Source organism: Dasypus novemcinctus, chromosome 7, assembly GCF_030445035.2.
Source record: "Dasypus novemcinctus isolate mDasNov1 chromosome 7, mDasNov1.1.hap2, whole genome shotgun sequence".
Taxonomy (NCBI): Eukaryota; Metazoa; Chordata; class Mammalia; order Cingulata; family Dasypodidae; genus Dasypus; species Dasypus novemcinctus.
Window position 1 is genome coordinate 133127431 of NC_080679.1, and position 144179 is coordinate 133271609.

Sequence of the window (144179 nt, forward strand, 5' to 3'; positions counted from 1 at the left end):
CATCCACTCCTGTGAGTATAGAACCATTGTTAGTAGGACATTTAGAAGTTGCTTCAATTACGGTGTGTCCCACTTCATTCATTTAATCCCATTACTATAGTCCTTTGTAAGCAGAATAAATTCAAAGAGAGAGAGAAAGTCACAGAAGCAAGAATTTGAAAGCATGGAAACCCAGAGGAGAAGGGAGAGCAGCAGATGCTGCCACGTGCCTTGCCATGTGGTGAGAAGCCAAGAATCAATGGCAGTCAGTCTTCAGGACGAAAGTATCACCTTAATGATGCCTTGATTTGGGCATTCCCATGGTCTCAAAATTTTGTAAGCTAATAAGTTACCATTGTTTAAGCCAAATGACTTCATGGAATTTGTTTTAGTAGTCTAGGAAACCAAAACACCTAGACTCACTGTGTATTTCTATTTTCACTACATTGGAATACGTTTCCCTTGAAGGGACCCAGCAATGACTCTTGTCTTCATACAAGTGTTCAGAAATGTCTCTACCAATGTCAGCCACCACCACTGAGCAACTGCCCTGAGCCAGGCTCAAACCTGCTTTCATTGCATTCTCACAACAACCTAGAGAGAAGGAGACCATTTCCATCTAACAGTGAGGGCATTCAAACCTCCCCCTAGTCAAACCCTGTGAGAACTGAACTTGGTCCATCAAGCTCCAGACCCTGTGCTGGCTGACACCTCACTGCTCTGTTCACCACACACATGCTCGGCCAGGATCTGTCTTTAAGCCATGGCCCTTCCTGTCTTGCATCTCTGTTGGTGTCCCTGATGATCAGGGACTGTGTGGGTCCTGAGGGCCAGGAGACATCTATCCTGCCCAGCCAGCATGGGTCACACACCACAGCTTAACAGTGTGACTACTGCTGTTGATTTTGATGGTCACGAAGCCTCCTTTCTATGACCTCAATCCTAAATCATGGTTGCTACCATACAATCCAGCCCTAATGAAGGATTGTCTAGTCTTGTCCTCTTATCAACCACTCATGCTGCATTTCATCACTGACAGTCTGGTGGTGCCACCTAACCCTTTCTTTGTCAACTCCTTGGAAGCAGGGACTCTGTCATTCTCACCTTGTATCAGTCTGCCAAAGAGGTGCCAATGCAAACTACCAGAAATCTGTTGGCTTTTATAAAGAGTTATTATTTGTGGTGAAACTTACAGTCCCAAGGTGTTGGAAAGTCCAACTCAAGGTACCACAAGAGGTACTTTCTCACCAAAGTCAGCTGCTACCTATTGAGGCAAGATGGCAGGCAAGCTCTGCAATGTTTCAGCCTTCCCCTCTGAGCTTCCTCTGTCAGGCTCAGCTGCTCTGCTTCTTCCCAATTTCAGCTCTCAGAGCTTTTGTATGTCTCAATCAGTCCTGCTTTCTTCCCAAGATCAGCTATAAACTAGCAGGTAGAATGGTTCATCTCTTCCCGGTGCTTCAGTTGTTTGAGCCTTCTCCTTTCTGTCACATGGCAAGATCAAAAATGACATAGCTCTCTCTCCTGTGTGTCTGTCTGTGTGAGTGTCCAATTATATCAGATACACCAAGGGTAGGGACTCAATCTGAGTCACTCTTTACAGACCTGGTTGAATCAAAAAGCCCTCCAAGCAATCTTAACAGGTAATCTAATCAAAGGCCCCCCCAACTGAATTTAATATGGTCACAGAGTATCACACCCAGAGGAATAGTTTACAAACAATCTTTCTTTTGGAGATTCATATATAATGTCAAATTGCAACATACTTCTTATACCAACCTTTGACCATTCAGAAATATGGCAAATTGAATCCTGCACCCCAATAGAAGTCACATTCTTAAACTTAATCTGTGTTCCTATGGATGTAATCCCATTTGTATATAGGACCATTTGAAGATGGATTATCAGTTAAGGTGTGACTCCTTTGTGACTAGATCTTCTAAAATGCTATTAGATGTGGCTGGACTGAATCCTACTGGGTCTTATTTCATATTACTGGGGACCATATAAAAAGAAGTCAAAACACTAGAAGCCAGAAGTCAGAGAAAGCCACAAGGAGAAGAGTCAAAATCCATAAATCACTAGAAACCAAAAGTGTACACCCAAGGAGAGAGAAGTCTTGAGGTAACAGGGGGCTTCTAAGGACTGCAATCTAAGGATTGCAGCAAGCCAGTGCCAGAATGCTACACACTCCTGGAGTAAAGTACAGCCTCACTGATGCCTTGATTTTGAACTTCCAGTATCTCAAACCATGAGCCAATAAATTCCTGTTTTTAAGCCAACCTACTATGTGGTATTTGTCATAGCAGCTGTGACAGACTAAGACAAGAACACTTACCAGTTGTTCTTGTGAGGAGCGAAGGAGAAAGTAACTTCAAAATAGCAACACAAGACTTATCTGTACATGGGCACCCTCCGAGCTCAGCCCACTCCTCTTTGGCCCACCTTCACACTACATAGAAGGCAAGATGACACTGAACAGACAATTCCAGGGCCTCTTCCGCTGTCTCTCATACTTTCTCTGGGTGCTATGTGAACTGCAGAAGTCCTTCCCAGCTGAGCCGAGACATCCTGGCACTTTGGAGCTCTTTCTAATCATCCCCAAATGCCTGAGGCTGGCAGCTTCCAAGGCCTGTCAGCGGTGGGCCTGCTTAATTACCAGTGGGCAGCACTTGCCCAGCAGGCCTGTGCATTCCATGGCCCAGAGGGAGGAAGCAGCCCGGGTCTGTTAATAAAGACAGAATTGTCAGCCCTGCAGGAGCCAGACTGGCAGAGTTCAGAACTCCAGAGCCTATTGCACAAAACACCATTTTCCCTTGAAATTGAATTAGCCTCTAAGTTTTTCTTCTTGGTACTCTAAAGTCTCTTACCTCCTCCTGTGGGCTCTCCTTCCCCCACCCAAGACCACAAAGCACACTTCTGATTAACAGCTAGCTGCCGGGTGCTACCCTGAAAAGAAGTTTTTCCTTGAAGATCATAAATATGCCAATCAAAACCGACCCAGAAGCCAACTTGAGAGGGCTCCCACTAGCAGAAGATGGGACAATTCAAGCATCAAAGAGAATAAGCACCCTAATGGTTGAAACATATTAAATATATAATGCCCATGAGTTTAAAAACATCCATGACTGGATATAGAGCAAATGGAAACTGTGTCCTAACTTTGCAAATTTCCAAAAATCTAAAACTATTCTAAGATAAAAACTTTGCTTTAAAAAAGAAAAAATGGAAACATATATATAGCCAAATGTAAAATTATGTATTAAAGTGATAGTAGATATTCAACTTTAAGTTAGAACATATTCCTAAGGAGGAATATAGATCTAAGGGATGAAGCCATGGTGCCTAATCTATATTCATTCATTCATTCATTCATTCATTCATTCATTCATTTACTTATACATGCAAAAATGTCAACTGAGTATCTGCTACATGTCAGTCTCTATCCTAGGGGATCAGATACATCTGTAGTTTAAAAAATTTTTTAAAGAGAGATAGAACTACCTTCTGTTATGTATATGCAATTATATCGTGTATATCAGAACCAATATCACTAGATATTTACCAAATGCATACCATATGGCTGGTATCTGTATATTTTATATGATGTTTTAGTTTGCCAAAAGTTGCCAATGCAAAGTACCAGAAATGTGTTGGCTTTTATAAGGAGATTTATTTGAGGGTAAAAGCTTACAGTTCTGAGGCCATGAAATGCCCAAATCAAGGTATCAGCAGAGATACTTTCTATGGAGGCCATGCCGGGTGACAAGGCAAGAGGCTACCGTCTCTGCTGCACTCCCTGCCTCTCCCTTCAGCATCTACCGTCTCCTGGAGTTCAGCTGTGGGCATCGGGCTTGTCTCTTTTCAGGACCACCTCCCTCAGCCTCTCAGGGCTTATCTGCCTTTCTGCAGCTGTGGACAAGCCCGGAGCCCTTCCTCCCACATGGCTGAACCAAATATGGCAGAGCTCCCTTTTCCTCTGTGTGTGTCCATTTATATCAGACATGACCCAACCCGATTCACGTCTCACTGACGTAGCCCAATCAAAAGGGTCTCACATCCCACAGGAAATGGATCAGTTCGGAAACATCATCTTTCTCTCTTGGGGATTCGTAAAAGAATTTCAAACTGTCACGTATGGCTATTGAACACTTTGTGAGAAGTGATCTACCAAGATGGTCTCATTCAATCCTCACCAATTTTGTGAACCAATTTTAATCCCAGAAGAATCACTAAGGCTTTCAGAGGTTATGCAACTTGACCAAAGCCATATGGTTAATCAGCCTTGGAAGTTAAAATATGAAATCAGGAGGGCCTCGAATGGCCTAACCATAATCTCCCTTTCCCACTCTGCTCCTACAGATAAGGCTCCTTAGCCAACAACCCTCCATATCAAATGGACCAAATGCATTCTCCACACTAGTGGATTCAGTTCCCTGCCAGCCCACAGAATTATTCAAATAAGCCTATCACACGCACACGCACAGGAACCAGGGGGCACCTCACCCTCTTGTTGCTACAAAGCCCACCTCTCAATGCCTATGTTTGTTCACTCTGTTTCCAAGTACAACTCCTGTATGGCCCTGCAAGGCATGTGGCATCCTTTTTCCCAGGCTGTGAGTGTAAGTGACAAATAAACCACTGCCAATCTCATCTGTCCATTGTCAAGTGTCATGTGTTCAGTCCATAATGCTAGGGTGAAGATCCTTCTTTCAGCAATGGAGTGAAACAGAGACAATCAAAATACTTAACTTTGTCAAAGTCTGGATGTGTAATTTCCAGTGATGTGTGGAAAGGAGAGTGCCAACAGTAGCTATGCAACTTACTTGTAAACACATTGATGGGATTTCACAGCAGAGAGATAACAAGAAAAGCCCTTATAGAAAAATATTTTTAGCAGGTTGCATCTGGTCTCTCTAGGTTGTATAATATAAATAAACCTGGGGTTATGAATTTATGGGGCATATCTGACTAAAGAATGAAATTCAACCTCAATGAATAATGAAATACATACACTAAGAATCCCAGAATCTAAGTTACTTTCTTTTTTGCTGACTTATACCACACACATCATTAGATATCATCTGTTACTCTGAAACCTAACATGCCCTAGTGCAGTAAAAAGGAATTATTTTGAAAGCTGCATTTGGTGGCTCAGATTCCTTGAAAAGACTGGATCTGTGTCTACTACTGTTTGCTTGTATCTTCCTCCTACTAATTAGTAAACTTTGGAATTGTTTAAGATTTTAAACATCTATGAGATTGTGGAGCAGGCGTAACTCAGTTGATTGAGAATCTGCTTCACATGTATGAGGTCCCAGTACCTCCTAAAAAAAAATCTATGAGTTTATAATATTCACGAAAAATGTCCATTTGTTCTCTTAGGAAGCTGCTAGGGCAGCAGCTCATTTTTCTACAAATTGATAAACAAAGGAAATAAGCATGCAATTTTCTGTCTTTCCTGCACAAATTATATCTTAGGGTAAGTAATTTTTTATAAGGGACATCTCTTTTTATTAAAGAGCTCCAGCTAATAAATGCAAAAGGATTGAAAGAAATTTAAGAACACCATTTGCAACTAACTCCTAATGAAATAATGGCTATAGGTAATGACTATCAATGGGTGCTGAAATCATTAGGTGAAAAGATGATAAGGAGCATTATGAAAGATGGCTCAGGCCGACAGCGTGAGCGCACGCAGCCACCCATCAGTAAAAGCAGAGCACCCACACACCATGGACCTTCTAATGGGATCCCATAGGAAATGCCCAAAGCAAAGGAACCTGAACCAAATTGAGCCTCTTGATCTAACTGCAAGTTTACAGGAAATATGAGAGCTGGAATAACATCTTTAAAAACAGCAGGATGAAACAAGTCAAGTCACGAGGATGGAAGTCCTACAGGAGCAGGGAAGATTAAAAGAAACATAAGAGATATTTCAGCAAAATGCAACAAGCTGACCGTATCTGGGTCCTGATTCAAGCTAATCAGCTATAAGGAGACATTGTTAAGACAATTGGGGAAACCTGAACACATTTTGATATTAAGAAATAATTGCTCATTTTAAAGATTGATTTTGGTATTATGATTATGCATAAAATGTGGGTTAGAGGTTCACATGAAATTATTTATTGCCAACATAATTTGACATATAGAATTTGAGTTATAATACTCAAGAAGGGAATGGTAGAAAAGTGACTTGTCATGTATAATGAGGACATGAGGATTTCCAGTCTCTCTTTCCTTGGTATATTTGGAATTTTCCATAGTAAAAGATTAAAGTCAGCTCCAGTTTCCCTTTCCCCTTTCAGGGTGAGAGGTGTCTGTGGGGCACCTACCACCACCACAGGCTGTCTCTACAGCAAGGAGAAAGAGCATGAGCTTGGCAAAACAAGTGCACAAATGAAGAATGAAGTATTAAATGAAATAAATCTCCACGCAAGTATAGCATTTTGATGTTTGGCATCTAGCCTTCCTTGTGCCCTCACTATGCCAGGAGCATCTCTAGATCATAGCTAAAGATCTATGAAGCTTGGGCTTGCTTCCTAGGTGAAGAGATGAAGAAAATTCATCAAGATATCTGAAAATAAATTGTATTGCTATGGACCCCGAGCTTCCAGGTGTGGCTGCAAAGCCCTCTGCAGAATTCGGGAGCAGTTCTGAATATTAGTATCAGCTCTTGAGATGTAATGTAGACTTGTAAAATACAATTCAGCTAGGACCAGCATTTATGAAGGAGCAAGGAGAAAACCCTACAGGAACATCTACATGGCAATTTAATTTTAAATTTAATTTGATGGAGGAGAGGTCTTCCCAGGACTCTGTAAAGCTACTAACAACATCTGGCATCCAGTTTAAAAAACATGAGGAAGCAAGTGGTCTGTGAAAGGGTGAAACGATTATCGTTTCCTTGTGGTTATGACTATGGCCATTCAATCAAAATCCTGACCAACTCTAACTTGCCTGAAGAAGAACTTGACTTCTTTGAGATCCTTTGGCTGTTTGTTCCTGTCATGTAGGACGTGACGTACCTTGTGAAGAGCTGCAAAAATCTCAAAGGTGGTCGCAGGAAGTTCCAGGCAGTTAGAGCTGGAGGAGATAGGACCACATCTGGCAGGATCGGATTCAGGGCTTACAGGAGTGGCTTCTTTCAAAATGGGAGAAATGTTCTTTGAAGACTACTTTGATGATGCCAAATAGTGTGGTCGTTGCTATGGTCTTGGTTCTGGCTCATCCGACATATATCATGGCACAGGGAATGCAGATGAAGAGAAAGCCAACAAGCAGTCATTCCATGACAGAGCTACTTTATTTTGTTTTATTGTTTTAGCTCCTGGTTGAATCCCTTCAGCAAAAGATAAACTTTTTTATTCTTTCATAGCCCTTCCTATTTGTCTGATTTTCAGTACTAAGTATGACCATTCCTATCTCAGATCTTAATAAATAGAAAAGCATTCAGATTAAATTTGGCTGTAACTTAATATATTTCTTAACAAGCATGTGCAACAGAAATAGAAAATATTGAAAATTTTTATCGCCCTTACGTACATGGGATTGGTTTGTTTTCCCCTTTCCTAAATTGGCTAGCACTAATTGTAATTTATTTCCCTGTCTTGTGTCTGCCCCTTCCTTTCTGCAGGAGTTTTAGCAGACTTGAGATTGTGGACCATCAATTTTGCACCTTAGAGTGTGACTCTGACTCAAGTCCTCTGTTTTATGAGAAATTTTGGTTTTTCTTGCTCTTAGTTGAAAAAATGAACTTCTGCCAACATACACAGTATTTACTTGTTTTTGAACCATGGAATATAGCACAATTCATTGTGAAAATGGTTGATTCAGCAAGACTAACATTAAAAAGACAAAAGAAACTACTAAGGAGTTCCCATACAGTGTTTAATCTTCCAAGCACATCTAGTATCTGTCAGTCTCTAACTGGCATATGTAGGTTGCTCTGTGATTGAAGAATTTTTCAAACCAGCCTTACACCTTTCAGGAAAAAAAAAATTTCTTGTGACTGGATTTTGAGTATCTGCCAGGGAACTGGTACCCAAGATGTTGAAGTGCAGTTGTTTATAATAGTGCACTTCCTTTGATGTGCTTCTTTTTTATTCCATCACTGTTTACCCTTATTTTTTTTCTAATTTTATAGCCATATTTATGATGCTCTTGAGTTGTTGATGCCAAGAATCAATTTCATTAAAATCCAAAGGTAGCAAATTCTTAGGTATGTTTTGTACTAAACTAAATTAGAAGACAAAAATCGTGTTTTCATCATTGCCACAAAGATAAATATTTGATAGATTTGGTGCAAAACAACAAAATATATAGTAAAGTTACCTGAGGAGTGTAAAGTTTTTTTTATTTTTTTGTGTACATCTTTGCAACGTATATATTGACCAAAGAAATGGAAATATTTAACCATGCAGAGTGTGTAACCAGACCACAGCACATGTAGGAAGACTTTTTGGTAATCATTAGCTCTATCCTGAAATAACAGACTACAAGTTATGAGGTGTGTCATCTATACTTCAATCAGTAACATCAGTAAATCTCCAAATGATAGCCACATTGGTTGTACGTTCCTCGCACATTCTTTATTCATCATATTACAATGCGGTGAACGGGTGGTCTTTTCTAAACAAAACATTATCTGCAAAACAGAGTATTGTTGGTTTTTAAAACTTTTATAAGCAAAGGTTTCAGAAATGTTTATTTAAAAAAGATTAAGATTAAAGCCATTTTAAAAATGCAGAAATAGTGAAGAAAGGATTAAAATATGCTAATTATTGTCCTTGGTGTCTGAAGACACACCAGGGGCTCTCCCCACTCCAAAGAACACCCACTCTTACAGCCTGAGCACCATGATTAACTCCAGCTTCTGCACAAAACATGGCCAGGGCTTGCTAGTCAACCACTGGGCAGTTCTCACTTCATAGGACATGGCAGCCATTTCTTCAATTTCTCATAGTGATCAGTACCTCACTAGAGATGATGGAAGTGATGAAATGCATCCAATAAATAGCCTAAGGGGATCAGCTAGTTTGTAATGAATGAAAGCACAGAAGTCAGAAAAGTTTGGGATGTGATGGTATGGCATTGATGGAATGGGATGTTTTGCAATGGGCTGGATGGAATGGTTTGATATGGGATGGTGTGGAATGGAGTGAAATGATAACTTAAGCTTTACTTAAGGGAGTGGTGAAAAGACAGAATGATAAAAAAGTAATAGGTATCTCAAAAGAGATGACTGATTCAAGAGAGATTATTTAAAAGCAACTAGGAAATTATATCAGATGACTGAAAACTAGCTAATCAAATTATCAATAAATAATAAATCAAATTATCCTTAACTGTTTGCTTTGAGTCCCAAAAGACTAATTACAACTTCCCAATTACCATGATCAGAAATGTATTTGCCCTTACTTCCCAATCCCCATTAACCTACTACAGAATTCTGAAATGTGGTTCCCAAGGGAAAGCAGTTTTGACTATCTTTTACCTCAAAGCTCTCCCTCCCACCAGGTACAGATGGAAGAGTGGCCTCTCCTGGGAGCAAAGACACATGGAAGTGGCCAGACCCTGAGAGGGATGTAAGCATCTGAAATGTTTTTCAGGGTTTTCTGGATTAAAGATGGTCACAACCTTTCACACTCCTGTTGAGAAATGAAGCATTTGTTCCATCCCCTTGAATTGGGGGGGTGGGGGGGGAGGGTTGGGGGGAGGGGCTGTGACTGTTTTTGGCAATAGAAGGTGGCAGAAGTGACTGTGCTGGTCCACAGGCCCATAGTTTGAGATTGTCAAATGTGACCCCTTGTCTCTTAGAACACAGTCTGTCTTAGTTTCCCAGCTGCTAAAACAAATACCATACAATGGGTTGGCTTAAACAATAGGAATTTATTGGCTCATGACTTTGAGACTGGGAGAAGTCCAAAATCAGGGTGATGCTTTCTCCCCAGGGATGGTGGCATTCTGGGCCTGGCTGGCAGAGATCCTTGGTCCCTGGCTTATTTGTCACATGGCCATGCACATGGCAATATCTTCTCCTTTCTCCTCTGGGTTCCATTGTCTTCTGTCTTCTTTCCATGACTTTCTCTATATATACTGAATTTCATTTTGCTTACAAAGGACTCCAGTAATCTGGATTAAAGTCCAACCTGATCCAGTTGGGCCACACTTCAACTGAGGTAAACCTCAAGATATCTTATTTACAATGGGTCTACCACACCCGCCAGAATGAAGACCGAGATCAAGAACTTGCCCAAACTGGGGTTCACAATTCAATCCACCACATGTTCTTTGAAGCCTTGAGTTGTCATGTAAGAAGTTCTACTACCTTGCTAGAGAAACCACCTGGAGAGGCCCTGAAATGCCACTGAAAGGGAGAGACAGTTGAACCCCGTCTTTAAGCTTCCCCCCTCTACACCTCCACCAGGGCAGCAGGCACGTGAGTGAGGCTGTCTTGGAACTCCTTTTTTTTCTTCTTTTTTTTAAAGATTTACTTATTTATTTATTTCTCTCCCCTTCTTCCGTCCCCCCAGTTGTCTGTTCTCTCTGTCTATTTGCTGCGTCTTCTTTGTCCGCTTGTCAGCAGCACAGGAATCTGTGTTTCTTTTTGTTGCGTCATCTTGTTGTGTCAGCTCTCTGTGTGGGTGGTGCCATTCTTAGGCAGGCTGCACTTTCTTTCACGCTGGGCGGCTCTCCTTACAGGGCGCACTCCTTGTGCGTGGGGCTCCCTTACACGGGGACACCCACAGGGCACTCCTTGCACGCATCAGCACTGCGCGTGGGCCAGCTCCACATGGGTCAAGGAGACCCGGCGTTTGAACCGCGGACCTCCCATGTGGTAGACGGATGCCCTAACCACTGGGCCAAGTCCGCTTCCCTGTCTTGGAACTTCTGAACTAACCAACTACCAGCTGAACAACTACTGAGTAACCCCAGCCAACGCCACATGGAGCAAAAGAATCATCAACTAAGCCCTGTCCAAATTCTTGACCTGCAGATCTTGAGTATAATGAAAAGAGAGCTACATTAAGTCACTAAATTTGGGCAGCTTCTCACGCAATAGATCATGGAAACAAATAATGTTCTCTCAACACATGGTACAGAGCCAGTGGCTCCCCACCAAGGCACATGAGCAGTAGGGTTTGGTATGCCTTGCTTTTTGTGTGGCTCAATCTTGGGACCAGGAATCCGGACTGGGACATGGGGAAGTCAAGACGAAGGACACACAAGCACTCTGGGCTGCTTACCCACAGTCCTGCCTCCTTGGCACTGAGTCTGAGCCCTTATATGAGAAGTCACAGTTGTGAGGCAGGGTTTTGTCACTCCCCTACCTACCAGGAGACTGAGAGACAAAGGAAATCTCCAAAGAAAGAAAAAAGACAAAGGCAAGAAACCAGTGCTTGGAGATAACCCTGCTGAGTGACAGGGCAAAGTGCTTTGGTTCTCTGAGCAAGTTTCCCCTTCTCGACAAAAACAATAATTATAATGATAACAATAGCTGCTGTCTTTGAGCTCTTACTATGTGGGAAACCCTACCCAGGCACTAATGTGTGTTGCACTTTCTCACAGCATCCCTAGGATTTCTACCTTACAAAGCAGAAGGAACCATGGGCCTCTCACTTTGAAACAGCACAGCCAAGGGGGTAAAATACGTGGGCACTGGAACTGGAGAGACCAAATTTGAAAACCAGCTCTACTGCTTATTCAACTTTGCAAACCTCAGTGTGCTCATCTCTAAAATGAGGCTAATAAGTCTTACCCCTCAGGATGGAGGTAAGGGTGCCATGTCCTGATGTACAGACAGTCCAGGCACAACACAGGCTTTCCTTATCCCCTTCCTTAACTTATCCCCTTCTTATCCCCTTATCCCCTTCCTTAAACTCGCTGCTTATCCCCTTCCTTAAACTCGCTGACAAAATCCTCCAACATTTCCAGGTTGGATTTTATAATTTAGGAAAAAAGCATGATGCTCCATATGTTGTTTTAATTTTGTTTTCAATCCAGGAAATCCTAAGGGAGCAGTAAAACTCCAATTGCTTTAAGCAAGCCGGTCCTCCCCGGCCCATGAACTCGGCAGAGCCCAGTGTGCAGAGCGCAGGTTTCTGTGGTCTGTGGGAGGGAAGAGCCAGTGGAGGCTCTGGACTGAGGGAGAGCTGCCCGGCTCCACCACTGTGAGATGAAAGGAAACTCCTTGCACATCTCTCAGCCTCAGTTTCCCCAGCTGTGAAGTGCTTCCAAAGTTGTGAAGATGAAATGAAATTAAATGGTAGGACATTCTAGGTGCTAATTAAAGAGCAGCTGTCATTATCACATCTTCTGCAAGAGGACTTGCTGGGCCTGGGATATGTAGAAAGATCCATCTGGTGTCTCTGTGGAGGCAAAGTAAATGAGAGCTGTAAGGGTCTGTTCACCTCTTGGCACCAGAAACAGCTGCCCTGCAGGACTGATTCAGCAGGAAGCAAACGAGGGGACTGATATGCTTCTGTGCTCACCTGCTATTCCCCTCCGCAGGCACCAAGCTTTCAGAAGGGACATCAGGCCCTTCTCACTATGCATCTCATAAGTCAGCTGGGAAAAGGCTACAGCAGAGAGACTGAGCAGCTGGGATAAGGGCCTGGTAGAGGGAAGAAGAGGGCTGATCCATCATTCCAGGCTCTTATCACTGACAACATTTACTCCAGTTCCCACCAGGGCCTGCATCTCACACCTGCCTAAGGACAAAACCCTTCAGAGGTGGAAGAGGCCTGGCAGAGGTGGTCCTATGAGGGGGCTGGCTCAGTGAGCCTGCGGTCCTGAAGGGACCTTGAAGAGAGACTCAAACAAGCCAGGAGGGGACAGAATTCTTGCCCTCGGAGAGAAGTCCCAGCCCAATTCCTAGTCCTTGTATATTCAGTAAGGGGGAAATGTCTTCTGTATTTACAACCCTGGCTGCATCTTAATGGGGGGTGGGAGTGCTGCTCCTTGGACAGCCCAGTGAGATGAGGAAGAGAATGTGGAGGGTGGGGTGAAGCCATGGAGCAGTGACGGCTCTCCATGATGGAGGGAGGTCGTGTGAACTGGACAAAAAGGGAAGAACAGGAGGGAAGAGAGTAAGTCTGGGCTCTACAAGGCAATGTGCCAATGAGAGGAGCCCTCTGTGGTTACAGATGGGCTGGGCCAGCCAAGAAGGACGTTCAGAATCAGAAATGTCCAGTAAGGAAGTTTAGTTAATTTGCTGAGGGTTGTGATGAAAGCTCTCACCTCTGCCTTCTCCATGTCCACCTTCCAGGAGGTTACATTGCTCTCAAATGCTATCAGGACAGTGGATCCTTCCATGGAACTCAGAGAAGTGTGGCTTTTCTCCTCTGGCCCAGGAGTGCCATGCAGAGGTGTTCAATAAGACCCAGGGCTCAGGCCAGAGGAGACCAGGAGAGAATGGGGCCCAGGGAAATCACCGAAGTCCTGGGGAGTGACCCCAAGTTGAGAGTTTGGGCTCATTTATTTTGATCTCATGCTTTTATCTGTGCTGCACATTCCATTGCACCATTCCATGTAGGAGACATGGTAGTAGAAAAAGGTGGATATTGAGGTCAAGGTCACATGAGGATATGGCTGCTGACCTCCTAACCAAAGGTCAAAGTCTTCCCATTGGTGATAATGTCACCTCTCACCTGGAGGACACAGACACTGCCCATGTCCATGCTTGGAAAGAAGGAAAAGGACCCTGAGAGAAGTAGATGTGGCATACACATGATCCTTCATCCTCATAACACTGTGTAAGCTAAGTTTTATTATCCCCATTTTACAGATAGGGAAACACAGGGTCAGAGAAGCTAAGTAATTAATTGGAAATAGTATGAAAAAGCAGATTTATCTAGCTCCATAGATCATATTCTTTCTACTATATCATCCTATTTTTACTGTGTCATTTTATGTCATCCACTACTACAACTACCACAACTACCATAGCCATCACTACCAACAATGACAACCTCAACCAACATCATCACACCAACACCCAACATTACCACCTCCACCACCAAGTCCATCATCACCACCACCATCAAGATCATCATCACCACCACCAAGACCATCATCACCACCACCATCAGACCATCATCACCACCACCACCAAGACCATCATCACCCTCACCACCAAGACCATCATCACCACCACCACCAAGACCATCATCACCACCACCATTAGATGATCATCACCACCACCACCAAGACCATCATCACCACCACCATTAGACGATCATCACCACCACCACCAAGACCATCATCACCCTCACCACCAAGACCATCATCACCACCACCAAGACCATCATCACCACCACCACCAAGACCATCATCACCACCACCATTAGACGATCGTCACCACCACCACCAAGACCATCATCACCACCACCATTAGACGATCGTCACCACCACCACCAAGACCATGACCATCACCACCATCAGACAATCATCACCACCACCACCAAGACCATCATCACCACCACCAACATCATGACCATCACCACCACCAATATCAATGTCATTACACTAATATCAACACCATCATAACCGTCAACACCATCACCACCAGGACTATCATCAGCACCAACAACAAGAATCACACCAATAATACCACAACCACCATCACCAGCATCACTAATACCACCATCACTGACAAAACCAGCTCATGTATCTCCAACATAATACCTACCACTATAACTACCAGCACCACCAATATCATAATCACTGGTAATACCACCATCACCACCACCATTAGCTCTACCACCACGATCATAACCATCACTACCATCAGTCTCAGTATGCCACAGCTGCTGTAACAAAGTACCTCAGACAGTTGGCTTAAACAACAGGAATTTATGGTCTCACAGTTTTAGAGGCTGGATGTTTAAAATCCAGATGTCAGCAACATCATGTCCCTCTGAAGTCTGAAGCATTCTAGTGGTGGCTTGCCTTCATCACATGGTCATCTGTCTTCTGTGTCCTACTCACTCCTGTACACTGTGTCAAAATGTCCTCTGCTTATAAAGACTATAGTCATATTGGATTAAGGTCCACCCTAACTCAGTTTGCACACCTTAACAAGTGACATCTTCAAAGGTCCTATTTACAAATGGGTTCACATCCACAGGACTGGGGGTCAGGACTTGAGCATGTCTTTGTGTAAGACACCGTTCACCCTATAGTACACAAGAGCCACCAACAATACCCATCACCTCACTCCTGCACCCCTCTACTGGGCCAGGCTGCACCTCCACCCCTGTACCCTCTCCTGGGCCAGGCTGTACCCCACCCCTGCACCCCTCTCCTGGGCCAGGCTGCACCCCACCCCTGCACCCCTCTCCTGCGCCAGGCTGTATCCCTCTCCTAGGCCAGGTTGTACTCCCCCCCTGCACCCCTCTCCTGGGTCAGGCTGTACCCCTCTCCTAGGCCAGACTGCACCCCACTCCTGCACCCCTCTCTAGGCCAGACTGCACCCCACCCCTGCACCCCTCTCCTGCACCAGGCTGTATCCCTCTCCTAGGCCAGGTTGTACTCCCCCCTGCACCCCTCTCCTGGGCCAGGCTGTACCCCACCCCTGCACCCCTCTCCTGGCCAGGCTGCACCCCACCCCTGCACCCTTCTCCGGGCCAGGCTGCACCCCGCCCCTGCACGCCTCTCCTGGGCAGGCTGCACCCCGCCCCTGCGCCCCTCTCCTGGGCAGGCTGCACCCCACCCCTGTGCCCCTCTCCTGGGCAGGCTGCACCCCACCCCTGTGCCCCTCTCCTGGGCAGGCTGCACCCCACCCCTGCGCCCCTCTCCTGGGCAGGCTGCACCCACCCCTGCGCCCCTCTCCTGGCCAGGCTGTACCCCACCCCTGCGCCCCTCTCCTGGCCAGGCTGTACCCCACTCCTGCGCCCCTCTCCTGGGCAGGCTGCACCCCACCTCTACACCCCTCTCCTGGCCAGGCTGCACCCCACCCCTGCACCCTTCTCCTGGCCGGGCTGCACCCCACCCCTGCACCCCCTCCTGGGCAGGCTGTACTCCACCCCTGCACCCCTCTCCTGGGCCAGGCTGCACCCCACCCCTGCACCCCTCTCCTGGGCAGGCTGCACCCTACCCCTGCACCCCTCTCCTGGGCAGGCTGCACCCCACCCCTGCACCCCTCTCCTGGGCAGGCTGCACTCCACTCAAGGTGCCTGCAGTCTGGAACACTTGGCCCTGGCCATCCCCGAGGGCCCCCCCCAGCCCACCTCAGCCCACGGCTCCCCCTCCCGGGGGCCGGCCTTGCTGACTCAGCCGGATGCCCTGGAGGCTGATGGACGCCTGCAGCCGCCCAGAGGCTCCTCCCAAAGACCAGCTTCTGAGCCCCGCAGCCCAGCACTGCCTTCACTGCGCGCTGCCAGACTTGGTTAGGATCCCAGCTTTCCAGAACCAATAAATGCAGAGGTAGAAGAGAAGGGACTGCGGAAATGGGGTGTGAAATAAGGTAAAGAAAAGTTTAATGGGGCTAGAACACGTCGGCGAAGCACCTGATTAGCGGGTATTTATTCCCTGTCGCGCTGCTGCTTAAGCAGGAGGCTGTTTGCAGGTGCCGCTGGATTCCAGGCGGTCTCAGGGCAGCGGCTCCTTCAGCTGAGCGTCTGGTCCACCGGGAAGGTAAGGCTCTGGGCTTTTGGCCAGGCCCTCACTGCAGTGGGAGATACAGGAGAGCTCCCTTTGAACAGGCAGGATCTCGTTCTGGGGGTTTTGGGGGAAACCCCAATCCCCAACCCCCAACACAGCCAAGCCTGGGGTTGAGCAACAAACAGTCGGTGGGCTGTCATCTGGACGAAGGGGTCAGCGGAGGCCCCAGGGTGGGTGAGGGGCGGGACACCTGCCGTTCCTCCGGGGGACAGGGTGCAGTGTCCACACACCTCTCCACCTGCTGGTCAGCCTGTCCGGCCCCCAGGGTACACACTCATGGGCTGCTGCTATGAGGACCACGCCCAGCCTTTCCCCCAACCCGGCCAATGCCTCCTGAACCCTGTGGCTCCAGGCCCTGGGCGGCCCGGACACTTCAGGGCCATTCACCCAACTCCCTACTCCCTCCTGGTGCAGGTGCTGGTGCCAGGGCGACGTTCACACCCTGGGGGCTTCTCAGGCCCCCCACTTCCCTGAGCATGACTCAGCGGAGAATCAAGACCTGCAGGGGAGGACCAGGCTTGGCCCTGGCCACTCCAGCGCTCTGTCCGCCAGGGCACCAGGGGCCTTGCTGGCTCGGGGGCCGCACAGAGAGATGACCCGGGGCCACCAGGGGGGTTTCCACTAGCAGGTGACAAGTACCATGAGAGGAGAGGGAGAGGAGAAACAGGGCCTGGGGCAAGGTTTATCTGGAGGGGTGGCTGATGGGAGCGGAAGGTTGCCAGGGCCCCCGGGGGCCACAGAGGAGATCTGGGGCCCCAGAGGGAAGAGGCACCATCCTGCCCGGCACTGGGCTGTGCTTGCCTGCGTTTGCCCAGGACTGGGGAGCGCCGGAGCCCCAGCCCCAGCTCAGGCAAGAGGACTCCGCTGCCCTCTGATGCCCGCCGTGCGCGTCCAGGTGGGGGGTCGGGCTCCAGCGTGGGAGGGCCGGGCCGGAAACTTCCTGAAAGGCGCCGGGGCAGGAGAATCGCCTTTCTAACAGCCTCATGCCACAGCAACACCAAACATTTTCCACTGCTTCCCGCGAGTCAGGCACTGTCATGTGTGTCTTAGGGACCTTAAGCCATCAGGAAGCCCTATTCTTGAGCCCATTTCACCAACAAGGAAGCAGGCACAGAGAGGTTAAGGAACTCACCCAGTGCCACCCAGCTGTGAAAGTGCCAAGCTGGGATTTGAACCCAGATAGAAGAGTCGCAGAGCACTCTCTCTGGAGGCCGGTCCATCCCAGCCTGACGCCGTGGCTGACCCCTGGCTGCCCCGAGGGCTTGCCAAGGGGCTGGGAAGCAGAACAGAGATGCGTCCGCGGTGGCCTGTGTGTGGATACCCAAAACCGACGTCTTTGAGGGCCCTGCCTGCTGGGGGGCTCTCGCCCGGCCCCTGAGCTCACAGAAGACTCGACGTGGACCCCACTCTGTTGGCAGCAGCATGAGTCTTGTTGGGCTACAGCCCGTATCCCCGCTGTCCTCAAAGTGCCCCCCACGTGCTAAAGGGCACCCTGAGCTCCCACGTCCCATGGTGGCGCGCTTTCCACCTAAACGTACGGGGAACTTAGAACTGCTGCCAGACACCCGGACCCTGCACAAGTCTGCAGTGCCGCCGCGTCCTGGTCACCGCCGCCTTTGGCTGAGTAAATGTAAACCTCCATAGCAGTGCCACACCCGCTGCTGCCCCTCTCCCCGAGTTACATGCCCTTTCTGAATCGCCATGCCCTGGAGAGTTAAGACAGTGCGAGTCAACATCAGCCTCCCTTGTTCTGTAATTTTATAATCATCGTGACACCCCGAGACGGAGGCAGGGCGGCAATTTCTAGTTCTGTTTTCCAAACAAAGAAGCTAAAGTGTGGGGAGCTCAGTCCATGAGCTAACACATGGTGACAGTCTACTAGGAACAGATTAATACTACTAATAATAGCAGTTTAAATTACTGAACCACGTGCCAAGCTATACAACACCAAGCACTTTATGCATCTTTTGTCACATTTAGTCCTCAGGGCAGAACTACAAGAAAACCAGTATTACCATGCCCGTTTTACAAACAAGGAAACTAACATCGGGACTCAGCCAGACCCCTCATCACTAGATTATGGAGTCTAGTTCAGATATATATATATATTTTTTTAAGATTTATTTTTTATTTCTCTCTCTCCTCCCCCAGTCGTCTGCTCTCTGTGTCCATTCACTGTGTGTTCTTCTGTGTCCACTTGTATTCTTGTCAGTGGCACCAGGAATCTGTGTCTCTCTTTGTTGCGTCATCTTGTTTCCCAGCTCTCTGTGTGTGCAGCTGCACTCCTGGGCAGGCTGTGCTTTTTTTGCACATGGTGGCTCTCCTTACGGGGCACACTCCTTGCACATAGGGTTCCCCCACGCAAGGGTCACCCCTGTATGGGAGGGCACTCCTTGCTGCATCAGCACTGCGCATGGGCCAGCTCACCACACAGGTCAGGAGCCCCTGGGTCTGAACCTTGGACCCTCCCCACGGTAGGCGGATGCTCCATCCATTGAGCCAAATCCACTCCCCATAGTTCAGAGACATTTTTGCTACACTCTGTATTCAGTCGTTCATTATTCATTCCACACCTCTTGAGAGCCTGCTGTAAGGCAAGCCTGGTGCTCACCTCTGGGAAACCAGTGGTAAACCCTGAGGCAGCTTACCGACCAGGGTGCCATGCAACCAGGCAAAGATTTTACGGTGTTGCTGCCCCCTAAAATCCTGACAAAACCTGGGACTCGGCAGAGGTCCACGTGTACTCCACCTGACCTCCTCCGGGTGTCAGACTGGATGTGGCATCCAGCGAAGCTCCCAAAAGGATCCGCTTGCCCTCAAAACAGGAACTTCTCGTTTCCTTGCCTGGGATATTTTCTCGTTTTCACTTCACAACCAGCCTTATTTTCATCTATACCCAAAGACAGAGAGAAATGGCATGCTTTTAATGAAGAAGATGATGACGAAGAAGGTGCAAAGTAGCTTACTGAATTTCAGGCTGGCACTTAAACCTACTCATGGGATTCAAGCTCATTTACTTCTGTTGAAGCTGGGTCAAGAACATGTATTTCCCTGGAAGTGCAGCACACCCGAGCCCCTCTAAATACTGACTGACACATCGCACTTTTATTTATGCAACGGTTTGTCAGGTCCCGTGTCCTCTGTGCAGCTGATCCGGCTGCCCTCCTGGCTTCCTCACCTGATTCCACATGATGACGGGGGGGTATCCTGTGCCTCAAACCCCTTGCTCCTGCTCCATCCCCATTCTTAGAGGATGGTGCTAACGTCCACTGAGGACCCACATCAGAGACAGTGGACTCATCCGAGACGTCTTGCTCTCAGGTATCCTTGTCCTCATCCATCATCTAATTGTGCTTGCTTGGTGTCCTAGTTTCCTTGCTTGCTCAAGCAAATGCCAAGCACTGGGTTAGCTTAAACAATGAGACTTTCATGGCTCATGGTTTTGAGGCCAGGGGGAAGTCCAAATCAAGGAATCATCAAGGTGATGCTTCTTCCTGAAGACTGGCGTTCTGGGCTGCTGCCGGTGACCCTTGGTCCTGGGCTAATCTTCGCAGGGCAGTGCACATGGCAGCCGCGCCTGGCCTCTGTCTTCTCTTCTGGGTTCCACAGACCTTCAGCTTTCTGCTTTCTCCCTGTCTGAATTTCATTCTGCTTGTGAAGGACTCCAGTAATAGAATTAAGACCCCTCCTGATTCGTTTGGGCCACACTTTGATTGATATAACATCATTAAAAAAGTCCTGCTTACAGTGGGTTCACACCGACAAGAATGGATCAAGTTTAAAAACCTGTTTTTCAGAGGGACACAGCTCCAAACCACCATGCTCAGAGTCTTCCAGAGGCTTTGCCTTCTCTCCAGCCCAGGACTAATACCTCCAGCCGCATCGCAGCATCCACTTCCAGGCTGGTCCCCACTGATCTTTTCTATTGGGTCTACAGTGAATTTTTTTGAAAACACAATCTGATCATAAAGCTCGTGTTTCTCAGACCACTTCTTCAGGCTCAACTGCCGCGACTTTCTCCACTTTCCTCCTAAAACCACCTGCATATCCCCCAAAACTCCATGCTCCTGTTGGGCTCTGTGTGATGCATCTAATGCCTGCTCTTCACAGAACACACTTCCTCCACCCTCCTAATTCCTAGTCACCCTTCAGGCTTCTAAGACCGCCCCCTCCCGAGTTGCTCCGTCGGTGCCTCTCCCATAGGCATCATCACTTTCTTGTGCCAGTATATGGCTCCTTGGCTCTCCCACTTCTGCCCATCGCACCCAAGGACTGAATACAGGCCCTCTTGCTGATGGTCCCTCCACCATCGCTACATTAGTCAGGGTTCTCTAGGGAAGCAGAACTGAGAAGAGATAGTCATAAATACTATGAGGTTTTATAAAGCTTGACTCGCATCACCCTGGGGGTGCACAAGTCCAACTTCCAGAGGGCAGGCTATGAGCCAGGAACCCCAACAAAGGTTTTTAATGAATTCCCCAGGAAAAGCTGGATGACTGAAGTTGAGAGGGAAATTCTTCCTTCTGTGCTGAAATCATCACTTTCCTGTTAAAGCCTTCCACTGACTGGATGAGACCTCATTTCTGAAGGCAGCCTCCTCAGCTGATTATAGATGTAACCACCTAAGATGCAATCAATGTACTAATGATTTAAGTACACAAAATGTCCTCATAGCAACAATTAGGCCAGTGCTTGCTTCACCAAACAACCAGTCACCCCTACCTGACCAATTTGACACATGATCATAACCATCACAGTCCAACCCTTGTCAACTTGGTGACCATACACATCATTGTACATCATATGTAATCTCTAAATGAAAAACAAAAACAGTCATATTTTTCACCTAACAATACTCAACCGTTCCTATGTACAACCAGAAATACACAAACTCTCTCCAGAACAGGATGCAAGTCCTTGGGTAATATTCACTCTTAAACTTCATATCCTATAACTTAAATATTACAACATGAAACTAATACAGCTTATGTCACATTATAAGGGGATAAGAAAGGGAGAAAGCAAAGGTATTTTGTTTTTATGTACATATACAAACATACTCATAACAAAACAAGGAAGAAATATTCACCGCCATTACAGTCCTCATTTCTGTAACTGATCATGCGGTCATAGTTCACGTTTATCACTACCTCCTTCCACCACCCATTCCATGTTCCCTTTACCTTTAACAAGCACCTCAGCTGGCATGGTTCTTTGCCTGATGGGGTCACACAAACCTTCATTCCTGAAATTTTTGAGGCATTCTAGTCCTGTCTGGATTGGGTTGTTGCAGTTTTCCATTGACTTTAATCACAGGTCAGGGTTGCACTAAGAGATGTCCTAGGGGCGCTCCTGTATTCCAGTCAAACACTTCTTACCTCCATTGTGTAGCTGTTGTCCTATGCCCCTTTGGTAGTGAGGATTAATCTCCCCAGACAGGGGTCTTCTACTTCAGTGGTTTAAAATTGTCCTATGGTGTGGGGCGTGTTGAGCTTTCCTTTCTAAGGTGAAAGATAAATTGTTGCATCTGGCATCTCCAACAACCAAAAAAAGAGGCACAAATACCCAATTGGAGACAACATAGTCCGCCGTTGGGTGTGCTACTCCAGGCAATTTACCGAGTAACCAGAAAAGCTGCTAGTTTTGAGTGGGGACCAGAAGAGGAGGCTCTGCGGCAGGTCCAAGTTGCTGTGCAAGCTGCTCTGACACTTGAGGCATAGGATAAAGCAGATCCAATGGTGCTGGAAGTGTGTGCAGTCTTTGGCAGGCCACCGTAGGAGAATCACCACACAGACCCTTAGAACTGTGAAGCAAAGCCTTGCCCTCCTCTGCATATTACTCTTTTTTGGAGAAACAACTTTTGGCCTGTTACTGGGCCTTAGTAGAGAACAAATGCTTAACCGTGGGCCACCAAGTCACCATGAGACCTGAGTTGCCTACCATGACGTGAGTGTTGTCTGACCCACCAAGCCATAAAGTGGGCTGTGCACAGCAGCACTGCATCACAAAATACAAGATAAGTCCCAAGTGGAAGTGGATCTTGAGGCACAAGTAAATCACATGAGAAACTAGCCCAAATGCCCATGGTCACCACTCCTGCCATATTATCTTCTCTTTCCCAGCCCTCAGCTATGGTCCCTTGGGGAGTTCCTAATGATCAGTTGACTGAGGAAGAAAGAACTCAATCATAGTTTACAGATGGTTCTGCGTGATATGCAGGTACCATTCAAAAGTGGGCAGATGCAGCTCTACAGCCCCTGTATGGGATATCCCTGAAGGACAGTGGTGAGGGCAAATCCTCCCAATGGGTGGAACTTCAGGCAGTGCACCTGGTTGTTCATTTTACTTGGGAGGAGAAATGGCCAGAGGTGCATTTGAACACCAATCCATGGACTGTTACCAATGATTTGGCTGGATGGTCAGGGACTCGGAAAGAACATGATTGGAAATTTTGTGGCAAAGAGATCTGGGGAAGTGGTATGTGGATAGACCTTTCTGAGTGGGCAAAAATCATGAAAATATTTGTGTCCCATGTGAATGATCACCAGAGGGTGACTTCAGAAGAGGAAGAGTTTAATAATCAAGTGGATAAGGTAACCCACTCTATGGCAAATGCTCAGCCTCTTTCCCCAGCCACTCCTGTCATTGCCCAATGGGCTCATGAACAAAGTGGCCATGGTTGTAGAGATGGAGGCTATGCATGGGCTCAACAATATGGACTGCTACTCACCAAGACCAACCTGGCTACAGCTACTGCTGGGTGTACAATCTGCCAGCAGCACATACCAATACTCAGTCCCTTATAAGGCACCATTCCCCAAGGTGATCAGCCTGGCTACACAGTGGCAAGGAGGTTATATTGGACCACTTCCATCATGGAAGGGGCAGTGATTCATTCTAACAGGAATAGACACATACTCTGAATATGGGTTTGCCTTCCCTACACTCAATGCTTCTGCCAAAACTACCATCTGTGAACTTACAGAATGTCTTATCAATCATCATGATATTCCACACAGCACTGCTTCTGATCAAGGAACCCACTTCACAGCAAATGATGTGTAGGAATGGGCACATGCTCATGGAATTCACTGGTCTTTTCATGTTTCCCATCATCCTGAAGCAGCTAGACTGATAGAACAGTTGACTGACCTTTTGAAGACTCCATTATGGTGCCAACCAAATGGCAATATCTTGCAGGCCTGGGGCAATGTTCCTCAGGAGGCTGTGTATGCTCTAAATCATCATTCACTCTGTGGTGCTGTTTCTCCCATAGCCAGGATTCATGGGAATCAAGGGTTGGAAATGGGAATGGCACCACTCATTATTACCCCTAGTGATCCACTAGGAAAAGTTTTGCTTCCTGTCCCCGCAATCTTAAGTTCTGCTGGTCTACAGGTCTTAGTTCCAAAAGGAGGAGTGCTTCCACCAGGGAACACAACAATGATCCCTTTGAACTGGAAGTTTTTTTGCAGATCTTTGGAAATGAATAGAAATGGTGAAAGCACATCATAGTATTTATAACTAGCAGAGCTATTATACGACAATGGTTAAAAGGGTAAGTCTAAGCTCATGTATACTACCAGCAAGAAAGCTTCTGCATTCCCGCCAGCAGTGGATGAGTGTTTCCATTTCTCCACATCCTCTCCAACATTCACAGTGCTCTATTTTTTTGATAGCCTCCAGTCTTATGGGATTAAGATGGTATCTCACTGAAGTGATGAATGCACAACTATAATTATACCAAATACCACTGATTGTACAGTATGGATGGCTTCATGCTTTCTTAATATTTATAAATAAAACCGATTTGTTAAAAAATATTTTTTAAAAAAAGGAAGAGCTTGCCAAAATATAGGAGATTCCCTGTGGTGTCTCTTAGTACTACCAAGCGCTGTTATGAAGTCAGTGGAAAACTGCAACAACCCAATCCAAGCAGGATTACCAATGGCCCAGAAACTATAGGAATGAAAAGTTTGGGTCACCCACCAGGCAAAGAACCACTGAGGAGTTTGCTGAGGGCAAAGGGAACATGGAATGGGTAGTGGAAGAAGGTAGCAAAAAATACAAACCTTCACCATGTGACAACTGACAAAAGCAAGGACTGTAAAGGTTATGAATATGTCTCCCTCGTTATGAAGATGTTTGTGTATATACAGAAAGCAAATATCTTTGTTTTCTTCCCTATCTTACACACTGATAACATAAAAATATTTTATATATTATTTATACATTATTCATATTATATTTGTATATAATATTTACATTATATATATATAACCAGTTGGTTGTTTCCCTGGAGAACCCTGACTAATACACTATCCAAGCAACCTATTTATCAAATGGGTCCAGTGGTACCAAGGCATAAATGATTCTTGGCCCAGGTATAACCTAAACAAGATTCTCATACAGCACCAACGGCCTCACAAGTTTAATCAAATCAAACCTGCATGGATATTTGTCCTCCACCCAAGCCTGTCATGCATAGTATTCTAAGATAAGAGCTCAAATTGCAAAGAGGGCCTACAAAGAATCAACAACCAGCTGGCACATGTGGACAAAACATGTGGCGGGAAGTGCAGGGGCTGCACAGAAACACACAGCCAAAGCCTTTGCTGGGTACATCCTGGGCTCCCCCCTAAAAGTCCTAGATCTCTGTGATGACAACTGTTTTACAAAAACCTGCAGAGAAGCCATGACTAGAAGTGTCCTGTGATACTTAAAAGTTCATGATAAAATACCCCATATTTATGGATTGCTACTTGACCATCACCAAGCCCCACCCCACAAGTATGCTAATGGAGACAACACAGACCAAGACAATCACTGAGGGTCACCCACTGCTGCTCCTGTCACCCCAACAGGCCAGTGTCACCCCTATACTCAAGCCAGCAATTAACCCAGGCATTGCCTTGACAATGGGAAGAGGAGTGTCAGAATATTACCTGACTAAAAGGTCAGATTGCCTAGCCATGACCCCTCTTCCTTATGCGATGCTTGTCACTGTGAGTTATGTTCCTGGTTTAGGTTGCAAAATGATTCCAATACCAGAAATAAGTTGGCTTAACAATGGGAATTTATTAGGTTAAAAGCTTACAGTTCTTAGGCTGTGATAGAGTCCAAATCAAAACATCAGGCAAAACTCTCTACCCAAAGGTTGACTGCTGGCAATCCCGGACTCCTGCCACGTGGGAAGGCACAGTGGTGGCTCTGCCAGCCTCCGCCTTCTCCTCCAGGCTCACTTTCTCCTTGAGCTCAGCTATGGGCAGTCAGGCATATGGTGGTGTCCGCTCATCTCTCCCTCCTCTGGAACTCACTGCTTCAGCTTTGGGCTGCTCCCAAAACTTTTTCTCTCTCCCAGATTCTTAATTTCTGGAGGTTTCTCTCAGTGTCTCCAGCTTTTTTCTGTGTCTGTGGCCTTTCTCCTTCCATTTATAAAGGACTCGAGTAAGAGGATTAGGACCCACCCTGGGCTATGCCCTACTGGAGCAATCTCATCAAATGGTCTTTAACTGACCTGGTCTAATCAAAGGTTCACAATAGGTTCGATTTAAGAACACAACTTTCTGGGGTCCAGAAGACTCAAAGCAGCACACCTCCCATGATGGTAAAGCTGCCTTGCAATCTTCCACTCCCTACCAGCAAGCTGAACATTATATTTTTAATATCACATACAACCTTCCACAATCTAGGGGCCAACATGTTTGCCCTGAGGTTCCCACCTGTATGTTGATATGGGCTAAAACAACAATAAAATACTTAACCCAGGTATTCTTAGATAACTGCCTAGCCTTAGGCTCCTCTTGGCCAAAAAATGGGGTGTCTGTGCCAGAATATGTACCTCCTACTGCATGTATATTGATAATTCAGGGCAGGTCAAAATTAACTCTCAAAAGATGGTGTTTCAGTTTGCTAAAAGCTGCCAAAAGCAGTAGGCTAGAAATGGGTTGACTTTTAACAATGGGGATTTATTAACTTGCAAACTTCCAGTTCTGAAACTTTGAAAGAGTCCAAAGCAAGGCTTCATTAGACAATGTGTCTCTCTGAAGACCAGCTGTCGACAATCCTGGACTCCTCTGTCACATGTCAAGGCACATGGAGAAATCTACCAGTCTCTGCCTCCTCCTCCAGGTTCTGTTGCCCACAGCTTCTGGCTTCATGGCTTTCTCTCAGCTTCTGTGTTCCATTGATTTCAGCTTCTGCCTTCTGGAGCTTTCTCAGTTTCTGTGGGTCTCTCTCTGTGTCTCTCTCCATATTCATCCTATTTATAAAAGACTCCATTAAAAGGATTAAGACTGACCCTGGGTCATGCTTTACTAAACTAATCTAATCAAAAGGCCCTTATCTGAAGCTACCTAATCAAAAGGTCCCGCCTGCAATAGGTTCACACCCACAGGGATGGATTAGCTCTAAGGACATGATTTTCTGGGGCCTATCCAGCATCAGAGGCTCAAGAGATCATGGTGTTTCACAATATAATCAGGGTTTTTCAACAAATACCTTAGACTCTAGAAAACCTCAGACATTTTCCTCCTACCTACTCCCTGGAGGTTAGGGGAATGGCTACACAAAGGCTTCCAGCTCTTGATTTTACTATTTATCGACACATTTATAATACCCATTATCCTCAAGTGTCTTATGTACTGACTCAACAACACTATGCCCCTGGCAGTAAATATATCACCTTCCCACCACTGCCACAACACTCTAAATAAATGATGCTGAGGTATCAGGGATGGATTGTCATAACTATCAAAAATTTTGCCTGCCACCTTGGCATCTGTCTTACTTTGGCTGAACCATGTGCCTTGGCACTGACCTCTGGCCCTGTTAATAAACAGTATCCCACCCCTGGAACCTAGATTCCCCAGAGCCCAAACTCCATGTGCAACCACCATCCATACCACCCACACATCTCACTGGAACTCCTTGTTGGTCCAAAATGAACTAATCACACCCACCACATTTGGGTCTCCAGTTCCTTTCCCTTTTCACGTGTGTTTGCTTTAAACTAACCAATCCTTGACTCCTATGGGAGATCTACTAACCTCCACCCGTGGACCACAACAAAGGCACAAGCTCACGGTCCCTCTGCCTCTGCTGTGTCCTCCTCACCTGCTGCTGAGCTCCCTGAGCCGACTGAGCTTCCTGTCAACCCCTCACGCACACCCCGCTCTCTGGGACCTGTGGGTAACAGATTATCTTTTCTCATGCAGTATGGCCTCGGTTTCCTACTGTCACACTTGACCTCTCTCCAGACCCAAATTTAAATTCCAATTTAACAAATTTGAAACACCATTATAACATGCAATGCATTTAGTATTTTCTATTGCTATTTATTCTATTCTATTCTATGCAATATTTTTATATGCTGGTTACAGCCCACTAAATAGATTTTCTGCCCACTAATTATAAGCCACAGTTTGAAAACCATTGCTGAAAAGTAGATTTCTAAATATTTTAATCGCAACATTCTTCGAGGTAGGTTATAATCATCCATCCCAGCTGTGGTAACATTTCAAATAACTTAGAAAACGTTTGACTTTGAACAGCACCACTTCCTAGTGGATTTTCAGGTACAAATTAGTTTCAGGATGTACCCTAAATAATTAAATATGGGCTTTGTGCACTGTATGAAGTAGTTGGATACAAGCCATTTACATTTCACAGGACAGCCACAAGAAATGATGATCCCCAATTAGATTATTTGTACTGTTCCTTCCCTAAGCTTTTATTTCCTATTCTTCGCATGATCATTTCTTCTCATCCTATAGGTCTTGTGTTAGATGACAACTCGTAAATGGCTTGCTTAATTACCGTGGGGTCCCTCTGTGCTAATGTCATGAACCCTAAGCCTTTAATGAGTTGACATTTAACCAAGATGGCTGAGAATCAGATAACCACATGCCTTGGAGGTTTGCAAAAACCAAATCCTCCACCCCTAGCAAATGTTAGAAAAAACCAAGGCAAGAGGTAAGAAAGAACTTGGAATAAGGCTAAGACCCAGGAGAAGCCAGAAAACGGAGAAGGCTGATTCCAGGTCACCTGCCCCACTTCCAGTCTTCTACGTCCCAAAGCTTGCTCTCCTCATCTTTCCCAGGGACCTCCCTGGTAGAGAGCCCTTCAGTGGAGCACAGCCTCAGATCTAGGGCAGGGCAACCCAGCTTGTCGTTTTGGAGGCAAAGGCCAAGGTATAAGCAGTTATTTGGGGCCAAGGGGCTGGACAGAGCACTTTGCAGTGTCCCCAAGAGACAAAAACATGAAGGCCTTTACTATGTTGGTTACCAGGCCACAGCGTTTGAAGAATTTTAATATGCTGGCAACCATCCAAAGTTATGAGGGTCACAATCTTTTATTACCAAGTACTCAAATTCCAGCAAATGGGAGCCTATAGTTACTTGAGGCAGTTTGATACTGTTTCTGAATTCCAAAAATACATACTGGTTTATGTTTATAAACTGGTCTGTCCCTCCAGGCATATTAGATTATACCGGATTCAGAAGTTTCACTTTTACTTGATTAAATAATGATTAAGGCTTTGATTAGGCCACATCGGAAGGACATTGCATTCCCACCCCTCTGGTGGACAGGGACTCACAGAGAAGATGACAAGGCACAGGAGTTAGCTGGAGTTTTGATCCTGGAGCCTGGGAAGTAAACACATAGAGAACCAGATACATGACGAAGGAGAGAAGGCTCAATTGGACACTGCAGAGGTCCTGGGAAGAGAGACAAACAATGTGCCTGATAGTCTACAGCTGGCCTGGTGGAATGAGCAGAGGAGCTGAGCCCAGAAAGAAACGAGCCCCAGGAAGAGAGGACCCCAGGAAGCCTGAACCCTGGCAGACATCAGCAGCCATCTTGCTCCAACACATAGCAACAGACTTTTGTGAGGGGAGTAACTTATGCTTTATGGCCTGGGAACTGTAAGCTTCTACCCAAAATAAATAACCTTTATAAAAACCATCAAATTTCTGGTATTTTGCATCAGCACACCTTTGGCTGACTAATATATTATTCAAGACTTACGGCAAACAGACCATGCCAGTAGGAATCAGGGCCTAAAGCAGCATGGCACTCAGATGGGGAGCCTGTAAGGGGCTGTGTGGTGTCCCCAAAAGATAAGCCAAATCCTAATCCCCAAAGCCTGTGAATGTTAAGTTATTTGGGAAAAGGGCTTATGCAGATGTAAGTTAAGGATCGCAAGACAAGAGAGATCCTGCTGGATTATCCTGGTGGGTCCTACAGCCAATGGCAGTGTCCTTATAAGAGATACGCAAGGGAGATTCGACAAAGAGAAAGAATAGAAGACAAAGACAGAGAGAAGGCGACATGAAGGCGGGGGCAGAGCTGGGTGGCTAGGGCTGCAAGCCAAGGAATGGAAGGAATGCCTGTAGTCACCAGAAGCTGGAAGACACAGATGGAATTCTCCAGAGCCTTCGGAGGGAGCATGGCACTGCCAACAACTTGATTTTGGACTTCTGCACACCAGAATTGTGAGAGAATAAACTTCTCTTGTTCTAAGCAACCTAGTTAGTGGGAATTTGTTATGGCAGCCCCCAAGACATTGAAATTGATGCATCCTCCTGCAGATATGAGCAAGGACGCTCTTCCCGAGAAATGAGCAGGACAGAGCAGGATCGACTGGCCAACCAAGGTGCCCGCCCCTTTACCCAGGTCAGGAGGTCTTGGGGGGACTGTCCTGCTGTCCTCACAGTGTCCCCCTAAGGGGCCGAGACTGTACAGGGAAACCAGAACGTGAATACCACAGGGCAGCCTGGGTGGCCCCTTCCTTCACCGTCACCTCACCAAGATTTTTCATCAAAGCCACTGTCACTACTGGTCAGCGATTAAGCCCAGATTCTCAAGCAAATCATCTATTAAATAATTTACAAAGTGGAAACAGAAGACTCCAGATATGCACTCACCTGTCCTCTGCAGACCCTGCCTCGCCTGAGCTGTGAGAACTCTTACCAGGGGTCTGGGTTCAATTCCTGCCAGTGGTGAGAACTCCAGAAGGGACGGCGGGAGAGCTGGGGTCCAGAGCGCCCTCCACCGTTGCCCACCGTGCAGTGGCGGTGGATTCCCCTGCCCTCTCTCAGCCACGGCCTCTCCAGTGGGAAAGGAAGGGTGTGGTCCTTTGTCCTCCAAGACAGCGGAGGAGCTAGACAGAAGCCCTGGGTCCCCGAGCTTTCTGCCACGGCGGCCCTGGGTGAAATCTTAACACCTGTGCACTCTTCCTCCTTACCTTCAAAAAGGGAATACAGTCTCTAAAAGGACGGAGGGAGCATCTAAAGTAACATGGAAATAAAAGAAGGGGGACCATCAGGAAGCGCCAATCAAAGCCTGCTCCTATTGCTAAGGAAAATAGACGGGGGTCCAGCCTGGGGGCCTCGCCCACCGCAGCAGCTGGAATTGGGGGGAGGGAGACGACAAGTGAGAAGCCACGTTTGCTTTGGCCAGTTCATGGTGACCAACTATCAGAGACCACAGCTGGCGCGTGGGTGAGTCCTAAATAGGGAAGTGGGGAGGGGGTGACAGCTGGCACCGGCTCTCAGTGGGCATCAGAATCGCCTGAAGGGCTTCTGAAACGCAGACCACCAGGCCCCACCCCTAGAGTTACTGATGCCATTTGTCTGGGGTGGGGCTCAGAAATCCACACTTCTAACAAATCCCCTGCTGATTCTCAGGCTGTTGGTCCAGGAACGACACCTTAAAAATTACCACCCTCGATTGCCCCTGTCATTCAATCAGCATCTTTTAGGCACTCACCTATTGAGTGTCAGTCCTGTGAAAGTAGAGTACCATTTCTGAGACCCAGCTCTGCCTTGATTTTGTTGTGTGTCCCCCAGGATCCTGTTTCCTCATCTGAAATATGGGTTCAGATGAAGTCCCTTATGTGAGAATCCCTGAAGACACAAAGGCATCATGCACAGGTAGTATCCAGTTTCGTGTATCCTTTCTACTGCTTTTTCAGCAGGGTCTTGGGACTGACACATAGGAAAGCCCACAAGAAAGGCTGAAAGAATGAGCATCTTTGCATTATCCAGCTGCATCCCCCAAAGGTACGGGGTGCTGTACCTGTAGCTGCCATCCCCTCTAACAGATTAGGCAACTGAGGCTGGAGAGGCTCATTGGCCTGCCTTCCTGGTTAGGAAATGCCAAGACTGGGGCTCCACCCAGGCTTCTCCACACTCCATTTCACCTGTAAATGTCAAGGGACGATCTGTAAATTACTGCTGTTCCCAAGCAGAGGCTGGCAGAAGGGTGGTGGCTCTGGACCATCAGTGCCCAAGCCCAGGGAGCGTCCTGACAGGGCAAGTCCAGGGAGCAGACTCTGAGCAGGTGCCCCTGGGATTCACATGGGCATTGTGGGTCCAGCGGTCATGGGGGACTGACATCCTGCAGGAGGGGTGCGTGGGACCCTGAAGGAGAGGTAGGACTTGAACAGTCAGAGAACAGAGGGCAGGACTGCTCCTTTAGGGGGAAATGGGAAACAAAAGACAGAGGCAAGAGTCAGTGGGAGTCAGGTGGCAGAGGCAGGAAGCTGGAGGAGCGGGTGCAGGTGGGGTGGTGGTGGCCGTGGATGGCAGGCTGAGGTGCCTTGCAGAGCCCCGAAGCCCCTCAGCAGAAGTAACCTGGGGTGCACCAAGTCATCACTTAGGCAGTTAACCTCACCCGGCTCGAGCTTAGGCTCTACGAACGCAGCTTCCTGGTTTCCTTCATTTTTGTTTCATTATTTATTGTCGGGGCAAGAGGCAGGGAAGACTTCAGGTATGCCCTGCCTGGAGGCTGCTGGCCGGATGCAGGCCACCTGGGAGCAAGGCATCCCAGGAATTGGTCCTACAATGGAAGTGGGAACAAGAACTGTGGAAGCTGTCAGTTATCAATCAAGTCCTGGCTATTTAGGGTCAACTGTTTGAGGGATTGTGGTTTGTACTTCCTGGAACATTTACTATAGGCAATGGCCAGCTTCCTCCTTGCAGGTACGGGGACGGACTTCCCTGGTCTGGTTACTGCGGACAGTGGGCCAGAGCTTCCTGGTCATTGTCCATTCATATATTCAGTCCCTCACAAGTCATGGAGATCCTCCGTCCCAAGTTACCTTCAAAGAGTTCGTAAAGATTTTTAGGGAGGCAGCAAACTTGGTCCAGTGGTTAGGGTATCCGTCTACCACATGGGAGGTCCATGGTTCAAACCCCGGGCCTCCTTGACCCGTGTGGAGCTGGCCCATGTGCAGTGCTGATGTGCACAAGGAGTGCCCTGCCACGCAGAGATGTCCCCCGTGTAGGGGAGCCCCACGTGCAAGGAGTGCGCCCCATAAGGAGAGCCGCCTAGTGTGAAAGAAAGTGCAGCCTGCCCAGGAATGGTGCTGCACACAGGGAGAGCTGACACAGCAAGATGATGCAACAAAAAGAAACATGCCGCTGACAACAACAGAAGCAGATAAAGAAGAACATTCAGCAAAATGGACACAGAGAGCAGACAACCGGGGTGGGGTCGGGGGGGGGGGGGGAAGAAGGGGAGAGAAATAAAGAAATAAAATAAATCTTAAAAAAATAAAAAAAGATTTTCAGGGAGAGGACATTAGGTGTGTGCTCAGGGTGGAAGTCTGGCTTGCTCTGGGACCCTGTTTGCTTAGGCTGTCACGTCTGCTTCCTCTGCAAAGTCCAGTGCCTCCCGGTCTTGCCCAGGCTCTGGGATCTTGCAGGACAGCTTACTCCTACTCAGCACACGACCAGCTCGCAGGATGGATAAAAATAACCCAGCCTTGGACACTCCTCCTGTTGCGGGGGCATGGGTCTCTCAGCGTAGATGAGCTCAGGGAGCCCTCGTGTCCCAGCTGTGCAAGCATGACCCGATTTCCAAGGCAGGTAATTTCCATGTGAGGTGGCTTCCAGTCTTCAGGGACCAAAGCTTGACCTACTTCCCCACTCCAAACCCCTCCACAAAACACGGGTATGTCAGGAGGGATTGTTCCCTTCCTCCCAGGATTTTATTAAAACAATTAGCTGCAGGTCCCTGACCTGTGGGGCACTCCTGCACCCTGACCCAGTTGAAGGCAGAGGCCAGGTCACCCACCCAGTCATCGGTTACTGTGGGGGCCACAGCTACAGCCCCTCTGCCCCAGTCCGTGTAAGGAAATGACAGAGAGAACAAGGAAGACATCACTGAAGGAGTCAAGATAAACGGAAAGTCGTGGTAGCAATTATGCCCACCGCTGCTGCTTGCCTCCCCGGCAAAGCCAAGGAGCAGGGAGATGCCAAGAGCACCCCTCGCAGGCTGGGGACCCCCAGAGAGGAAGCCTGGTACCTTACAGGCTCAGTGAGCCACAGAACGCAGGGTCTGTGGAGCTAACCTCCAAAAAACAGAAATCGTGGGAACCAGTTCTTGGGAGAGTTTGACAGATTTTGGAAGCTGAAAGTGGTCAGACACCGGGGCCTGCTTCTCCCATGCAGGTCTCTGAAGACAGACACTTGTTGCAGCTGGCAAAGATGGCAGGACCAAAGGCCATGGTGAGTCCCTGTGGTCCTTGGGAGACAGACAAGAGGACCTGGTGGGTCCCAGACTCCACGTGGGGTGATCACAGGGTCCAGCGGAGGAGAAACAGGAGCGGTGGGGATCCCAGGGGGCTGCTGAGCCCAGCCAGTGAAACCCCACCCAGAGAGGGGCTTGGGCGGTGGACCCTGGCAGGGCTAAGGGAAGCACGGCTGTTCCCCCCGGGGAGTCTCATAAAGGAGGACAGAGCAAAGAACATACCTTCCTTAGAAAATTCTACACAACATGGACCCATGTCCACCACCTCTCTGGAGTCCACAAACAGAAGACGGAACAAGACCAAGCCAGAGCCAGCCCGGGAGCTTCTCCAGTCAACATCACCATCTCGTGAGAGCATCCTGGCTGGCTCCCTGTTACACTTCTCCGTGGGTCTCTCATGCTTTGGCCTGTCTTGCAAGGAGGCACTGACTGGCCTTTTTTCTAGATGATCTTTACAGGGATGTTTATACAGGGAGACAGAAATAGTGACCTTTCAGAGGAGAGGGCAGGCATGCTTACCGCCCATTATAAAGGTTCTGGTTCCCTTACTGCAGGGCTCTCCTCTGTAAAGTAACCCACTGAATGTACAACATGAAGAAAGGGCCCTGTGAGAGCTGGGGCTCAGGGAATAGGCACCGAAAGTGCTGATGATCTGGCTGTTGTTACTACTGTGAGAAATAATCTGTCCTTCGTTGTTCCAGGAGTCGCATGTCTTCCGTTGGCACCCATGAAACCAGAGCGAGCAGGCTAACAAGTTTGCTTATATTGGGCAAAAATTCAAACCCTTCACAACTTAAAAAGTGTTAAGGAGGGGAGAAGCCACCCCCCCAATCAGACTTAATCCCCCGAGCAGCGATGGAGGGAGAAGAGAAGCGAAGAGCAGGACGCCCTCTCCTCCTCCTGCCCGGATCCCTGGCACTCAGACCTGGCTCTTCAGGGAGCAGGAGAGAGGAGGGAACTCAAATCAGCCTGAGAATGGAGGTTTAACTGCTCTCAGCAGATTTTAAACAGCTGAAATGACCAGAAAGCCAAAGGACTGACTTGAGAAGTCATTAAGCAGTAGAAAAGGGGGTTTAAATGTGCATTACTGAAAGTTGTGCTGGAAATAAATAAAAGTTTTAGATACTAATTAACACCCCACTGAGATGAGCTGTTCCATTCCCACCTTTGTTGTCAGGCTTCAGACCAAACCCTTCACTACAGCGCCTCCCAGGCTCACTAGCCCACTGCCAGGCAATTGGCTCTGTCTCTCTCCCTGGGGTTCCAGTTTCAGCATCAAACTCCAACATTAAAAACCCTTCACATCAAAAGCTCCAACTCTGTCACACAGTAACGCAAAAGGCATCAACTGCTGGTCTCTCCCTTTTCTTCTGAGTTTCCTCGCTTTCAGCTTCTTGCTTCCATGACTTTCTTTTGTCTGAATTTCGTTCTCTTATAAAGGACTCCAGCACCTACCCTGAGCCAAACCTTAACTGAAGTAACCTAATCAAAAGGCCCTAACAATAAGTTTACACTCACAGTAGTGGATTAGCTTTAACAACATGATTTTCCAGGATCCATGCAGCTTCAAACCATCACAGTATCTCTCAAGCAGTGACAGGAGTTTCTGAAATAAATACCCCAGCTCCCTTGCGCCTTGGATGAGACAATTCCAAGGTGTGTTCCCCAGTGGTAACTTGTTTGATGACCATGCTTTATTGGCTTCCTGCCTTTCCCTGCCTGACCTTCCCACTCCTGATGTTGCCTGGGACCATCTCCCAAAGAAACAAACCTTTGTCTCCACGTCTATTTGAGGGAATCCAGACCAAGGCAATCTGCCCCTCTTCCTCCAGCCCAAACAATATATAGGTAGATGCTGCCTCAATTCCCTCTAAAGTCCCACCCCACCCCACCCCCTCCCCCCGGCCTTTCCTTCCCTCCAGCTCCTTTTCTCCAATTCTCTTGTCCATGCAAACATTTCAATAGCAGCCAGCATTCACTCCCTTTCCTGCTCCAGAGAAATGCCTCTTTTAGACAGATGAGGAAAGTGAGGCACAGAGAGATTTGATGGTTCATGTGAAGTCAGACCAGGCTCCGTGTACCAGCCAGCGCTGTCTCCCACTGAACCACAATCTGCGCCCACCCACCCCCCAAATGGGAGGAAGAAGGTGGTCTGAGATCAGGAAATAACATGTACTTTGGCATTCCCTTGGACAATCAGTCAAGCATCTTTTAATTCTTGAAATATTTTTCTCTCTTGCTGTCTTACCAGGTCAGGTCCAGGAAAATGCTCTTGGGAGTCTCAGGGGCCCTTCTTTATGAAAAGCCCCTGCTGCAGACCACACCCAGGGCAAGGGTGGGGTCTGTCCTTCCTGCCCTGTGATGTCATCCACAGTTACGCCTCACGGGCATTTGTGGGCACAAATTAAAATGGGTAGGGTTGTCCCCTTCCTGTCACCTCAGGCACCTTAAAACTCTCACCTAATTTGTCTTTTTTGTAAGCTTGAGTTTCACTCGACTGTTGTCAGCCCATTTTCACAACCTCTGAGATTCTGCTGAATTCTTTCCTTTATTCTCATCGGTGTTTATGCTCCCTTCCAATTCCATGTCCTCCCTGAATATAATTAGCATGCTGTTTATCCAAATCGTTTAAAAGGCTCACCATGAAAGCGCACGGTGAGGCAGGAGGCCTCCACTCTCCCGCCTGATACACCGCAGAGCGTTAACTGCCCCGGTGTACTTCTCCTCGGCCAGCTACGCCGCCTGCTGCCCTGACGCCTGCGTGCCCAGCTTGCTGGGATAGGGCAGGGCAGGGTGAGGGGTAGGGTCCTGCCCCAGCTAAGCCTCCATGTGCTTAGCTCCAGGTGCTCCGGGACAATGTGGGCTTACTTGACATCAGACTGTCTGAATTGCGGTCCTGATCCACCTCTATGTCACCGGTTAGATCCACCTCTATGTCACCGGTTAGATCCGCCTCTATGTCACCGGTTAGATCCGCCTCTATGTCACCGGTTAGATCCGCCTCTGTGTCACCGGTTAGATCCGCCTCTGTGTCACCGGTTAGATCCGCCTCTGTGTCACCGGTTAGATCCGCCTCTGTGTCACCGGTTAGATCCGCCTCTATGTAACCGGTTAGATCCGCCTCTAAGTAACCGGTTAGATCCACCTTATGTAACCGGTTAGATCCGCCTCTATGTCACCGGTTAGATCCACCTCTAAGTAACCGGTTAGATCCACCTCTATGTAACCGGTTAGATCCACCTTATGTAACCGGTTAGATCCACCTTATGTAACCGGTTAGATCCGCCTCTATGTCACCGGTTAGATCCGCCTCTATGTCACCGGTTAGATCCGCCTCTATGTAACCGGTTAGATCCGCCTCTAAGTAACCGGTTAGATCCACCTTATGTAACCGGTTAGATCCGCCTCTATGTCACCGGTTAGATCCACCTCTATGTCACCGGTTAGATCCACCTCTATGTAACCGGTTTAACCGCCCTGAACCCAGGCTTTTCATCTGTGAAACAAGAGCAATAGCAGCCACTTCTCAGCGCGGTTTAGAGAGGGGGCAGGTGTAAAGCAAATAGGCTGGAGTCCAGTACAAAGCAATACTCAATAAATGTTTACTTCTTCCCACTGCTCTGAATCAAGAACAAATGTGCACCATGACTTTGGGCCAATAAGATGCTTAAGGGCATTATTGGGAGGACATTACTTTGTCACAACACTTCCAAAACTGTTGACTTTGTGAATGTTCATTCCTGGGATCAGGTATAAAACAAACCTGACCAGGCCCACTTATAGGGACATGTAGTTCCTGGGGTAGTTTCTAAAACAGAAAGTTCTGATTGGAAATCTATAAAAGAGCTTATTGGTCTTTGCTCATTTAAGTGTCCCCGGGAGCCAGCACAGTGCCTGGCATGTACTGAGTATAGCACCAACTGCCCTTTCTTCTTTAATCTTAAGATGGTTAGGTTCACGTGTGGACTTGACTAGATGATAGTATCCAGTTGTTTGGTCAGGCAAGCACTAGCCTGATTGTTACTGTGGGGATATTTAGTGGATTTAAACCATTAGTCAGTTGATTGCATCTAAGGCTTACTGCATCTACAATCAACAAAGGAGATTGCTTTCAGCAATGAGAGAAAGCTCACACAAGGAGTTGAAGAAGGGGGAAGCTACTACCCATCCAGTACCTGCTTGTAGAGTGTGTCACGTCATAGAGCAGAGCATCAATTTCCCTGCCCCAGATCCAGTACTCCGCTCTCCTTAGGGGACTGACTTTATTCAAAACAGAGTGTGGAGAATTTCATGCCTGAGGGCATTGTCCAAAACAATGAAAGATGTGGTGGAGAGCAATTAAGAGGGTCCTTAGTGCCATAATACAGGAAGCAACAAGGCAGTGCAATTAGGAGTTAGAAAACAGAGATCCAAGAAGTGTACTCCAGAGATCACAGTCAATCGTGGACTTCAAGAAGACTGGGCACAAGCATTAAACTGCACCCATTCAGAAGCAATCAGAGCAGGGTCTGGGGCAGACATGAAAACACTCCCCAAGCCACATGCAGGCTAAGCAACCAGGGCGGAAGCCACAGTGGCACAGGGGCTTAAGCACGACCTCTAACCTAACGCTGGCTGAGCAATAAACTACTCATCCAGAGGTGACCCCTAGGAAACCAGACTTAAGAATAACATCCCAGTTTTCCCTCAGTCAGGAAGACTGTGTGTTTAAGACTGTACCCCTCAGGAATGATCAGAAAGGAAAAGCTCAAGCTACTAGTCCCCGAATAAAGGGGAGACCAAAATACAAACTCTTAGAACTGTGCCAGCAGACTCCAAGACACATACGCTCCAATGGTGAGCCAAAAAATCAAACTGGCTAAGGAAGCTTAAGCATAACTTTTGACAAGTGTAGTAGTTTGAAGCTGCATGTACCCCAGAAAAGTATATTCTTGAAGTTAACCCATTCATATGTGTGTGGACCCATTGGAAGTAGGAACTTTTGGTGAGTAGGATCTTAAGACGTGGCCAATCTCCTTCAGGGTGTGCATTAATCCTCTTACTGGAGTACTTTGTAAGAGAATGAAATTCAGACAAAGAGAGAGAAAGTCGTGGAACAAGAAGCTGAAAGCAATGAAACCTGGAAGAGAAAGGAGAGACCAGGAGACACTACCAGGCACCTTGCCATTTAACAGAGGAGCCCAGGAGCACCAGCAGCAGTCTTCAGGAAGAAAGCATCGCCTGGATGATGCCTTGATCTGGACATTTTTCTCAACCTCAAAACTGTAAGCCTGTAGGCTAGCAAATTCCCATTGAAAAAGCCAACTTATTTTATGATATCTGCTTTGAGCCTCTTAGCAAACTAAAACATATAAGCTTTAGTCTAAGCAAACAGGCTACAAACCAAAATCAAAAAAAATCTGGACAAGAACATCAAAGACTGAACACTGCAAGAGAAAATAGACTTCACAAAGGCAGTGCAGCCAAGCTACTATTTAAATAACGAACACAAACAACACCAACTGTGGGGAGGGGGGATTAGCATGTGGAACAACTAGAATATATTGTCTAAAATGTCCAGCTTTCAACAAAAATTATGAGAACTGAAAAGAAACAGAAATTGTGACTCATCCACAGGAAAAAAAAAAAAAGCAGAGAACAGAAATCATTTTTTAAGGGAAGAAAATGTAGGATTTAGCAGAGCATCTTTAATATGTTCAAAGAATTAAGAGACCATATCTAAAGAATTAAAAGATGTTATTTTGATATTGTCTCATCAAATAGAGAATATCAATAGATATAAATTACAAGAAAAGAAAAAAACTGGAAATTCTGGAGTTGAAAAGTAAAATAAAAATTTTTAAATTACTAGAAGGGTTCAACAACAGCCTTGAGCTGGCAGAAGAAAGAATCAGCAAGCTTGAAGAGAAATCAATAGAGATTATGCAACTTGAAAAACACAGGGAAATATGAGCAAAAAATGAGCATAGCCTCAGAGAAATTTGGGACATCATTAAGCACATCAACAGGCACATAATGGGAGTACCAGAATAAGATAAGAGAAAGAATTGGAAAAAATACTTGAAGAAATGGTCTGAAAACCTCCCAAATTTGATGAAAAAGATTAAGCTACATATCTAAGATGCTCTAGGAACCCCACATAGAATATATACAAATGGATTCATACCCAAACGAACTGTTAGAAGACAAAGACAAAGAAAAAATCTTGAAAGCAGCAAGAGAAAAGCAACTCGTCATGTATAAGAAATCCCAGTAAGATGAACAGCTGACTTTGCATCATAAGCAATGAAGGCCAGAGAAAGTGGGGAAGAATATTTAAAATGCTGAAAATAGGAACTGTCAAGTAAGAATCTCATACCAAGCAAACCTACCTTTAAAATATGAAAGGGAAACAAAAGCATTCCCAGATAAATAAATTCCGAGGGCATTTTTTGCTTGCTAACATGCCTTACGAGAAAGCTAAAGGACGGTCTTCAGGCTGAAAGCATGTGAAATCAGGCAGTAGCTCTAATCCACCTGAAAATCCAAAGAGAACCAGTGAAGATAACTATATAGATAACTACGAAGGAAAGTATAATTGAATGTTCCTTCCCTTCTTTCCTCTTAACTGATTAAGAGTAATTGCATGAAACAGTTTATATACAATTGTATCATTGGGCTTCTAACAAACAGAATATAGTATATATGATGATAACAGCATGAATGAGGCAAAGTGGGGTCAGCCGTATTGGAGTAAGTAAATGACACCAGATGGTAATGCAAATCCACAGGAAGAAACAAAGAGAAATAGAAATGGATAAGAAGATTAATATAACAAACCATAATTATTTACTTGCTCTCATTTCTTCTCTCAGTTTCTTTAAAAGACAGACGATTATATAAAGCAATAATTATAATAATGTGTTATTTGGTTTTTAACATATATAAACCTAACGTGTATAACCATAATAGCACAAAAAGATGGGGGAAGTTATGGAGTAAAGTTTCTGTATTTCATAAAGTTAAGTTAGTATACATCTGCAGTAGATTTTGGTAAATTAGGAAGTATATTACAAGCCCTAGAGTAACTAGTAAGAATATAATTTAAAAAGAAATAATTTAAAAATGTGTTAAATGAATTAAAATGCTACACTAAAAAAAAAGAAAGAAAAAAGGAGATACAGAGGAATAAAAAAAAGGCATGAAACACATAGGAAACAAAAAGTAAAATGGGAGACATAAATCCAAACTTATTAAGAATAACATTAAATGCAAATGAATTAAATGAGCTAATCAAAGTAGAGACTACCAGATTGGAGAAATAAAAACAATATCAAACTATATGCTGCCTGTAGCAGTTTGATATGGTTCATGAATTTCAAAAATAGATATTGGATTATGTTTGTAAACTTGTCTGAACCTGGGTGTGATTGAATTATGATTAGGGCTTTGATTGGGCCACATCCGTAGGGTGTTGAGTTCACTCACAGATAAAAGACATGGCAAAGGACAGAGCTGGAATTTTGATGTTGGAGTTTTGAACTAGAGACCAGGAAGTGAACACACAGGAAAACACAGAGGAATGAGGCAGCTGGGACAGAGCTGTTCACCTGATAGTCTACAGCTGGCCTTGTGGAGAGAGGCAAGACCTAGAGAGCCTTATAATCTACAGCTGACCTGGTGGAGAACAGAAGAGCTAAACCCAGAGAGAAATGAACCCTGGGAAAAAAGGAACCCAGGAAGCCTGAGCCCTGGCAAATGTCAGCAGCCATCTTGCTCCAACACATGGCAAAGACTTTGGTGAGGGAAGTAACTTACACTTTATGACCTGGTAACCGTAAGCTTCTACCCCAAATAAATACCTTTATAAAAACCAACTGATTTCTGGTATTTTGCATCAGCACCCCTTTGGCTGACTAATACACTGCCTAAAGAGGTACATTTTAGATTTAAAGGCAAATAGGTTGAAAGTAAAAGGGTAGAAAAAGATACACCATGGAAACAGCAACCATAGAGAGCCAGGGTAGCTATACTAATATCATATAAAATACACTTTAAATTTTTTTTAAATGTTATTATAGATAAAGAGGGAAATTTCATAATGATAAGAACACCAATCTGTCAGAAAGAAATAAAAACTTTATGGATTAAACACTCCAATCAAAAGACACAGACTGGCAGAATGGATAAGAAAAGATAAGCCACCTATATGCTGTCTAAAGACTCTCACCCTAGACCTAAGGATATCAATAGATTGAAAGTAAAGGATAGAAAAAGATATTCCACTCATTCAGTAACAAAAAAAAAAAGTTGGAGTAGCTATACTTATATCAGATGAAGTAGACACTAGTAATCTGAGGAGGAAGTCAGGGGAAAAAATTCCATTTACAATAGCAACTAAAAAAATGAAATATTTAGGAAGAAACTTAACCAATAATGTAAAGCACTTATATTCAGAAAATTGCAGTGCACTGTTAAAAGAAATTTAAAAAGACTTAAATAATTGGAAAAACATTCTATGCTCAAGATTGGAAGACTAAATAGCATTAAGATGTTAATTCTACCTAAATTGATATACAGATTCAATGCAATCCCAATAAAAAATTCCACCAGCATTTTTTTTAAATAATGGAAAACGTGATTATCACATTTATTTGGAAGGGTAAGGGGTCTCAAATAGCCAGAAACATCTTAAAAAGGAAAAGCAAAGTTGGAAGGCTCTCACTTCTGAACTTTAAATCATATTACTTATATACAGTGGTTAAAAAACCAGCATGGTACTGACATAAAGACAGACACACAGACCAACAGAACCAAACTGATGGTTCAGAAACAGACCCTTACATCTGTGACAAGTCTGTCAAACCCACCCTGCTCAGGCAGAATAATGCATTCAACAAATGCTGCTAGGAGAACTGGATATCCATAGTCAAAAGAAATAAAGAAATAAAGAGGACCCCTATCTCACACCTTATACAAAAATTAACTCAAAATGGATTAAAAAAACACTAAATATAAAAGCAAGAACCATGAAGCTTCTAGAAGAAAGCGTAGGAAAACATCTTCAAGACTTGGTGGTAGGTGGTGGATTCTTAAAGGAGATAAGAGGAGAACTGAGATGGATACTGATGTGTAATGTATGTAGAAGCTTTAATTAACTTTACTGTAAAAGCATGGAAATGCATAGAGGTGATAGTAACACATTATAGTGAGTAACAGCTGGTTTAAAAATGGGAATGGGAATGTGACTGAAAAGGGTAGTCTAGGGATGTAAATGTCATTTGAAAGAGAACTAGAGAATAGTCTAGGGACTGAATAACACAGTAAACCCAGAGATAGATGAGAATTGTGGTTGATGGTACAGATTCAAGAGTGTCCTTTGTGAGCTAGAGCAGATGTACATCACTACTGCAGGGTGGTGGGAATGTGGAGAAGCATGGGAAAGACACAACTGGAGTCACCTATGGACTGTGGTTAACAGCAATACTGTAACATTCATGCATCAATGGCAAAGATGTTCTGTGTATATAATGGGGGAATAAAAAAAAAATGGAAAAAGTGTGCCAAATGTATGCTATGGGTCATGGTTAGTGGTAATAGTCTGATGAAATTATCTCATAATCTGTAACAAACATTCCACCACAGTGTGGTGTATTGATAGAGGGCTGTTGTATGGGAATTCTGTACATGAGTATGATTGTTTTGTAAGTTCATAACTTTTGTAATAAAAACATATTTTTAAAAAATAATAACAGGGTAGTTTGGGGGGAAAATATGCCAAAATGGTCTATAGTTAGTAGTAAGATTTTGATGATATTCTTTCATAATTTGTAAAAAATGTCTCATGATAATGCAGTGTCGGTAGTGGGCTGATGTATGGGACCCTTGTATTATGTTTGCTTTGTAGGTTCATGACTTTTACTATACACTTACTGTTTATGTATGTTCACATATAAATGCTATAAAAATAATAACAATTGAGAGGGTTGGGGGAAATACATCAAATGTAAGATACTTTGCTTAGTAGTAATATTTTGAAGATGCTCTTAAATCATTAGTTAAAGCTGTTTCACAACAATGCAAGGTATTGGTGGTAGGGTGAAGTGTGAGAGTCCCGTATGATGTTATATACGTTTGTTTTGTAAGTTCCCAACTATTACTATACACTTATTGTTTATGTACATTTATGTATGAGTGATAAGCTTCAATAGTTTTTTTAAAAAGAAAAATTGTAAACTTATGTACACATATCAACAGTGACTGAAAATATAAGAAATGAAAATTGATGTAATTGAAGGGGGAAATAGAAAACAAAAATTATAGTTGGAGACTTCAATACCCCACTCATAGTAATACATAGGCCAACCAGGCAGAACATCAATGAAGAAATAATAGACTTGAAAAGCACAATAATGTTGGAGAGGATGTGGAGAGATAGGAACACTTATTCACTGTTGGTGGGGATGTGCAATGGTACAGCTGCTGTGGAAGACTTTTTGGCAGTTCCTAAGGAAGATGAATATAGACTTGCCTTGGGACCTATACCATTGATTGCTCTATACCCAGAAGAACTGAGAATAATGACACAAATAGACATCTGCACACCAATGTTCATAGCAACATTATTCGCAGTAGCCAAAAGTTGGAAAAAACCCAGGTGTCCATCACCTGATGAATGGATAAACAAATTGTGGCATATACACATGATGGAATATCATGAAGTGGTAAGAAGAAACAAAGTCACGAAACATGACAGCATGGATGAACACGAAGGACATTATGTTGAGTGAAGCAAGCCGGACACAAAAGGACAAATACTGTGTGATTGTGCTAATATGAACTAAATATATTATGTGAAATATAAATGTATTATGTAAAATATGAATATGGGTAAAATTGCATATATAAGACCATTTTACTGAGAAGCTGAACATATGTAGGTTAATACTACAAAATCTTAATATCAGACAAAAAAATATATACTATGTGAAGGAGACCAGAGACAGAGTACTACATAGTGTATGAATCCATTTATATAAAATGTAAAAATGAACTTATAAAGATGAAATACATTAGTGGTTATGTAGGGCTGGGATTAAATGCTAAGGGGTTTGGAGTCTTTCTTGTTGAAGTATGAAATTGATCTAAAATTTGAGATGATGAATGTACAACATTGTGATTATATTAAAGCCATTGATTACATACTTTGGATAGGTCATGGGACATGTGAATATATCTTAATAAAACTACTTAATAAACAATAAATAATTGTGCAAGAATAGCCAGAAAGAGCATTATGTATAGCAGGGGAAACAGATTGAGAAGTAAGGAATTTTGTTTGTCTGGCTTTTTTGTTTGTTTGTTTATTATTGAAATAATAAAATGTTCTAATAATTATTGAAGTGAAGAATACACAACTATGTTATTATGCCAAATACCATTGATTGTACACTTTGGATGAATTGTAAGCTCTGTTAATATGTATCAATAAAATTGAATTATTAAAAAAGAAAAACACAATAAGTCAACTATATCTAGTAGATATATATGGAACAAACACTACTCCCAATAACAGCAGAAAGCACATTCTACTCAAGTGCACATGGGACATTCTCCAGAATAAGTCACATGTCATACCATAAAAGAAATCTCAGTACATACAAATGAATTGAAACCATACAAATTATGTTTTCTGACCTCAAAGGAATTAAATTAGAAAGCAAAAATAGAAGGAAATTTTGGAAATTCACATGCACAAGCAAATTAAATAATGCACTCCTAAAAAATCAATGAGTCAAAGAAGAAATCAAAAAGAAACTTAGAAAATACCTTGAGATAAATGAAAATTAAAACACAACATAACAGGAAAACAGATGTGGTTCAACCAATTGGGCTCCCATCTACCATATGGGAGGTCCAGGGTTCGATGCCCAGGGCCTCCTGGTGAGGGCGAGCTGGCCCACACAGAGTGCCAGCCCATGCGGGAATGTGGCCTGGCACAGGAGAGCCACCCTGCATGGGAATGCCGCCTCTCATGAAAAGCCGCCCTGTGCAGGAGTGCCGGCCAACGTGGAGAGCTGGCGCAGCAAGATGACGCAACAAGAGACACAGAGGAGAGAAAATAAGAAGACGTAGCAGAACAGGGAGCTGAGGTGGTGCAAGAGAGTAATCACCTCTCTCCCACTCCAGAAGTTCCCAGGATTGGTTCCTGGAGTCATCTAATGAGAATACAAGCAGACACAGAGGAACATACAGCAAGTGGACACAGAGAGCAGGGAATGAGGGGACGAGAGGATGGAGGCAGAAATAAATAAAATATTTTTTTAAAAAAACAAACATAACAAAACATATAGGACACAGTTAAAGTAGGACTTAGCTGGGAAATATATAACCATAAATGCCTATGTGTAAAAAAGAGTAAAGATCTCAAATCTCTAACCAACTTTTCCCCCTTAAATCACAGGGAAAAGAGAGCTAACGAAACCCAAAGCAAACTGAAGAAAGTAGGAAGTAAATAACAAAGGTTACAGTAGAAGTGAATGAAATACAGAATAAAATAGCAGTATGGAAAATTGATAAAACCTTGGAAAAGATCAACAGAATTAGCAGTGACACCTGCAAGATGGTGGGGTAAGATGCCCCTGGCTAACAATTTCCCCTTAGAAACAGCAAAAAAAAGGAGGGGAGGGAGTAGAATCTGTCAGAATCAACTTTCCACAAACTCCAGAAGTTGGTTGAGGACAGCCAACAACTCAACAAATGCTGAATCAGGAAAAAAAAAAACCTAAAAATGGTAAGACAAGTCTACTTGTCCAGGCCCTTCTCTCCTCCCACACACACACGCCCAGTTCTGCATGTCAGTTTATGCAACCCACCAGCAGTATTTGGGTGACCCAGGAAGATTCAAGTGCAGATCTCTGAAGCCTGATTATTGGTGCACATAAATGAAAATATTAGACATCAGCCCTAACTGGCTCTACAGAAGATGAACTCTGGACATGGGTGTGAGTTGCCTAACCTGGAATTTAGCTGAGGCAGAGAAAAGCAGCATGGAAATGAGGAGCAGCGTGGTGGGCTGGAACTGGGGTAGAAAGGTAGAGCAAAACAGTGGAGGGCAGCCAAGCTGACCACAGCCACCTGGGAAGAACGACTGTGGCTGAGATAAAGAGCATAGCCCTGAGCCTCAGGAGGAGAAGCTGGAGAGAGAAACTCCTTTTAGATGGGTAGTCTCACATACCAGGGAATTCTTGGAAGCCATCACAAAAGCCCAGGGTAAGATGCATGTTCAGAAAGACCTGAGAAGAACCTAAATATTCACTGTGGGTTAAACAATAGGATCAATGTAAAATGGGATACGTGTTAAGAAAGAGCTCCAATCTACACTAAAATCTTAGACACAGGAGAAAATCTGACTTCCAGAGTAAGCACATCAAAATATTCAAATGCCCAGACTTCAACATAAGATTACAAAACTTACAAAGAAACAGAAAGAGATGTCCCAGTCAAAGAAAAATATTAAACATATATTGCAACAATTAATCAAAGATATTAAGTCAATTCTCCTGAATAAATGCAATGAGCTAAAAGAAATCAAGAAGTGATGCAGGAATGAAAGCAGGAGTTAGAAATTTTTAAAAAGAGCAAAACAGAAATTATGGGGATGAAAAACACAATAACAGAAAAGAAGAATGAAGTTGGAGGACTCTCGCTTCCTAACTTTAAAGCATATTACTTATCTACAGTGGTAAAAACAGCACAGTACTGGCATAAAGACAGACACATTGACCAATGGAACTGAATTGAGAACTCAGAAATAGACCCTCACATCTACAGCCAAGAGATTTTTGACAAGGCTGTCAAGCTCTCCTGCCTGGGCCAGAACAGTCTATTCAAAAAATAGTGCCGCAAGAACTAGATATCCATATCAAAAAGAAACAAGACCCTATCTCACACCTTACACAAAACTTAACTCAAAATGGATCAAGGCCCTAAACAGAAACAAGCATAAAACTTCTAGAAGAAAATGTAGGAAAACATCTTCAAGATCTTGTGGTAGGCGGTAGTTTCTTAAACCTTACACCCAAAGCATAAGCAACAAAAGAAAAAATAGATAAATGATACCTCCTCAAAATTAAACACTTTTGACCTCAGAGGACTTTGTCAAAAGGCAGCCAACTCAATGGGAGAAAATATTTGGCCATCACATATCTGATAAGGTCGTAATATCCATGATATACAAAGAGATCATACAACTCAACAATAAAAAGACAACCTCCCCAATTAAAGGTATATTCTCTTCCTAAAGAGACAGGAACACTTATTCACTGTTGGTGGGAGTGTAGAATGGTACATCACTCTGGAGGACTCTTTGGCAGTTCCTAAGGAAGTTGAATATAGACTAGCCATGGGACCCAGCAATGCCATTGCTAAGTATATACCCTGAAGAACTAAGAACAGAGACATCTGCACACCAATATTTATAGTAGCATTATTGATGATTTCCAAAAGTTGGAAACAACCCAGGTGTCCATCAACTGACGAATGGATAAACAAACTCTGGTGGATTCACATGATGGAATATTACGCAGCGCTAAGTAGAAATGAAGTCATGAAGCATATGACAACATGGATGAACCTGGAGGACATTATGTTGAGTGAAACAAGTCAGACACAAAATCACATAATAATTGTGCTGTTATGAACTGAAGATACTATGTAAACTCATGGAGTTAATAATTAGAATATAGAAAATAGAATAAGGGTAGAGAATGGAAAGCTGAGGGTTAGTCTGTGCAAAATTAGTTTAAAAAGTTGTTTATAAATCTTTGGAAATGAATACAAATGGTGAAATCACATCATGGTGCTTTTGTATGCTATTGTATGGGTATGACATAGTGGTTGAAAGGGAAAGACTAAGGTCATGATATTACTAGAAGGAAAATGAAAAACTGTAACATGGGACTGTATAAGACTACAAAACCTCATGTAAAACATGAATATGGGTGATGTTGCATATATAAGACTGTTTTTACACAATATAAATACAAATATTCTAAAGAGATGGAAAGAGAATAGCAGCAATGTTCAGCAGGCAAGGCATGAATTTTGTTTCTTTTCTGTATATATTATTATTGTTGGAATAATGCAAGAGCTCTGGGAATGGCTGGAGTGATGAATGCACAAATATGTGATTATATTGAATACCATTGATAGTAATCTTGGGATGGATTTATGCTTTATTAATATGTATTAATAAAATTGATTTGTTAAAATATAAATATATACTACACAGGTTCAACAGCAGATTTAAACAGGCAAAAGAAAGAATCAGCAAACTAGAAGATAGGATAATTGAAATCATTCTGTCTTAAGAGCAGAAAGTTAAAGGAAGATAAATAAGTGAGAACAACCTAAGGGACTTGTGGGACAATATGAAATGTACAAAACATGCATTAGGGGAGTCCCAGAGGAGCAGAAAGAACATTTGAAGAAATAATGGCTCACTCTCTTATGTAACTATGTAACTCACTCTATGAAGCCAGTATCACCCTAAAACCAAAGTCAGATAAAGACACTACAAGAAAAGAAAATTACAGGCCAATCTCTCTAGTGAATATAGATGCAAAAATCCTCAACAAAATTCTTGTGAATTGAATCCAACAGCACAATAAAAGAATTATGATAACGTGTGTTTTATCTCAGGTATGCAATGGAGGTACAATATCAATTAATTAATGTAATACACCATATTAACAAATTAAAGGAGAAAAATCACATGATCATCTTCATTGATTCAGAAAAGGCATTTGACAAAATCCAGCATATCTTGACAAAAACACTTCAAAAGATAGGAATAAAAAGAAACTTCCTCAACATGGTACAGAGAATATATGAAAAACCCTCAGTCAACATCGTTATTCAATGGTGAAAGGCTGAAATCTCTACCTGACACTCAAAACACAAGCAACAAAAGAAAAAAATAGATAAATGGATCTTCTCAAAATTAAATCCTTTTGTACTTCAAAGAAAGTGAAAAAGGCAGCTTAATCAAAGGGAGAAAATATCTGAAAACCACATATCCAATAAAGGTTTACTTTCCATGATATATACAGGGATCCTATAGCTCAAAGTTAAAAAGGCAAAAGACATGAATAGATATTTGCCAAAGAGAAAATACAAATTAAAAAAAAACATGAAAAGATGCTCAACATCACTAATCATTAGGAAATGCAAATCAAAACCATAATAAGATATCATTTCTTACCTATTAGAATGGCCACTATTGAAAAAAAAACAAACAGAAAACTACAAGTGTTGGGGAGGATGTGGAAAAATAGGAGCATTTATTCACTGTTGATGGAAGTGTAGAATGATGCAACCACTGGGGAAGATTCTTTGGCAATTCCTCAAGAAGTTATAGAGCTGTTATATGATCTGGCAATCCCACTGATAGGTATATACTCAAAAGAACTGAAAAGACATTTGCATACCAATGTTCATGGCAGCAATAATGATTAATAATTAAGAAATAATCATTAATGAATTATGACTCACGATTGCCAACGATGGAAACAACGCAGGTGTCCATCAACAGATGAACTGATAACAAAATGTGGAATATGCATGTGATGGAATATTATTCAACTGTAAGAAGAAAAGAAGTCGTGATGCACATGACAAGATGGATAAACCTTGAGGATATCATATTTAGTGAAAGACAAATACAAAAGGGCAAATAGTGTTTGATCTTACTAATATGAACTAAATATAATGAGCAAAGTCAAGGAATTGATAGCTAGAAGATTAATCAACAAAAGATAGAATGAGGATAGAGAATGAAGAGCACTGACTTAATTTGTGCAGAATTGCTGATAAGATTGGACTTATCCTGGCATCTATATTCATCAAGAAAAATTTTTGCATGGCCTTATCTGACTTTGGTATCAGAATGATTCTAACCCCATAGAATAAGGTTAGGAAGAATTCTTTTCTCTTGAATTTTTTTGGAAGAATTTGAGGATTATTGTTAATTCTTTTTGAAGTTTTGTCAGAATTCACCAGTGAAGCTGTCTGGCCCATGAACAGCTAGGATTTACGCCCAGAATGCAAGGGTGAGTCAACATAAGAAAACCAATCAGTGTAATGCACCACATTAATAGGATGAAGGAAAATATCACATAATCATCTCAACTGATGCAGAAAAGGCATTTTACAAAATCCAGCACCCATTCTTGATTTTAAAAAAAAAACTCAGAAAAATAAGAATAAAAGATAATTTCCTCAACAAGTAAAAGAGCACAGTTAATACCACACTTAATGGTGAATGACTGAAGGCTTTCACCCCAAGGTAAGGAACAAGACAAGGATGCCCACTGTCACCACTGTTATTTAACATTGTACTGGAAGTTCTAACCAGGGCAATTAGACAAAAGAAAAGAAATAAAATGCATCAAAGTTGGAAAGGAAGAAACAAAACTATTTCTACTCACAGACATAATCCTTTATATAGAAAATCCCAAAGAATCCACAATAAAACTACCAGATATAATTAATAAACAAATTCAGCAAAGTTGCAGGGTACAGGGTCAACATGCGAAAATCAGTTATGTTTCAATACACTGGAAAGGAACAACCCAAAATGGAAACTTTTTAAAAATTCTATTTACAAAGCATCTAAAACAATAAAATATCTAGGAATAGGTTTAAAGAAGGAGGTGAAGGACTTGTATACTGGAAATCACAAAACACTTCTGAAAGAAATTAAAGACCTATATAAATAGGAAAATATCCCAGGTTCATGGATAAGTACACAATATTGTTAAGCTGTCCAAACTACCCAAAGCAATCTACAGATTCAACCTCCCCATCAAAATTTCAGCAGTATTTTTTGCAAAAATGGAAAAGCCAACCATCAGAATCATATGGAATTGCAAGGGGCTCCAAGTAGCCAAATCAATACTGAAAATGAACAAAGCTGGAGTACTCATGTTTGCTGATTTCAAAACTTACCTCAAAGTCACAATGTTCAAGAGCAAGGTACTAGCATAAAGACGGACATACAGACCAATGGAGTAAGTGTGCCAAGTACATTAATTAGCAGAAAGGATGGTCTCTTCAACAAATGGTGCTGGGAATACAGGATAGTCAAATGCAAAGGAGTGAAGGTGGACCCCTACCTCATACCATATACAAAAATTAACTAAAGGGATCAAGGAGTTAAACGTAAGAGCCAAAACCATAAAATTCCTAAAAGAAGACATACAAGACACCTTCATAACCTTGGATTTGAGGGTTGGGGGCTGTCCTGTCTACCTCCACCTGGCCTACCTGGAAACCCACCTGGTGGGCATAGAGTGAGTGTGCATCTTCTGCTACATCATCAGCAACAAGGACCAGGGCACAGAGGCGGCCATGCTGGAATCCTGGATGCACTACTGGTTTCCAAGACACAGGGGACCACAAGCTCAGGTCATACCGATCCCACCTTCCAGCTGCCATGAGCTAGTGGTACCAGGAGGCCCACGGGCAGCAGCAGGAGTCCAACATCACCGCGCTGGGCAGAGCAGCACCTAGCCATGCAGGGCAAGAACATCCCTACCTGTAAAGTGAATTCTAGCCCCACTCCTCCACAGTGACACCCCCACTTCACCCCCCCTACCCAGGGATCACCCCCCTAAAGGAAAAACTGCCTGTCCCATTAAAATTATATATATATATATATATGACAGCAAAAAGATGAGCAATAAAAGATAAAATAAATAAACTGGACTGCATCAAAATTTAAAATTTATGCAACAAAATAAATGTCAAGAAAATAAAAAGCAACCCTCATAATGGGAGAAAATATTTGCAAATCATATATCTGATAAGGACCTAGAATTTATAATATATATATATTGGGGTGGGGAGAGGTAGTGGAGATTGAGCCTGGCACTTCATACATGGGAAGCAGGTGCTCAACCACCAGCCTACACCTGCTCCTTCTATAATATATTTTTTAAATGATCTTTACAGGGGAGCAGATGTGGCTCAAGCAGTTCAGCACCTGCTTTCCACATAGGAGGTCCTGGGCTCAGTTCCTGGTGCTCCCTGAACAGCAACAAAAACAAACAATAAGCAAACCAGATGAAAAACCAACTCGGGGAGCTGATGACACTCAGTCATTGAATGCTGGCTTCCCACATACGAGATCCCAGTTTCAATCCCCGGCGCCCGTATCCTTGAAAAAAAAAAAAAACCCAACTCTTACATCTTAACCAGAAAAGACAAATATCCCATTAAAAAATTAGAAAGGGACTTGAACAGACAATTTTCCAAAGAAAATATTCAAATGGCCAATAAGCACAATAAATAATGCTCTATATCACTGGTCATCAGGGAAATGCAAATAAAAATCACAAAGAGAAACCACTTCACACCCACAGGATGGGTATTTTTTTTTAAAGACAATAAGAGCAAGTATTGACAAGGATGAAGAGAAATTGGAATCCTCATGAATTGTTGGTGGGATTATAAAATGATGTATCCACTGGGAAAAACAGTTTGAAGTTTCCTCAGAAAGTTAAACATAGAATTATGATATGACCCGGAAATCCCACTTTTAGGTATACACCCAAAAGAACTGAAATCAGGAGATCAAACATATTTTTACAGCAAGTTCATAACAGCAAAATTCACAATAGCCAAAGTGGAAGCAACTCAAAGTGCCCATCAAGGGGTAATAAAAATGTGGGGAAGCAGATGTGGCTCAAGCAATTGGGCTCCCATCTACCATATGGGAGGTCCAGGGTCCAATGCCCAGGTCCTCCTGGTGAAGGCAAGCTGGCCCATGTAGTGAGCTGGCCTGCAGGAAGTGCTGCCCCACACAAGAGTGCTGGTCCACACAGAGAGCTGGGGCAGCAAGATGATGCAACAAAAAGAGACACAGAGGAGAAACAATAAGAGAAGCAGCAGATCAGGGAGCTGAGGTGGCGCAAGAGAATTATCACCTCTCTCCCACTCTGGAAGGTCCCAGGATCAGTTCCTGGAGTTGCCTAATAAGAACACAAGCAGACACAGAAGAACACACAGTGAATGGACACAGAAAGCAGCCAATGGAGGGAGGAGGGAGAAATAAATAAATCTTTAAAAGGAGAGAGGTAACAAAATGTGGTATATCTGTGCCATTATTACTCAGCTTAAAATGAATTAAATTCTGTACATGCTGCGACATGGATGAACCTTGAAGACATCATGTTGAGTGAAGTAACCCAGACACAAGAGGACAAACACCATATGATCTCGCTTATACGGAACACCTAGACTTAGTAAAATCATAGAAACAGAAAGTAGATTACAGGTTACTGGGGGTTTGAGGGAGAGAGTGATAGAGAGCAATTGTTTCTGTTTGAGGTGATGAAAAAGTTTTGGTAATGGATGTTGGAGATGGTAGCACAGTATTGCGAATATAATTAATATTGAATTGTACACTTGGGAAGGTTAAAATAGGAAAGTTTAAGTTCTATACACATTACTATAATAAAAAAAATAGATCAACCAAATTGACAAACCTTTAGTAATTTGAAAGGAAAGACTCAAATTAGCCAAAATTGGGAATGAAAGAGGGGGCATTGACAACAAACTTATAAAAGTAAAAGGAATTATAGAGGAAAACCATGAATAACAAATTAGCTAATTAAGAAGAAATGGACTAATTCTAGAAAATCACAATCTACAAAACTCACTCAAGAATAAATAGAAAATCTAAATTGATCTGTAACAAGAGATTACATTACTAATTTTTAAACTTCACATAAAGAAAAGTACAAGCACATATGCCTTCACTGATGAATTCTACCAAACATTTAATAATAATTTATACATCTTGGACAAACTTTTCTGAAAAATAAAGAAGATAATGCTTTCCAATTCATTCTCCATGGTCGGTATTACCATGATATCAAAACTAAGAAAAACATCTTAAGACAACTATAGACAATACCCCTTATAAATATAGACACAAAAATCCCTATGAATATTAGCAAACTGAGTCCAACAATTTATAAAAAGTATTATAAACATGACATAGTGGGATTTATCCCAGGAATGCACAATTGGTTTAATATATGAAAAACAATCAATTTAATATACCATATTAATAAAATAAAGGACAAATACCGGATGAGCATTTCAATCAACACTTGACCAAATCCAACACCCTTCATGTTAAAAGTACTTAACAAAATAGAAGGGAATTTCTTCAACCTGATAAAGGGCATCAGTGAAAACCCACAACTAACATCCTACCTAATTGTAAAGGACAGGATGTATTTCTAAGACCAGGAATAAGACAAGAGTGTCTGCTCTTGTCACTTCTATTCAACTCTGTACTAGAGATTCCAGACAGGGCAATTAAGCCAGAAAATGAAATAAATGACCTCCAAACTGGAAATTGTTATATATTGAATTATGTCACCTCGAAAGACATGTTCAAGTTCCAACCCCAGGCCTGTGAATGTGAATTTATTTGTAAATGGGATTTTTGAATATGTTGTTTAAGATTAGGTCAGACTGGATTAGGGAAGATCCTAATCCAATGTAACTATTGTCCTCATAAGCAGAGGAAATTTGGATACAAAGAGTAAGCAGAGACACAGATGGCCATGTGATGGAGGCAAAGATAGAGTTAAATATACCACTAGCCAAGGAACATCATGGACTGATGGTCACCCGTCAGAAGTCAAGGGAGGGGCACTGAATGGACTCTCCCTTTAAAAGGAAGCATCGCCTGCAGTCTCCTTGATTATGTATTTCTAGCCTCCAAAACATTGAGATAAAAAATTTCTGTTTAAACAAACTAGTCTATGATACTTTATCACAGCAGCCCTGGAAAACTAAGGCAGAAAGCGTGAAGTAAAAGCATCTGTTTCACAAATGGCATGATCTCGCATACAGAAAATCCCAAGGAATCCACTAAAACTCTATGTAAAGTAAGTTACATAAGGTTGCAAGATACAAGATCAATACACAAAAATCAATTCTATACACAAACAATAAAAAATCCAAAAATGAAAAGAAGAAAACTATTCCATTTGCAATAGCATCATGAAGAATAAAATACTTATATATTTAACAAAATAATTGCAAGAGGTGTACAATAAAACTACAAAACATGGTAAAAAGAACTTAAAGAAGATCCAGATAATGAATGGAAAGACATCCCATGTTCGTGGATTGAAGGTTTTGATATTGTTGTAGCAGTTAGGGTTCTCCAGAGAAACAGACCAATAGTTTATACATAAACATACCCATACCTATATATCTATATCTATATTTAAATACATAAGCAATTGGATCATATTATTGTGGGTGCTGGCAAGTCCAAAAGATATAGAGCAGGCCAGCAAGCTGGACATTCATGAAGGATTTTATGTCTTGAGGCAGAAATTTTCTTCACCTAGAAATCTGATTTTTGCTCTTACGGCCTTTAACTCATTGAATAAGACCCACCCACATTTTAAATGGTAATAACCCAACACCCAACTTAAAGTCAACTGATTGTAGATATTAACTATATCTACAAAATGCCTTCACAGCAACACCTAGATTAGTGTTTGATTACTATAGCCTAGCCAACTGGACACATAATATTAACCATCACAATTGCTAAGACAGCAATACTCCCCACATAGATCTACATATTCAATCTCTATCAAAATCTCAACTTGCTTTTTTGCAGAAATTGACAAACTAGACATAATATTTATATGGAAATGCAAGGGACCAAACAATTTGAAAAAGAGCAAAGTTGGAGTGCTCATACTTCCCAATTTCAAAACGTAATAAAAAGCTTCAAAAAGTAATCAAGGCAATATGGTACTGGCATAAGGATAGACATGTAGATCAATGGTATCATTTAAGGGTACATAAATAAACCCTCACATATATGCTAAATTGATTTTTTAAAGGGTTCCAAGACAATTACATTGGGAAATAAGTCTTATCAACAAACGGTGTTGGGAAAATGGATACTTACACACAAACAAATAAAGTTAGATTCCTTCCTTACACCATACACAAAAATTAACTCAATATGTCTCATAGACCTAAGTGTAATCATTAAAACTATAAAACTCTTAGAAGAAAACATAGGAATAAGTCTTCATGTAGGACTAAGTCTTCATGACCTTGGATTAGGCAATGGCTGCTTAGGTATGACACCAAAAGCACAAGAAACTAAAAAATATGCCTAAATTGGACTTGGTCAAAAACAAAAGCTTTTATGTTGCAAATGACACCACCAGGAGAGGGAAAAGAAAACAGCCTGTAGAATGAGAGAAAATATTCACAATCAAGAATTGGATAAGGGACTGGTATCCAGAATGTACAGTGAACACTTACAACCCAATAATAAGATAAATAACTCAATTAAAAAATGTTTGTTTTGTAAGCTCACAAATTTTTCTATCAGGGCAGCAGACTTGGCCCAGTGGTTAGGACGTCTGTCTACCACATGGAAGGTTTGCAGTTCAAACCCTGGGCCTCCTTGACCCGTGTGCAGCTGGCCCATGAGCAGTGCTGATGAGGGCAAGGAGTACCATGCCACACAGGGGTGTCCCCCACGTAGGGGAGCCCCACGCTCAAGGAGTGCGCCCCATAAGGAGAGCTGCCCAGCACCAAAGAAAGGGCAGCCTGCCCAGGAATGGTGCCGCACACATGGAGAGCTGACACAACAAGATGACGCAACAAAAAGAAACACAGTTTCCCGTACTGCTGACAACAACAGAAGCGGACAAAGAAGAAGATGCAGCAAACAAACACAGAGAACAGACCACTGGGATGGGGCGGGGGGGAGAGAAATAAATAAATAAACAAATCTTAAAAAAAACAAATTTTACTCTCACATTATTTATCTGTGTTAATTGTGTATGATATAATTCAATAAAAAAAATTTTTAAAGACAAAAAAACTTAAGGATTTGAATATACATTTTTCCAAATAGGATGTACAAATGACCAACAAGCAAATGAAGAGATACTCAACATCATTAGTCATTAGGGAAATGGAAATCAAAACTACAATTAATTACCACTTCATACCCATTAAGATGGCTGTAATCAAAAAGACATAATAAAAAGTGTTGGCAAGGATAAGGAGAAATTGGAACCTTCCAGCTTGGCTGATGAGAATGTAAAATTGTGCAGTCACTTTGGAAAACTGTTTGGCAGTTCCAGAAATGATTAACCATAAAGTTATTAACTGACCAGCAATTCTGCTCTTAGGTGTATATCCAAGAGAGATGAAAAGACGTGTCCATATAAAAACTTGAGCACAAATATTCATGGCAGCATTATTCATCAGTGCAAAAAAGTGGAAAGAACCTAAATGTCTACCAACAAATAAATGGGTAAATAAAGGTGGTATGTCCATACAATGGAACATTATTCAGTCTGATGCGACTTGGGTCAGCCCTCCTCCCTGCCCCAGCAGGCTGAGCTCCTCACTGGGCAGGTGGACCAGCTGTCCTCCCTCCAGCATGAAGCAGAGCAAGGCAGGATTGGAGCGACTCTCCAGTGGTAGGGCTTTCTTCCACTCCTATTGATGTCCTCATTCAGAAACTTCTGTGCTTAACACGGCACTGTCAGCTTCTTAACTGGCAAGCGCTGGTTTGACCTTAACAAACACATAGGTTTTTGTCAGCAAAACTCTGCATCCCAGCCTAGGCTGTGGCGTCTAGAAGGTACCTGGGATCTGAAGAAGCTGCAAAGGGCCTGGCTCCATTGTGAGTTTCCTGCTGGCGTTTCCGTGCAGAGTGGGCCCTCAGTCCCCCTTGCCCTGGCCTGAGGATGGATCACATGTCCAAAGGAGACCATCTCCCTCCCAAGGACATCCAGGGTGGGCCTGCACGGAGGGAAAGGCAGGTGATGCTCTAACTACTTTTGGAGGGAACTCTGCTGTTGCCTGAACCAGAGCCTTCCATGATTCCAGCAGGTGAAGTCCTGCTACCTGCCCTCAGGACCTGTGGGTGCAGGTGCCCAAAGGGGAGGTCAGTGGTACAGAACCAGGTATACTCCCATGGTTACTGTGGTCTCCAGTCAATGAAACAGCCTTGGAACTCCAGGGCTCCGAGGGCATGAGCCAACAGTTTCCCTAAGATGACCTTTGAGCTGTGCAGGACTGAGAGGCGTCCTCACCTGGCGGGGGTGCTCTCTGACGAGCATCCCCGGCAGCTCCTTCTGGGAAGCACCTACAGATGCTCTCCCAGGCTTTTGTCTTCCGTGTTCTCACACCCTCAGTGATGGGCCTTGCAGGGCCGTTCCCTGTGCACGGAGTTCAGCAACCTCGGGTTTAAGCCTGAAGATGGTCATGAGCCGGGGAGGGTAAGCGAGACAGGGAAGGGGAAAGAGAGGTGGAGGAAGACAAAGACGGGGTCAGAGGAGGAGCGGGGGGCACACGAGGACGGGACGGGACAAAGGAAGATCTGCCCACTCGAGTTATTTGCCAGAACAAGAGCTGGGACTGGGGTGAGGTAAGCGAGACACTCAGCCTGGGCACAAAATTTCAGTAATCAAGAAAAACAGTATTCTTGTGCAATTTTTAAAAACATCAGAATGGATCCTCAAGAAACAAAATATCGAATTTTAGATAAAGATGGAATCAGTATTTCTGATTTTCCCTCTGGCCTCAGGTTCCACTGCGGCGCTGCAGGGTGCTGTCACTGGGTGGCACAGAGGCAAAAGGAAATAATTGAGGGGAGTTTGGGCTCTGCAGTGTGATTTGTTCTGAACTGACACAGCGTAGAATGAAACAGAAGAAGATGGAAATGGCAGCGTTCTAATGAGGGCAACGCAGGCTGTTCTGAAGGGGTGGTGCCAGAATTTCTCAGACCCCAGTTTATGACAGCAAGCGTGCGGTAAATTGAGTAATCAGCCCACATTCAGCCATCGTCTTCCCCTTGATCTGCATTCCTGTGGATGTAAACCCATTGTTATTTGGATCTCCTGAAGACGTTATTTTAGTTAAGGTGTGGCTCAAAAGAATCAGAGTGGGCCTTAATCCGTTCCTGAAGGCCTTACAGAGAGGACCCAGAAGTCATAGGAGTGAGGAAGGAGACGGTGCCACCAGGTGAGGGGAGGCAGGAGTACAGACCAAGGCTCCCAGGGACGCTGGCAGCCAGCCAGAACGCTATAGACTCCGGGAGAAAGCAACCCTTGCCGATGTCTTGATTTCAGATTTCTTCTCTCCTCAAAACCGTGAGCCAATAAATTCTTGTTGTTTACGCCAACCCACTGTGTGCTATTTGTCATAGCAGCTCTGGCAAACTAAGACAAAGGGGCTCTGGGACAACCTCACCATATAAATTAACGCATGTAAACCTCCTGACAACACCAGGCATTCAGTGCTTTTCTTGTCCCCATTTCACAGACGTGGAAACAAGGCCCTGCAGATCGAGTAACAGTCCCAGGTCACATAGCTGGCGAGGGGAACATCCAGAATAAATCCCAGACCACAGAGCCCAGGACCCGTGTTCTCAGCCTGCACACTGCCCTGTGTCCCCGCGCACAGCCGCCACGGTCCTGCGCTGCTGGCAGCCTCCACCACCTGAACCAAGGAGGCTGGGCTCCTCAGCTCCAACCTCCCAGATGGGGCCTGAGTAGGGGCAGCGTTGACTAGGGCAGGAGTGGCCGGGAAAGGGGTTTGAAAAGCAGGTGCCTGCCCATCGGCCCAAGGAGATAAGGCTTCAGATGAGAATTACTCATACTCCAAGTAATCAAGAAGGAACAGTGAGCTGGAAGGACCCCAAAACTATCGAGTCACAGTCACAGGTACTGGGATTTAGGACTTCAGTATATTTTTTGGGAGGGACACAGTTCAACCTGTAATCACAACCTCACTAAGGCTGACCACTTAGCTGTGTGGGGCTGTCGTTGCATTGTAGAAATTTTCGCAGCATCCCCAGCTCTACCCAATGGATGCCAGGAGCATCCCCCAGTGGTGAGCACCAAAGATGTTCCCGGACCCAGCCAACTGTCCCCTGAAAAGCAAAATCGCTCCCAGCTGAGAACCACTGTGATAATGAATCAGACAATGAAAGGCTGAGCCAACGGCTGCTGGTCATCTTCAAGGAAGAGCGGCGCAGTGTGGCGTGGGCAGACCCGGCTGGGAGTCAGCTAGCAAGCAGGAGGCTGGCAATATCTTCGTTAGGAGGCTGTGATGAAGTCCCTGTAACTGCATTTCCCCGCTTGTCAGATGGCCTATCCGTAGCAAATTTGCAAAGTGTGACACTTTCCGCTGCAACAAATGACCGATCAGGGCTCCTGACCCGGAGCTGGAGCTCTGCTGCAGTTCCACGTGGCTGCCTGACTTACGCCCAGGCCAGAAACAATTCACTACTTCTCCTTAAAAGAGCAATTTCCTTCAGAGTGATGGATGGCCTGCCACTCACCAGCCACAAACCAACCTTATTTCTCACCCTTCACGCAGCTGCACCACTCCTGGGCTTTACGGTAAATTAATCAACAACTGAAGGCAGGTTGTGGAAAGGCAGGGGGTGGGGAGAGCAAACTTCCAAATTCAAGGAGACAAGGCCAATCAAATTATGTCTTAGGCCTCTGCCCCTCTGTCTAAATAAGAAAGGCAGAGACATAAAAGCCTCATGAATTTGGGACTCGGTGTCAAGGGGACATGCACCCAGGTGGACTTGGCCTTATGCTGTCCTTGAAATGTTCCTGTAAAGAAAAGAGCATGGACTTTAGACTTATTGTATTTCTACAATACAATACAATGGAAGAAATTATACCATTGATGTGGATGGAGGCAGTGACCACTGCAGGTGCTGAAGGCAGGGGGAGGGAAAAAGAGGTATCACACAGAGGCATTTTCAAAACTTGGAATTGACCTGGATGACATTGCAACGACAGGTACAGGCCATTATATATCCGGCCATAACCTACAGAATTGAGTGGGAGAGAGTGTAAACTACAGTGTAAACTATAATCCATGCTTAGTGGCAATGCTCCAAATGTGTTCATCAATTGCAATAAATGTACCACACTAATGAAAGATGTTGTTAATGTGGGGAAGGGTGGGGGTGTGGGGAAGGGTGGAAGGTGTGGGGAGTGGGGCATAGAGGAATCCCTTATAATTTTTTGTGCAACATTTTGAGTAATCTAATTATCTTTTTAAAAAATTAGAAAAATATTTAAAAATAATAATGAATGACCAGAGGAACAAAAAAAAGGAAGAAAAGAGCATGGAAACCCCAAGGGGATACCACTAAACTCCCATCAGGTTGCAATATTTAAGAAGCCTGACAATTCAAAAGTTAAGAAGTTCTCTTAATGAATCTATTGAGCATAATGAGTAAAAGCATTCTAGAAAACCATTTGTTAAGGCGTACAACCAACAGAAACAAGGGCACATGTGCACCACGAAACATATACCAGAACGCTCATAGCAGCATTGTTCATAGAGTGGGAAAAAGGGAACAACCAAAGCGAGCAATCATGGTTATATGGATAAACAAAACGTAGATTCCAATAAAGTTCATAAACATGATGTTAAATGGAAAACACAGGCCAAAAGAAAGACATACAAAATCACTGAAATTAAGAGAAAGTTCAGAAATCTACAAACCTTGGCATCATAGTGTTTAGAGATAAACTCACATGTGGCAAGACTATAAAAATGTAAAGGATTGATCAACTCGATTTCAAAGGAGTGATTACAATGGAGAAGGGGCAGCCAGGACACCCAGTTTTTGGAAATGTTCTGTTTCTCAGGCTGGGTGGTGGATACACAGATGCTCATTATATTATTGTTACTATTTGAATTAGGTATGCAGAAATTACTAGAGACTCAGATGATTGCAATAGTTATAAGAAAAAACTAAGTAGTTTGGGTGAAATGACAGGAGGAATGTCCAATCTGTTTAGAGAACTTCCAGAAGAAGAGGCCAGAGTCACCCCAAAAGAGATGTGCCCTGTAAAGTCAGACATTCCCTCCACGCCTTCCTCGGCCCACTGTCTGCTCTTCTACGTGATTTTCTGGTAGAGGGAGCACCCTCTGGAGGCTGAGATCCTCAGGGCTGGCCCATCTGAAGCTAAGGGAAAAGAAGAGTATCTCTGAGTTGCTCTGCTGCCCAGACTGCTTTCATAGGCCTGTGGAGCAGACTCCACGTTGGGCAGTTATGCAAGGGAGGCTTCATTACTCCCATCTTACAGACTTGAATTCACTTCCCCAAGATTACACAAACAGTAAAAAGCATAGACAGGCTTCAAACTCAATCTCTCTGATGCCAGCACTTGAGTTCTTTCCAATATGCCCAGCTGCCTTCTAAGGGTCATCATTCACCAATTCCGCATCTCCCCAAAGAAAATCTTTTGGTGAACACCACTTGTTCTCAGGCTGATTTATATAAGCTCAAAAGAAAATAGAGCAAATTTAATTCACTCAGTCCAGCTGTCAGACCAATAGCACAACTGGGCAGTAACTAGTCTCTATAATTAGCAAGAACTTATAGTGGAGGAAGGACACACGGGAATTGTAGCCTTTTTCCACTCAGCAAAACAGATGAAATGTGCTTTTTCTTTTCAAGGAAGAGGCTTGAAGGGAGGCAAGCCTCCCAGGAGCTACGACAGACCCCCTGGTGGAAACACTGGTGGGTTCTTCTTGTGGGCAAAGTACCATCTCGGTCACAGTGTCTTGGGCAAGGAGGGTCGAGATGGGATCCATTGACCAGAAACGCTGCTCTAGACTGGTCCCTGAGATGAAAATGCCCACCTTTGCCAGTTCACATCAATAATCTACCTTACAGCCAACACCTGCTGGTCTTGCCAAATGGAAACCGATGTCACGTCTCCTTTGGCTCCCTACTGCTTTCATTAGAGACCCATTAATATGGCAATAAGGTCCTCCACAACCTCTTTCACCTCATGTCTTGCCATGTGGTTGGAGCAAGTGAGCAAGAAGGTTGTAGAAGATGGGACCAGAGGCACCATACAGGACCCGTCTGCATGGTTTTTATTTTTCTCTGAGTAAACCCAAGAACCATTGCCTGGCTTTGAGCAGAATAGTCATATGGTTTGATTTACCTTTAAAAGATCACTCCAGCTGCTGTGTCAAGAATAGACTGCAGACAAAGAGAGAGACAGAGAGATTCTTGGGAGGCTCTGCAGTAAATGAGAGAGAAGGGATAGTAGGTGGACCTGATGGTAGTGTCACCAGGATTCCCTGATACCTTTGATGAGGAGTTTTGGAGAAATAGTGGTGTCAAAGATAATTCCAAAGCATTTGGCCTGAGCAACTAATAAAAGGAAGTTGCTACTCAGAAAGATGGGAAGGCTGTGAGTGGATCAGGTTAGTGGGGAGTTGAAGGGAGAGCAGAGATCCAAGTGTAGTCTTAGACATGTTGCGATTGAGAAGTCAGTTAAACCTCCAAGAAGAGAAGAGGAGTAGGCGCGACTTCAAGAGACAGTTCAATGCTAAATTATAAGTATTGGAGCTATCAGCGTGTATATGGTATTTAAATCAATGAGATAGAATATAATTACCAAGGAATAAAATGTGAATAAAGCAGGGAAAAGGACCAAGGACTGAGCTCTGGAAACTTTCAACAATAAGAGTTTGGGAGAGAAGAGGCAGTAACAGCCAAAACCCAGGATGATCCAAAAATAATTCAACTACCTCCAACATGGATGGATGGGTAGGTAGATAGACAGATAGATAGACAGATAGATAGATAGACAGATAGACAGACAGATAAAATTCAACAGTCTTTAGAGAAATAAGAGTCTAGAGTCTTTGCAAAACAGCATTTAAAATATCCATCATAAAGTAATAAATTAGTAGACACTTAAAAAAGCAGGGAAATTTATATACAATCAAGAGGGGAGAAAGCCAATAAATGTAAAATCTCAAATCACCCACATTTTGGAATTCAAAGACAATGGTAAATTTTTATAGAATTGAGAAGTGAAAATAGAGAGAATGAGTAAAGAGATGAGGAATTTCAAGAGAAATGTAAACTAAAAAAAAGGACAAAATTTAAATTCTGAAAAACAACATATCTAAGTGAAATATTTATTAGATGAGCTTAATATCAGACTTGACACACAGAAAAAAATAAATGGATTCAAGGCATATTAAGAGAAACTATCCAAGCTAAAGCACATAACAGTTTATTTAAAGAAACACTACCTCTGAGACCTGTGGAACAATGTCAATGTGGAACAATGTAGGACTCCTCGAAAGAAAGAAGAGAGTGCATAGGGTTGAAAAAATATTTGAAGGGAAATTGGTCAATTTTTTTCAGAAAATTGCTGAAAGATCTAAACCCAGAAATCCAAAAATGTCAAGCAGGATAAATACAAAGAAGACTAATCCTAGACAGCTCATAGGCAAACTGCTGAAAATCAAAGCTAAAGAGAGAATATTAAAAACATCCAAAGACAAAGGGAAAAAAATGGAAATGAGAAAACAAACTATCTCTAAAGTGCCAAAAGAAAAAAAAATAAACTTAGGAGTCTATATCAAGTGAAAACACACTTTTAAAAAATCAAGGTCAAAAAATACATTTTCAGACAAAATATTTACAAATGAGAAAATTCATTGCTCACAGCCCCACACTACAAGAAAAAAATGCTAAAAGAGGGCAATCAAAATGAAGAGAAATGATGCCAGATGGAAAACCAGATTCACAGAAATTAAAAGCACCAGAAATACAAAATACAAGTGTAAATGTGAAAGAATATTGTTTGTAACTCATTTTTAAATTTATGGTTGCTAATGCAAAAATAATAAAAATGAATTGTGACGATGAGACAGTTTCAGAGAAATGGTGGGGGTGGAAACCAGAGTGCAGTGGGCTATTCATTAAGTGAGAAGTGAGGAAACAGGGTGATGAAGTGTAGACAACTTTTTCATAAGTGTGGCTGTGAAGGCAAAAAGCAAGGGTGGTAGCAGGAAGGGAACATGGGGTCCTGCGGGCGGGTTGTTTGTTAATGGAAAAGACTTTAACTTATTTAAACACTGTGGGGAAGGAGCCCATGGAGGGAGGAGTGGTGGAAAACTGAAGGGCAGATCTCCTAAGAGCAGGATGGAATGGGATAGAGAACAGGAGTGCCCGCTAGACAGGCAAGCCTTTGTTCTGCAGACATTGGGGTCCAGCCCGGAGCTGAGATAGCCTGGAGTGTGGGAGGCCATGTAAAATTGTGCAGGAGATGGGAAAGAAGCCCAAGACCTGAACTAGTGCTGGGGCAAAGGACTGGGAATAATTGGAAAGGCATTTGGAGGGTGGAACCAGGCAGATCTGCTGAATAATTAGATGAGGTGGATGTGAGAGGAGGGAGTAACGGGGTCTTGATTCTGTAACCTAGTACCGAGCACAGAGCAGGTGCTAAACAGAGGTTGACAGAAGGGCTTTGAGTTTCCCAAGACTGGAGCAGGTTCTGGAGGGTGCAGCAGGAACAAGGTATTTTGAATATCCTCATATTGAAAATCTTGATCCTCCTTTAGTTCTGCAGACAGCAGAAACATTCAGAACCAAGATGTTGACTTGCCAAGTGAAGATGCTTGGAGATGTTGGAGATTTCAGGACCCTGTTGCTCCAAGCCAGAGGTTGTACCCGACTGTCAACGAAGCCTGGCCCAGCTCTTGCTTCCAGTGTTCAGAATGCCAGGATTCCCTTACCAGCTGGTGCTACGAGAAGTATGGGAAGCTCTACTGCCACAAGGACTCCTGGGGGAGTTTAGAGAGATCTGCCATGGCTGCTGTTTGCTGATGACAGGGCCAGTCACGGTGGCCAGGGAGTTCAAGTACAACTCCAGAGTGCTTTGCCTGTATGTGCTGCAAGGGGATCATCGAGGATGGGGACGTATATGCACTGGTGCAGCGTGCCACTCTCTACTGTGGGAAGTGCTACAGCGACATGGTGCTGCCACCCGCATTTGAGAGGTTCTCCACGGAGCCTGTGCAGAACCAGCTGCCCCACTCCGTCACGCTCCTCTCCATGCTGGCCACCACCGTGGGCAGATGGGGCTTCTCCATGGCCGTGGACGTGCCTGTTCCAACCATGCCACCACTACGCAAGCAAAAGAGGTCAACGGGAGGCACTTCAGTCCCAGCAACTGCACTGGAGATCAACGGGACTGGGACCACCCTGGAACCGCATCCTGGAGGTCAATGGGATACGGATCTGCACACTCCAAGTGGAGGAGGTAGAGGAGGCAATGAGCCAGACGAGCCACATGCCTCAGCTCTTGATTGACATGACGCTGTCTCCCAGTGCCTGGAGCAGCTGCAGCTGGAGGCACAGTTCTCTCCCCCCGTGCAGGATGCTGGACACTCACATACGCTCAGCACCCTGGACACCAAGGAAAATCGAGAAAGACACTGAGGAGACGCTCTCTGAGGCACGGTAATAGCATCTGCAAGTCCCCTGGCCCCAGCTCCCCGGAGGAGCCCCTGCTGCTCAGTCTGGACATGGGAATCCCACGCTGCTCTGGCAGCTACTTGCAGCGCATCTTCCAGCCACGTGACCTGATCCACGGGAGGTCCGGGGAAGGGCTTCCTTGGGCAGGTCACCAAGGTGACACACAAAGCCACAGCCAAAGTGACGTCCGTGAAGGAGTCAATTCGATGCGATGAGAAGACATGGAAGGCTCTTCTGACTGAGGTAAAAGTGATGCGCAGCCTGGGCCAGCCCGATGCGCTCAAGTCCATTGGCGTGCTTTACGAGGACAAGAAGCAGAACCTGCTAACGGAGCACCAAGAGAGGCGCGCCGAAGGACTTCCTGCGCAGGGTGGCCCATTCCCCGGGCGGCAGAAGGTAGGTTTGCCGAGGGCATAGGCTCTGCAGTGGCCTATTTGCACTCCACTTGCATCGTCCACAGGCACGTGAACTCCACACCTGCCTCGTCAAGCCGGATGAGACTCGCCGTGGCAGAGTCTGGGCTGTCCCGGCTGATAGTGGAGGAGAGGAAAAGCCCCCAGTGGAGAAGGCCACACCAAGAAGCACACCGCCCGCAAGGGTGATGGCCAGGCACGCTGCCCAGTGCTGGGAAACCCCGACTGGATGCCCCTGAGACGCGTCATGGAAAGAGCTGCGGCGAGACCGTGGATATTTTCTTTTGGGGTCTATTCTCTGTGAGATCATTGGGCAGGCGTATGCAGATCCCGACTTCCCGGCCTGCACACTGGGCTTTGGCCTCGACTTAAAGCTTGTCCCCCCAGGCTGCGCCCTGGCCACCATCTGCTGCAAACTGGAGCCTGAGAGCAGCCCCGCATTCTCAAAGCCGGGGGCCTCCTCTGAGGCCTCTCCTGGGACTTAGGGGAGCTGGGCTCAGAGCTGGAGGCGCCAGACCACTGTATGTGCAGTAGGCTTGACGGGGACTCGCCCCCTGCCCTGGCCTAGCCCCCCGCAGGGCTTGACCACAGCCAGCACTGCCCCTCTGCACCCTACCCCTGCGGGGGCAGGGCCACGCGGGCTTCCTGCAGATGGGCAGCTTGCTCCGAAGTGGAACAAGCCGTCCTCACCACCCCCGGGCGGCGAGTGGGCACAGCACCAGGGAAACGCTCTCCACTGGCCTTCGGGCCTGCTTACTGTCTCCACATTCACAACTCGCCCGAAAGCTGTGAAGAAAATCTGGGAGGCTCTTGTTTGCGCTAATCGGCAAGACGTGGACCGGGGCCTCTCAAGCCTCCAGTCAAGCTGGGAGCACAAGGACCGCCGATGAGACCACAGCTGGCAGCGAGAAGGCACCCTACGGGAGTGGAATGCCAGGGCCCTGCCCCTCTTTCCACTCCAGGCCCCACCTCCCCTGGGGCATGGTTGGGGGAGTTGGGTTGAGAAGCGCCCCTTGGTGAGTTTCTGGGGAAACTGGCCAGGGGCCATGGGAAGGGCTGGTTTCTTTTCACCACCCAGTGGGTGGCTTTGGCCAGCCCAGAGATAACACCTATGGGGAATCTTCCACCTCATGTTCTCAAGCTGTAATACTGGAGACTGGCTGAGAGCTCAGGGTAAACGTTCTTTCTGCCAGCATCAAGCAATCACCAGCAAGCACAGGAAGAGGCTGGGAGCTGGAAAGAAAGAAGTCCTGCCCTCACTCAGAAGCCCTGGAGCTTCTTTTGTACTGGGCTCCCAGACTTTTTGCCTAGAGCTGCCTGGGTTCTGGAGAACAGCGTGGCTCCAGCAGGAGAGGGGCAAGAGATGGTCGTGTCTCTTGACCTTGTCCATCAGCAGCCACTGCTCACCCTTCAACACTCTGGTCCTGGCAGCACTCTGGGCTGTGAAAAGGAGCAGAAGGGCTGAGGGAGACAGCTTCTCCAGCTGGCCTGCTTGGCTTCTACCTCCCCTCTTGCCTGGCCTGAATCAGCAGCTCTTGGCCACAGCCTCCTGAGCCACGGCCGGGGCACGGGTCAGCCCGGCACCGTCCACCTGGGCTCCTGGAGCCCCGGGGGCTCTTCAGCACTAGACTTGCCTCCTCCTAAGTGTGTGCAGGCTGGCGCCATGTTTAGCAAATTGGGAATGGGCTTGGGGTGTAGGTGCAAGTGCGATGGTTGTATCTTTTGGGGGATGGGTAGGCTGGGAGTAAGCCGAGAATGTGGTTACTGTTACATGCTGTTACCTTGTTGTTACATCTCCTGGGCATGTGTGAAGTATGGTACATAGGCCTGAGGAGTTGTGGGATCAGATGCCATCTCTGGGCAGAGTTTACTTTCTCTGTCTACTGTACATACAGGGGGCAGTTTTCTGGCTGTGGATTTGAGCACTGGGCTCTGAGTAGCAGCAAGGTTTACCATTGAGTGGCTAATTGTGCCTCAGTTGTCCCCAGCAACTGTGGGAATGGTAGACCCAAGCTGGGCCATGGAGCAGATTAAATTAAGGAGTTAACAAAGTAAATAAATAAATAGAGCCATCCTTATGGGATTTAAAAGATATGTAGAAATAAGGAACAGGAGGGAGGGTAGGTCACATTATATATTAAGTGTTGTAATAATTTAAAGTAGAATGTGATAAACACTAACAAAAACAAAAATTCAAAGAAGCTAAATAAAGAGCAGAGGAAATAAAATGGAAATATTTAAGAATTTTTTAAATGCTTGATTCCTCCTAAAGAAGGCAGGAAAGGAGGAACAAAAGGACAAAGAACAGATGGAACAAATACATAAAATTCATTTTAATATAACAATTTCAGGGAAGCAGATGTGGTTCAACTGCTAGAGCATCCACCTAACATATAGGAGATCCAGGGTTCAGTACCCAGGGCCTCCTGGCCCATGTGGTGAGCTGGCCCATGCGCAGTGCTGCCGTGCACAAGAAGTGCCATGCCACGCAGGGGTGTCCCCCACGTAGGCAAGCCCTACATTCAAGGAGCATGCCCCACAAGGAGAGCTGCCCTGCACAAAAAAAGCACAGCCCACCCAGGAGTGGCGCCACACACACGGACAGTTGATGCAGGAAGAAGATGCAACAAAAAGAGACACAGAGTCCCTGTGCCACCTGACAAGAATGCAAGTGGACACAGAAGAATACGCAGTGAATGGACACAGAGAGCAGACAATGGGGGGGGGGGGAGGGAAGAGAAATAAAAATAAAAAACCTTAAAAAAAAGCCACTGACTTTAAAATAATATATATACATAACAATTTCAGTAATTACAGTAAATGTAAATTTACTAGGAATTCAAATTAAAAGGCAGAAATTGTCAAGTTGGATTTAAAAATATGCTATTTATGAAAGACAAAGTGTAAATCCAATAACCCGTATAGACAAACCATACAGGTGAAAAGTAAAAGGTTGGAGAAATTAATATTTTTCAGACACTACCACAAGAAAGCTGACTGTAATAACGATAAATGTAGAAGGCTTCAAGATGGGGAATATGGCCAAAGACACAAAGGAGCAATTCACCAGGGGAGCATAACAATCCTAATATGTATAGTTTAACATAGTTTTAACACATATGATGCAAAAATGAACTGATTATACAGGATAAAAGGATAAAGTCACAAGCATACTTGGAAATCTTTACAAGCTTCTCTTAGTAATTAATAGGAAAAGAAGATTTTAAAAAGAAGTAGGAGGGATTACTACGAAGCACAAACTAGCAATGCAACTGGAAAAAGACCTTGTCCAAAAGGGTGAAAAGGTAAAGACAAATGAGTTTACATGGCTAAGAGACTTCAAAGTGAGTCGGGGGGTCATTCCAGAGGTTACCCTTATGCACGTCTCAACAGGGTCTCATTGACTGCCAACGTAGATACTTCCCCAAATAGCGGGGCTCCTGAGGGCTCTGGAGACATCCAGACACTAAAATTAGGGCAGAGAGCTCAGGAGTTTGGCACCCTTCCAATGGGCCCTACTTTGGAACTTATACTCCCCAGGGTGACAGAGTGGGACTCAGTTGTGGTTTCCCTACACGTGGCTCTTCTGTTCTATTTGAATTCTATAATTAGTACTAGAGTTGGTAGGTGTATGTCCAAGAGACTAAATCTTTGGGCTGTCCAGGAGTGCCAGCTGGGCCCTGAATCTCAAAAGAGTTGTAATACCTACTCTCCAGTTCATTAGCCTCGCCCAGCTCAACTAACAAGAAGGTAATGATGGACAACCACCACACCAAGGAACCGAGAGAGTCTTCAACTGCAAGCTGGAGAGTCCCATCCATCAGCCCTAATGGATCGCAGCCCCCTCTCTCACTTAGAGGCGGAGTGGATATCACCATCCCAGAATCCTCAGGATTGGGGAATGAACTAATCACCAAAGTAGACTTACTGGTATTTGACTATAGACTTATGGTGATTCTAGCAATGGAAGAAATTATATCATTGATATGGAGGCTGTGGCCACTGCAGATTCTGAGGGCAGGGAGAGGGGAAAATGGGTGTAATGTGGGGGCATTTTCAGACTTGGAATTGTCCTGAAAGATATTGCAACAGATGCAGGCTATTATGAATTTTGTCATAACCTACAGAATTGTATGGGAGAGAGTGTAAACTATAATGTAAACTTTAATCCATGCTTAGTGTCAATGCTCCACAATGTGCTCATCAATTGCAATAAATGTACCACACTGATGAAGGATGTTGTTAATGTGGGAAACTGTGGGGGGTGTGGGGAGCAGGGCACATGGGAATCCCATATGCTTTTTATGTAACATTTATGTAATCTAAGTATCTTTTTAAAAAGTAATAAATAAAGTTAAAAAATAAATAGATCAGTAGGATTTAGATGACTAGAATAAGACTAATATCTAAATTAACCAAATTGAAATCTACAGAACACTATACCTGAGAATTTGAGAATGCATTCCTTTTGGAACATTCACCAAAATAGACCATATGCTGATAAAACAGGTCTCAATGAAATTCAAAGGATTGAATTCATGCAGAGTGTGTTCTCACATACTCTAGAACTAAATTAGAATGCAATAAGTAAATAAATAAATTTGCAATAATATTTAAAACACACTCTGAATATCTTGAAAATAAGCCACAGACTTCTACATAACACATGGGTCAAAGAAAAACTCAAAAGGGAATTAGGTAATATTTTTATCTGAATGATAATGAAAATACAACATACCAGAGAGTGTGGAAAGCAGCTAAAGCAATGCTTAAAGGGAAAATTATAGTTTCAATTCCTATTAGAAAAGAAGAAATTTTAAAATCAGTGACTTAAGCTTCTACCTCAGAAACATGAAAAAGAAAAGTAAATTAAGTCCAAAGTAAAGAGAGAAATAAATAAATAATAAAGATGAGAAGGGGGAAAAACAACAGAAAATGAAACAAGACTAGTCATGAAGAAAATCAGCAAATCAAAAATAATGGTTGTCTGGAAAGATAAATAAAATAGTAAGAATGATCAAGAAAACAAAAGAAAATGCAAAATACTAATTTGAGAAATGAAATTAAATCAGGAAATTTATTTTATACTTCTAGGCTACTCAAGCAAATACCATGCACTGGATTGGCTTAAACAATGGGAATTTAATGGCTCATGGTTTTGAGGCCAGAAAAAGTCTATATCAAGGCATCATCAAAGCAATATTTTCTTTCCCCAGACCGTGACGCTCTGGGTCCGGCTACTGGTGATCCTTGGCCCTGGGCTTCTCCGTCACATGGCAATGCACAAGGCGGCCTCTCCTGCCTCTCCCTTCTCGTCCAGGTTCCACCGACATTCAACTTCTCACTGCCCATGACTTTCTCTCTCTTCTGTCAGAATTTCATTCCACATACAAAGTACTCCAGAAATAAAAGTCCCATCTTCTTTGAGGTGTGCCACATCTTAACTGAAGTTACCTTATCAAAAGGCCCTGCTTACACACCCACAGGAAGGGATTAGGCTTAAGAACATGTTTTGCTGGGGTACATACAGCTCCAAACCACCAAATTCCACTATCTGGATCCCAAATAGACATGTTCTTTCCACATGCAAACTACATTCATTCCATCATAACATCCCAAAAGCCTTAAGTCATTTCAGTAACAATATTAAGTACGAAGTTTCATCAAAATCAGTTACAGGTGTGGTCTTTCCGTGGGCACAATTCCCCTCTGTCTGTGGACCTGTGAAACCTAGAGAACAAGTTATCTGATTCCAGTATACAAAGGAGGGTCAGGCATAGACTAGACATTCCCATTCCCAAAGGGAGAAATTGGAAGGAAAATAAGGATAATGTATCCCAAACAATTCTAACACCCTGCAGGGTACACCCCATTAGATTTCAAGGTCTGAGAGTCATCTGTGGATTGATGTTTTGTCCTCCAGGCCTGATGGAGCAGCTGCCCTACCCCATCCAAGTGCTTGCCCAGTAGTCATGCTCTCCTTGAACACTGGAAGGAAGGCTCCGCCCTCTCTGGCATTGGGGTGGCAGCACTCACTGAACAATGGGGTGAGAGGCCCACCTCCTCCAAGTGCAGGAGCAGATGGCCTGCCCATCCAAGCAAAGGGTTGGGTCCACCATTTCCGCACACATGGGTGGGCTCACTCGTAACCCTGAGGAAATATCTTCAGTCCAGACCTCCACTTCCACGGTTCTCCCCTTGAAGTCATTCTTCCTTCAGTTTTTCCTTCTCTGCCCTTTACAGTCCTGGCTGGCAGTGGTTCTGCTCATACAAATTACATACAGGCAAAAAAAAATCTTGTTGGGTCTCTCAGCAGATCATAGGGGTCCAAACCATCAGACAAAAGGACTGTCCATAGACCCGTCCTGCATAACTGCATTTCCAATCCTGGCTTCCTCTGGAATGGCTGACTGCATCTGTGCTCAGTTAAACTCTCAAACGGAGCCCTATTCTCCAAGGACTTTCCAAAAGCTCTGGGAGGTCCCTGAAAGAGCTACTTCTGGCCCTAGTTTCAGAGTACAGTATCTGGATGAGCTCAGAATTTTCTAAACCATCAATTTCTGATTTCTTTGTACTTAAGTTTTCAGTTTGTCCTTTTTTTAAAAATACATTTTACTATAAACTGCAAGGAAAAACCAGATTGTACTTTCCACACTTAGCTTGGAAATCCCCTCAGCTAAATATCCAAGTTCATTGCTTTCAAGTCTGCCTTCTGTCCATCAGAACTCAATTTCACCAAGTTCCCTACCATTTTAAAACAAGGATCACCTTTCCTCCAGTTGCCAATAATGCTTTTGATATTACTTTCCTACGTGTCATTGGAAGTAGCTTTAGCACCCATATTTCCCCCAACAGTCTCTTTAAAGCAATCTAGACTTTTTGTTTCAGGCACCTCACAATTCTTCCAGCCTCAACCCATTATCCAATTCTAAAGCCGTTTCCACATTTTTTGGCATTTGCAATAGCAGCACTCCACTCTTCTAGTACCAAAATCTGTTTTAGTTTCCTTAGCTGCTCAAGCAAATACTATGCAATGGGATGGCTTAAACAATGGAAATTTAACAGCTTATAGTTTTAAGGCCAGGAAAAAGTTCAAATCAAGACATCATCAAGGCCATGCTTTCTCCCAAAGAGTCTGGCTGCTGGTGATCCTGGGTCCTGGGCTCCTCTGTCACATGGCAATGCACATGGCGGCCTCTCTTGGCCTCTCCCTTCTCTTCCAGGTTCCATTGACCTTCTCAGTTCCCGGGACTTTCTTTCTGTCCTTCTGAATTTAATTCTGCTTATAACTGTCCACAGTAACAGGATTAAGACCCATCCTTATTTGTTTGGGCCACACCTTCACTGAAGGAACCTCATCAAAAGGTCCTACTTACAATGGACCTACCCACAGGACCAAAGGTCCTACCCACAGGAGTGGACCAAGTTTGAGAACATGTTTTTCTGGGTACATACAGCTGTAACTCCTACACACATTAGAGGATAATAATAGAATATTATGAAAAATTTATGTCAAGAAATTCAACAACTTAGATGATGAAAAAGTTCCTCACAAAGTACAACTTTCCAAAACTGTCACACGAATAAATAGAAAATCTGAATAGCAATCTATTTTTAATGGAAACCATAATTTAAAATCTTCCCACATTAAAACCAAATAAACAATAAGCACAAAAAAAGCCTCCAAACCCAAATGACTTCATTCATGAACTCTAGCAAATATTTCAGAAAGAAACAATACTAGTTTTATACAAATTCTATCAGAGGGAAAGCAGACTTGGCCCAATGGCTAGGGCATCTGCCTACCACATGGGAGATCCGCCACGCAGGGGTGTCCCCCATGTAGGGGAGCCCCACACGCAAGGAGCATGCCCCGTAAGGAGAGCTGCCCAGCGTGAAAGAAAGTGCAGCCTGCCCAAGAATGGTGCTGCACACAAGGAGAGCTGACACAGCAAGATGACGCAACAAAAAGAAACACCGATTCCCAGTGCCGCTGATAAGGATAGAAGCGGTCACAGAAGACACAGTGAGTGGACACAGAGAGCAGACAACTAGGGGAGGTGGGGAGGGGAGAGAAATAAATTTTTTAAAAATATAAAAGCTACAACTATAAATATTATAGAAGGAAAAATAAGAGAGTATTTTTCACAACCTTAGAACTTGTTCTTTTAAATAAATCACAAAAGCACTTACCATAAAGCAAAAAGGATGCAATAGATTTCATCTAAATTAAAACTTTCTGCTCATCAAATGACACTATTAGAAGAAAAAAGAAGAGACAATCCACAGACTGAGAGATAATAACCGGATTATACATATCAGACAAAAGACTTATATCCAAAAAATATAGGGAGCCCCTATAAACCAAGGAGAGAAAGACAGACAACCCGATTTTTTAATGAGGATTTATACAAATAGGCAGTAAACACATGAAAAGGTATTTGATATCATCATCAGGGAAAGGCAATAGATGCTCTGCAAGCCTACAGCAAGGATTAAAATATAAAAAGTCTGACAATAACTATTGTACATGAGGATGTGAATCAGCTGAAACTTCACGCGTTGGTTTTAAGAGGGTAAACTGGCAAACACTTCGGAAGACAACTGGCAGTGACTTGTGAAGTCAAATATACAATTACCACTCACCTAGGAATTTAACCAAGAGAAAGGAAAATGCAGGCCACAAGAAAATTTACATAAGAATATTCATAGTAGCTTTACTCAAAATAATCCAGACCTAGAAAAAAAAATTGCCGTGCAACAGGAGAATGGATGAGCAAATTGTGATATATTTACACAAGTGAATACTACCCAGAAAAACTTAAAAGGATGAACCAGAAATACATGGCTGAATCAAATCTGAAAAATATTGTTTAATCAAAAGCAGCCAGGCACATTCCATTTATAGAAGTTGCAAGAACAGGCAAAACTAATTTACAGTGATAGAAACCAAAACAAGTGTGACCTTGGCTTTGAAAAGGTTAGAAAGTAACTTTCAGGGATGATGGAAAGATTCTATATTTGGGTGGTAGTTGCCGGCAGTACACGCTTGTCAAAACTGTTAAACCTAGGGTCTGTTTATTTTACTCTATGTAAACTCCACCTCGGTTAACAAATGAATTGCCAAAAATTGTTCAAGAAGAGAGAATGACAAAAGAGGTGTGGGAAAGAGCAGCGTGTACAGAAAAGCCTTACAGGGAGTTTTGCGCCAAGAGGAGCAAAGAAATGATATGGTAACTGATGAGGCGAGTGCGATGACGACAGTGTTGTTCGTTGTGTTGAAGCGAAGAGAAACGGCGGCTGAGCGCTTTGGGAATGATCCAGGGGTCAGGGAATGTGGACGTTACCCTGGGGTCTCCTCTGGGACTTCGTTTTCTCAGTGAAGCCGGAAGCGAGGTTCTCAGCTGAGCGTGAGAAGGAAGGAGGAGCTGTTGGAGGCTTGCAAGGAAGAGGTGGATGTGGAGGAGGGAATAGCCCGCAGCAAGGGTCAGCGAGCGATGGCCCTCGGGTAAAACCCAGCCAGCAGCCTGTTTTTAATACAGCCCAGGAGCTGCGAGCATTTTTGCAGTTTTAAATGGTGGGGGACAAACTCCAAAGAAGGAGAAGCTTTTGTGGCGTATGAAAATTACGAAATTCAAATTTCAGTGTCCATAAATTTATTGGAACCTAACCAGAATCCTTTGTATACCTAGGAGAGGCTGACCAGGCAAACGGACAATAGGGAGACCATACCTAAAACGGAATCTCTGATCCACCGTCAGCAGCAACCAGGCCGGGAAGCCAAAACACAAGCTGTGCCGCAAGGAGCCGGGAGAGTGAGAGGGTCACCAGCAGCTGGCGGCTCCTCTCCTTCTGACTCCTAATTCTAACCTAGGACCCCCAGAGAAAGCCAGGTGTACTCCCCTAACCAGTCATATAGAATGCCCCTGTGCCCGCTGGCCCCAGCTGTCCATCCAGGGCATACTCGAGGCCTTCTCTTTCTTCTGCTGTAAAGCTTTTACTCCCCTCTGTCTCCTTTCAAGTCTCTGTCAAACACAAGTGACGGCAGCCGACTCCCTTGCCAGAGCAAGCTCAGAATAAATAACCTCTGCTTGTTCTCATTTGCAAGTTCATTTATTTCCACCCGTGTTCTCCGGGCTGTTTCGTGTAGTAACAGCAGAGTGGAATAGTTTTGGCAGCGCCTGCGTGGTCAACAAAGCCTAAAATATTTGCTCTCGGGCCTTTCACAGAAAACGCTGCTGGCCTCTGGGCTGGAGGAATGCAGCACAATTGCTGGGCAGAATTCGGGGTGCATTTGGGGATAGCGATCCTGAGTGTAAAATGAGACACGTCAACATGGCCGTGTTTTCCTTTATCTGTAACACGGCAATAAAAGTGCCCATAATTAGGTCCTGGCGAGGTGAGTTTTAATCACGTGGGGTCACGTATGTCAAGGCATATGGTAAGTTGGCAGTCAGTGCAAGAGTGCCAGCCACGCACCTGCCTCCTCGGGAGGTTGAAATGCAGTGACGGTGAAAAGTATGCAGGGAACACCGAGACAGCTCTAGTCAAGGGACGGCTGCTTCCGAGCCGCAGCTCCAGAACCAATCTGTCCTCTACAAACCTGAGCTTTTGGACACCCGCATTGTCCAAGAGCAGTTTTCTGTGGCCCCTCTGGGTGGCCGGGTGGCTTGTCACGGATGCCAACCCCAGCCAGACCCGGCCTGACGCAGGCCTTCTCGTCAATGCTGGGACAGCAGAGCTGTGATCCCACATCGGAGTTTCAGAACCAAAGGTCCAGGAGCCCGGTCCGGGAGGAGCGTGTGGGAGCAGACCCCTGCCCACCCCACCGCGGAGACCTCCTCTCCCCCATGCAGCTTCGTAAGACAAAAGCAAGAAAGAGGCTCAGAGGAGTTTTGTTGCCCTTGTTATTTCCCGTGACTGACAATTGCCATCGCCTTTTCAAAACGTTTCAGAAATTTTAATCTAACAGCAAGAAAGAAAAAAAGCCCACATTATTTTCTTAAATTTAATTAATTTACCAAACTCCTCGTGGTTCGTTGGATTCAATCCTGTTATCAGTGATCTTTCTGGGTCCATTACACTCACGGGATTTCCCTTCGTCTCTCCTAAGTCATAAAAATCTCATCAAAATGGAAATAAAACGCGATTTTGAACTTTCTAATGAAGGCACCCAGCACTCTGGAATTAATCGCCTCTCTTTTCCTCCCCCTTTGTTGAGAACACATTAGTTCTGTGATGACAGAAAGGAAAAGGAAGACGCTGGCACGTTAAGCGACCCCTGCCCCTCCATCATCCCAGCAGGCGGGAGGTGCCCTGCCCAGGCTGGGGCACCAGCAGCTGCAGCTTAGGAAGAGATGGCCATCGAGGGCTTTTTAGAAAAGGAAAGGGCAACGGATGTGGCTCAAGCAGTTGGGCTCCCGTCTACCATATGGGAGGTCCAGGGTTCGATGCCCAGGGCCTCCTGGTGAGGGCGAGCTGGCCCACACAGAGTGCCAGCCCATGCGGGAATGCCACCCCACGTGGAGTGCCACCCTGTGTGGGAATGCAGCCCAGTGTGGAAAGCCGCCCTGTGCAGGAGTGCCAGCTGACGCTGAGAGCTGGTGCAGCAAGATGACGCAACAAGAGATACAGAGGAGAGAAAATAAGATGTAACAGAATAGGGAGTTGAGGTGGCACAAGAGAGTGATCTCCTCTCTCCCACTTCGGAAGGTCCCAGGATCAGTTCCTGGAGCCACCTAATGAGAATGCAAGCAGACACAGAAGAACACACAGCAAATGGACACAGAGAGCAGACAACATGGGGAATGGGGTGGGGGCGGGTTGAGAAATAAATAAAATAAATCTTTTTAAAAAAAGGAAGGACGGGAAGCCCATCCCGACCACGGAAGAGTGTAGAGCCAGTTTTGTGCCAGCATCTACACCGACCTGGAGGGCCTTTCAGGACAGCCCCGCTGGGTGGCAGAGGTGACCCCCCCCACCCATCCCTGCCGGTGTCCGCCCAGACTCCATGACCCTGCCTAGACTCAGAGGAAAGAAAACCCAGACTTCTCAAGCACGCATTCAGTACAAGACTTTGGAACCAAACCCCTGCTAAACTTGAGGAAACTCTGGAATGTGTTGTGCTCATCCCCACTTACCAGATGAGAAAACTGGGGGCTGAGAGAAGTATTCAGCAGACTTTCTGTGCACACAGCAGGCAAGGGGCAGAGCGCGGATAACAAGCTCCGCCACAGTGAACACGAGCTGCCAACGCTGAGCCTCCGCTGTGGCTAGGCCTGGAGGCAGGAAAGCCAAGTCTAAGAGGAGAGGGTCCATTTCCCACTTCAGTCTAGAGACATCTCCGAGGATCAGGTGTGGGGCAGGGAGCCCACAGTTCTGCGGCCAAGCAGCCAGCCGCTGCTGACGACGTAGTCTTGGGAGCTGCTTCTCCTCTCCAGCCTAATTTGTTCATCTGAAACGTAGGGCTGATCACTGTTGCCTCCAGGACCAAAGTGGGAACTTAGGCCTTCTCTACTTAAAACATACCCCAAAAATGGTATTTTCCAAACTGGAATTCTACTGAATCTGGGTAATCCAACATATCCAAACTTCTGGGCAAGGAAGAGAGAGGTAGGCCAGGATGCCCACGTCTGGTGGGCTGTTCAGCGCTTCCCAGCCGGGGGTGGGCCCTGGGTCTCCCCCGACCCGCTGCCCCTCACTTCCTTTCCAGGGATGCTCCGGGCCTGCCCCGGTCCCCAGATGTCAAGAGAGGAGAGCAGCTCCCCTAGCTCGTCCCAGGGCTTTGCTGGCCCCACGGTCGTCTTTAGGGTGCCCACAATTGTTCCAGTTCTCCCCACCATCTGGAAACGTGGCGCTGCTGCACCCCCACCCTCTTCCAGCTCGAAACTCGCTCGAAACAAACAAAAATAATTAAAACAGCATGTGCCCCTGGTGGGCAGAAGTGTTCGGAGGTGACGGACAGCGGGGCACGCTGCTCCTCTCTCAGGGACGAGGAACTGTGTTGGGAGGGCCTCCCCCAGCCCGGGCCCCTCGAGCACCGGGCAGAGCCCGCAGCCCCCGCCTCCCTGGTGAGCCGCGGGAGGCTGTGTGAGGCTGCTCGGATGCCAGAGGGCATGTGTGAGCACAGCGGGACCTAGACCAACACAGACACGCACACGGCGCCCACAGGCGCGCACGCACTCTCCTGCCAGAGCCACACACACGTATCCTAGTCTCCCCAGTACACCCACAGCTCCTGCAAGGACCACACGTGCCCAAACTGCCACAGCTCACGCAGACACACTCATCCCTCAACCCCACACACGCACACGTCCTGCCATCTCCCACAATGCACGTACACACCCAAGAACCACACACCGCACCACACCTACTGCTACAACCCACACACAGACACTTGTATCCCACAGGCTCCCTCACAACCACAAATTCCTACAATCGACATACACACATACACACTCCTTCAATCTCCCTATCTATGCACACACAAACCCCTACAACCCCACACACACTCCTACAAGAACCACACACATACACAAACTGCCACAACCCACACACACAGACACCAGACTCCTGCAACCTCCGTACACACACACACCATGTCCCGTGAGAATTACACACACACACATTTTTATAACCCCACACACATACACACATAAACTACAATTTCCTGCACATACACAATTCACAAACTCCTACAACCCACACACACATACATCCACACGTTTCTGCCTCCCTGGGAAGGAGTGTTTCTTAAGAACCTGCAAGTTGCTGGCTCTGGGCCGGGCTGCCCGGAGCAGAGCTGAATGGGCGCGGTCCCCGCACTGACAGCGCACTCTACCAATTGGGAGACAGATATTCAATCATGTAAGTGCCTCCCAACCCCTCCCGTGACGCGGAAACCACCAGGCTTGATTTTTTGCTTTTGCAGAATCTTTCATGGAAGTTGTTTAAATGACCTCACCCATATGCGAACAGGCAGGTTCACCCCACAAGCCACGGCGCCATCGCGGTCCCCTCGCTTTTCTTCCTTGTCCTGGAAGTCCGTAAGCAGTCTGGGGCACTTGGGGAGTGCCCGGCGGTTGCCGCTGTCCTGGAACGACGTGCTGTTTCTCTGCGGACACTCAGAAGTGGGGTCAGCCACGAGGGAGTGAGGGCCGGATGGAGAAGAATGAGCGGGGGCTCAAGGCTCAGGAGGGCACTGCGGCCGGTGGCCCACCCATTCCACGCCCTGAGACCCCCGGGACCCCACCCCTCCACTCCAAATGGGGCACGCGCATCTGGTTCCTGTCCCACCACCCAAGTGTGAGTTAAAGCCCACGTCTGCCGCTCCCTAGCTGTGTGGCTTCGGGAAATTAACTTAATCTTCCTGAGGCTCTGCTTACTCATTTTAACATCGCGGTCATCTCCCTGTTGCAGGTTTGGGGATTCGTGATGATAACGCGTGCAACGACCCCATGCACTGCCTGGCACAGAGGAGGCGTGTGTCAAAAGATTCGTCTGGCGAACCGCCTCCTCCATGTCTCTCGGGCGCATGGGGCGCTGAGGTCACAGCGGGGAGCAAGGACCCCCTCCTAGCCTCCCGGGAACTGTCTAGAATCCAGCCTGGATGAAGACATGAGTCCAGCAGCCAGGCAGCAGTGGAGGCTCCTCAGCTCAGAGCTGTCCCAGACCAGCCGGCCATGGCCACGGCGGGCAGAGAGCGACGTCACGCTCAGCCGCGTCCTGCCTCCTGCCTCCACTTACCCCCGTGTGCCATGCTAGCCTTCCCGTGCTCAGTGTGTTCTAGAACATGGGAAGGCTTGGGAAATAGAGGTCTGCTTTCGAGAAACCCTTGAATTGAGAGAAGAACCACGGCAACTAGCTTCTCACTGGGAGCTCGCCACGCACTGTAAGCTGCGTCATCAGCTCTTCACAGCGCCTTCCTCCATGCAAGGATCCTGCCATTTCCATGTTTCCAGGAGGTCAAGAGCGCTCGTTGCACAGGCAGTTGTGAGCCAGATGCATCCCTCGTTCAGGAGCCAGGAGCTGGGACCTGCTAGTCTGCCCGCCCCCAGACCCCCCTTTCTCACCCTCTTCTCCCTCAGACCCTGCACCGAGGTTCCCGCCTGCCCAGCTGCTCCGGGGAGGGGTCCCGCCCACCCCTCAGCCCGACACACCCGACACACCCCTCCCCGCCCTCAGCTCAAGGCTGGCCTCCCCTCGGGAAGACTTGCCCGCCTCAACCTCATCCCCCGCTTCTCCCCCCGCCCCCGTCGAGTCCTTGGTCTGCAAGCTTCCATCACTGCCTGGTGGTTTCTCCACCCATCGTCCCTCTGGAACCTTCTAAGGCAGGGCTTCCTCGAGGCTGAGCGCAAGTGTGAACCTAGGGACCTGCTTTGGGATGAGTACTGACAATAGCAATAGCCCCACATTACTGAGTCCTTACACGAGCCAGACCCGGTTCCCAGCGCGGTGCTGAGTGAATTCAGTTTGCTCTCATAGGGGGTCACGAGGCTGCGAGGGGCGCAGTCCCCGCTCAGGCACCCCGAGGGCTGCCCCCCGCCCGCCTTCCCCACACACATGCCTCCCAGGAAGCCAAGTCCACCTCCCGGGCCGCCGCGTCCAGGGGGCTCTGGAAAGAGGAGAGGGAGGGGGCGAGTGGGCGCTTCCCGCCAGGCCCAAGCCCGCCCACCCCCCTGCCAGGCCTGGGGGCCGGGCTTCTCCTGGGCCCCAGATTCTCTTCTAGGACCTGGGAGACAATAGGCAGAGTTGCCAGAATCCAGTGCGCCCTGCGCCAGGCGCTCCCCCCGCACGGCTGGTCCCTGCAGCGGCTGCTCAGGCTCCAGCAGAGCGCGCGCCTGCCCGGGGCTCGGGGTGGTGCGCTCCCAGCCGCTCCTGGTCCCACCGACCCCCACCCCGGGGCGGGGTGCTGCCCTCGGGGCGCCCCGGAACCCCGCCCCTTCATCCCACCGCTGCAGTCTGACTGGGTGCGAGGCGGAAGCTCACCCACCGGCCTGCGGGTCCTGGGCTCTTCCAAGGACGTGGGCTGCAGGCCCCCAAGGCTGCAGTGGCCAGTGGGCACGTCGGGGGTCTGCTCCGGAAGACACCTTCAAGGCCCTGGGCCCAGGAACGAGGGGCGGTCCAGAGGGGCCTCCCCAAGTGCTACAGCTGGGTGGTCGCCAGCGTCCCCAGGCCCCCATCCCTCCCCTCCCAGAGCCTCTCTTACGCCTTCCCCCGGCCCCTCGCCCTGCCCCCGCCCACTGCTCTGCCTCCTCTCCAGCTCGCCTCCTCGTGCCTGCTCCACGGAAGGCAAGTCTCCCGCTGGCCACAGTCGGACGCGGGCGCTGCCCTCCACACCCCAAGGACCCTGGGAGCCGCCTATGCCTCCTTCCTGCTCTGCAATTTGGGCGATGCTCCCATATCCTGCCCCTGCCAGCCGGTCCAGGCTCATCTCCCCACTGACCTTCTCACCCTTGAGACCCCAGCCCCCGTGCTGACCCCTGTGGGCAGGGCCCTGCTTGTCCACCTCCGTCTCTCCTTGCCCACCCCACCAGGGCCGCCCTCTCCTCGAGAGCCCATCTCCCCTCCCCGGCCCTTCCTTGCCCCACTGGCTCCCTCACCCCAGGGCAGGGCCTGCCGTGGCTCCGGTGCTCCGGTAGGGTCTCTGTGTGTGTCTAACACGGCCTGTGCACGAATTCAAACTTACCTAATTCTGTATCCAATTTTGCCTAGTTTCTAGAAAGCCAATTAACTGATATAGGCCCTATAGGCTTTGAATATCCAGAACGGATGTAGACTGAATGTGTATTCAAAGTTACAGCCAGACAGAATGAGGGGGATATGTTAATTCAAGCTTAGCTGGTATTCAAACGAACCCCTAAACCCTAAAAAACTAACAGTCTTTTTGACCCCTAAACTTTTCCTGGCCGCACCACATGTGTCTCTTGTATAAAAATAACCTAAAGGCCCTACTCGGGGCTCAGCTTTTTGAACAGGAGTCCCCCAGGCCCAGGTGGTCATAATAAATCTTCCTTCTCAGCAAATTCCTTCTCCTAGCCTTCAATATGCAATCACCAACTCCTCTCTGATGCCACATGTCGACCCCTCTATTCGGCCCTTGGCGTCAACTTTCTCAGGCCCAGGGGTCTCCAGATCTCTAGGAGGGGCCCCTCAGGCCCGGACCCCTTCAGAGCGTACACATGTTCCCTCCTGCATCTACTCCCCGGGGGCTCCGAGCACGGGCCTGAGAGCCCGGCCAGACCCCTAAGCGCCTCCGCGCCCTGGAGAGCTGCCCTGCCATTCCTGCAGTCAGGGTGGGTCCCACAGGCATGGGAAGTGGGGCTCCACGGTGATGCACGAAAGGAGAACCCGGTCGGGGCGGGCCTTGTGGGGGGAGACGGGGCATGTGAGCAGGGTGCCAGTGCGTGGAATGCACACGTGTGTGCACTGCGGGACGCCCTCTGGCTTTGAGAAGGAAAGCAGGCCTCTTGCACCAGGCTTTTCTTGTTTTCTGTTTGGGGCATGTTCGAATATTTTTTACCATGTCTTTTTAATTGTAGGTGGTTATGTGTATATGATATCTGCACAGCTCTTTTTAACTCTTTCTAGTGTTTTAGAGGAAACTTGGAAGATAAATTCTTCCTTGATATATATTACTTTTTCTTTATCAGCTTGTTATCACTGGAATCAAAGGGAAAAAGTGATCTCTTCTGGCATTGGTTGTATTTGCATGTCACAAATAAAAGACATTTTGTTCAAAAGGTTGCACTGCATATGTTCCCAGAGCTTCTCTTACTGCCTCCCACCAGCCCCTCGCCCTGTCCCTGCCCACTGCTCTGCCTCCACTCCAGCTCGCCTCCTCGTGCCTGCTCCACGGAAGGCAAGTATCCTGCTGGCCACAGACAGACAGGGGCACTGCCCTCCACACCCGAGGCTGCCCCCCAAGGACCCTGGGAGCCGCCTCCCCGAGGCACGTGTGATGCGTGGGATGTGCATTGCGTTCGTGTGCGTACGCACATATGCTTGTGCATGTCCATGTGCTGATGTATGTGTTTGCATGTGTGGTATTTGTGTGTATAGTGTCTGCAAGTTTTCTGGGCCTCAATCAGAGATTGCCTTAGGTAAGGGAATAATTTCTTCTCATCCCTTCTTCCTGGAAACCAGGGAATTGAAACTGGGACTGTGGGAAAAAGGGGAGATGGAGGCTTCTCTAGACAAGCCAATGGCAAACAGAGCTGAGCATTCCTTCTTCGAGACACCACCTCTTGGCTGTATTCCCTTTGGCAAGTCGCTTAGCCTCTCTGAGCTTCATCTGTCTAATGCTGATGAATACACATGGACCACGAGGGATTGTGCTAAGGGTTAAACAAGTTGCTGGTGTGACGAGCCCAAAGTCCACTAGGAAAGGGGAAGTTCAACACCCAGCCCACCCTCCCACCAAGGTAGGGTGAAGGAGGAAATGTGGCTTGAGGGGAAAACTCAACCCAAAGAGAGAGAGCCCTGCCCTGCTCAGCTCTACGTTGGGAAATTGTAAATGAGGTGTTATTATGTAAAGAGCCTAAGTGGTTTTCAGCATAATTAAGATGGATGGCTCTAATCACCCTGCAGGGCCCAATTCTGAGCCACATGACCAGGCGTTTGCAGGAAGTTTTTGTGCAATTTGCTTCAATGAACACCAGAGCCCAATAAAGGGAACAGAGTGGAGTGGGGAAGTCGGAGTTTTCTGGCCAAGGGCCCTGGAGCAAAGCCTTAAATCGAAGCCCCCGAGGGGCTCTGCGGAACCCCACGTCTTGGGAAAGCCACCCCAGCCCCTCCCCCTGCAGCCCTTTCTCATCCTCGCTCTTAGATGCTGTGCTTCAGTCGCCTGAACTGACCCTGTGTTGGCTTGAATCGTTGTCCTATCTCCATAGGAAGAGAGGAGCTTACAAAAGAGGAAACTGAGGTCCCAAGAGGTCATGCGACCTGCCCGAACTCACCCAGCTCAGCAAAGACAGAATCAAAGTCGATGCCGGGACCGGAACATGATCCGGGTCAACCTTCCCTCCCTGTGGAAGTCTCTTCCAGAGCACCTTGCTTGATTAGCTCTGGTGCTGCGGAGCTTACTACCCTCCATTTCACTATAATACTCATAACACTAACAGTTGGCGTTGACGGAGCTTGCTTCTCTGCTTAGTGCTTTACATGAAGTATTCCAAATAATCCCCTCTGTACCCCTAGGAGATAGGCATTAGCGGGCTGGCTAGAGACTGTACTGCCTCAAGCCCCCCTGCCTGAGCCAGTCTGACCTGGAGCCCCCCTCCTAAGCCCTGTTCTGTTCTCCTGCCACACAAAACAGGGCCTCCAGGGGTCAGAACATCCATCCCCTAAACATCTGAGTGATCCGAAATCTACCAGCGGGGAACCAGCTCCCCAAGGCTGGGGTTCCCCCCTCCCACCACCCCAACAGCAGAGCTCCCAGTCTGTGCACCTCGGGGGCCTCCCACCCCCCACCCCAAGTCCAAGCCGGGGATGTCTTGAGAGCCCCGAAAGCTTGGCTCAGGGATCTCCAGCCCGTCTTGAGAGGGCCTTTCTTCCCCCAGAGAACTCACTGTCCCCAGGGCTGCCTCCCCGGGAGGGGCTGGGAGGGCAGGCAGGAGGCGCCCGCACCCCCACGCACACGCGCGCCGCGGGGCTCCCCTCCCCCCCCCCACGAGGGCGAGCTGGCAGGCTGGCCTTGCCCTGCACGTTGCTAACTGGGGAGCGTGGACGAACCACTCCGATCGCCCTCGGCCTCCATTTCCCCACCTTTAAAATGGAGGCGAGGGTGCCTTTCCCACACGGGGACAACCCAGGGCAACGGTAAAGCAGCCCAGGCGTGAGGCGGGGCTGGGAGCGGTGGGGAAGGAGGAGCAGGGCTCGTGGAGTTTGGTTCTTTGCCGCTGCAAAGCACACCACAGCTGGAAAAGTAGCGGGGCGTGCCAGCTGAGGGAAAAGCAAAGGGAAACCCCTGGGGTCTCCTGCTGCAGAAGGAGCCTTCATCCTCCATGCACGCACCCCGATAGGGTCTGGAAAGAGTTTTGTTTAGTAGTTGTTTGTTACTATTATTACTAGAATACTGAAAATGTTCTAACGTGATTGAAGTAATGGATGCACATCTGTATGATCATATTGAACACAATTGTCTGTACACTTTGGATGAATATATGCTTTATTAATACGTATCAATAAAATTGATTTGTTAAGGATGGGGAAAAAAAAAAGTCAAGTTCCTGGCTTCCTGCACTGCACACACCCACGGGAAGGGGCTTGGAGGGACGGGCTCCTGTGACACCCACAAGCCCTCCCTCCAGGCCACTCGTGACCTTCCCTCATCAAAAGAACCTTCCCGTGTCCTGGCCACCGCCTCCTGCCACCCCAGGGCTCCTGGAGCCTCCAAGCCGAAGGGCCCTACCCCGGGCTCAGAGCAGACACGCCGAGGGCCTCACTGGGCCCCAAGGGCCTGTGGGAGCTGAAACCCCTCCAGGCCTTCTGGAAGAGCTGCCCCGGGTCAGTGAGGGTGGCGAAGGGCAGGGGCTCAGGACGGAGCTGACCTTCGACTCTCTCATTCTCCACCCACCTTCTCTGAGCCCTGGTTTCCGCACATGCAGAACCCGCAGGAGCTCACCCCTGCAGCAGGTCCCGGGAGATGAAGCCCCCAGCCCCCTTCCTTCCCTGACTCAGTTGCCCTCCAGCTGAGCTGCAGAGAGTTCTGCAGGGGCGGGGCAGGGGGCAACCCGGAAAGGACGGCAACAATGTCACTGCCGCTCCTGAGCGTTTCTTCTTCAGATTTCCCCAGGACACGCTGCGCACTCCTCTCTAGGCTGGGGCTTTGTGAGGGTTCAAAGCCCTTTTTAAAATGTAAATTCCTGTAAATGACTTTTGATTAAAAAAAGATTAGAAAACGGAGAGAATAAAATGATTCAGCTGGAGCGGGGCCCTTGCGCCTGGGAGAGCTGGAGTTTTCCCAGCTGTTTTGCCACGGCTTGCCCGCAACTGTGACCATTGACCCAGCACAGGTCGCACCCCGTCAGCGAGCTCCACGCGCTCACGCTGTCCTCACTGCCCGCGGTGCACGTCCACGCTGGTTGCCAAACTGAGCAGCTTCTGCCCTGCCCACGTCGCCCCTTCCAGATGGCGTCTTTGCTCATGGGAGAGGTCAGGTAGCAAGACGGGGAGAAAGACTTGGGTCAGATGTGAGCCGGACCCTGGAGCCCTGCTTCGCACACCACCCGCAGCGAGCCATCGGCCGGGGCTTCTTAGGGACCCCCTCAGCTCATGATACCTGAAATAAAGGAGAAATTAGTCCTTAAGGTTGTTTTTAAAAGTCACTGCTATTTAGGGGTGTTTGTTACCTCAGCCTCGCCTACCTGACTGCTACAAATATTGTAAAGATTAAATGCGATCATGCGGCTAAAGCACCTGGCACATAGCAGATTCCCAGACATGATGCCTTCACCCCCTTAACTGAGTTCACCTCAGAGGACCAGGCCCTTCATTCCGCAGCGAGGAAGTCCAATACCACAGCAGAAAAGATGTCAGTGACAGACGGCTTTTTGCTCTCTTTTCCAAAAAAGCAGCTGTGACTAGGAAGGAGGTGAAAGCAGGCAGCCCCAGGGGTCCGGGAGGAGAGCCGAGAGGCCCAGGGTGCCGTGGAGATGAGAACAGAGACCCCCAGACAGACTTGAGCCACTGTGTTTCCGCTTGGCTGACCACTCTGCTGCGTTCCGGGCGATGGCAGGGGTCAGCAAGCTGGGAGTGCAGAAGTGAACTGGGACCTGAGGTGCAGGGGCAGACGCTGGCAGGCAGCCCCTATCGGAACCCAAATCCCACACCCGGACAGAGAGCAGGACCCTCGAGGCAGGCTCCCTCCCCGCCTGCCCTGCGACTGGCTGCAGAGCCGATGACCTGGCCCCAACGACAGCTGGCCCTCGTGCTGTCTTCCACGTTCCTTGCCGTCCATGTTCTGTCCTCCCAGCAAGCTCCAGGGCCGGGCACCATCGTCACAGAGCTGCTCCTTGGCCGCTCGCCTCTCTGCAGAGTGCACAGCATGGCCCTGGGCGGGAAGCAGACCTGCAATAAGCAAGAAGCAGACCTGCAATAAGCAACGCTGCACCCGCCAAGGAGAGCAGCTGCTGCGGATCACGCTGAGGAGGCTTGGAGAAGCCAGCTCTGGAGAAGCTGCACCCAGCCGCCTTGAGCGGGTCTTCTCTGTCTGAGTCTCTTCTAAGTCACCTGTGCCTGGCTCACAGCCCACCTTTCACAACCTCCCCTGCTAAATCGATGGCCACTTGCTCTGGCTCCAGAGTCCTGCAGACATGGGTGCTAAATGGCTGTTTCGCGGGTGCAGACGTCAATAGCAGCCAGATTTCCATGCTGGCTAGCCGCCGGCTGAGCAGCAGCACCAGGCTGCGCACACAGGTCTGTATGCACGAGTGTAAGTGCGTGTGTCTCTCTTAGTCTGCCAAAGACCTGCCAATGCAAAGTATCCAAAATGGGCTGGCTTTTTTTTGGAGGTACCGGGGCCAGGGATTGAACCCGGGACCTCCTGTATGGGAAGCCAGAGCTCAACCACCGAGCTACCCTGGCTCCCAGGTTGGCATTTATAAAGGGCCTTATCTGGCTTACAGCTCTGAGGCAGTGAAATGTCCCCATCAAGGCTCCAACCTAGCCGCCTTCTCAGGGCCCTGCCATCAGCAAAGCGAGACGCCGCTGATCCCCACCGAGGTCCCGCCTTCCCCTCCAGAATCTTCCGGCTCCGGGAGCTCAGCTGAGGGCAGCCAGGCTCAGGGCGCAGCTCTTTCCAGCTCCTCTCTGGGCTCAGCTGCTCCGCCTTCTTCCTGAGCTCAGCTGTGCGCTCTCAGACACGTGGCTTGTCTCTCCCTGAGCCCCAGCTCTTTGCACATCTCGTTTCTCTCTCGCATTTCAAGACCAAATACAGCGGCTTCCTTTCCCTGTGTCTCCCCTTATATCCGACCCAGCAAAAGGGCCAAGGCTCGGGTGAGTCTCGCCTCACCGACGCGGTCCAAGCAAAAGGATCTCATGCCCACAGGAATGGATCAGTTCAAAAACACAACCTATACTGATGTGGGCTATGAGTGGAAGGCTCTTTGTCTCTTCAGAGATAACTAAGTTGTTTGACTTGTGGGTGTGGAACGGTGGGGGGCTGCAGTCCTGCCCTTGGGGACTGGCAGCGGCTCCAGTCCCAGGAAATGTTTAACAATGCGGGGGCTATAAACTTTAAGTATTTAGGGGAAATGCAAAAACCAAATATGCTAAAAGCTTATCTAGAATGTCTGGAGTCCAAGCTAAAAGCTTACCTAAGATGTGGAAGATATATGCTAATTGAAGCCTATTGAGAACTGAAACAAAGGGACCATTTGGCCTTTCCTCTCTGTATAAAAGATGTTTGAAAATCTTGTTCAGGGCTCGGGATTCAAACTGAAAGCTCCCGAGTCCGGCCGGCCGTCAATAAACCATTTTTCCTTCTCAAAATCATTCCTGAGTCCTGGCCTCTCTATACTCAAATAATTGAACTTCTCTTAAATTCCACAACAATACCTTTTGGGGAGTCACCAAATTCAAACTGTCACAGAGTGTGTAAGTGTATTTATGAGTGTGTGTATGAGTATTTGTGTGTATGAATGTGTGTATAGCAGTGTGTGAGTGTGCATGTGAGTTGTGGGTGTATATGGGCATGTGATATGTGTAAGTGCGCATGTGATATGTGTATGGGTGTGTAATGTGTGAGTATGTACAGGTGTGTGAAGTGTGTGTGCATGAGTGTGTATGAGTGTGGGGTTTGTGAGTGTGTGCATAAGCGTGTATAGGTGTGTGGTGTGAGTGTTCATGAGTGTGTATTGCTGTGTGATGTGTGTGCGTGTGTATGGATGTGTGGTGTGAGTGTGCATGAGTGTGTGTATGGATGTGTGTATGGGTGTTTGGTGTGAGTGTGCATGAATGTGTGTATGGGTGTGTGAGTGTGCACACGAGTGTGTATGGATGTGTGTGTACGGGTGTTTGGTGTGAGAGTGCATTAGTGTGTGTGGGTGTGTGAGGTGAGTGTGCACACGAGTGTGTATGCCCATACGGTGGGCCACGGCACGGGGCCGCTCCCAGCAGGAGGAAGCCCACGTGCTCGGGCAGGCCGCCTCGTCTGGCCCTTGCTGCTCAGGGCCTCCAGCAGGCTCTCTTGAGGGTGGCCGACGCATGGCTGCCCTGTCTTGCAGCTGGGTCCGTCCCAGTGCCCCTGGCACGCTGGTGTACGGAGGACCAGGCACATGGACGGGCCTGTGCTGTGATCTCCTGTCGGAAGTGGAGCAGTCGGCAGCTCACTGCTTAGCTGCCGCACTCAGCAGTTGGGCCGGCGCCTGCAGGTTCCCCAAAGAGAAGACGAAGGACTTTGGCACGTCCATCAGGCTAAGCACCGGACCTGCCTCTTCACAACCCTCTCAGAAGACGGAGCGCTAGCCGCCCCTCGTGGGAGCTTGGCCTAAGCACCCCAGGAGAAGAGGCTCCATCTCAGCCATCCCTCTCGGCGTGAACGCACTGCAACTAGGGCCTTTCAGTGCGGGACTTCAGGCAAGCGGTGGCCCAGCTGACCCGGGAAGGGCCTTAGCCCTGCCCCTGGAGTCTCTTAGGGAGGGCCACAGACAAGGAAGCCGCGGGGAGCAGCCGGGAGTCAAAGCCGAAGGAACCGAGGAGAAGGAGACGCCCCATGAGGGGAAAAGCCGCGGAAGCCCCAAGACAGCTGGCAGCCGGAAGATCCGGGCGCCGTGGGGAGGCCAGGCCTCCAGCCTCTGAAACCCTGAGCCAGGAAACTCCCGTCGTTAAGGCGACCCCCTGCGTGGTATGTGTTTCAGCAGCCAGGAAACAGATACACCCATTTTAACGATGAGGCTCAGAGACTTGAAGCGACTGGCCAGGATGACACAGCGAGGAAATATCAGACCAAGATTTCAAATCCAGATCTAGCTCGTCAAAGACAGCGTGCACATCTGTTCCCTGGCTTCCTCCTCTCTGTACAACAGGAGCCTTCTTTCTGGAACCCAAGCCACAAGGAGGGACTGTCGCAGCGCACTCTCCATCTCCCTGCTGCTTCCGTGGGGGTGGCAGGTGGGAGTGGCACAGCCTCCGAATGGGGTCTGTGGTCCTCCGTGTGGCTAACTGGGTTTGCTGCACCAGAATCCACCTGGAGATCCAAAACTCCTCCATGCGCCAGTCCCCAAGACCCCCCTAAGTTGGTTTCATGCCCTGATGTACCATCTGCTTGGCCGAGAGCCATCACCCCCGCACCACGAGTGAAGGGGAGCCCCTTCCCAGTGTGCTGGGCAAGGCTACATGGAGCCCTGCCCGCGGGCTCGGGGCAGGCATTGGCTTTTCTCTGCTCCACAACACCTGGAGGCTAAACTCAGAAGACTGGAGGATACCTGCTGGGGCTGGTAGCCTCTGGAAGCTTCTTCTCTCGCAGGTTGGTATCTGGGCTGGCATGATTCCAAGGTGGGACAGCCCACCAGAGCCTGTCCACGTGGCTTAAGCTTTTTCCAGGTGTCGGCTGGGTTCCAAGAAGGAGCCCAAGAGTGACACCTGGAGAGCACGCTTGCCCTGACCTGGCCTTGGGAGTCACAAAGAATCACTTTTACTGCACTCTGTTAATTACAGGCAAGTCACTCAGGCCAGCCCAGATCAGATGGAAGGGAATTATGGGGAGCAGGTGTACCTCCGTTGGTTGAGTGCCCGCCTCCTATGTACGAGCTCCCGTGTTCAGTCCCCCCAGTGCCTCCTGAAAAAAAAAAAGTAAGAAAGAAAGGGAATCAGACCACTTCTTATGGGGAAGTGGCCAATTTGCATTGCAGAAAAGTGGGGGAAATCGTTGCCATCCTCTTTGGAAAAACGCCATCTGCCACACCCTGGAAGGGAAGAGGTGGGACTAGCGAGATTCAGAGGCGGACCCCTCTAAACCTTCAGCAGTGCGCCTCCCTGCTGCATGGCCCCGCCCCGCCCAGGGACCTCTGTCTGTCCAGGGATGAGGGGCTGGCACCCAACCAGGCCAGGGGGCTCTGGGTGTCACCAGTCCCGAGAGATAGCTGTTGGAAGACTGGAGCCTCATTCTTTCCTGAACGTGAGACCCCATGATAGCAGAGAAGGGTGTCGGCAGGCCTGGGCAGGGAGGCCCCTTTGTCCTTCAAAGACACCCCGTGTCTCCTGGCATCGGCCTCTGACCCTGCCTCAGGCGTTCACCTAGAGAAGCCCTGGCACCAGCTCAGCAGACTGCAGGAAGGGAGCTCCATTCCCCAGAGTGTGTGTGAGTGCTAGTGTATGAGCGTGTGTGTGTGCAAGCGTGCGGCGGTGTATGAGTGTGTGCCAGTGTGCGTCTGTGTGTGCGTGAGTGGGCATATGTGCGTGTGTGTGCGTTTCGGGGGAACTCCACAGCAACACCCCAGCACATCCCGCAGGTTGCTTCTGTCTCTGCTCCTCCTTCTCCAGGAAAAACAAATGCCCAGTCTCTGGGACCTGGAGCCTCTGCCCATCCAGACCGCCTTTGAAGACAGTGGCCTCGGGAGGTGCCAAGGGCAGGGAGAGGAAAAGGAGGTGTGATGTGGGGGCACTTTCAGGACTTGGAGTTGTCCTGAATGATGTTGCATGGACAGATGCAGGACATTATACATCCTGCCATACCCACTGAACGGACTGGGGGAGAGTGTAAACTACAGTGTAACTATCATCCATGTGGTGCAGCAGTGCTCCAAAATGTACTCATCAAATGCAATGGGTGTGCCACACTAATGAAAGAAGTTGTTGATGAGGGAGGAGTGGAGAGTACGGGGAGTGGGGCATATGAGAACCTCTTATGTTTTTTAATGTAACATTTTGTGTCATCTATGCATCTTTTAAAAATAAATTAAAAAAAAAAAAGAGTGCCTTTGACCAGTGTAAATGCAGCCCCTGCCCCTTCCTGTCCCTGTTGCCTTGGCATTCAGACCCGCCCGCTGGGAGCGCCTCAGCTTTCTGCCTGGGGAACCCAGGGGCCTGGGGAGAGGGGGTGATCCGTAAGCACTGCAGAGGGGAGGTGGGCACGCCTGCTCCGAGGACTGCTGCGCACCTCCATCCAAAGAGGGCGTGACAAGACGGAGGAGCAGGGCCTCGGGACGCGATGCAGGACCTTCTGCTTTGGGCTTGGGGCTGAGTTAGAGCAGCCACGTCCCTCCTCTCCAGGGCAGTATCGGGGGTCCGGGCTCCCATCAGGACCCTCGGGAGAGCTGGGACTCCCAGCAGGGAGCCAGGGCTGCTGCTGCGTCCCTGACTGGGACAGCCAAGCCGGTGAGTGCAGAGGGGCACGGGAGCTCCCCTCCCAGAGGGGCAGGCGGCCCAGGGCAGCTGCCCCGCCTGTGTTCATAGCCACGCAGGGCCCGTCCACCACCGAGGACTAATGCCAGAGGAACAGAGGCCTCGCAGACGCAGAGGCCACAGAGAAACGTCACTGTGATGCGGCCCTATTTTTGGAAGCAGGTGGTATGGTCTGGGGTGATCCAGGTTAATGGCATATTAAATGATCAACGGAGGCCCAGCTAATCCCCTAACGAGAACCACAAACGTGTGCCGGGCCGACGGGAGGGCAGTGGATGTGGAAATTGCTGTGGAGGAAGACCTGAGCAGGTTTCAAGGAGGGCGAGTGGGCGGTGGGGGCTGAACTGGATGGCACAGGGCGGCTTGTGCTTATCAGATTCCACCGCTCCCGGCTGGAGGGGAGGGGCTGCAGGGAGTCCTACTGGAGGGTGCCCGGCCCTGGCCCTGCAGGAGTCCCTGGGAGCAGCAAGGAGACGCTGGGAGGGGCTTCCCTCCAGGAAGCTAGCTCAGGAGCTCCCTGTCCTGCAAACCCTCAGGCCGCGGCTGCGTGTGCAGAGAACGCCTCTGGCCAGCAAGCGGGCTGGAGGGGAGCTTCACAGACCGCGACCTTTCTCTCCTTGAGCATCAAGGGACCACGGCTTCAACCTTCCCCTGAAGCAGAGTCTCACTTTAAATTCTTTCCGATTCCAGTCAAAATTCTTTTAATGGTCATTAAAATTACATGAGTGGCTTCATGCAATTTTAATGTTTCTACCAAATTCTGCAGGAGAAACCCCCAGGGGCCCCCATTGATCATTCTAAGTAGATACAACAAAGCATTTCAAGACACAAGTTTTAACCAGAAAGAAAATGAAATGAATATTTCATTTATGATGGGTCATCCGGTGAGGATTTTCATTGTAATTTTTTATTAAAAATTCAAACAACTGAATCCAATCCCTTGTAAAGGCATTGACCAGCCAGGTGCCAATCTCTTGGATTTATCAAATACCCTTTCAACCAAGGTCCCTTGTAACAACTGGCCAGGACGTGCAGGCCAGTGACCTCCCAGGTGGCCTTGCCAAGCTAGTGAGTTGATGCAGGGGTGGACTTTGCTAAGACTTAGGTCCTTGCACCACTCCACTTTGCCTGGATCTCTCACCTCCTCTGCCCCAAGGTCCCACAGCTCAGTGCCTAAAAGCAAAAGCTTGTGCCTCAGACTAGAGATCTTCCCAGAATCTCCCAGGAGACTCCTGTTTAGTCAAGAGGAGAACTGCATCCATCATCCAAGTGGAATCTAAGCACCCTCTCTATACAGAGGTGGAGGGGACATAACCATCCCAGGGTCCACAGAATGGAGGAATAGAGTATGGACAAGAGTGGACTTACTGGTATTCTACTACGGAACTACTGTGATTAGTAATGGAAGTAAATGTAGCATCGAGATGGAGAAAGTGGCCATGGTCACTGCTGAGGGTGGGGAGTGGGAGGAAGAGATGTGATGTGGGGGCGTTTTCAGGACTTGGAGTTGTCCTGGGTGGTGCTGTAGGGACGGTTACTGGACATTGTATGTCCTCCCATGGCCCACTGGGTGGACTGTGGGAGAGTGTGGCCCATGATGTGGACCATTGACCATGAGGTGCAGCGGTGCTCAGAGATGTATTCAGCAAATGCGATGAATGTCCCATGATGATGGAGGAGGTTGTGGTTATGGGAGGAGTGGGGTGAGGGGGGTGGGAGGTATATGTGGACCTCATATTTTTTTAATGTAACATTAAAAAAAATAAAGACAAAGAAATTTTTTTAAAAAACAATGTATTAAAAAAAAAAAAAGCCAGGGTCAGGGGAACCCATGCCAAAATGTTAATGGGCAGTGTGATGGTTTGAAGTTATATGGACCCCAGAAAATCATGTCCTTCAGGCAAATTCATTCCTGTGAGTATAAAGCTATTGTAAATAGGACCTTTGAATTAAGTAACTTCAGTTTAGTTGTGGCCCAGGGTGGTTCTTAATCCTCTTACTGGAGTTCTTTTAAAAACAGGATGAGGGAAGCAGATGTGACTCAACTGACAGAATGTCCACCTATCATATAGGAGGTCCAGGGTTCAAACCCAGGGCCTCCTGGCCCACATGGTGAGCTGATCCACGCACAGTGCTGCCACATGCAAGGAGTGCCGTGCCACACAGGGGTGTCCCTGGGTAGGGGAACCCCACACTCAAGGAGTGTGCCCTGCAAGGAGAGTTGCCCCACGCAAAAAGTGCAGCCTGCCCAGGAGTGGCGCCACACACATGGAGAGCTGATGCAGCAAGATGACGCAACAAAAAAGGGACACAGATTGCCAGTGCTGCCGAGAATGCAAGTGGACACAGAGGAACACACAGTGAATGGACACAAGGGAGCAAATGATGCAGGGGTGAGAAGGGGAGAGAAGTAAATAAAATAAATCTTTAAATAAAAATTAAAATAAAATAAAAAATAAACAGGATGAAAACTGAGAGGGAGAAAAGAAAGCCACAGAAGCAGAAGCTGGAAGCAATGAAACCCAGAAGAAAAGGGAGAGACCGGCAAACGCTGCCATGTGCCTTGCCATGTGACAGAGGAGTCCAGGATCACTGGAAACCAGTCTCAGGAAGAAAGTATCACCCTGATGATGCCTTGATTTGGATGTTTTCATGACCTCAGGACTGTGAACTTGGAAGTTAATAAATTCCCATTGTAAAAGTCATCCCATTTCTGGCATATTGCATTTCAGCAGACTGGCCGACTAGAACAGGTAGTAATGGCCTTATGTGCTGTACCTTCAGCTAGCTTAATTATTTTCCTATTCAGCAAACTTTGGGAGACACAATTCCCTAACCCAAGCAGGTGACTAATGGTGGGGGGAGGGCTTCTAACATGACAGCCCCAAGTGATAGATATTTGAGATTTAGGGATGTGGTTGGTAGACTTCTGAGAAAGTCACTAAGAACCACTGCCTTCCATACAACCCTGTAAAATTCTCTCCCCTTGAGTGTGACTATGATGGATGTCACTCCCATGACTAGGTTACCTTGTATCACAAAGGTGAGAAGATTTTGCAGGTGTATATAAAGTCCCAACCAGTCTACACTGAGTTCATGAAAAGGGAGATCACCCTGGGCCTGATACAAGGGACCTGGCCCTTCCTGAAAGAAGAGACTGAAGACCTGAGAGGGGCCCAGGACAGGGACCTGAGGGTTGCTGAGAGCAGCCCTCAGCACAGCCAGCAAGGGAACAGGAGCCCCCGTCCTACAACGGCAAGAAACCTAATTTCCCCAAGCGTGAGAAAGGAACCCAGGCCAGCCAATGCCATGGTTTCATCCTGTGAGACCCTGCGTGGAGACCCCAGAAGCTGTGCCCGAGCTTCTGACAGGTGGACATCATGAGATAAAAAAGGATTGCTGTAAACCTCTAAGTTGGTGATCAGGTGTTGTTGTAGCAGTGGAAAACGTGATGCAAGGGGAAGTCTGTACTGAAAGAGGAAGTAGGAGGGTCTCACTCGCAAACTTGCAAACACAGAAAGGTCATCCAGTGGCAAATTCTGTCTCTGCCAAAGACGGGGAGGGATGGTTTGAGAGGCAAGCAACCAGCAGGTGGGGGCTGCATGAAACCACATTCCAAGGTGGGCATCTAAAGGAACTCAGCCTGGAGAGATGTTTGACCGCAGAAGGAACACTTGATTCCTGTCTTCAAACACAGCCCTCCTGTGGCGTCGGAGAGCCCAGATGGCTGGGACAGGCTGGGTGTTGTCTCAGCCTAGGAAGAAGTGTCTGACACCTAGGCATATTGAGAAAGGAAAGGGCTGCCATTATTTCAGTTCCTAACTTACATCCCCCCAGAATACAAATGAATTCAAAATAAATGGAGCAATCAGGGCACATGGTAGAGACTCGAAAGCTAACAGAAAAGAGCTACCAACAACAGGCAGGGGTTAGATTTCAAAGGCTTCCCCAGCCTATAGTCTTTGGGATTCTATGTTTAAATGCCACTGCAAAGGGTTGATAATACTTTAGCCAATAGATGCTAAGGTTGTGGGGTCAATTGAAATGATAATGGACCAGGGAAAAAGTCACACCCTACTCTTGCCTTTCTCACAATTTCCCCAAAGGAAAAGCATAAACTGAAGAAAAGGACACAAGCATACTTTCGGGTTTTAGCCCCAAACCTCAGAGAAAAATTCTACCCAGTTCAAAAACATCTCATAGAAAACTAGATACCCAAGCTTGGGTTTCCTGATGGTCTAGAACCAAAGCACGCAAGAACACTCTGATGAGGTCGCCCTCAAAACCAAACCCAAGTCTTAGAGCTCACTAAGTCCAGTTTGAGGGAGGAAGGAAAGCAGAAGAGGGTAAAGGAAACCAAAGGAAGGCAGAAAAGGAGCCCACCCCTCCCAGGAGCTGACCTTGACCGCCCACTCTTCCAGGCCTTTCTTTGCTCAGGGAAAGCCAAACCGCTGGACTGCTGGCCTCCTGGGGCCCTCTTCAGTGCGGTGGGCTTAGGCTCCTCTGAGTCATCTTGGGAATTCCACGGACTGCTGCCTGGAGCCCCGTCGACACCCTCTGGGATGGGAGGAGAGGCCCAGCCCCTCTGACTTCGGCCAGCCGCAAGAGAGCTGAAGGGTTACCACCCTAAGAAAAATGTATTTTCCAGAAGCTTTTCACCTATCTGACCCCTTCTATAAGGAAAAGCGTGCAGAGATTCAAGTTCTTCAGCTGACCCTTCCCAGCCTCCCAGATTCCCGTCCTGAGGAACTGTCCCGTGCCAGCAAAACGTAGCGGTGCTGGCTGAGGACCAGCAGGCCCACGGGGCCGCTCTCTAACCCTCAGGACAACCCGCCCCGGCGAGCAGCCGCCGCTCCCTCTCCCAGGGAAGGCTGCCAAGGCCCTGACTTGGCTTTCCCCTGCCCAAGCCTGGGTTCCTGCGGTGACATCACGGCTGACTCCCTTTTGGAATTTACTTCTGTTCTGCAAAAAGAATGCGGGGACAAGGCACCAGCATTCCGAGGAGAACCACCAGGCAGGGCGGGAGGCCAGCGGGAAGGGCCCAGAAGATGCTGCTTCTCGTGCTGTGTTGCCTGCTGCCCGCCGCCGGCGCGAAGAACTGCCTCCAGTGCTGGGAGGCGCTGCCTGCCCTGATGGACTACGACCTGCAGGTGCTCTGGGGCACCCCGGGGCCCCCCGTGGAGCTCTCCCAAAGCCTCCACGCCCTCTTCCTGGAGCAGCACCTCCACACCGCACCCTGGTATCTCGGTGAGGCCTGGCCAGGGGCCATAGGCGGGGGTGGCCTCATTCCCTGGGCTGGGACCCCGGCGGCCTCATGGGGTCCCCGCCCTCAGCTCGGGACCACCTGGAAGAAGAGATGGCCAGGTTCTTCAAGCACATAGACGAAGTCATCATGACCTTACGGGACGGTGAGGAAGTGAGAGCCTTGGGTCGCGGGGGGGTCGGTTGGCGAAGCTCAGCCCTGCGAGGCATTCCCAGAGGGGCCTTTGGACCGGGGGTCGGGAGGTGCTGGGAGATGGACAGAGCAAGCGTCTGCGGGCCTTCCAGAGTTTCTGTGTTTTTAGAAACGCCCAATCTGGAGCAAGTTATGTAACCGATGTCACTTATGAAAGGGAAACGATAATGACAGAGCCCTTTCCGTCTTACCTCCTCCCAGATAAAGCACCGCTCTTGCTTGAGGTCGACAACAGCAAGAAGGTCTTTCTGGACAGACTGAACAAGTTATCCAAGGAGCTAAAGGAGAAGGGTAGGAGTTGGGGCTGGCCTCCTCTGCCAGCCACCCTCCTGATCCCAGGGGTCCAGGCACCCACCCCTCGCTGGAATCTCCTCTGGCCTGCCCTGGGCCCCTCCCTCCCAGAACCCCATCCCTGCCTTCTCCTCCCTCCACGCCTTCCCCAGCTCCTCTCCCTGCTCCCAGCGCTCCCAGCTCTGTCTGCCTCCCCAGCAGCTGAGTCTCTCTACCCTCTCACCCTCCCGGGCAGCCTGCAACAAATCCTGTGGTGAGTATCTCCGGGCAGGGGTCGGGGCCAGGGAGGAGGGGCACCCGGCTCCCTCTAAGGCCCCCCCGCCCATCCCGCCTTCGTAGAGCTGCACTTCCAGATGAAGGTCACCAACTGTATCAGCTGCAGGCAGCACCACCTCTCCTGCCACGACCCTACCCTCTGCCCAGGTCAGTGGCCTCCCTCTCCGACCCCCTCGTTTCCTTCGGCATTGCCTTTCTTCTCTCTGGTTCCGAACTCTCCCTGCTCTTTGTTCCCACCCTGGGGGAAGGCAAGCTCTCAGGATTTCAGGATTTTTTTACTTGTCCAGCTTCACAACCACAGACACACACGCACATCGAGGGCATGGCCCCCGGGGGTCTATTATTGGGTGCTCAGAATCAGAATGCCCAGAAGCACACCCCAACTCGTCCCCACACACACCCCCAACCTGCTCTTCCTTCAGATACCCCCAGCAAATGGCCCCCCTCCAGCCCTCCATCGCCTGAGCCAGGGGCCTCCCTCCCCTTGACTCAACGCATGCGATCGCCAAGTCTCGTTACAGCGTTCCTAAAAGTGCTCCCGTGTCCTCATTCTGGCTTCCACCGCTCTTGTGCAGGCTTTCTCCCTTCTCATCTGGATGCTGGTGGCCTCTCCTAACTGGCCTCCCTGCTCCTTCTGGTTGCCTCTCACCCTGCAACCACGCCTTCTCCAGGAGCAAACCCACCCATGCACCCCCTGTTTATAACCGTCAGTGGCTCCCTGCTGCCCCCAGCTGAAGTCCACCCTCCTCAGGAGGCCCATACACGAGCAGCCCCTGGTCACCTCCGCAGCCCCCCTCTTCCCACCTCTTCCCTCTGGCCGTCGGGTGACCAGAACCCTCTACATCTTTCTAAGTCCATCCCAGAGTCTTGTTTCCTAAGCGGCCCTCCTCAACCACCCCCACAGAGACCTGTCGCCCCTCCTCCTGTTCCTTCCCTAGCTGTGTCCCAGCACGAGTCGCGGGACGCTGCAGCCTAATTGTCTGCTTGCCCCTCCTGGAGAGCAGAGGCCGTGTCTCCTCTTCTGTAGAGGACTGCACCCAGCCCTGTAGAGGACTGCACCTGGCCCTGGGCTTGGCACACAGTGGGTGCTCAATGGGCGCTTGCAAATAAGCAAACAAGTGCCCAAATGGAAGGATGGAGAGATGAGTGTGTGGCCCTCTCTCTGGGCCGACGGCCCTGTCTGCCCTCCCAACCCCGGACCCCGCTCTCGCCCCCCAGCCTGGAAGCCCGGAGTCGTCACCTGGCTCGTCGGCACCGCGGCTTTCCTGTGCCTGGCAGCCGTGGCTGGAGGTGGGTGAGTGCCGTCTCCCAGCCCCGGGGCCCCCGGCCGGGGCCAGACCTGCTCCCCACTGACCCCACGTCCATCCTGTTTCCTGGCCCAGGTATTATTACTTTTTCTGGCGCAAGAAGAAGATCCCGCCAGAAGAAAAGGTACAGGGCCCCGTGAGAATGGAAGCCCCCCGAGGTGGGGGAGCCTGGGTCTGCTTCCGGGGCGCCTGAGGGCAGCAGGTCCTGGAGGCCCGAGCTCTGGCTGCCTCCCCGAGGTCCAGCGCCCCAGCAGAGCGGGGGTCCCTCCACCCCCCGCCTCCCCACCCCAAGGGGGACCAGGCCCATCCGGGGCCGAGGCCACAGAGGCAGTGGAGCTCGGGGCCTCCCGTCCCGGCGCGTGGGCGCCCCTGACTTGGCCGTCGTGGCCCCTGCAGACCTGCCCTCCACCCTGGGCTGTCCCGCGAGCTGGACAGGCGGTGCCCATGGCCTTTCGCCCGCAGGAGAGCAACGGGATCGGAGGACTCGGAAGAACGGAGGAGCCGCCCCCCACTGTGCCCTTTCCTTAGGCCCAGGGCGCAGCCGTCTCCTTCTAATGGGCCACGGCTGCCTTTCCTACAGGACACGCTTTCAGGTCTCTGGATTCCAGGACTCTAGGCGGGAAGAGCTCCGAAGGTCTGAGGGCCCGGGAGGCTGCACCACCCCTACGCCCGCCCCTGTGTAGATAGTCTCTTTATTAAAGCATCCTCGATTATTCTCATTTGACTGTGCCCGCTCCTTCCTGCTGGACGGAGGTGTGTCCCCCGGGCAGCACGCCAGGATGCAGCCCCACCCCACTCCCCACCCCCCACCCCCGGCTCCCCGTCTTCTGGGGCTCAGCGCCCCCCATCACTGGCTGAGTCTGGCCTCCCGACGTCTCCTGCTCTCCCCAGAATGTCCGTGTCTCCTGATCTGGTCCCAGCAGCGCGGGCCCGGCAGGTGCCCCCAGCCTCGGCTAGTCCCAAGGCAAGAGGCAGGGCAGGCGCGCCCAGCTCCCTCGAGGGTCCCGCACAGGTGTCCTGCCTCTGAAGGGAGCACAGGGGAGGTGAGAACCCAGGCAAAGGCCCCCGCAGGAGCAGGGCTTGCGGAAGAGTATCCGAAAACTGGCTCCAATCAGAGCGATGGCAAGTCCCCCCCCCAACTTCCTGGCCTGGATGTCCACCCTGGGGACACCCAGGTCCCCAGGGAGTCACTGATGGTGCTAGAAAACAGAGTTTCCCTGGCGCTGCCCGTGGAAGGGACTTTTGCCTCGTCCTGGGCGCTCTCTCTCCACCAGCGTCTAGAGGCTGAAATGAAGGGAGTTGAAGGTCAGAGATGTAGATGGAGAACCCGGGGCCTGGTCTGGAGTCCTAGCTCTGACCCTAAGGCTCTGGACGCCTGCTGGACCTCAGTTTCCCCACCTGTACATGGGGGATGGGGAGGCCGTGGTCCAACCAGGTCAATGCACGCTGCCCCTGGTGTTCGCTGGGCTGTTTCCCGGCCAGCACTTGCTGGCGCTGTAGGTCCAACCTACAGGTTTGGTTCACTTCCCCTCCTTCAGTCCACCGCAGACCCACAGGGGCCCACGGCCCAGACCCCAAAACCTCTTGTCTCCTTAAGCCTACAGGAGCGTCCTGCTTGGAGCCGGCAGCTTGGGCTGGAAGGAGGCTGACCTCGGCCATACCAGCCCTGGGAGAAATTGTTCTCCCTCCCAGCCCAAGAGGCAAATGCAAACAGACTGTGATGGTCTGGAGTTGAGTGTACCCCAAAACGTGTGCTCTGACGGTTAACCCATTCCTGTGGGATCTTTGGTGAAAAGGATCTTAAGGTGTGGCCCACCTCATTTGCGGAGGGGGGGGGGACTCTTAATCCTCTTACTAGAGTCCTTTATAAAAGAAAGAATTTCAGACCAAGAGAAGGAAAAGCCTCGGGAGCAAGAAGCTGGAAGCAACAAAACCTGGAAGGAAAGGGAGAGGCGAGCAGACGCGGCCCTATGCGACAGGAGTCCAGGGTGGCCGGCAGCCGGTCTTTGGGAAGAAAGCATCACCCTGATGGTTGATGATGCCTTGATCTGGACATTTTCACAGCTTATAAAGTAATAAAATCCCATTGTTTTGGGCTTTGTTTTTCAGGGGCCAGGGGCTGAACCCAGGATCTCATGCGTAGGAATCCAGAGCTCAACCACGGAGCCACGTCGGCTCCCCTAAATCCTGCTGTTAAAGCCAGTGGATTCATGGTATCTCCCTAAGCAGCTTACGAACGACAGCACAGGCGAAATGGCCTTGGAGCAGGGAGAGCCACGGCTGGGGAAGGGCAGGGGGCACGGGCTCCAGGGCGCAGGGCGTGTCCCCAGCCTGGGCGTTCAGGAGGCTTCTCTGAGGGGCGTCTTCCGCACGCGGGAGAGCCAGGAAAGGGCTGGTTTCTATTGAAGGCTCAGCGCTGCAGCGGCGCAGGGGCGTGAGAGAGCTTGATAAGTTCAGGAAGCTCCAAGCAGCATGGTGGAGGGGGGAATACGTGAACAGGTGGTCAGAGGCTCCCAAGGCTTGGGTGAGCCCAAAGCGAGCAGCAGCGGTGAATCCAAGGAGGAGAATCTCCTGGATGCAGTGGGCACGGAGGGAGGGGGAGAGGGAGTGAAGAGGGCTGTGCAGTGGTGGGTCTGAGCCCACGGGGAGAGGATGTGGAGGAGCAGTGGGGAACGGACAATTCTGGGGTGACACCCACGTTACGTGCCTGCGGGCTGGCTCGTCTCCATGCACTGGGAGCTGAGAAGCGCACTCCACCCAGTTCAGATACCCGCTTCCACCAGCTCAGGTGCCCATTTCCACCCAACTCGGGCACCCACTTCTGCCAGCTCAAGTGCCCACTACCGCCGGCTCTGATGCCAACTTCTACCCAACCTGCCCATTTCTGCTCAGTTCCACCACACAATGTCTGTGTGTTTTGCACAGATTATTTCCATGTCAGTCTTCTCGTGTGAAAAATGGGCTTTAACAAGAATATGACCCTCCCTGTTTCCCAAAGTTTGGGAGGAGTAAATGGATGCAAGGTGTTCCCAGAAAGCACAACTCTTTCCAAGGCCGTAGGGAAAGGGCTCAGTCCTTCTTAAAAGCAGGCTGTCAGGGATTTCCTGGGCACAGACCCTTCCCACCACGCCCCTGAGAAAGGAAAAGGCCAGGGTTTTGGGGTGGTGACATTGTTTTCCTATTTATATTTAAATTTGGATTTCGGTCATTACCGGAGCAACTGTTTTCTGACGCTTACAGTAAAAAAATCCTAGATATAAATCCTGGACGTATGGGTTTGTGTGTTTGTCCTTGCAGATGCCAGAGGCACTGCTGTGCAGGATGGAAGCCTCCGAGCCTCTTCTAACTTCTAGCACATGCCAGGAAAGTGCCACTTCTTCTCATTTGACTGTAACACTATGAAGCACACATTGTCATCCTCTTCTGCCAGGTAGATGGAGGCTCGGGGCGGTCGTTACTAACTCAGGCTTTTCAACTTTCCAAAGAGCTTTCCAGAGTTTTCCATGGACTGAAAGTTGAAAAGTAGACCTGGAACCTGGGAATTGAGGTGAAGCTCTACCCGCTTACACGCCACCCCGCGGTCCCACACCCGCGGCTCTCACTGACGGCCTCTGCGGGCAGTCATTTTTATTCAGTAGTGTGGCCCAGTCCTGTATGTTCTCTCTCCTCTGCCATGGCCTGGTCTGCAACGGAAAATTCCCCCTGAGCATGTCCATTGCTCTTCTGAACCAATTTTTCCATGTCCCTTATTCTCAGTTAAAAATAATACCGGGAAACAGACTTGGCCCAGTGGTTAGGGCGTCCGTCTACCACATGGGAGGTCCGCGGTTCAAGCCCCGGGCCTCCTTGACCCGTGTGGAGCTGGCCCATGCACAGTGCTGATGCGTGCAAGGAGTGCCCTGCCACGCAGGGGTGTCCCCCGCATAGGGGAGCCCCACGTGCAAGGAGTGCACCCATGAGGAAAGCCGCCCAGCGTGAAGGAGGGAGCAGCCTGCTGAGGAATGGCGCCGCCCACACTTCCCGTGCCACTGACGACAACAGAAGCGGACAAAGAAACAAGACGCAGCAAATAGACACAGAAAACAGACAACCGGGGGAGGGGAGGGGAATTAAATAAATAAAAATAAATCTTTAAAAAAAATAAAAATAAAATAAAAATAAAAATGTAATACCATCCCCCCGTAAATAATTATATAATGAATGCATTTTAGGTACATCTAGTTTTAACATTGAAATCTACTCTCTTAATGGTGACTTCCTTAAACGTGGGCTTAGCATAGCAATGCAGATCATTTAGGACAGGAAAATTAAATGGCTTGCTTTCATTGAAACCTCTTTTAAAATATATTTGGAAGCAGTTAATTCAGTTCTGGAGCCATATATCTTCAGAGACTAGTAAAGGGGGAATCAGCAATTGGAGATAAAATGTACCCACTTTGAAGAAAACTAACATAAGTCATCAAGAGAAGCCCCAAGGAAATGTAAGAACTAGGCTCTTCATTTTGAGTATTTGTAATTTGCACAGTAAGACAAATCAATATAAAAAGACAAGAAGTACATGAAAACACTGTAATTCTATGGTTCTTCTCTCAGACTCTTTCTATACCCAGGATTAAAAAGCACAAGGTGTCCTAATTCCTCATCTTTCCTTGCATTGTTTCCCTCCCACTTTTTTCTAAGTTTGTCCGAGCTCTTTTTCTATAATTAGAGAAGTCGTGGGTTTACAGAACAAACACGTATAAAATGCAGGATTCCCATATACCACCCTATTATTAACTCCTTGCCTAAAAATATGGAACCCTGCACGCATTTGCATTCATTCTTGCCCAGGGGACGTGATCATCTTCTCTGTATTGTTCCAATTTTAGTGTCTGTGCTGCCAAAGCCAGCACCCACTTCTCCTTTTTAATCTTCCATTTGCTGAGAAACTTCCACGGCCAGAGATTGTGCTGGCATTCTAGAAATCACCTGGGATCCTCAAAATAACCCCATAAGGAAGACCTTTCCCCACAAGATGGATGTCAGCCCCGCGTTGCCCCCATCCGCTGGTACAGAGATGTGGAGCGCAGGCATGCACCCCCAGATTCTGACACGGCTCAGAACAAGGCTCAGAGAGCCTCCCCTCCCCCCAGCTACTTTGTGAGCTAAGATTTGAACCCAGGCTCAGACAGCTCCAAGCACCTTGTACAAGCTTTCCTCTACACCCTGACCTCGTGGTGGAACTGCTGTCTGTAGGGAACGGAAGAGGAGCTACCAAAAAGACACAGAGGCCGCTGGAGGAAACACGCTTAGCAGAAAGGAGACCAGTCTTAGAGACACAGAGAGAGAAGACCCTCCTGTAAGGGCCAAGGGCATTTGCGTTATTCTGTGCTAACTGATAGCGGCGCTCTAAGACCTCGGCTGCTTGACAAAAGGGACATTTAAACGGGGAAACACTTCCTCATTTGTTTGGCGTTAAGGACCAGCATTTTTCGCTGCCCTGGGAATTCAGATGGCTTTCGTTCATGTCTGCAGTTTGGGGGTGGAACTGGGAGCACAGTCTTAATCAAAATGCCTTGGCGACTGTGATACCATCCGACCCTCCTGGAAGCAGGACCCACCCTCTGCATGTACGCCAGGCTCCTGCCAGAAGAGGCACGCCTGCCGGGCGGAGCAGCTGGACGGGCAGGAGAGGCCGTCATTGCCCGCTTCTCCCCGGTGCTCCAGCCTGGTTCACCTCGGCCTCCTAGGACCACATGCATGCCTCCCGGCCCTTCTCCTCCAGCTCTGCCTGCTTCCTCGGGCCCCTTCCCTGGTCTGCTTGTGTCTTGGCCACAGTGGGATCCGGCAAATCCCCGCCTACCTGGGCAAGGGACAGGACCTGGAGATGTATGTGGCTGGGGAGCGTGTCCCTCAGAGACCAAGCTGAAGGCCGTTTCCTCAATTCCCAAAAGAAGAAACCGATGGGCAGAGAGGGCAGGCACACAGCGGCTGTGTAGCAACCGGGGCAAGGCCCCTGGGTCTCCAGACTCCTTGTCCAGTGCTCCTTTCACGGTGCCATGAGCCCATCTTCAAGAACGAGGGTGTTTCCACCTGCAAGTTACAGAAGCAGAGAACTCCAGACCCGAAAGGGCCAAGGCAGTGGCTCTCTCTGGGGTTTACTGCTCCAGCTGCACTAACCTGAGGACCAAAGTCAAAGGGATGAAAGAGCTCAGGGAGGAGAGATTCGGTTAAAATTCTAGAACTTTCCGACTTCTGGGGACCAGTCCATGCTTGTTGAAACAGCGAGTTGAGTAGTGAGGGGTGGGGAGGGGATCGATCAGAGAAGCAGATAGCAAGTCCATGTAAGCAAGCAGCAGTAAACTTATTTAACCACCTGCCGTGTGCCAGGCCTTGAGCCAACATCCTTACTGTGCACCTGGGAGACCCAAAGTTCAGAGAGGTTGGGTCACTTGCTCAAAGTCACACAGCTGGTCAATAAACGAGCTGGATCTGTCCCAATCCAGAACCCCGTTCCTTCTGCTGTGCCACACGCCTTGAACGACGGCTCCCAGCAGCTGTACAGCTGCCTCCAAGAGGCTGGCTGCCCATCCCAGAGAGGGTCAGGCAGGGGTGAGGCGCATGGTCGCACCAGGGACACAGGGACTACAAGCTCCTCCTGATTCTGATGCGCTGGCAGGTGCAGCACTTATGAGCACAGATGCTGGAGCTACAGTATAAGGAGCACATCCTGGCTCCCTCACTCACCGGCCACGTGACCTGGAACAAGTTACTCAGCCTCTGCTGACGGCTGACTCCCCAAAGAGACGGCCAGAATCCACTGCCACTCCAGCAAAACCAAGCGTATTGTTTACTGCATGGGAGAGGGGAGGGGCACAGCTCTACAGACTGGCCTCAGGAGGGGAAAGGCAAAGCTGGATTATTTACGAGGTTTGGGTGGTCCGGTTCAAGATAGATCTATCCACGCAAAATCTGTGTTGTAATAGTTTAGGATTGGTGGATCCAACAAGAAGGAGTTGTAAAACAAGTCCTTGAAGAAAACACAGCCCTTCGATGAGCCCAGTCAAGCAATCTCTCTGTCTTAGAAGGAATTGTTCACCCTTTGGAGAGAAAGTCAAAGTGGTCTATTGTTCAGATAATGGGATTTTTCAGGGCATTCTGAAAACAAACCATGAAGTTATTTACAACTTCATCTTCCTGGGCAAGAATTTCCTGCAGTAGTAAAGTCACGGATGCAGAATAGGGGACAAGAAAGCCGCAGCTCTGCTGACAGTAAGCTGTGGGCGTGGATGGTTTCTTCTCTCACCTCAGTTTCCTCACCAGTAAATGGGGATGGCGATGGTACCTACTTCTCGAGGTCGGCATGAGAGATCATCAGTGTGTACAAAGGCCTTCGGACAATGCCTGGTGCTTAGTAAGCAATCCCTGCTCATATCACCTTCGTGACTGCCCGTCTCAGCCTTCGTGCCTCTAGAACTAGCCTGCACTCTGGCTCCGCTGGCCATCTCTCATTCTCCAGTCATGCCCTGTGCCTCACGGCTCTTTTCATCCCTGTCTCCGGCAGCTGGGTAATGCCTGCGCAACGCTGGATCTCAGCTCTGCGCCTCTTTTCTCCAGGAAACCAGGCCAGGGCGGCCCCTGCTCCACGCAGTGCTTCCGGCCCCTTCTCGCAGCGCTTGGCAGCACTGAGGCGAAATCCCAGCCTCTGCGGCCCACAGGCCCCGTGCGTCCACCTCCCTCCAGGGCCCCAAGCCTCAGACCCGGGCCCACAGTCTGCCGGTGCTCAATGAATGTTTTCTGAGCACATGGATGGTATTTTCACTGTTTCTCTATCACTGGCTTGAGTTACTTGGCTGAATTCATTCATTGTTCATATAACCCATGGCGTATTGATCAGAGAAAGCATGGGGAGGCGAGCCGCCTGGTGCAGAGACCCTAACACTGCCCGCTGGGTGGGGCAGGGACCCCACCCCACCCCCGGTGTCCAGCAGCAAAGGGCTGCGGCTCGGCGGCCACTGAGGGAGGCCAGGGCAGCGTCCACGCAGCCGTGTGGATCCCTTTGGAAGCACCTCCTGCTGTCGGTTCTCGGCATCACACTTCTGCTCCCGGGCTCTCTGCCCCCGGTCCCAGCAGCCCGAGGCTGAGGTCCCTCACCCAGGCCCAGGGCCCTGTCCTCCACCCCAGATCTGGGAGGGAACGGGCCCTCCACACAACCCCATCTTTCCGCCCGAGCAGAAACCTTTGCCCTCCAGTGCTGTCACCCAAAGCCAACACTCAGCGTGGCCCCTGCGGGCGGGTCCCCGCACATCACGCCAACTTCCAGGCTCCAAGTTAACTTGGACCTGCTCATAAGTCCGGGTCTGCAGGCTGCCCTGCAGGCTGCCCTGCCGGCTGCTTCCTGGGGGAACCGCTCCCTCGCTGCACCCCCTCACCCCACTCCCTGCCAGGCACCCCAGCGCTTGAGGAGCAAGCCACGTTGTGCGCTGGTCTGACCTCAGCTCACCCATCTGTACTTGAGAAAGCTGCTTCCTTCCCCTTCTGGAACCCAGAGCGGCCATGGCGCAGCTCCGTGCGCAGCACTTGTCCCGCTCCTTGATGGCCACTGGCGGGGATGCCAGGGCCCCTTTGCCAGGGCGCTGACCACGGAATGCGGAGGACACAGCTCAGGTGCACGGGGCCCGGGCCATCACAGGGACGTCCCCCGCTCCCCCTGCGGGTCCAGGCGCAGCCTCCTCGGCAGGCGCGGTGAGAGGGACGGGCCCCTGCTGGCTGCCGCGCTCTGCGCCGTGGCCGCGCAGCTGCGCGAACGCCGCTTTGATGTTTTTGAAGGAGGTGCAGAGGGCACCAGCCGGGTGTTCCTGCTTGGAAAGTCCGGGCAGGCGCCTCCACGGCTCTCACAGGTTGCCGCTGGTTTCCCGGCTCGCCTCGCGGGCGGCAGCTGGGCCTCCTCCTTCTCGCCCCAGCTCCCACGCCAGGCCAGCGTGCACTTGGCACCGTGCAAAGGACACCGGCTTCTCCTGCAGGGCAGTGGGCGCGAAGGGCTTTCAGTCCGCCCTGTGGGTTCCTGCTCACACACGCGGGTTTGAGCTCCTCCTTGCTCCCCCAACTCCCGTCCCCCTTCCCTCCCCACAGCTGCCTGTCAGGTGGACATCAAGCTCCAGCATCCAACAAACCGAAAACCCAGCAGCTTTGCAGGAACTGCTGAACCGGCTCCCAGTTTGCGTCAGGTCAAACGCCTGGCATAGCAAACAGCACCGGTTCTGCTGGGCGCGGGATCCTGAGCACTGGCAGGGGGCTCGTGCGTGAACCCATGGCCAGTCCCTCAGGCTCCTTAGGAAGCTTTCCTGAAGGTCGGTCCAGGCGAGGCAGAGGCTGGCCCCACACCATCCAGCTGGCTGGGGCCAGGCAAAGCGGCGGACTGGATGCCCGGGTGGCCGCGACCTGCCTGTGTGGTCGCCCGAGCCCCACCGTCCCTGGAAGCACTGACCCGGCCTTGGTACCCCACCGCCTACTCCAGGCCATTCCACGGGCCCTTCCCCACCCCAGCCCCCCCTGCTCAGTGCCTCTCGCTGAGTCAGGCCCCAGCCCTGCCGCCCTTCGGCGGAGCTTCCTGGAGTGTCTGGAGTACAGGGATCCCCAGCACCGAGAGCTTCTGCCTGCCTGGAACAACCATGACGGCGTTCGCCCTGCTCCCTGCGCGACAGCCTCCTGAGAGGCTGCTCCTTTACTCCCATTTTATACACACGAGGAAGCAGAGACCTGGAAAAGTGAAACGCCCTAGCACCACCACACAGCCAAGGAGGGGCAGAGCCTGGATTCCAGACCAGGACGGCCCACCTGCCTGGCCATCTCACCGGGAGCTCCCCCAGCCTCTCACTGTGCCCCCAGTGTTCTCAGCCACACACTCAGGCCAAGCCTTGGGTCCTTTGTTAGACGGCTGAGTCACTCCATCACACGTGCATTCTCGTCAGCTTCCCCCCCGCATCGCATGGAAGTATCTCCAACCCGGACGAGGCATCATTCCCATGTGAGCAGCTGTCATCATGGGACATAAACTACCCAGACCCCTCCTGTCCACGCAGAGAGCAGGCAGGACCCTCAGAAGGCTGTGACTGGGATGGGCGGGGAGGGGTCAGAAAAGGAGCTCACGTTCAACTTGGGACCAGAAGGATGATGAGGATGCCAGCACGAGGAGGGGCTGGAGAAGAACATTCCAAGAAGGGCACAGCAGGGGCCAGAGCCCTGAGGCAGGAAAGAGCTGGACTTCTGGAGGGAACAGTAAGCACAGATGGTGGGGAGGGAGGAGAGAGTGAGAGGAGGGAGAGGAAGCCAGAACCCAGCTTGTGAAGGCCTGGGGGCTCGGGGGGGGGGGAGAGTTTGGACTTTTTAAAGTTTGATGAGAATGTTTTCAAGCAAGAGAACAGTAAGATGTGATTTCTGCCTTAAGTGGCTGATGGCAGGGAATGGAAATTAGGGGGCTAGGGGTGGTACAGTGAGTATGGTGGGGTGCCCCAGGAGCTCCACGGAGAAGGACCACCACCCTTCACCTGGATGTTCAGTGCTGCACCCATGAACCCATGTTCCCTCCACCATGTAAGCTTCCCCATCACCCCTCTGGTTGTCGAGTGAACAAGTCAATCAAAGTTTGAGTTGATGGGTGTGCAATTTCAATCCTATAAATTAAAAATCGTTATTGCTGGGTTCTTTGGGCATCTGTAGGTTCTGTGGATCCAGAATGCTCCAGAGACAAATTAGGGATATGAGTATTACTTATAAGAAATCATTTCTGGAGGGTCTTCTGGTTTCCAGTGGTGGGTCGAATGTATTTATCTAGTTTCATTTCCTCTTGAAACACCATTAAAACTAGATTAAAGGATGTTTCAAATAAAAAACCCACAGGGATGGGGTGGACAGGGGAGAATAGAGTAGCAATTAAGTTTTGGCAGCTGGATAGCAGAAGTAGGGTGGGTACAGAATTAGCAGGACCCAAGACAGCCAAAGTCAAGGCCAGCAATGGAGAAAACTGGCTTCAGATCAAATTATGCCGCAGAATCCTGAAAGACAGTGACACACCAAAGGGGTGGGGGGCTGCCGGCATGCCTGCGTTGAAGGGACACACCGTATATAGAGAAGTTAAAACAATAGTAAAACAGGCCAAAAGGCAAGCTGTGGTTCTCACCACCACAGATGGCAATCTCATGGGTGGGATGGGCCACTCTCCATCCCGTTCACCACTCATTGTCTCAGGGTCCCCTGGACTGCAGGTTAGGGTGAGGCTGAATGAAATAGCTGGTGAATGTGTTTACAAAGGGCTCCCCTTCCCATAACTCCGATGGCAGCCCTCCCTTTACCCTAACAGAGGCCTGGATGTTTATTTCTAAGAGAGGATGAAAGAGAGGTTCTCCAGAGAGGGGGTGCCAGGGACAAGTGAGAGTGTGAATCCTGGGCCACAGCCAGAAGTCGAGGTGACTGGATGCAGACTGGACGCTTACTGTAGGACCTCCCTAGTCCTCGTATCCAGAGGCTGGCAGTGGACATGGACCCTCTGTAAAGGGACCTGAACGGCTCTACTCTGCCAAAGGAGAAAGACCTCAAGACGTTGTCAATGAATTCTAGAGTGAAACCCCAAGGTGACAAGCTTTCCCCAAGCCATCAGACTTCCATCTTTTTTTAGAACTGTCATCACCATCTTAGGCTCCTACTGTTCATCTTGAACAGGTGTATCAGAGGTTGATCAGGTATATGAGGAAAAACTCTACAATGCCTAAATATAACAGGAAAGAATAAACAGAAAAGAGCAACTTTGAGGAAATAGACACCATAGCTGACTAAAGAAAACTTAAAAAGAAAAGATAATCATTAATATCCTCAGAGAGACAAAAGAAAATAATGCGCTCATGAAATAAGAACAGGAAGCCTCAAAAAAGGAATGGTCTGAGAACAAAAATGAGCTCCTGGAAAATTAAATATATATATAACAGCAGAAATGTAAAACTCAATAAAAGGACTGGAAAACAAAGTTTAAAAAATCTCCCAGAAAGTAGAGTATGAAGACAAATTTTTGGAAAACAGAAAGATAAGAAAATTAAAGGACCAATTCAAGACACCCAAAATCCATAGCCAGAAAGAAAGAGAAGAAAATAGAGGGGAGAAAATCGAGGATGAAATTAATCAGGAAATTTTCCCAGAAATGAAGTTCACAAATTTCTAGATTTAAAGGACCTACCATTAACCCAGCTAAGTGGATAAAAATATACTCTATGAAGGCACATCATTCTGAATTTTCAGATCACTGGAGACAAGGAAAAATATCTACAAGCTGCCAGAGAGAACGAAAAAAAAACAGCTCACATACAAAAAATCATGAATCAAAATGGCTTTGTGTTTCTTAATATTAACAGCAATACTCATAGAAATAGTACAGGATTATCCTGAAAATTCTGAAAGAAAATTATTTCCAGCCTAGAATTATTACTCATGTGTGACTAGAGAATGGAGAAAAAAATCATTTTCAGACAGTTAAGTTTTCCAAAAGTGTTTTTTTGTGAACCTTTTCTCAAGAAACCCCTGGGGAATGTATTCCATAAAAATGAGAGAGCAAAGCAAGAAATATTTTTAAATGTTAACAAATGAGATCCCAAACAGAAGAGACATGATCTGAGAGGCCAGGACAAGCGATGCAGCAGATGTGGGGGTTGCCCAGCTCCGAGGAAGCAGCACAACTGAAGACACGTCGATGACTGTATTCGCAAGATCCCCTCTGCCACTGTTCCGTGTTTTACCTCCAGACTTCGGTCTTGCGTGACCCAGGCCCCGACTCCCACAGAAGTGTTCTGTTTTTGCCGAGAGCTGGAGGGTCTGGAAATGGGCTATTGTGGACGTAGAAGTGGACACTACAGAGGGGCCCACGCCCTTTGACCACATTTCTGCCATTGCCTGGTACAGCCCGTAACCTCGTCAGATGCCTGTGCTGAGCCAAAGCCAGCACGTATATGTACATGGGGTAAAACTATAATGAAAGTAGGGTAACGATGAAAACATAAGTCAAGTCCAAAGTGGTTGCCCAAGGAAGACAGAGAAAAATGAGATGGGGAGGGTCACTAAGACAACTTCCACCTACCGACAGACTTCCATTTCTTAACCTGCATGACATTATTTTTTTTATTGAGATAGAATTTGAAGGCCATAAAACTCATTATTTTAAAGTGTACAATTAAGTGGGCTTAGTAGATTCATAAATTGTGCAACTATCACCACTAATTCCAGAACACTTCCACTGTCCCAAAAAGAAACCTCATACCTATTAGCAGTTATGCCCCATTGCCCCCTCTCCCCAGTCCCTGGAAATCACTACTAAGCTTTCTATCTCTGTGGATTTATCTAGCTTACACATTTCACATAAATGGAATCGTACATGTGACCTTGTATGTACAGTTTCTTTCACTTAACATAATGTTTCCAAGGTTCATTCATAGTGTAGCATGTATCAATAAGTCATTCCTATTTATGGCTGGATAATATCCCGTTATGTGAATATACACATTTTGTTTATCCATTCTTCAACTGATAGATATTTGAGTTGCTTCCACTATTTTGGCTATTATGAATGACACTGCTAGAATATTTGTATACAAGTTTTTACGTTGTTATATGCTTTCATTTCTCTTGGATATATACCTAGATTCAAATTGCTGGGCCACAGGAAAACTCTCTGTTGAACTTCCTGAGGAGCTGCCAAACTGTACATTCCCACTAGCAGTATATATGGGTTCCATTTTTGCTTCCCATTCTCCAACAATTTTTAAATATTTTCAACATTAAAATTAATTATTTCCTCACATTAATCTCACCCATGGGGCCATTTATTTTTCTTTGATAACACCTATCTCAATTTCTAATTACATAGTCATTTATTTTTAATCTGGAAGACTTTAAATGACGGGAAGTTTCGTGAAAGGTGTTGGCTACCGCATACTCAGCACCTTGAACCTGACCGGCTGGATGGACAGATGGATGATGGATGAGTGGATGGTTGAATGGATGCCTGAGCCCATAAGAAAGAAGAGCACGGGGTCTGGATGTGTCCCACCACCAGGCAAAACCCCCTTCCTGCCTCCCTGTGTCCCCCACGAGGGCGATGCCTGAGACAGGAGCGTAAGCCGGCACGTCCCCACATGCACAGCTCCATGGCAGAGAGCAGAACGAGCTGCCTTCACGCCAGCACAGGGCCCTGTGTGCGTGGTCAGGAAGCCCTCCTGGAGGACGTGACGGCTGGGTTGAGCTAGGTGAAGGGGAGGGTGGGAGAGGAGGAAAAACCAAGAGCGACTGTGAGACGCCCCTTGACCAAAAACACCTGCCCCCTTATTAACCACAGCTGCCCCTTTTGCCTTGTGCACCCAAAAACGCTCACTATCAACCACAGACCTTTGGCTCAGACCGCAAAGGCAGGTGGTATCGTCTCTAAAATGACAATCCTGAAGTCCAGTCCTGTGGGCAGATATGCTTTGTTCAGACGACAGACTTTTTTAAATTGTTTTCCAACTTCTGGATTGCAGGAGACTTCACACTAAAATTGTATTTTGAAACAGCAGATGGGCCCCCCACCCGCCAGAGCTCAGTACACCTGCCGCTGGTGTCGGGCAGCTTCACAGCCATCCCACCCACTCGGTGCGTCCCTGTCCCACCCCAACAGCTCCTGACGTTTTGTTCCTATCTCAACTGAGGAGGAAGGCTCAAATCGTTTCTTTCTCCCCCAGAATGGGCAAGGCTGCTCTGTGCAACGTGTAGTTAAGACATTCGATTCTAGCACAAGAAGGCTCTCTTCCTTCTAGGCCGCCCCCTCCCCATCTTCCCCCACTTTCAAACTGCGGCCTCTCCAGCCCACCAGGAAGAGCCCACCAGCCTCTCCAGCCCACGGAAGACCGGCCGTGCTAGCATTCGGGCAAACTCGCCCTGTCCAGCCACTCACAGACCCGGGGCCCCTCAGCCAACCCACCTGGGGGTTTTCTGTACACCCCCCACCCCCAGCTCTGGTAACTTCTCAGCTCTGGAAATCTAGGTCAGTGGCAGAGCTGGGGTGTGAATGTCAGCTCGTCAACTCCACGGCCCACACTCCCTCGCTTCCCCAGGCAGCCGCCGCATGCTTTGGGGGTGGAGGTGAGGAGAGGCCTAGAAACAGTTAATACAATCTAATTTGGTCGGAAGCCTGTACACAGATGTAAAATGAGCATTGCGTGACTCAAAACAGTGTTTAAGGGAAGCGGACTTGGCCCAGTGGTTAGGGCATCCATCTGCCACATGGGAGGTCCACGGTTCAAGCCCCGGGCCTCCTTGACCCGTGTGGAGCTGGCCCGTGCGCAGTGCTGATGCGCGCAAGGAATGCCCTACCACGCAGGGGTGTTCCCCACATAGGGGAGCCCCATGCACAAGGAGTGCGCCCCATAAAGAGAGCCACCCAGCGCGAAAGGAAGTGCAGCCTGCCCAAGAATGGCGCCGCCCACATGGAGAGCTGACACAGCAAGATGACGCAACAAAAGAAACACAGATTCCCGTGCTGCTGACAACAACAGAAGCGGACAAAGAAGATGCAGCAAATAGACACAGAGAACAGACAACGGGGGGCGGGGGGGAGAAATAAATTTTTAAAATCTTTTAAAAAAAAAGAAACAGTGTTTAACAGAGCCCTCATTTGAAGCCCTTCAGGTTCAGGGAGGACTAGATCAGGCTGGGTGGATGTCGTCGTGGGCATTTCCACACGCACAGGTGGACTGGAGCTGGGTGGTGAAAGGTGGAAAAGTGGGAGTGGGACAGTGGGAGGCGGGAGGGCAGCAGGTACGGGAAAGCACAAGCTCGCGGTCCACCCTGTGCCCATCGTGCAGCCCTGACAGCCTGGCCTTTCAGCAGGTGTCCTCCCACCAGGTGGAGCAGGTAGCACCCAGAGCGGGCGCCACCTGCGTTTCCACTGCCAGGCTACCCACCGGCCGTGGGTACTTTCCCTGGCCGTCAGCCAGGGGGGTGGTAAATGAGAATCGATAATAATCGTGCTTGAATGTCCGCAGTTGTGATTGAATGATTCATCAGGGCCTTCCTTTCAACAAAAACCTTCAAAGACAGACCGCTGCGATTCATTCTGCTCAGATCCACTGAGCCTCCAGCCGGGTCATGCAGGTGGGAGGTGCTACAGAGGCAGGCGCACAGGGGATGGGCTGCCTGCACAGGAAAGGCTAAGAAGGGAGGCCGCGAGAGCCCTTTAGGCTGCAGAGCGGTAAGTGGCAACGTGAAACGTCCTGTTACAGCGAGTTTTATCTGAGCCAACTCCAGGCTGGGCCCGACGGGACTTGGCCCCATAAGGACTTAGAGAAGTTGCCTGCAGAGAGGAAAGGGCAGCTGGAGAAAAAGACAAGGCGATTGCCAACTCCATTTGAAAGATCGGCTTTCATCTGATTAATTACCTACGGAAAGAGAAGAAAAGAAACCCACTTAACTTGAGTTTTGTTTAAATACACGGTCTGGCATCAGATTTAATGGGACCATTTTTAAGGAGTATTTAAAATTATAATTTTAGTTAAAGGAACATTTGTTGAGGTCCAATAACTCTGTTGCCTATGTGTGTGTTTTTTTAATAAATCAAATCTCCCTTCCGTAGCTCAAAAATAACGCTAGCAGTAGCTGTCTGATTGCAGCCGTAATTGTACTGTGATGGGAAGAATACAGAGCTTGCATTAGGCATTTTACAGTTAACGGCATTGCCTGTAGTTAGGAAAGCTGATCAAGAGAAGAGAATGTTTATTATTCCTATAATTGAGAAGAACAAGTCACATTCCATCTTCATTTAAGGAAAATGGTCCTGTTAGGATATTTATGTGAACCCACGGCCCTGTGATCATTCCTCCCTTTTTATTATTCTCTCAAATAGCTTGCAAGGCCCCAGACTGGAGTCTTGAAAGGCCATGTGAAAACCCAGAAGAGAAGGATGCTTCTGCGAGCACCAAGGGCCGTGGCTCTCTCTACTCCCACTACGACCCTCTTCAATTATTCCTTCCTCCCAACCAGGGGGAGTGTAGACCCAGAAAAAGATCATTTTCTCTGGCTATTATTTCTTTCTTCTACCATGTAATCTCACTTGAGGAAGGTGTATCAGTCAGCTCTTGCTGCATAACAAACCATTCCAAAACACCATGACTTAAAACAACCATGTACTATTGCTCACATGTCAGCTAGTCAGTAGGAGGGAGTTCCCTGAAACGGAAGGCCCCGGGCTCAGCTGTGGGTCTGCTGGGCTGGGCTCTTCTCGATGTGTTGGGCTCAGGTCTGCTCCACCTGTGTTCTGGGATCCCCTTGAAGGGACAGCAGCTCTTACCACGGAGATGGCAAAACGACAAACTCGACACTATGAGCACATTTTGAGCCTCCGCTAATCTTTGAGCTGCTAACATCCCATTGACCAAAGCAGGATGCGTGCAAGCTCAACATCCATGAGGCTGGAAAATGTATTCTGCCTCTAGGGGGAGAGAAAGGGGAGTGAATATTTGAGAAACAATCATCTAAAGGCCTCTTGTTCATAAATATTCACTTCCTCCTCGTGTGTGTATGTTTGGTTCTTGTTTGTGAGTGTGTGTATGCACGTGTGTCTGCGTGTTGTGTGTGTATGAGTGTGTGAATTACAAGTGTTTTATTATGTGTCTACATGAAGGGGTGTATGTGTCTGTGTGCATGCATCTGTGAATGGATATCTATGTGAGTTCTTCTGTGTGTATATGTGTGTGTCTGTGTATAAGTGCATGTGAGTGTGTGTATCTGAGTGTCTGTGTGTGAGTGTGTGTAGGTGTGGGTATGCCTGTGTATATGCACATGTGAGTGTATATGTCTATGTGAGTGTGAGTGTGTGTCTGCATGTGTCCTCACGTGTGTGTGTAAATACATGTGAGTTGTGTGTCTATGTGCATGCATGTGTGTACATGTGTGTCTGAGCATGGGTGAGTATTTGTTGTGTGTGTGGGTGTGGGTGTGCCTGCAGCTGTGCACATGTTGGTGTGACTATGTGAGTGTGCATGCATGCGTATGTGTCCTGTGTGAGTGTGAGTGAGTGTGCACAGAGGGCAGAGACGCCTGGAGAAGTGGGCGGGGCGAGGCCCCCAGGTATCTGTGCCCGCAGGCAAGGCTCTGTCTGCCCGGTGACGGGGCCTGGCCCAGGGCCCTGTGTAAGGAAGAGTGCACTCCCTCATCAGTGAGGAAAGGCCGAGGGCAGCGGGCAGAGCTGTTCCGGCTGGCGTAATGGGGTGGCAGCCCCACCATGCTAAGGGGCTGTGTGCAGTCCACTTCCTGGAGTCACGTGCTTCATCAGGGAAAGCAGTTCTGTCCAGAGACGAATGTCCAGCTGCTCGGAGCCCTCAGTGACGAATGCAAGGCCGCTGGAGTTTCTTTTCCCGTTGGACCTTAAAGCTCTTGGGTCTAATGGAAAGTAACAACCTCACTGATCACACTTCGTGGAGGGAATCAAATCTCTCTGTTAAACAGAAACAAAACTCAGGCCCTCGACGGTTTGCTCTGGAAGCAGAGTATCCCGAAGGTGAGCGGCAGCTGGACCCAGCTCCGTGTCCCCAGCTTGCAGGGCGCTCCGGCTCCCGCTTCCACCAGCACTGGCAGGCCCTCCACGCGGGCCGCCCTCCTTTCCGTTTTCTGGCCCGACCAACACAGCCACCCTCGGCTGCCCAGAGCGCCCCTGGGAGAACCTGAATGTTTGAAAAGCCTTTGCTGAACCCTGAGGGAGGTCAGTGAGGAAAGAAGCAGAGAAAACGACACACAGAGGTGACCCAACTCACAAGCACAGGCCTGGGATCCTGACCCCAGAGGGGGACTTGCGCCCACCCCTGCGGCCCTGAGGGGCAGCCTTCCCCTCCAAGAGCAGGTCGGACTCCGTGGGCCCCGGCCACGGCACCCTCTTAAGTCTCAGGACCAAGAAGAACACCACGAGAAAGGAAATTGCCCAGGGCTCCACCATCCCTAGGATTCGCTCCTGGAAGGGACGGTGCTGAGGGGGAAAGGTGAGAAGACCCTGCAGCAAGAGATGCCAGATGGCGGCTCCGCTCCGTCACGGACTGCTGGGTGTGCTGGGAGATGAGCCGCGAGCAGGGCAGGCGGGGGCATGGGACGGCTGGCACTCGGTGGTATGACTCAAAGGGCCTCGGGGGGCCTGCCCAACAGCTCACAGGCTCAGCTCCCACCTGAGCCCCGTCACTCGCCCACTGGCACCCTTGGGCACGTCATTCAACCCCTGTGAAACCTGCTTTCTCGCCTGAAGAATCAGGGCGCTATCGCCCGGCTCCCAGGGCTGCTACTGGGGGGCTGGAGGAAACAGACAGGGCACATTTCTAACAGGCGATTGGCACCCGGGGAGGTTGGGTGACAAATAGGCCGCATCTCTTATAGCAAAGAGTTCCATTCATTGGAATTTCTAGATCAGGAAACAATTTTTAGAACATCCAACAAGGCACTCTAGGTGGCCCAGCTAATAAATGGCAACGATGGGATTTGAAGGCAGGTCTGTCTTCCACCAAAGCCCCTCTTCCCTCCCATCTCTGAGAAGTGCTTAAGAACAATGGGGCGGGGGGGGGGGGGAAGGTGGAGAAGGGAGAGAAATAAATTAAAAAATAAATCTTAAAAAAAAAAAAACAATAGGCAAGAGTGACCAGCTGTTCATTCCATCTGTTTTCCATGGGAAGGAAAAATCAGTGTATACTGTTATCAAGGAGTTCTAAACCCCGTGGGGTATCCCAACCCCCTGGATTCTTATGATGATTAAATGAGATAATGTATAAAAGGACATGCCTGGCACACAGTAGATGGTCATTAAACGGCAGCTATTATTATGATCGTGATGACTTAGAGCTACCGCTCCTCTCCTGTATTAGCTTTCTATGCTGTGTAATAAATTACCACAAGCTTGGAGGCTTAAAACAAGGCACCTCTGTCTCCCAGCTTCCGTGGATCAGGAGTGCAGGCGTTGGTTGGTGGGGTGCCCTTGTCAGCATCTCTCGAGGTTGCAGTCAAGGTGTCAGCAGGGGCTGCAAGCTCTTTGGAGGCTCTGGGTCCTCTTTCCAGTTCAGGTGGCAGTTGGCAGCTCTCAGTTTCTGGCTGCTGTAGGACAGAGGCCCAAGGTCCCAGAGGTGTCCACAATTCCCTGCCACACGGCTCTCTCCACAACCTGGCAAGGCCAACGGGAGCGTGCCTGCTGTGGCTGTTTCCATATTTGACTTCTAGACCATCTTTTAAAGGACTCACCTGACGAAGTCGGGCCCACCCAGAGTAATCTTTCAATTCCATCGGGAAAAAACCTCTCCAAATCAGGAGAGTGAAACCATATTCACAGGTTCCACTCACAATCAACAGGAGTAGATTACACAAGGGCACGAACCTTTGGGGATCATCTCAGAATTGTCTACCACATCTCCCGCCCTTATTTGAACAGAACACAAAATCTCCTGCCAAAGGAATGAAACACTAATGTGCATTTGCCAGGTTCCCTGGGAAAATTTCCTTTCGGGATTTCCCACATAAATGCCATTTTACATTGATTCTGGGTTTCCTTGGTTACCAGATTAACCCTGAAATGTGAAGCTAGCTGATGCAACTTAATCATAACACAACACTTTGTTTTAGGCAAACTGACTTATTTGGAACACGAGTATGGTTGCCTTTTAACTCTATACACAAAGTATACACTAAGTGTACTACACTAAGTGTAGAGTTAAAAGCGGGTGCCTTGGGCTGCCCAGCCCTAGAAGGCCTGGGTGCTCACCTTAAGAACCAAGGTTTCTCCCAGGTGACCCAATGAGTGGAGGGGCCCGTAGCCCCCAGGTCTCCTCGGGCCAGGAGGAGAGGCAGTTTTTCAGAGCCAGGAGTCCCGAGGCCTCTCACGTCTGCCGTATGAGCACCTGCCCCTCGACTCCCCCACCCCTGGTTCTCCTCCCTCACCTTGGAATGCTACATGGGGGCATCGGACCACCCACTGCAGGAGCCCTCTGACAGGTGGGACGGACTGAATTTTCAGCTGTGCTTTAAAGAAGAAAGAAAATCATCAATGCTAAAAAGTCTTAATGAAGTAGAATATGAATTTTATATCCTCTCCCAGTCCCCCAAGGAGTACAACTGACTAAAAGCAACACGAACAAATATTGTCTGTCCTGTGTCATGAAAAAGGACTCCCAGGCCAGGAAGCAGAGAGGCTCGGACACCCCAGCATGGGGGCTTGATAAGCAGACCTGAGAATCAGAGGTGAATGCCAGGCTCCTGCCCAAAGAGGAAGAAGTGGACTTGCTCAAGGAAGAAAACAAGGGGATTCTCAAACTTTCATGCAAACTGTCAAAATGCAGCTCCGTGCACATTTGGGCTCCTGGTCTGCATCTACCCAATGCTTGGCATTGCTGCTTGCCTACCCAGCCTCCCGGGGGACATTCCATCTCAGATTGCCCGGGACTGAGGGGGTCCCCGAGACGTGGGCAAGTCCCACACCCCCTGAAACTAGTCAGTTCCCCGCTTAGCATCTGTTCCTTTCGCCCTTCCTAATGGCACCAAGAGTTTGTTGGGTGTCCACCCTGTTCATCCCTCCACCACCGCCCCAGCTCCTGTTTGGCCTCAGTCATCAATTCAGAGGTGTGACCCAATGACTCTTGCTTGGAAGATGGGGACTGCAGGTTCTTTTCCCCAGATGTGATGTCTGGTGCAGAGGTAGCCTTCTTGTTAGCATGAGGCTGAGACCACAGGAGTGGGAGTAGAGAGATCTGAAGAGACCTCATCCCCACTCACCGGGAGACTCACTCAACCCTGAGCCTCTAGACTGTCCCCTGAGACCAGCAAATCCTCTTCGTTTTTAAGTTTGCTTGATACAGACTTTCCCTTTCTGGCAACTGAACGCATTCTAAGTTGTGGTTCTCAAAGTGTGGCCCCTGACCAGCAGCATTTTTTGAGACCTCGTTAGAAATGTCGATTTTCAGGTCCCTCCCAGACCTGAGTGGGATGTACTAGGGGTGGGGCCGGCAATGCAGTTTTTTCCTTTGTTTTGTTTTCTGTGTTTAATATGACTTTTTTATTAGAGCACTTGCAGGTTTACAGAAAAATCATGCAGAAAGTACAGAGTTCCCATATGCCCAGCCTCATGCACAGTTTTCCCTATTATTATTTGTTTACACTTCTGAGGAATAGTGAAAGTGTTTTCCCAACTAGTACACGATCTTATGTTCCCACCAGCAATACAGGAGGGTCCAATTTCCCCCCATCCACGCTACCACTTGTTTGGTCCATTTTTTAAATGATACCCGCACTGAAGTGTTTTCACCTTGTGGTTTTGATTGGCATCTCCTTAATGACTGATGATGCCAAGCATCTTTCCTGCCTTTCTTATTTTTTTGTTTATGAGTTCAGTGAACTCTGAGTTTCAATCTCATTTTAACAAGTTCCCTGAGGATCCTGAGGCTGGTTCAGTCTGAGAACCAGGAATCACAGGATTCACCGGTGTCTCAGAGCCTTCCGGTGTGTGGTTGAGAACACTGAGATGAGAGACAGACGTCCACCAAGCCTCCGAGAGCCTGCCCGCCCGAGGGGGCTGCCCCCCTAGACCCAAAGACATTCTCCCCGCCAGCTCTTCTCCCCTGGACTCACCCCCGTCATAGGGGCTCCTCCGGGGCCCAGCCCGCTGCTCCTGTCACAGCCTGGGCGTTCAGGGGAAGGTGGCTGTCTCAGTCCCCAGCTCCCGAGCACCATCACGGTCGGGTGGCTTCAGCAATGGAAATGCATCCCCGCCAGCTCCGGGGGCCAGGCCTCTGAAGCCCAGGTGTCGGCACGGCAGCTGCCTCGGAAGGCTCCAGGGAAGAGCTTCCGGCTTGGTGGCCCCCGCTGTTCCGCGCATGGGGCCGCATCGCTCCACTCTCCATCTCCATCTTCACACGGCCATCTGTCCTGATTCTGTGGGTCTGTCCACTTCTTATAAGGACATCAGGACTGGGCCTAGGGCCCCCTAATCCAGCATGACCTCGCCTGAACTTGTATCTACGGGACATCTGCAAGGACCCCGTTTCCAAGGTCATGGGGATTAGCGTGAGCATAGCTTTGGGGGAGGCACAGCTCAGCCTCTTACAGAGGCACCTCCCTGCACCCAGGTGTTGGGGGTGGAATCGTGCCCCCCTCAAAAGCCATGTCCAAGTCCTCACCCCAAGTCCTTGGGTGGGAGCCCATTTGTAAACCGGACCTTAGGAGACGGTATTATCAGTTAAGGTGTGGGCTCATTTGCGAATAGGGTCTCGGTGACAATGGGGAAGTGTTGGGTTCCTCTAGGTTCTTGTCTATGTTGCATCAAAGAATTTAAGAGCACACTGGTTTAGTTAGGCCAGTAAAAAGAATGTTTTGGGAAATGAGGGGAAAGAACAGAGCTTACTGAGAAACGGGAGAGAAGGGCAGCAGTACTCACCAAGACTTGACGCGGGTTCCTCCAGGCAGAGAGAGCAATCTGGTTTGCACCCTCACCTTTATTAAACTATTGATTACCCCTCCCACTGCTAATGCTAAGGGCAAGGGCCCCACTGGTATTGGCCACCCCACCAATAGTGGGGGCCAGTGGTGAGGACTCTTTGGAATATCCAGTGCTAAGGGGAGCTCCTGGAAAAAGAAACTGGGACCTCAAGTTTAAACTCAAGGTATCAGTGACATGTGGCCATGTTGCCTCCGCCACGTTGCCTGCCAACTGCCGCATGTTGCAGCTCATCTCCTCTTTTCCCTGGCTAACCTGTTGGAAGATCCTATTTAGATGAGACCAAATTGTATCAGGGTGGCCTGTAATCCATAGGACCAGAGTCTTATAAGTGGGGGAATTCAGATGCAGTTAGTCAGAGAAAGACACAGAAGGAGACCATGGACACAAACCTCTACGTGATGGCAGAAAAGCAAGCACGGACGCCCAGGACTGCTACAAGCCAGCCCCAGAAGGCTCCAGGCTGCGGGAGGAGACTTGAGTTTTGGATGTCCACCCTCCAAAGTCAATAACTTCCTAATGTTTAAGCCAACCAGTGTGTGGTATTTGCCATAGAAGCCCTGGCAAACTGAAATACCAGGTCTTTCCAACTCCTTACCCAGGAAGGCGTCTTCTTCACGTACCCACTTCTTAAAGGGGCCACACAAAACGGGCCTCTACACCATGTGTATCAGCCAGAGTTTTCCAGAGAAACAGAACCAGTAGGGGCAATAGGGCATGTCTGTGTGTGTGAACATATACATATATGTGTATGTGTGTGTATACAGATATACATGCAGAGAGAGATCGAGAAATGTAAACGCAGAGATGCATAAAGGGATTTACTTCAAGCTGTTGGCTGATGCGATTGTAGGTACTGGCAAGTCCAAAATACACAGGGCAGGCCAGGAGACTGGAAACACGGGCTTTTATGCCTCAAACTTGAGGCAGAATTTCTTCTTTTCTGGAGAACCTGAGTCTTTGCTCTTATGGTCTTCAACTGATTAGATGAGGCCCACCCAACTATCAAGGGCAATCTCCTTTACTTAAAATCAGCTTATGGTAGATATTAACCACATCCACAAAGTACCTTCACAGCAACACAAGATCACTATTTGATTAAATAGCTGTGTCCGAGAGCCTGGCCAAGTTGAAATATCACCACACCGTGGTATAATCTTTACCTTTCTCTCTACTTTGGGGAGAGCTGAGAAAGACAAGCTTGCAAAAGGCAATGTGAATCATTTCTCAATCAGAGCCACATGGAGGACATAGCACACTGCTTTCAGAGTCTGGGACCAGCCCAAGGATTTGCATATCTAAGAAACCCCAAGGTGGTGCTGAGACTGCTGATCTGGGGAATAGCTGGGGAACACACTTTGAGAACCACTGCCTTAAAGAAAGCGAGAGCTCAGCTGCTCAGCTTCTACACAATTTCTAATTAAACTCCTATATCCATATTCTTTATGGAAAAAAATATATATACAGAATGCAAAGACATAAATGCATAAGCAACTCAAAGGAGGATTTACAACATTTTTCCTGTTATCACTGACAGAAGCACCCAAAAGTGAGACTTCGGTGGGAAAGCTGGGGAGGAAGGGGTCACAAGCACGGGGCGTCATGTAAGAAGCATTTGACTACTCCCATCATCTGCGTCTACTGGTCCTTTATGAAGCCTCTGACCAGGACCCAGGCATCTCCGAGAGCCCCTTCTGAAATTGTCACCTCTGGTCACTTAGGCTGGCCCTCTGCAGTTTCTTCTGCTAGAGCCTTAAAATCCTTCTCCCACACCTGCTTCTTCTCAAAATGAAGGCTCAGGGCTGCTTCCTCTCTGCTCCCTCTCTGAAAAGGCAGGCATTTATACAATGCTTCTAAACCTACAGGAGAAGCCGTGTACTATTTAGAGTCAACCAGGGAGTGTCCTGCCTTTCTCTGTACAGAGGGTCATTCTGCAGAGCCTTTGTGATGTGCTTCAGAAGAGCCCTTGCTCCTCGAGGAGCCGTGGAACCAGGTCAAGTAGCAATGATATTGCCTCTGAAAGGAATGTGGCCTCCCTGAGAAAGGGCCCAGGGAGTTGCCTGCAGGGATGTGCCTTGTGCTTGAAGACAGACACTCTTGGCCGACAAACACCCAGCATCGCACTTGGCCACGGGCCCATCCTGGGAAAGGTGGAAGAGGTGGAAGCTTTCATGTTCCCTCCAGAGAGCTGGAGAAGAGCTTGAGCCACAGCACAGGGTGGGGTGCAGCCAGGTGCACCCCAGCACCTCCCTTTCCCCCAAGTTCATCTCTAATGCCACAGCTTCAAGAGGGACCACAAACGCTTGCTTCTCGGGAGCGGAGAAGACTGATTTAAATACGTGACATCTGCATTCAAAGTGAAAACAGGAAACAGGGTGGTTTAGCTGCCTTCCTACTCCACCTCCATCGCTACCAACGCCACCCACAGAATCTCAAGTGCGAAATTGTCTTCAAGGAAATTGCGAGCTGCAGGGGAGGTGTCTTCCAGCCACAAAGTCTGCATCAGGAGAGCTACAGCCTAGCTCTGTCCCTGCACAGAAGGTGACCGGCTACCTTCTTCCCCGCGCCTTCTCTGGGCTGGGCCTTCTACGAGTATCACTGGAGCTAATGCTACGACCTGGCCGGCTAGCTGTCGGCCCCAATATCTCAAAGGGCGCCCTGCCCACATTCTTCAGCGTTCATGCCTGGCTCTGGTTGCTCACCTCTGATAGCTGGAAATGTGCTCAATAAAACTGTCTTTCCCTTAAGGGAAGAGGGTGTAGTTCAGTGGGTGAGTGTGTGCTTTGCATGTATCAGGTCCCGGGTTCAATCCCAGTACTTCCTAAGGAAAAAAAATCTTTTCCATAAACAGCTCTGAAAAATTCAAGTCCCTTTCCCAGGTATCTAGTTGAACTGGTTTTCTATCAACTTTTTTTAAGATTTATTTATCTATTTATTTCTCTCCCCTTTCCCTCCTGCCCCAGTTGTCTGTCCTCTGTGTCTATTTGCTGCATGCTCTTCTCTGTCCGTGTTCTTCTTTGTCTGCTTCTGTTGTTGTCGGCGGCACGGGAATCTGTGTTTCTTTTCGTTGCGTCATCTTGTTGTGTCAGCAATCCGTGTATGCGGCGCCATTCCTGGGCAGGCTGCACTTTCTTTCGCACTGGGCGCCTCTCCTTACAGGGTGCACTCCTCGCGCGTGGGGCTTCCCAACGCGGGGGACACCCCTGCGTGGCAGGGCACTGCTTGCGTGCATCAGCACTGCGCATGGGCCAGCTCCACACGGGTCAGGGAGGCCCAGGGTTTGAACCACAGAGGACGGACGCCCTAACCACTGGGCCAAGTCCACTTCCCTCTATCAACTTAATCTTAGTAGTTTACCCATTTTTCTTAGTTCCTAGAAGAACAATAACCAGACCGTCCCAGTTCTACTCCCAGGAATGTCAAGAATAAGATAACATCTCAGCAAAAACCTAGAATGGCACCAGGAATGCCTTGTAGTCCAGGAAATCTGAAACTTCCCTCAGGGACAAAAGGCTGTGAACCAGGACATCAAACACAAGTTCTGCGTACAAGAGGTAACACAGGATTAAGAAATGTGCCCACATCTCCCTCAAGAGACCCTGTAAAAAAAACTCCAGAGTCATCGCCCACGTAGCAGCCATCCCTTGACCCTCTACCCTATTCCCCGTATGAAATCCCTAGCCCCTTCTCACTTAGAACTGGTTTGGGGAAGATCCCCCAGTTCCTTTCTTGTGCCCTTGCAATCAATCACCTTCTCACTGAGAGGAGTGTTTCTCCTTTGTAATGCCCATTGGGAAGGTCTTTCTATTGGAAATAGGCTTGCTTACAGTAACAAGGGGAGCCCACCCTCCTGGGCAGACAATGTGGATTGCTCCAGCAAAAGGGGAATGGGGCCATGGGGCAAACCACCTTGGAGAACAAGACGCAAGAGGGGCAATTCACCAGAAATCTGCCCCTCCCCTGAGGCTGCTCCCATGGCCACCTGCTGATTTCGCACAGAAGGGCATGTCATAGTCTCTTGAGGAGAGAAAGCCACTGGATGTCCTCAGGGATGATGACCTTGCCGTTACCCTTGAGCGACCTGGTTCTCGGCTCGCCAGTCATCGAGTCTTTGGGTACAGCCCAGGTCCCTTGTGCCTTCCTGTGCATCATATCCAGCCATTCACAGAGGAGCTAAGTAGATACAAGGTGACATTAACCATTTTTTAAATTAAATCTGGCAAAAACAAACCAATCCTGGCCTTTGAGGGCTCTTCTGGGAACACGAGGCAGTACCCAGGCATCTGTGGGAATTCCCCTGGGAGCCACCTGCCTGACTCCAGGACCTCACAGACCCTGAGAAGTCAAAACAAGATGGCAGGCCTGATGGAGGGGTAGGGGGCGCCACATACATACATGCAATCATGAGTTTCTGGGATCTGGACCAACGTATGCTTCCTTAGGAGGTTTGACTTTAGCTCCACGGAGCCAAGGATATTTTTTTCCTTTTCATAAGAGAAACTACTTCCAAACTCCTAAAATATGTGGCAGTCAAGGCCTCGCACAACCTAGAGCCATGGATTCCTAGGACTGGAAAGACCTGGAGAAGCACTTGAGCCACCTCCCGTGTTTTACATTTGGCAGAACTAAGACCCAGAGATGTGGTTTCCCACAGCACGAGGGAACAACCCGAGGACAAGAGCTGGTTCTCCAGCTGCCTGCCAGTGTCCCTTCTACCACCGATTCAAATAAATGCAGAGTTTGAATCCACAAGGTGACTCCTTCATTGCAAGTGTGTGTGAGTGTGTGTCTGTGAAATGTTTGCATGCATGTGAGAGTGTGAGTGTATGTGTGTGCATTGGGGTGGGTAAACACAAAGGACTTCCAGAAGGCCCTTCAAGGAAGCTCTAGACTTACATCCTCTCAAGACCTTCAGCTTTGCCCAGAAAGGTGTGGGAATCCCACCTTTCAGATGGAAAGATTGACTTTAAAGAGGGCCACTGACTTGCGGAGGGTCATAGAGCTGGGACATCTGGCTGATTCAAAGCCCTTGCTGTGTGGACTCCCCCTGTCTATAGGTGTCTCAGAAAGAATCCAACAGGTTGTCCCAACTACCTATGTGAGAACTTCCAGTCTCCATGGTAATTTTTTTTCAAAAAAAAATAAAAAGACCTTCCCTCAAAATATCTAAAACTAAGTCACACTATGGCCAAGTTAAGAAGCCTTGTCAAGGTCATAGGTGTGCTGCAGTTTTCACCCTGAAACATGATGTTCTTTCTTTCACAGCTAAGTGAGACCATTTTGACATCAAGGAAGCCGTTGCTGTTTTCAGCAGAGCGGCTTTCATGCAATGCCTGCAGTGCTGAGCTCAGTCCCCTCTTGAGGCCCTCACCAGCATTGTTTCCTCTGCAGAATGCCTTCTCCAGACCCTCAGCCCCAATCCAAATCCCCTCCTCCCTCCGGAGATTGGCTGAGGTCCCATGTGCCCCAGGAAGATGTCTCCCCACCCCTACCGGGGCATCTAACACAATCCGGCCTGTGTGTCTTCTAAGTGTTGGAGGAGTGTGCATCTTTTCCTTCTGACTAGCTCCATTGAGGATTCCCTGTGGCTCGCAATCTAAGCCCTCCTCCATCTACAATGAACCTCTCTTCTATTCTTGCCCCCAGGTCTCCACTGCTTAACTGCTCTGTTCTCTTTCTGAAATATTCATGTACTTACCACTCTACTGGCCCATGTTCAGATGGGAATGTTTTGCTTTCCACCTTGGAGACCCAAGCTCTATTCTTCTTGCATTCCCAGTAACACCCAAAATGGGTGCCTACGGTTAATTGATAGGAGACCCATTTTGTCAGAGCAGGAACCCAGACTTCTCTGCTCCCCAGACAGTGCACACTTGGGGAGAGAAGAAGAACGGGGAACTAACTTTTATTAAACACTGAAGCAGTCACCACTGGTCCTCCTCACAGAGTTTTCATTGCCAGGGCTTTCACCCCCAACTGCTGAGCCTGTCAGTGCCAATGACTCAGGGCTGCATTGCTCCCCTGAGAATTGCCCCAACCCCAGGCATGTTACACCTCCCTCCCTGGGGGCAGCCTATAAGCAATATCTGATTGATACGCCAGGACAAAATATTGGCCTTCTCACTACAAGATGGGACACCTCTCTGGTGCCATTCACACTCCAGAGCTCCCAATGGGATCAGCCTGAGGTTAGACATCTTCGCTTGCCCTCTTTCCTTGCTCTGTCCTGCTTCCCTTGCCTTCTTGTAGGTTTTTCCTTAAAGCAAGCAAGATAATTAATAAATCACCTACACAGCAAATCATTTGCTCTGCTTCTGTTTAACCACTCCTAAGCCAAATACCTGCGAGCCAAGTTTTCTACTGGTACCTTTATATACATTAGTTAATGTAAACCTCTTAACAAACTTATTTTTTAGTAGAGAATCAGGGTTCAGAATCCTTGCCACCAGCAGTGGATTCAACCTAGAATTGCCTGTTAAACAAAATTATCAATCAAGCATGAGGAAAAATAAAGATACTTTAAGAGATGAATTCTCAGAAAGTGTTTCTCCCATGTCTCCTTCCTGAAAAAAAATATATTGCTTAAGGATACATTTCAGACAAACAAATGGTTCAATGAATAATGATTCAAATGATCCAAAGTAATTGAATTAACCAAGGAGAACAATGAAATGAAAGCCCAGGATGACGACTGTGCAGCAGGCATAAAAAGCAGTCAATTCAAATTAAGCCATTCAATAAAAAGTATGATTAAAAAGCTGAATGATCTTAGAGATTTAAGTCATATGCTTTCAACAAGGAAAATAAAAGACTGAGCTTGGGTTTGAATGGCTTTACTGAGTCAGAAGAATAGACCTCGGGCTCCACAAGGCAGGAAGTTGGAACAGAGACCCCCTTTAAAGCCGGGATATTTTAAGGGATATAACTTCAATGAAATGGGAACTAGGGAGAAAAAAATCTATCAACAGGCCCAGGAAGATGTCAACAAATCTTTTCCCTCCTTTGTCTATGGAGGAGTCAGGAGGGCTCTCCCATGAGATGTCAAAATCCCAGGCCTGTATCTTACAGGGGTTTGGTGTTCAAATTTATATCCCCTGCAAGGTGCAGGAATCCTCCAGTCAATAAATTAACTTAATAATTGATCCAGGGTCAGAAATACCTGGGAGAAGTAAACAGAAAACCAAAATATTTAGTCAGGAGCATTTCCATAAGGCAGTTTGCACTTGAGTCCTGTGGGCATAGGGGTGGGGTGGATGATGATGGAGCTCCTCGGAAGATGACATCACAATTACAAGTTTTTAAAATGCACAAGGAAGCAACCCACCATGAGCAAGAATTCACAGATACAAGAACTTGAGATACAAAAAAATAAAATAAAATCAGAAACTAACTGTAAAATAACTATGCTAAAATGATAAGGATTCTTTAAAGGAATATAAATCATAAGAAGGAAAAGGCAATTTTGATTCTATTGAACATCTAGAAATTGAATTTATAGTCACTAATATTTAAAACTCAGTGAGTGGTTAAAGTAGCATACTAGACACAATTGAAGAGAGAACTGGTAAACTAGAAGATAGGACTAAGGAAATTAGCCAGAATGCAGTACAGAGAGATAATGAGAAGGAAATATAAAAGAGAAGTGAATCACGGAAGATGTTTTTTTAATGGCCTAATATATATCTGATATGAATTGCAAAAATACATTGGAGGTGTCATATGTGAAAAGAAAATGATGGCTGAGAGTCTTTCAGAAGTGATGAAAGTCACAAATCCTCAGACTGAAATAACACAGCAAGTTCTGACTAGGTTAGAAATTTTTTTTGACCCATACTTCATGGGTCAAAGAAAAAAAAAAGAATGAAAATTAGAATATGGCCAAGTAATATTTGAAAAAGTGTTTAACCTTATTAGCAATGAGGGAAATGAAAATCAAAACAGCAATGAAAGACTATATCTCATCCTTCAGATTAACACACATACGCACAAATGTAAGTCTAGTAATGCAAATGTGGGTAAGAATGTGAGAAAATTAACACTTAAGTACATTAGTATTAGAAGTATATATATTGATACAACTCCTATGAAGAACAATTGAGCAACAAATATATAGCAAAGCTGAAGATGCATATAATCTATGATGTGGTAATTCCCTCCTTAGATATCTCCCCTAAATATATTCTCACACATGTGCACAAAGAGACCTGCTAAAATGCTTGCTAGCAGTATTGCCTGAAATAGAAACAAGTGGAAACAACATCCATCACAAAGTGAAAGGATGAATAAAGCCTGCATAACCTTTAGCCTGTGTTTTAGTTTCCTGATTGCTAAAACAAATACCATACAATAGGTTATTGGCTTAATAACAAGAATTTATTGGCTCAAGGTTTCAGAGGCTTAGAAGGTTCGAGTCCTCCCAGGGTCTGTATTTTTGGCTGGCCAGCAATCTGTGGAGTTGTTCCTTGGCTTTTTCATCACGTGGAAATGCCCGAGGTGGTGTCTCCTCCCTTCTCTTCTGGGCTCTGTTGACTTTCAGCTTCTGGCTTCCCCCCGTGGCTTTTCTCTCTCACTTTCACTCTGTTTATAAAGCTCTCCAGTAATCCAGGTGAAGTCCCAGACTGACTGCCTTGAAGTGCCTTCAAGAGATCGTATTTACAGTGGGTTCACACCACCAGGATGTGGCCCAAGATCAAGAACATGTCCAAGCTGGGGTGCACAGTTCAATCCACCAACCAGCAAAACGGTTGGGAATTTAGCCCAAGTAAATAACTGGGAAAGGATACAAAGAGGTACGTACTAGGTTGTTCACTGCAGTATTGCTCACAATAGGGGGAAATAAAAGATAGAATAGCTGAAATTCCCAAGAGCAGGTAAGTAGATAATATTTGACACAACTCAAAAATGGAATATTATGTAGCAAATAAAATTATGATGTGCATTTATTAGCACTAGCAATCAAAAATCAAAGATGTATAAAATGGTATAGGGAAGCAGATTTGGTCCAACAGATAGGGCGTCTGCCTACCATATGGGAGGTCCAAGGTTCAAACCCCGGGCATCCTGACCCATGTGGAGCTGGCCCACACACAGTGCTGATGCGCACAAGGAGTGCCTGCCACGCAGGAGTGTCCCCTGCATAGGGGAGCCCCACACGCAAGGAGTCCGCTGCATAAGGAAAGCGGCCCAGTGCAAACAAAACTGCAGCCTGCCCAGGAATGGCGCCACACACACACACAGAGCTGAGCAGCAAGATGACACAACAAAAAGAGACAAAGATTCCCACAGAAGAACACACAGCAAATGGACACAGAGAGCAGACAATTGGGGGGGGGGGGCGGGGAGAGAAATAAATAAAAAATAAGTCTTTAAAAAAATTTAAAAAATAAATTAATTAAATAAAATGGTATATACAGCATTGCATTCTTAATTAAATTACATATTTACATAAGAAAATTCTCAAAAATCTCATAATACTAACAGGTGCTCTCTCTCTGTATTAGGATTTCATGCAGTTTTCCTCGTGCTTATGCATATGTTGTGATTTTTTTTCTACAATGGCCAGTTACTACACCTAAGAGGAGGAAGAGAGTGTAGTCTTTAAAGTGTGGGCTCAGCAGTCAGGTTCCCCAGGCTCAGAGCCTGTCTCCACCTGCTGGCAGTGTGACTCGAGGAAGGAGTTAATGCTCTCTGCGCTTCGATTTTCTTTGTCCGTGTTTACAGCATGAGGCTGGGATGAGGACTGTATGAGATGATTCTCTTCAAGCCCATAGCACAGTCTCTGGTATACAAAAGTGCTCAATAATTGTTGACTCTTTTTGTAATTAATACTCAAAGCTGGGGGGAAATCTCTTTCCTCTTTGTGTAAGCACGACTGCTAGAACAGTACCTCGGTCACACCTGGCATCCAATAAATGCACGAAAAAGCAAAGCATGAATCAGTGACTGACCGAGCCAACAAACTGGGTGACCCTCTCCCGCGGGTGAGCAAGGTCTTCCGGTGTGCTCGTGAGACAAGGCCAGGCATCACCAGCCCCCCACCCGACCCCACACACAAGCCTCCTCAGCCCTGGGATCTGGCCCCTGAGGTCCCCTCAGCCCTAACTCCCAGGATCAGTCACCAGAGGCACCAACCTGGCTCCAGTCTGCCCTCACCTAGCGTCCCTGAGCTAGTAACAGGCTCCCACCAACTCCTGCTCTACCGCTTTCTCATTAAACTTCCCCGTCCACTACCCAGAGAACTCAGGGTCCCACATCACACCTGCAGGCTTCTGCCTCAGTCCCTGCTGTGAATTAACACTATTATTTATTGATCACTTGCTCCATGCCGGCCCAATCTGGATTCTTCACATAACATGATTGCATTCTAATTCTCACAGCAATCCTGTGTACTCAACAGGATATTTAAATGTGAAAATTATGTGTTCCACATCAGCCCCAAACCCTGTTTCCTAGAATGTATCTAAAACAGTAATAGAATTAAAATGACATGTTAGAATGGAAAAAATGCTTACGATGTTTCTTCCTCATCACTAAAAAAACAATATGATTATTAACAAACAATTGTTTTGTTAATAATCATATTTTGTAACGAGACCTCCCCATGCCAGCAAAATCCAAGATGCACATCCATTTTGCTGGGCGATAGAAATCTTCGAAAGTCTGCAAGACAGGCTGATGGTCTACCAGTTGTACATGGAATGCAACTCAAGACTTTTCTCACATTGTTTTGCTGCAACTGGGGTTTAGTTTATATGCAATAAAGAGCACAAATCTTAAGAATTTGTATAGAATATTATACTCATGTAACCACTGCCCACAGCAAGATATAGAAAATTCCCAGCTACCCAGTAAGCTCCCTTGTACTGGTTCCAATCAATACCTCCAGCCCCCAGAAGGAATCTCTACCCTGACATCTCTTAATACAAATCATTTTGCCTATATGGACCCACACCACACAAGTGGAAGAGGTAGAGAAGCCAGGACTCCCAATAACTCACCGATCTACCTCCGTCTTTTCCCTGTCAGACTGGCCCACAACCTTTGAAGACAGGGGTTTGCAGCCAAGAGGAGCTGCCAGATGGCTGCGGAAAAAGACAATTGAGGTTGCTGCCCTTCCTCACCATATCACCGCAAAAGCTTCTGCCCCCACGTTGCATCTGCTCCAACAGGAGCCCAAAGGGAAGCCTACAGATTCTTAAGGATGGTCTTGCAGATTTTTCTTTATTTTTAGACAGTTTCTCGCTTTCTTTCTCCTGTGGCCACCGCTCTCAAGGCAAGAGAGATATGTGGGAGGAGGGCAGCTATAATAAGTCCTTAATTAGTTGTTCAACCAGCTCCAGATATGTGACAGGATTTACTTATCCAGGAAACAGGATTCTAGGTCTCCACACTAGAGGTTTATTATTTTTAGCATGAAGTTGAAAGAGGGAAAAGGTAAGGACTACAGAAAACTCAAGCTTACTTCCTTTCTTCCTCAGTAATTTATAGCAGGAAGGCTTGGTAAACTCAGAGAGGACTACCTAAAAGAGACACTTTAGACCATAAAGTACCTGCTAATACTTTTATAGGGTATTTCTACTTCCTTGCATACTGTGAAGTCAATAGAGCAAAGACCCATCCTACAGTGTAGGATGGACTTGAAATCAGGAAATAAGATCTAGCCTCAGCTCCTCGCCAACCAGCTGCGTGACTTGAGGGGGGACAGGACTTGCCTTCTCTGAGTCTGCTTTTCCCCATCTATAGTATGAGGGGAGAAGGTCCATTCCCTTCATTCTATTAACATTCATTGAGATCCATCTGTGTCTGATCAGGAGGGGCCCTAAGAGAAGTGACCAAGTGTCCTGCTCTCAAGGAGTTCCCAGGAGGTCGGTGGACTAGCAGTGACCCACTGAGTGACTAGCAGTGTGCAGAGCCCATGGCAGGGGCTTTGTGGGACTGCATGGAATTGGGGCTACTCCAGTTGGGAGATCAGGGAGGGATCCCAAGGATTGCAGCGAGCCAGTACCAAAAGAAAGCATGGCCTTGCCAACACCTTGGTTTAGGATTTCTGGTCTCTGCAATAATGAGCCAAAAAATTCCCATTGTTTAAGCCAAGCCACTGTGTGGTATTTGTCATAGCAGTCCCGGCAAACTAAGACAAGCATTTACAGAAGTAGGACCACAAGTCTTTTCTTGGAGGGCTCCCTGGGCAGGAGGGCTCTTTGTCCATCTCAGCGAGGACAGGACCTTGGGAAATAGGAACATTCATTGAAAGGCAAATTACAAGAACCCAGGTAGGAATGCAGGCACATGAGGGAGCTGCAACTCTGCAAAACTGAAAGTACAGTCTTCAGCAGAGAACGAGGTGGTGCCAAAGGGAAAGAAAGGAAGTAGCGTTGACCCCCCCAAAAAAAGTTTGCTGAGCAGGGCAGAGGGCTGGGCTGAGAGGTCAGAATGTGGGCTCCAGGCTTTGCATGGCAGGCTTCTGACCCCAACCCTAGCCAGGTGTGAAGCAGACAAGCGATTTTGTTATTCCGACAAGTAAGGAAGACATACCTGGGCCACCACCTCCTCCTCTACCCCAGGTCTAAAGGCTGATTCCATGGTGCTGCTCAGCAGCCCTTGCCCATCCTCTGAGTCCAGTAAGGGTGGGTGAGAGGCAGGTAGAAAAGTGCACACAAGGGGATATGCAGGTTAATCCAGCGCCTAACCTTGCTGAGTCGGTTTCCTCATCCATAAAGTATGGGAAATAAAATCTACCTTGTAGGGTCATGTGAGGTTTTGATGAAGAAAAGATACAGGGAAACAGATATGGTGCAAGAGATTGGGCTCCTGTCTACCATATAGGAAGTCCAGGGCTTGATTCCCAGGGCATCCTGGTGAAGGCAAGCTGGGCCACATGGTGATCTGGCCTGCACAGGAGTGCTGGCCCATACAGAGTGCTAGCCCACACAGCAACCTGGCCTGAGAGGAGAGTTGGCCCGCACATGAGTGCTCACCCATGTGGCAAGCTGTCCCAAGTGGAGAGCTGGTACAGCAAGATGGCACAACAAAAAGATACACAAAGGAAAGACAATAAGAGATGCAGCAGACCAGGGAGCTGAGGTGATGCAAGATCACCTCTGTCCCATTCCGGAAGGTCCCAGGATCATTTCCCAGTGCTGCCTAAAGAGAAGACAAGCAAACACAGAAAAATGCACATTGAATGAACACAGTGAGCAGACAACAAGGGTAGGAGGGAGAAATAAATAAATAAATGAATCTTTTTTTCAAAAGGAAAGATACAAAGCTCTTGGTACATACCTGGAAATAGGAACCACCATGGTTTTCAATGTTGTGGCAGTCATAGAAAGAGATGCCTCTGTGTCTTAGTTTTCTAGGGCTGCTAGGACAAATACCACACACAGGCTTGACTTAAACAGCAAGAATTTATTGGTGCATGGTTTTGGAGGCTAGAAGTGCCAACCCAAGGCATTGGCAAGGCCATGCTTTCTCCCCAAAATCTGTAACACTCTGATGCTGGCTCCCTGAAGCCCCGAGGTTTCCTTAGCTAGGATCTCTGCCTCCTGTTACATGGCAATCTCTCTCCTTGTGTCTGCTCTTCTCCCTGTGGTTCTCTCTCTATTAGGCCTCCAGTAAGACGGATTAAGGTCCTCCCTGATTGGTTGGACCACACCTAAATAGGACCTCAGAAGATCCTATTCACAAATGAGTCCACACCCTGACTCACCGTAACATATTGAAACATGTCATTTACACGTGAGTTCACACTCACAGGAATGTGGACTAAGGTTAACAACGTGTTCATTCTTGGTGTACATAATTCAGTCTACCACATTCTGGAGTCTGACATTTTAAACTTTGTGTAGACAGGACTGTAGCCTGCTATATTAGTCAGCCAAAAGGATGCTGATGCAAAGTACAAGAAATCTGTTGGCTTTATAACGGGTACTTATTTGGGGTAAAAGCTTTCAGTTACAAGGCCCTAAAGAGTCCAACTCAAAGCTGCTTTCTCACCAAAGTCAGTTGCCACATATTGGAGCAAGATGGCAGGTGATCTCTGCCTGATCCCTCGGGCCTTCTCAGCTACTCAGCTGCTCTGTTCTCTTTGGCTTCAGACTATCAGGCAAATGGCTCATCTCTTTTCCCAGGGCTTTAGCTATTTGAACCTTCTTCCATCACATGACCAAGTTCTCTCTTCTCCCTGTGTCTTCTTGAGTGAGTGCCCATTTATCTCAGCTCACCAAGGGGTCAGTTACACGCTAATGATGTGGTTGAATCAAAGCTCTAATCTTAACATAATTTAACCAAAGCCATCTCAGCTGAATCTAATACACAGGGTATCACACCCAGAGGAACAGACCAGTATACAAAGATAATCTTTCTCTTTTTGGGACATTCACAGAAATAATCTCAAACTGCTACACCTGCCAAAACTTTGGCTTCCTCCTGCCTTTTCTCCTCTCTCTTCCCATCTCCTTCTCCTTTTCCCTCCTTCTCCTCTCCTCTCCTAGGTCTTCTCTTCTTGATGAATCCATGCCCTCCTTTCCTGGTTCTCCTCTCCCCACCCATCCCTCCACAGGGCTGGATCTTAAGAACTTGTTAATGAGTCAGAAAAGCAGTACCTAACGCTGTCATCCTTCCCCTTCAACACCCTCTCTTCCCAAGCTGTCCCCACCTCCCCCACCTGGCCGCATCCCTTCCTGAAGGGCTGTCCTTTCTACCAGTGCCAGCCAGTCCAGATGAATGGGTCACATTTCTGTAGGGATTCTGAAATTGAAAAACCTGTGGGATCCAGAGAGAGGCACACCTATCGAGGTATCTCTGACTCAGAAAACTTTTCCAAACAAGACTTTCTGCTGTGGGACCACACCTGAGTGTATGAGTACACAAGTGTGCATGGGTACACATAACCAGACTTAAAGCTGGATGGAATCCTCCATGAGGCTGAGAGAGATTTAAATAGGTCTTCAGGATTCTGGCAAAGCTGATGTGATCCCTCAATACCAGTGGTTCCCAAAACGTATCACCACATACATCAGCATCACCTGGGAACTTGTTATCAAGGCAAATTCTCAAGCTCCACCCACAGACCTTATGAATCAGAATCTCTGGACTGGGACACAGCGATGTGGGTTTGTTTCACAAGCCTTCCAGGTGAGTTGATGCACACTTACCATGAGACCTTCACTAAGAGTCTTTGTGGAGAGGTCGGCTGCAGGCTATAGAGAAAGGGCATGTTCTTTAACACCAAGTGGTCCTGGCTCTGGCATGTAGCCTCTAAGCCTCATTCCACGCACTCCACCTACTAGTGTAACCTCCCAGTGTCTCTCACCTGGGCCATTTCCGTGCCCTTATCCTTGGCTCCTCATCTTTAATTGGTTTCTCCTCAAATTCAGCTTCCTGAAATGCTGGCTTATTCTTCTTGAGCATTGCTGTGAGCATTCACTCTGTTGCTCAAATGCCTACAGGGGCTCCCACTGCTCATAAATCCAAGTCTAAATTCCTTGACAAAGCTATCAGATGATCTCTCAGCCAAGAGACAGTGTATGACATCTACACTTATCTCGTTATTCTCCAACCCAACTCAATGCGCAGCAGGGAGGACATTGTTTGAATACACATTGCCATTACACAAGGTCCCACAAACTGGAATAGACTTCCCATTATCCACACTTCAAATGCCACCTCTTCCATGAAACCTCATCCTTGCCTCTCCAGCTCAACCTTTATTTCTGCTTCTCAGATTCTAAGACGGTTAAGTTCTTGTGTCAACATGGTGAGTTTATGGTGCCCAGTTGTTTGGTCAAGCAAGCACTGGTCCAATAGTTACTGTGAGGGTATTTCATTGATAGGTTTAAATCATTAGTCAGGTGATTGCACCTATGGCTGATTGTATCTAAATTCGACAAAGGAGATTCACTTCAGCAATGAGGGGAAGCTCCTCATCCAATCAATTAAAAGCCAGAAGTGAGGATTTCAGAAGTCAGGAAAAAGAATTTCTATCTCTACTTCAGCCAGTCAGTTTCTCCTGAGGAATTCAATGTCATCTCCCTTGAAGTTTCCAACTTGCTACTTCTCCTGGAGAATTCAACTTCACCTTCATTAAGTTTCCAACTTACAACCTGCCCTACAGAATCTAGATGTGTCAATCTCCATGGTAACATGAGCCAATTCCTATAATAAGTGTCTTAATATTTACATCTATACATACATATCTCTCTTGTGAGTCTGTTTCTCGGGAGAACCCTGAATAATATGCACTGTGTAAATCATAAAAATCTCCATGGGAAGGCTAATTGAGCTTCAACCCTTAAGCCCCCAAGCTCATGTCCTCTTATCATGCCTGGACAAGAGCAAGTCTACAGAGACAGGAAGAATCAGCTCTATCAAGGGACAGGTAAATATGACTCAGCATCCCATATTAAGGAGTGGAACCAAGCCTAGTGAGGATAAGTGATTTGGAAGAGAAAACATCATCCCCCAAAAACCATAGATGATTTTATAAAAAATGTTTTAGCAGTTAGTAAACTACCCCATTATTACAAAAATGTATAATCAGTTAATGGCCTTTACTCCCTTGCAAATTTGTCAGTTAAAAGGCCAGAGCCTCCTTTGAGGGATGACTGATTCAAAGTCTCCTAAGCATTTAAGCAAGCGCTTCCTACCCCGCCCGCATAACAGTACCAATTAGTATTACAATCTCCAGAATTTGGTTAAAGAAGGACAAAGTGTAGAGGCCAGGGCCAGTGGAGATCAGACTCTCTCACTGAAGAGCCCGGGGGAACCCATCTGCTGGTCATAGCAGCTGCTAACACGTACAGATTTACTATGCGCCAGTCACTGTTCCTGGTTCCCGGCACATACTAACCCATTTAATTTTTACATTGACTCTACGAGTATTACATTACCTTGTACTGACTGATACACTAGTAACTACTTTCACTTTTAAATAAGGCCACGTTGACTTCAACGGCCTGCTTGGGCTCTGCATTAGTTTCCTCCTTGCTCAAACAAATACCATACAATGGGTTGGCTTAAACAATGGAAATATTTTAGCTCACGATTTTGAAGCTAGAAGTCCAAATCAAGGCCTCTTCAAGGCAATTTTTTCTTTCCTAGACTATGGCATTCTGCAGCTAACCACTAAAGATCCTTGGTCCTGGGCTCCTCTGTCACATGGCTAAGCACATGGCAGCCTCTTCTGGTCTTTCCATTCTCTTCTGGGTTCCAGTGACGTTCAGCCTCTTGCGTCCATGTCTTTCTCTCTGTCTGTCTGAATTTCTTTCTGTTTGTAAAGAACTCCAGTAATAGGATTGAGACCCATCCTGACTGGGCTGGGCCACACCTTAACTGAAGGAACCTCATCAAAAGGTCCTAATAACATGGCTTCACACCCACAGGAATAGATTAGGTTAAGAACATGTTTTTCTGGGGTACAGAGCTCCAAATTACCACATGCTCCAATGAACCCAGTATTGATTTTCTGGTTTGTTCACACTACATTGCTACTGTGAAGTTGAGCCATCATTTATTCATCATTCACTCATACCTTGAGTTTAAATAGATTAAGTGCCTGCTATAAGTGAAACACAGTGTTATGCTCATTGAGTGTACTAAATGAAAATTTCATAACATGTGTTCCCAAAACCCTTTAATGTTTTCTTTGTGGGCACATAGATTAACTATGTCTCTCAAGCCCATGGGAGTTAGGCTGGTGCCTAACGACCAAGTTAAGATTATGAGAATGGGGGCAGAACCACCTCCAGGCCTGGCCCATAAAAATCTTTGCTTCCTGCTCTCCCACACTGGTGGCCACATTTTGAAGATGGTCCCTGAACAACCCCATGGAACAGATCATCCATCAACCAACCCATTTGACTTGAGCAATTCATACAAGTTTTGTTATATTAAGCCACTGAGATTTGGGGGATGTTTGTTACAGCACCTGCCATTCCTTCCTGATTAATACAATATGACCCTGAGATTTTAGTCAACCAATATTCAGTTTTATGTCAGCTTCCCCACTCCACTACGAGCTGTGTGT

General features: G+C 47.8%; 1 protein-coding gene, 1 non-coding gene and 2 pseudogenes across 3 annotated transcripts; 3 read left to right on the forward strand and 1 right to left on the reverse strand.

Moving 5' to 3' along the window:
- Window positions 1-6465: 6465 nt before the first annotated feature.
- On the forward strand, window positions 6466-7317 carry LOC101446798 (CCR4-NOT transcription complex subunit 7 pseudogene; annotated as a pseudogene).
- A 9113-nt stretch (window positions 7318-16430) lies between these two features.
- On the forward strand, window positions 16431-68468 carry LOC101447967 (LIM domain kinase 2-like; annotated as a pseudogene).
- A 31893-nt stretch (window positions 68469-100361) lies between these two features.
- TEX51 (testis expressed 51) lies at window positions 100362-103373 on the forward strand. Of its 2 annotated transcripts, none has more exons than XM_023588978.2 (8): window positions 100362-100572; window positions 100659-100733; window positions 100982-101071; window positions 101307-101324; window positions 101411-101494; window positions 102566-102641; window positions 102730-102778; window positions 103117-103373. In XM_023588978.2, exons 1-8 carry the CDS (start codon window positions 100374-100376, stop codon window positions 103180-103182), a joined length of 657 nt encoding a protein of 218 aa, XP_023444746.1. In that variant the 5' UTR covers window positions 100362-100373; the 3' UTR covers window positions 103183-103373. The 2 variants fall into 2 exon arrangements, with proteins under 2 accessions (XP_023444746.1, XP_058157258.1); XM_058301275.1 differs by having other exon boundaries at window positions 102566-102637.
- A 4067-nt stretch (window positions 103374-107440) lies between these two features.
- On the reverse strand, window positions 107441-107546 carry LOC111764327 (U6 spliceosomal RNA). Its single transcript, XR_002796963.1, has one exon. It is a non-coding gene; the product is annotated as a U6 spliceosomal RNA (small nuclear RNA).
- Window positions 107547-144179: the final 36633 nt, after the last annotated feature.

Coding starts and splice junctions, on each gene's coding strand:
- TEX51 (XM_058301275.1), top strand. CDS start 100,374: ATGCTGCTTCTCGTGCTGTGTTGCCTGCTGCCCGCCGCCGGCGCGAAG. Junction 101,495..102,565: donor CGACCCTACCCTCTGCCCAG/GTCAGTGGCCTC, acceptor CTCGCCCCCCAG/CCTGGAAGCCCGGAGTCGTC. Junction 102,779..103,116: donor AGATCCCGCCAGAAGAAAAG/GTACAGGGCCCC, acceptor TTTCGCCCGCAG/GAGAGCAACGGGATCGGAGG.